This window comes from Populus trichocarpa, chromosome 17 (genome assembly GCF_000002775.5).
Source record: "Populus trichocarpa isolate Nisqually-1 chromosome 17, P.trichocarpa_v4.1, whole genome shotgun sequence".
Lineage (NCBI taxonomy): Eukaryota > Viridiplantae > Streptophyta > Magnoliopsida > Malpighiales > Salicaceae > Populus > Populus trichocarpa.
Genome location: NC_037301.2, coordinates 8,645,810 through 8,788,183, shown reverse-complemented (window position 1 = coordinate 8,788,183; position 142,374 = coordinate 8,645,810). Strand labels below are relative to the sequence as shown.

Sequence of the window (142,374 nt, the reverse complement as noted above, 5' to 3'; positions counted from 1 at the left end):
ACCCAAAACTGCCTTTAGCTTTTGGATATTATCGGGAGAAGGAATAATTCCAGCGCTACAAGAGTCGAAGACTTCATTGCAGGTGTTATAAAGCTTCTGCAACGGCGATGCAGACACCATCTTCTTATGACGGCGCCGCCGGCTCTTCTTTCCTTTGCTATTCGTATTGGTTTTTGGATTCAAATTCGAATTCGGAGTCGAACCTTAATCCGTTGCCAATTCACGAACTTCGTTTACTTTCTTATTAGCCACACTCGTCTTCGTTTACTTTCTTATTTGCCACACTCGTCTCAATGCCCATTCAACCCCCACAACACCACCTCTCAAAACAACAGCATAAATTCCTATCTGGGTATCTTCTCAAAAGCAAAAATTTCAGATCAAAGATTAAAAAAACACAGACATGGGTATATGGGTATGCAAGATTTTATAGGAAAGAAACAAAAAAAGGAAACAGAGAGAAAAACACAGTATATGTATGTGTGTATGTATGAATACGCAGTTTTCACTAAGTATGGTACTGTTTACTTAGTTTGATGCTATGTGTATTTGTGTGTTTAGAATACAAGAATAGAGAGGCAAACGGAGAAAGGAGATGATGTCGAGGTGAAAATCGGCATCTCTTGTGATGTGAGGGTGGGCAAGTGCAAAATGGAGGAAGATTGGGGTATAAATAGGAAGAAGGTAGACCAGGTGATTTTTCTAGGGTTATTTTTAGTTTAAAGGAAAATACAGTTGGTTTCTTTGAGAGAGAATCAAAACCAGGGGCCATTGCTTCCATTCTATGGGCTGTTTTTCTCTTTCCTTTAATTTATCCAAACTTTATTTTTCTTTTTTTGTATATATAGTGGTATTTCTTTCATTCTTTCCGATTTTGCCCATTCTTTTTTTAGTTTTTCACATTCTTCCCACTTTTATTTCTTTTAGAATAAATAGATGGATCAAAAACTTTTGAATGTAAAAAAATAATTTATATGTTATGAAGATTTTTTTTTGCTATTGTCATGATACAGACTAATGGGTAAAATATAAAAAAAAAATTACCGACTTGTTCTCTATTTCAAATTAAAAATGGTGTGGAAGTTGCTTTTATATAATAGAGTTGATTTGACATGTTTAAAAAAAAATCAAAGAATAAAAAAATTAATTAAAAAAATATAGCTTGGATTTTAAAAAAAATCAATGAGATATATTTTAAAATAATATTGAAACGATGACATATTTTATCTATCCAAATAATATTATGTTTAATAATTCTAATTTAATTATATGATAAAAGGAAATATACGGAGAACAATTTAAAATCAACTAGATATTTAAGAATGAAACTATGTTCTAAATTTTTCAAAGAAAAATTTAGTTTGATTTTCAGAAAAATATTTTCCTTTCAAGTCCTCTTTGTTTCATGAAAAATGATTTTCTGAAAATTATTTTCTAAATTTTTCTATGTTAATTAACCATCATAGAAATTGGTCAATGAAAAACGATTTTCACTCAAAGAAAAATTTGGATTGATTTCTAGAAAATCATTTTGTTTTTATTTTGAGCAAAAAACATTTTCTAAAGAGTTGCGAAAAAATCATAAATATCTTGTTACTTGTTAATTATATCAAATTTGGTCCTCAATCTTTTGATTATTATATATTTTGTTTAGAATTTTTTTATTAATTTCATCCCTTAGAATTTGATTTAATTTGATTTTTATACCAACTTTAGTCCTCATTTTCTTGATTGTTATTTGTTTTTATTTTATATTTTTTTTAATTAAAATTTTTTACCTATCAATTTTGGTTTTCATTCTTTTGATTGTTATTTATTTTATTTGAAATAATTTATGAAATTGATTTTTTTTTAATTTCATCTCTTTTCAACTTTTTTATCTGTTAGATTTGATCTCCATTCTTTTAATTTATATTTATTTTTAAAACTAATTTATGAAATTGGATTTTTTACAATTTCATCCTCCTTTAACTTTTTTATTTGTCAAATTTGGTATACGTTCTTTTAATAAACTTGAAAAATAATATTAATAAGTTATTTATAACTTATTTTTCATAACACTATCAAATATCATAAAATAATTTATTTTTCAGTAATTTACTTTCTATTAAAACCATTTTCCAAATGGAAAGTGCTTTCTGGCAAACAAATGGATTTGGAAGGAATATATTTTTTAGAAGTTGCAAAAAATTCAAAAATATCATGTTATTTTTTTTACTATATCAATTAGTTCTCAATATTTTGATTCTTATATATTTTATTTTGTTTTAATTTCATTCCTTAGAATTTAATTTAATTTGATTCTTATATCAACTTTGATTCTCAATTTTTTTATTGTTATTTGTTTCTCTTATCCTTTTATTATTTGAGATTTTTTTATCAATCAAATTTGATCATTATTCTTTTGTTTACTATTTGTTTTATTTGAAATAATTTAAGAAATTGAATTTTTTTCTTTATTTCATCATCTTTCAACTTTTTTATATGTCAGATTTGGTCATCATTCTTTATATTATTATTTATTTTATTTGAAATAATTTATGAAATGTTTTTCTCAATTTCATCATCTTTCAACTTTTTAATCAAACAAATTTGACTCTTATTCTTTTTATTATTTTTTTATTTGAAATAATTTATGGAATAATTTGTTTTTTAATTTTATCATCCTTCAATTTTTTTTATTGTAAGATTTGACCTATATTTTTTTATTGCTATTTTTTTATTTGAAATAATTTGGGATTTTGTTTCAATTTTATCCTCTTTCAATCTTTTATCTGTTAATTTTGGTCTCCGTTCTTTTAATAAACTTAAAAAAATAAAACATTAATAAGTTATTTTTCAGCTTATTTTTCATAGTATAGTCAAACACTAGAAAGTATTTTCTAATTCTTTTTTCATGACATTGACAAACATAAAAAAAAAATCATTTTCTAGAAATTTATTTTTCATGGAAACCATTTTATAAGAGAAAACTATTTTTCAGCAAACAAATGGATTAAGGCGGAATACACTTTTTATAAGTTGTAAAATTTTTTAAAAAAAATATTATGTTATTTGTTGATTATATCAAACTCAGACTTCAATCTTTTGATTGCTATATATTTTGTTTTGAATAATTTTTTGATTTTTTTTTAATTTCATTTCTTAGAATTTGATTTTTATATCAACTTTGATACTTATTCTTTTGATTGTTATTTGTTTTTATCTTATCATTTTCTTAATTAAAATTTTTTTATCTATCAGATTTGATTATCATTCTTTTAGTTGTTATTTGTCATGTTTGAAATAATTTATGAAATTGATTTTTTTTTCAACTTCATCATCTTTTAACCTTTTTATATGTTAGATTTGGTTTTCATTTTTTTATTACTGTTTTTTATTTGAAATAATTTATGAATTTTTTTTTCAATTTTATCCTCCTTCAACTTTTTCATCTGTAAATTGTGGTTCTCATTTTTTTTAATAAACTTAAAAAGACTAAAACATTAATAAATTATTTTCCAGCTTATTTTCTATGGTAGGCCAAACACTGAAAAATATTTTTTAATTTTTTTCCATAACATTATTAAACATTAAAAAATAATTTATTTTCCAACAAACAAATAATTAATTAAATAATTTTGTATTCCACGTAGCCGCGAAACATATATATATTTCTCACGCAACAAACTAACTTTTTACGATTTCCAAAGTTATATTAGAATTAGACAATCAATGTTTTATTGTCTCCTCGAATATATTTGAAGAGGAATTTTTGGGTCATCTCCTTGTAACAATTTTCATTATATTTTACAAATGATTTGGGTACGCAAAAGTTAGTCAGAAAAACAGCTTTCCCTTCCTAAACCCACACCTATCAATCCATCCTACTGAGCCATGTTAATTACTTCAAATATATATATATAAACAAGAATAAGTTTTTTTAAAAAAGTATGCATATAATTATGTACTAAGAATTGTGAGGGAATGATATTTTAAAATAAAATATAGATATAAAAGAGTTTTGATAGTGTTCATAAGTTCATTAATAAACTTTTAAAAGTCAAGTATTGAAGATATTTTGAAATCTAAATAAAAATCTAGGGTTAACGAAGAGCTGTGATAAGTGATAACCTGATTTTGCGCACGTGTTTCTCGAGCCTCTAGAACTTGCCTTGTTTGGTGAGGTCTGAAAAAATCATCCGCCGATGAAAATAAAATCGAGTTACTGTTTATCCGTTGAAATTTATTGAACATTTGGGCTGCGTCCAAGCAGAAGGATTTGAGAGAAAGGATTAAAATGAGAGAGCTTTTGGCATAATTATCATAGCACATGATGAGGCGAGTTCGTAGATATTCAACTAGTTTTTTATGGTCTGTGATACGCTGCTGGTGTAAAACAATTTATGCATAATAGCTGAAATATTTTTAAAATACTTAAATGATAATGTATAAGATGACATATTTGTTTTAAAAAAAGCATTGAGATGACTATATATTGGATCGATATAAGCCAATAACAGTTAATATGTAAAACTTACAATATGAGATATAGGATCATGATCAAATCATGGAACTCATTTCAAAACAAATTAAAAGGTCTAATTATAATGAATCGAATATTGAAGGTTGAAAGCGAGAAAAAAATATAATTAAAAAAAAATAAAAAAAAAGACTCGAGTGAACTTACATCGGTGGTCGGCTCAACGCTGTGGGCCAGGTCATATATTTATTAACGCAAGAAGAACAAAGTTAAGGCAATAACTCATGAAGTCTCAAATCCAGACTTAATCAAGAAGTCTAATTTCCAACCAATTTAATGTCAGATGATAAAATAAAAAAATAATCTAAAAAGCTTGTCAAAGCATAAAAATAATAATAAAAAGAATGAGGATTAAACTTTATAGAAAAAAATAAAGGATGAAATCGTAAAGAAAAATTAAAAAACATATACAAAAAATAACAATAAAAAAATAATGACTAAATCTGAGAGATAAAACAAATTGGAGAAAGAAATGAAAGTAATTTCTAATTTGAAAAAAAAAATATAATTAAAAGAAGATGAACTAAACTGAATGGAAAAGAAAATGTAAGGTTGCTGTGAGTTTTCTAGGGGCAACACGCAAATCAAGGTTGATAAAAGAAAAATGAAGAGAAAAGAAAATCAAACTGGCACTAAACCATATAGAATCAACATACATGTTTTATTCAGGGAGAAAAAAAACACAGAAAAGAATCAAATAATACGACAAAACAACTGTTTTGACAACTAAAGGAGGCGAAGTGGCTGAACAACCTTTTCATTTTGTTTTATTTATCAAATTATCATATTACCCTAACATCAAATAAATATTATGAAAAGGCCTCTAAAGCCATGCTCTGATAATTTTGTTTCCAACAGAAATTAGGTTATTATATTGTTCTTTAAAAAGTAAAAAAAAATAAAAATTGTCTCTAGATTAGAGTATATTAAAGTGTTTTTTTTTTTCTTTTAGGAATATTCAAGTAATTTTACTGTGTAAAATAATTATGAAAAAACTTAAATGCCCCTGGGCAATTCTTAAACGACAACTGAGCCCAATGAAAAAATTATTTTACCCTTCGACACCAGTAATATCTTCAAAGGCCAAAATAGAATTTCACCACTGCAGTGAATCATGCCTTTTCCACGTAGCTTTTGCCACAGCGTTGAGGTGTTTCTATTAACTGTCTTGAATAAAACAAAAGACAAAGTGGTCCCTGGGGCTCACTGGGACGCCTTTGGAAGCGTGAACTGTCTTCCATCACTAGCGTCTGTCTAGGTTACTTAGCATTTCATGTCCGTAAGAGAGCTCGGGCGGCACTAAGGAATTTCCTTTGGTTGTTTTGATGTTCGGAAAAGATAGAAAGAATTTTGTTTTTTCTTTTAATTTCTTTCGTTTTTCTTCTCCAGTAAATAACTTTAAAGTATTTTTATTATTTTAACTCAACATTAGCTTTTCAGTCCTTCAATAAAAAATAATTACAATCTTTTAAATAATCATATTTTTTTTTTGTTGATTTTTTTAGCGTATACTCGTATCAAAATTCAGGAAATAAACAGTACTTTCTCAGGTATAGTGGATAAGTGAAAAAAACAAAACTAAAGGGTCATTTTCCTTTTAAAAAATAAATAAATTTTCATTTTTTTATGTTTTCAAGTTTAGATTTTTTTTATTCAATATAAACAGCATCTTTTAGTTTTATTATATATATAAAAATTTATGATAATTTTTATTATTTTAACTCAACATTAGCTTTCCAGTCCTTGAATAAAAGTCTTGTTTTCATCGATCTTGGTCTATCTGAAAGAAATCTTGGTCTATCTAGTAATTCTAAAAGATATTCCACTCGTCATTTTCATGGAACTTAATTCTCAAAACCTATATAGCAAGTGGGCGAGTCAGACAGCAAAAAAAGATGATGATAGTAATCATTTATCACATGCCTATTTTATAGTCAAAATTTTTTTATTCAAAAACATAACATTTCAAAAAAAATTATGAAATGAACCGCATAGGAAAAACAAAAATATATTAAAAAAAATTATAAAAGCACACTAAAACTATGATTAGGACACCAATGATATTATAAAAAAATATCTTAACAAAATAAATCCAACAATACCAAGAAAGACCATGAACAATGACCCAAGTGTCACTACAAGATTTAACAGTTTTACCGACGGAATTTTTCCATCGGCGTAAGACACATATTCTGTCGGTAATTAATTTACCGACGGAAATGCTCCGTCGGTGAATCTTTCGTCGGTATTTTTTTTTCCGTCGGTAAATCTGTTGGTAATAAAAAAATAAATTTATCCGCTTCATTTCGTCGGTATATCCCTCGGTAATAATATTTGTTTATTACCAACGGATTTACCGATGGAATTTTCGTCGGTAATTCCGTCGGTAATTATTTAAAAACATTTAAAAAAAAATTCATTTTATAAAATTATAAAATAATTAAATTAGCATAAATTAACACTGTATAATATATACTCAAAATGCTTGGAAAAAAGAATAAGAAAATCAACTCAAACAAATTTACAACAAATAAATAAAACGAAAAAATAAGTTCAACTAAAAAAATTCATATGAAAAAAATAAAGTTGCAATTGCTAAAAATTTAAATCTATCAAAATTCAGGAAATAAACAGTAATTTCTCGTGGTATAGCGGATAAGTGAAAAAAACAAAACTAAGAGGTAATTTTCCTTTTAATAAATAAATAAATTTTCATGTTTTTATTTTTTAAAGTTCATATTTTTTTTATTTTTTAGTTTTTTTTAGATATAAAAAGTTATAATAATTTTTTTTATAAATGAAACTTGAATGAATAAAAATTAAATATATCTGCTTTTTATCCCTAAAATTCTTGACTTGTAATAGACATCATTATTTTTTTCTCTCGGCTGCTGCGTAAACTTGGAAGGTGTTCGTTAATACGTTCAAAGAAACGAAAAGCGGTATTGTTTGTTGAGTGGTATCGTATGAACTGGGATGTGCACTCCATGGCATTTCCTGTGATTTTCCTTCACCTACTCCCTTTGCCACGTGATTTGAAAAACTAACTGATATTTAAAAATTGTTTTTCCAATAGAGAGTGAGGACGTGGAATTTAGTCCAGAATTAAAGCAAGACAACGTAGGCAACAATTAATCTCTGTAATTTGACCTTTTCTTTTTCGTGCCCTCCACCACGTCAAAATCAACAAAGTATTCTGTTGCTAAGACATCATCTTTATCTCTCAAAGGATAAAGATTGCTGATAAATTATTCTAATGCCTTGGTGGGAGGTTTTTTAAATATGTAACATGCATATTACAATTACAAATTTACAATAACCAAAAAAAAAAAAAAAACCCAAAGCATAATTAGGTTTCACTGTGGATTGATATACTATGCACATATTTACAAATCATAGTAATTTTTTTGTATAAAAAAACACTGGTTATCAAAATTTTTTTTAATTAATATGAGTGTTCGGACCAGCTTGCACGTATTTCGATTAATCACACAGGTCCTGAAGTTAACGATCATGTAAACCTTCAATAGTTCTGAGGTTTGTGAGACTCGAACTGGTGATCTTCAAGAAACAAACGTAAAACCTAACCAATTGAGTTACATTCATCGAAGTTTTTTTTTTTTCCATTCTTACTTGAGTCTTTATTAATGGTCAAATCGATGGTTAATTGAGTCTACTTTTTTTTAGAATGAACAAGATTGAAAGATTAAACATCAAAGTGAAAAAGCTAAGGAAGCGGGTGGTAATTTCAATTTGCAGTGAAAAGTTAACTTTGGTAATTTTCTTTTAATTGGATACATTTTAGTCCCTTTAGTTTCCTAAAACTCATTTTTGGTTCAAAATTTTATTTTCATTACTTTTATGTCCTTCAATTTGATTGAGGAGAGAAAGAGAGAGATTACATGAATTCCAGTTGAAAAGAGAAAAAATTATCATTAATATTGATTCTAACCACAAAACACATCGATGATAATATTAATAAATTACATATAATTAAGAGGTCTCGTTGAGGAGGGGTTCAAACTTTATCTTGGTTTAAAAATAAGTAAATAAAGGTAAAAAAAATATTTATTTCTCGATTTGATTTTGTATTTTTAGATTGTTTTTAAAGCTTTTTAGGTTGTTAAATTTTTTTAAAAAGATTCTATATTGAATTTATTTTAAATTCAAATTATTTTATTATTTTATTATCCAATTGCTTTTTAAACTTGTCAAATTAATTAAATTATATCAATATAACTTTCATTCGATTTGAATTGATACCCCCAGCTATACAGGAATCATGTGGAAAGACTTGAAATTTGACCTGCTTAGTTCTTAATTACAATGCCAAGAATTTTTCTTCGGCTTGGATATTTTTTAATATTAAAATAAAAATTTGGTGCGACTTACCGCGTAACAAAGCCATATTACCCCCACCTGCCCTGCCCATGCAAGCCCCGATGTGTCTGCCCAATGTTTTGGACCAAGAGCGGTCCCACATTACCTACACTCACCTCTCTCTTAAAGCCCTAAATTATTTTTTTCTTCAAATTTATCTAAATAAAATAACTATTATTATTTTTTAATTTATTTTAGAATGAGATAATTTTTTTATATATATTAGCGTGCTTTCTTTTTGTTATGTCCTTGATGATATTTATTTTCTTTAAATTTAATTATGATTTAATGAATAATATTATATTTGAAATATTATTTAATTAGATAAGTTAGACTCAAGTTTTAGTTAACGTCAAAAACTTGTTTAACATTTTTTTTCCACATATAATTTATAAATTATTTTTTAAAACACATTTTTTTTTCACGATTATAATTTTTAAAAAGCATTGTCAATGCTTATATATTTTGTTTTTTTTTTTTGCAAACGGCAGCAGACTGCAAGTTAAAAGTGAGTAAAAAATTAAAAAATTAATTAAATCGAAAAAACTAAAAACAAAATAACTAAAAAAACCGAACCATGAAAAAAACCGATTAAACCAATTAAAAATTTTAAAAAACCGACCAGTTTAGTTCGGTTTTATAAGCTGAAACCAAAAAAAGGGAACCGAACCGAATCCAAACCGGAAAAAACCAGAAAAAAACCCGAGTCAAATGGGAAAAAAACCGAGCCAAAACCGAGTTAAACCAAACCAAAACTGGTCGGTTTAAACTGATTTTGATTATTTTTTTCAGTTTAATTATTTAAAACAAAAAAAAAACCAAACCAAACTGAAAATAATCACCTCTCATTCTCATTGTAAGCATAAGACTAGTCCATAACTATAACAAACTAATTAAAATAATTTATCAACTGTTACACCCGTAATACTATCCTTTTTATAACCCCTTAATATAATATTAATATTATAGCATACTTTACTACTGACATGTAAATACCGAACCACCTCTAACTAAAGAAAAAATATCTTAAAAATTTTAAAAATTATTCATAACATATATAATGTCTTAGTCTTAAAAAATTTAATAATATATATAGCACCTTAATAATATTTCAATATCTAACTATATATATACTTGTAAATAAATTAGTGCAATTTTCTTTGTGCTTGTTATTCACTGGAATGCTTATCCAAGCTATCGATAATTTATATTACTAATTTTATGTTTAAAAAATAGAATAAATAAATTTAATTTTAACTTATTAAAATTTATTTGAAATATTCACATTTTAAAAGTCAAATAATTTAATTTATAAATATGCAATTTTTTCAAATAAGGTTAGAATTGTTTTTTTTAATATATAATAATATTAACAATTTCTTTATAAATAAATATATATATATATATGAACCTAATATACAAACTTTTTTTAATTTGGTCAAGAATATTCAATGAAAATAAATATTTTTTTAATTTTTATTATAAATATTTTATATAGTTTTCTCAAATTAATTAGGCTTTTATGTTTTCATACAAATGCATAAAAAATAATTTTTTTTTTGTTTCTTTGCTGAAAATTTCTTTATAGATTATGATAAGTTTTTGTTTAAAAATCCATGCTTCTCATAAAAAAGACATGATTGAGTCAAAATAAAATATTAAATAAAAGTGAGTTTTGACTAAAGAAATTTATTTTTCTCTACTAAATTTAAACCATTTGAATTTTTAAAATTATTTGTTTTAATTTCTTTGGGTTTTTATTCAAATAACCATGCTTTAATAAAAAAAATAATTTTTTTTTATCTAACTAGGAAACAAATGGCATGAATAAGAAAAGAAAATTTTGTCTAAAGAATATTAGAAGTGTTTATTTTAATAACTATAAATTGTTTTTTTTTTATAAAAAATCAATTTTTCCAATTAACCGGAGGCATAGCACAACAAAAAAGTCTAAGTACACCTAAAACACACAATTAATTATGATGACATGAAATAACATAATAATAAAAAAAAACTTAAATTCTGATTGCTAAAATAATTGTTGTAGTTTACTAGATTTTATATGTAAAATCATTTTTTATACTCTTTTGATACTTATTATTTTAGATATATATTTAAATTACCTGTTTATGCTATATTACGAGTCGGATAAAAATATTTTAAAAATAAATAAAAAAAATATTTAACTTGTAAGGAACTTTTTAGTAGTGTTATTAAACTCGGTTTACCGGGTGAAACTTGAATGGCTATGGATGTTTATGGATCCCTTTGAATGCTCAGTCTAGGAAAAGTTTAATTGGCAGCAATTTGCTTCCGTCCTCCATTGGAAGTCATGACTTATTGACGCAAGCTGCTATGGCTTAAGCTTCCAAGAGAAAGAATTCCCATGCCCTGTCCGAAATCTCTCGATCGCTTTGGATTCTAGAAGGCATGAACATGTTTTTCTTTTATCGTACACGACAGAATCTTGAAAAGTTGTGCTTCTTTTCTTCGTCTCTCCATCAATGAAGAGAAATGCATAAAGGTCGACGACAACCATTTTGACTATCTGGTTTCGATGCCGGCTAGCCAAATTCCGATCCCACCAATACCTTACTTCACTCATGAATTTTGTACCTTTCTCACCAAAAAGAAGCGCCATGGTTCCTTTCTTGAATTTGGGATATCGATTCCATTCTTTCCTATTCTTTTTCTTATCAATTAAGCTTCACATGTGAATAACGAAACAAGGTTGAATGATTTATAGAATTACTTTTTTTATTGTTTTTTTTTCTACTTTGACAAGATTTTTAGATTGATTTTTTTTTTCTAATTTTATCCTTTAACAATAAATTGGTTGGAAATTTACTTTTTTTAATTGAGTCCAGATTTAAAATTTCACGGGTTATGATTTTGAAAGATTAATCCGAGTTTATAATATTCGCTTAAGTTTGCTTGATTTTTAATATTATTAAATTAGAGCTGTTTTTTTTATGTTATTAAATTAACCAAATTTATTAAATCCAGTCAACTCAATGACCTGATTCTTGAATTTCTTTTATTTTTTTAGGAATCTTAGCATCGTCTTATCTTTTATTTCATCTTATTCTCTTGATTTTGCATCTTTTATTATAAGATAATGTTCAAAGCTATCTAAATCTTTACCTCCCTTATCATGTGTAGGTTCAAAATGTGTGTGTGTGTGTATCCCACCTTTTCGTTCTCCTACGTAAAACGATCAATTTGCTACACGTCTCTTTATGATGAACTTACACGAACAATATACTTATAGTATTTGACCCATGGATTGAAATGATGATTTCATAGATTGAACCATTAGCCTGAAATCTGACCTATTCAAGGCACAATTCAAATATGATGACATCTTGTCCATCCTCTGCGGTCCTAATCTGTAATCTCTCCATGTTAGTATAATAATTACCTGCTCCCCTCTTGTTGCTTGTTTCGACGTCGCAGCATCTGACATCATCAGATGGGCTGCCATTGTTGAAACTCTAGCTATCTTGGCACCAAGAAAGTAATCTTTGAACGTCAGAGACGAACACTAGATAGAATGTCTATCATGTATAGTCGCAGTAATGATGAAGTAAAGAGGCCACAGATGTTCTTGCTGGAATGGTCGTAGCAGGATAGAATCGCAGCCTACACTTCAAATCAAAAGGCGACATGGATTGCGAAAATGCCATCCTCTGGTCGCTCCCTTAGGCTTTAAGCAACAAGCCTCTTTGACGACCGCATAAAATCTACAGTCAAATGACCGTGTGTCTTCTATCTCTTTCCGTCCCTACCACACCCTGTGATTCTCCTAGACATGGCTGGGCTTTACATTCACAAGATAATGATCTCTCTTTAAGGCATAAAGTAGAAAAGAAAAACAGTGAAACGATGAACAGGTTGTATGTGTTTGTCGCAAATTAATTGGCAGCCTTCATTACTTTTAAGTATTAAAAGAGAAATCAATATCTATATATGTTCATACTTTTGAAAGAAAGGCAACTTCCTCAGCGCTGGGAGACATCCAATATCACTGTATTTTTCTCTGGATATTTTTGGTAAATGTACGTAACATCTCCTGCTTCTTTATGAAGTTTGTAATCAAAGATTTAGTTTGACCGTTATGAGCCTTTTTTTTGGTTTATGATTCTATAACCTTTCAATGATAAACAGGCCCTCTTTGCCTACTTGCTAAAAGCAGAGAACTGCAGTGCATCATTCTCCAGGTAGGTTGGATTTGGTTACTGTTTCAAAAAAAAAAAAACCATAGTGAGGTTTATTTCTTGTTTTAAAAAATTAACTCTAAAACTATTATAAAAATAAATTTATTTTATATTTTTATCTCTATTTCTTTATTTAAAAAACATTTATATCATCATCATCTTTGTATATATTATCTCGAAACAATAATCAATTGTCTTTAAAAAAAAGAAGCTTTTGTCCATATTCTAAAAATACAAAAGGAAAAATCCTCCATCATTTTATAGAAATTAAAAAAGAACATAATTGTTGCAAATAGTACTTTTAACAATCCCAATCCATGGGAAGATTAGTTTAGCACCGTTCTAAGGAATATGAGGTGTCCTTTACCTACTCCCCAAATTCTATTATATATAATATTAGATTGTTGTAACGTGATGGGTCAAATTAATTTTTTTTAATTTATAAAAAAATATCTAGATGTTGATAATATTTTTATACTAAAATATAATTTTAAAATCATAAGAAGATTAATTCGACGTGATCTGATCGACCTGATGGTTTTAAAGACAACCTGAATAACTAGTAAAAATTATAGTTTGACTCACAAAAATTCAACAAAATATTCTTTTTTAAAAAAATATTGAAACAACAACATATTGGATTAATTCGTGACAACTTGAATTAACCTGCCAAATTCTTGATCTATAGCTAGATTATGAGATCATGATAACCCCATATAAAACAAATCAAAATAAATTATGAAGTTCAATTTCTAATCAATCTAGTGTTGAAGAATGAAACAGAAAAAAAATTAATTAAAAAATAAGAAAATCAACTTGAATTAACTTGTTAAATCCATGACCCGAGACATGAAATTGAAATAACCTCATAGAAAGTAAACATGAAAAATGACACGAGTTAACTCGAGTTACATGCTAAACTCGTGACTAAGAACATGAGATTGTGATAACCTCATATAAAGCAAATCAAAATAAATTATGAATTATACTTTTTAATAAACTCATTGTTGAAGGATGAAATTAAAAAAAAAAAGCAATCTAAAAACAAGACATAATAAAATAACCTAAGTCTACTAGGGCTAACCTAAAAAACATGTGACCCAAATCATAAAATTAGGATAATCTCATAGAAAACAAACTAAAACAAATCATGAAACCTAACTCCTAATCAACTTAATGTTGCAGGACAAATTTGAAAAAATACCAATTAAAAAAGACAAAAATACCTTGAGTCAATTGAGTTAATCTGTTAAACTTGTGACTCGAGTCATGAGACTAAGATAACATCTCATAGAAAGTAAATTGAAATAAATCACGAAGCCTAAATCCTAATTAACATAATGTTAAATGATGATATTAAAAAAAATACCAATTAAAAAAAATTCGAGTCAACTGAGTTAACAACGTATATAACAAACTACAATAAACTCAATCTCCAATAAATTAAATATCAAAATATAAAATTAGAAAAAAAAAACAGATTTAGAGAAAAAAAAAAACAAAAAAAATCACTACTGAAATATGCGAAAATTCTAAGTGTGATTTTGTGATCGACCATGTGCCACATTGAATACAAGGTTAACTTAAACCGTTGCTTATAAGGTGGTTGATGGATTACAATTGATATTTCATTGAAAGTTTGAGAAGAAAAGAAAACATTTTTGGACCAAATACTATTAAATTAATCACGATCAACATTGATCAAAAGAACTATTTAATTGTTTATTTATAGTATAGGGATTAATTAATTTATTTTGGTAAACTACAAGAACTAAATTATAATTAAACTACACTTTATTTGTATCGAACTATTTTAAGTGAATTTATCTTTAATACTTGGATCCAGGGGTGGAGCCGGGGAAGCTGGTGGGGCCTAGTCCTTGAAAGAATCATTGTTAATATGCCCCTATAAAATTAGCAAAACTTAATTTTTTAAGCAAAAACTACTAAAATTTAAAATTTGACCACCTAAATATAATTCTTGGCTCCGACCTTGTTTGGGTTGTAATATCTTTTCTTAATCTTTGAATAGAAAGCCCAAATGTTTCGATACTAAATTTATTGCTAATTGATAAGACACTATATATAATTCTATATTATTCTTTAATGCTCACAAACTCGTCGTAATCAAGCCTCTTCTTATAACCAAAAGAGAAAAACTTGCTGCCACTGTCCATTCGGAAGTTAAAGACATTCTCCATATCCAATTTATGTTGCCGTCACAAAAGCTAGGGAGCATTTTTCCCCTCGAACATTGTTTTTTACATATATGTATAAATCAATGATTTTACTAACTTCTAATATTATTGAGGAGAATAACTAGTTTTTCTCTTTTATATAGTAGGAATAGTCTGTTAATTGTCGACTTCCATCCATTGAATCCCTATATAGTAGGAAATGTGTGTGTGTGCGTATGTGTTTGTGTAAAAAAAAGGTAAATAGCATGGGGTTTTCACTGTAACTTTAGACACAGATTACTATGGATTGCGACAGTAAAATTTACTTGGGTATGAAGTGTAATTAAGAGGACAATGGGGGCATTTAGTATTGTCACGTTGTCTTTTCTATTTTTTATTCAAAAAACTGCTAACGCGTGTTCCACACGCCACAACGAGTGGACAACGCCTGTGCCATTAAGAAGGCATGTGCGACGCCTCCCGGTGGCCAAATCTGGCCATTCACCGTCTAGATAAATCCGTCCTCTTCCACATGATGCAGCACGTGTAGAAATATCATGGTTGGATTGCCGCAGGTAATCGATTGTTTGTGTTTTTTCTTTCTTTTCTCTCTCCTGACAATTAAAGTACACAATTCTTCTTTGTTTGTTTGTTGTTTGCTTGGGTCTGGTAAGAGTTGTTAGACCCAAGCACCTTGGGTCTAGCAACCATGTTTGGTGCTAGACCCGGGCGCGAGCTGACAACCATGTTTGGTGACAGACCTAGACACGGGTTTGACATAGTTGTCAGACCAAGGCGCACGGGTCTGGCATGGTTGCCAGAACCAGGCGCGGGTCTACCAACATTTGCAGACTTAGGTGCGAGTCTAACATGGCTGCCAGATCCAATTCACTTGGGTCTGCCATGACTGCCAGACTCAAGGAGCTTAAAACATTCTCTATATTTTTAATATTTTTTTTAAAAAAATGATATTGACCTGCTGCAGAGTGCATACCAATATACTAGTATAAACCTAAAGGGGAAAGGGAATTCATTGTGGCTATAAACTCATTTTATTACTCATTGTAATAGTGAAATGATGTTTATAGTCTTGTAAAAAAAATTACTCGTCTTTGAACTAGAGGTGTTTGATCTTTTCTCACAGTGCATTAGTCATGTTAAATTTGTTTGAAAGAATTTTTGTCTTTTTATATTTTAATGAATAGTAAAATGATAAAAATACCCCAAAATAAAAAAAAAGCTAACATTATCGAGGTGGGTTATGCAGGTATTTTTCTTTGTTTATATACAATTAAATTATAAATATACCATTGGGACCAAAAAAATCAAGCCATAAAATTAGGGGTAGTAAGGTCTTTTTACCTCGATTGTTTTTTGTACTTATTGGATTGACTAAGAGTGATAACATCATTTTACATTTAATTAATATCATTTTAATTAGAAAAGTTGCATGCATGATATGAGCGGTGTATACGGTGCCTCTTGGTGGTGGAAAATATGTTTCTGCCGTCTCATTTGATTATTTGGCGTGTCCTCTTCCTTTCTAGGCGACGTATGTAAGCCTACAATAGCTGGTTTATCGCTAATAGACCTTTCTTTTATATTTTCCCTTCATTTCTCTCTTCTTCATGAAAAAATGAACCGTGGTTCTTATTGGTATTGATGTTTTAGATTCAATCCTTTTGATTTTGATTTTTGATTTTTGCTCTTTTCTCTTTTGTTAAAGTTTTATTTGTTTTCAATTTAATCCTTCAATTCCTATTTGTTATATTTGATGTTTTTTTAATTTGGTCCTTTTTCTTTTAATTTCTTATTTTTTTTTTACTTTTTTGTCAAAGTTTTTATGGTTTTTAATTTTATATTTCAAATCAAGTTCATATTTTTTTTTTCAATAGAAGTATTAGTAGTAGTAGTAATAATAGTAGTAGTAGTTGTAGTAGTGATACTAATAATAATAGTAGTAGTATTAATAATAATAATAATAATGGTACTAATAATGCTACTAATAATGACAATAATAATAATAATAATAGTAATAATAATAGTAGTAATAATAATAATTTATTATAACATTATTAATAGTAATAATTGTGATGATGATAATGATAATGATAAAAAGAAAGTAATAGTACCAGTAACAACAACAACAACAACAATAATGGTAATAATAGTAGTAGTAGTAGTAGTAATAGTACTACTAATAATAATGATAATAATAGTTGTGGTGATAATAATAATAATAATAATAATACAGTAGTGATAATAATAATAATGATAATAATAGTTGTGGTGATAATAATAATAATAATAATAATAATAATAATAAAGTAGTGATAATAATAATAATGATAATAGTGATGATAGTAATAGTATCACTACTACTATTACTAATGATGATAATAATAATAATAATGATGATGATAGTAGTAATAATAATGGTTATAATAATGATAACAACAACAACAATAATGATAATAATAATAATAATTCATCCTTCAGCTAGATTTGCTGGGGATTAAGAGTTTCACCATTTTTACATATTTGGTACTTTTGGTTTAATGACTTTGGTTACGAGTTTGAAAAATGGATGTGGCCTGACAGTTTTTTTATTTCATCATTTAACATTAGTTTTTTTAAAATAAAAAAGGCTTTGTGGTTTTTTAAAATTTCTTTTCAATTGGGGTAACCCAATCTCATAACTTGTGCCATGAGTTTTGCAAGTTAACTTGAGTTGACTTGTCCTTTATTACCTAGCTCACATATCTATCATACTACTTCGGATTAACTCAATCCTGGTTTGTTTGTTTGGTTTTTCCAATGGATTTACATCTTCATTAATGGAGATTTTTTTATGTCTATTTTTAACTAATTACATACTTCAGAGGTTTTTTTCCAGGTTATCATGATTTATTTTATTTTATTTATTTATTGTTATTGCCAATTTTTTTTATCACCTGATTAAAATAAAATGAACTTATTAAACCCAGTTTTATTTATTTATTTATAACTCAATTATTTTTATTTCTTTGAAACCCGCTTGCGGTATCTAAAAATTATTTTTTATGCAAAGAAAAATAGAGACCAATGACGTAGCGTGAGCCCATATCTAGTTTCCCTTTATATCTTTAAGGGTAGTGCATGGGGTTCATATATCATAATTCAAAAATATCATTCCACTTTTTACTTAATTAATTCTTTTTTTTCTTCTTGTGAAAAATCATTTACCATAATAGAGTCAAGGGCTTACAAAGACCTCCACGACCTAAAGATTGATTTTCATCCACGACCTAAAGATTGATTTTCATCCACGGGATATTCCATCGGCTATTAAGCTAATTTTACATTGGTAAATATAAAAAAAAACATACGTTTGTACTGGTCAATCCATCAATAAATATTACTGATGGGTAAATGATGAAATACCTATTGATAATGGATCATGTATCATTAACAATGAAACCCTGTTGGTGAATTTATCAGTATGTATCAAATAGTTCACAACTTTCTGTAATGCTCTGAAAAAATAAATCTACATTACCGATGGAATCACAAACATAATGATTATGCCTGTCAATGATTTAGTTGGTATTTCAATAAATGTTTTTTTAATACATACTTATTTGAATCAAACAATTTGGCATTAAACAACTAAGTTTAATTCAAGAATACATTTTATATTATTAATTTAACTGTAAAATCAATTACAAATATCGTTATACATTAGAAAGAATCTGTAGTAGCAGGTGGAGGTGGAGAGGGAGAAAAATCTCTTAGAGGTCCAAAAAAGAAAGGATAATAAGTCGAAATGTATGACATCATCTACTCTCATTGCCTCTTACTTTATTCTTCATACTGCACCTCCTGTTTGACTCTCAGATTAGCCATCACAGCAACAATTTATTCTGGAACTAATTTTTTAATGACTATTGATAGCTAACTCGGGTTAGATTGTGAGGTGTCTATGGTTAAGACACTGCTGTCCATCCTCATATCTCGAGTTGTAGTCATAGAGATACTATAAACCCAATTCCTATTAGGCCATTCAGTTGCTCCAACCTCCAACCACAACTCCAAATTGTACTTCAAATAAGTTAAAGGGTCATCTCTATGTTTGGCATGCATGTTGATGTTATGTGATTCCTACTTGAAAAAAAAAACGAGTCAAATATGTTGATAGAAAAAAATATTATTAAAAAAATATTCAAAAGACTTCAAAGTTTACTTATAACAAACACCTCGACTCTGTTATCCACGAACTGATGTACCCTTTTCTGTTTATCCTTCTTTTGTATGTGTTTTCATATATAACTCAAGCAGAACTGGCTCGTGTCTAAGCTATGCAGCTTGCAAAATAAAGATTAGTTAAATTTTATCATAAATAATCACTAACATTTAAAGAGAAATAGCTAAAAATAAAGTAAGCTTTTACTAGGCGCTTTGTATGATTAATAAAATGAAGTGATCCACTAGTATGCTTACTAATAAAACCACGAGTCTTCTTATTTTTGTTTGAGGACCCACTCTGTGGCTGTCTCTTAAACCCCTCCTCTGAGGTCAAGGACTCTAGATATCTCTACTAATCACTTTCAGTGATATAGAAAGGTTTAAAATTCATTTATATCTTAAAGTCATATGTTTCTGCTCTTCTCTTAGCATAAGTGTGTGCATCATACCAGAAATCACACAAATTGGTTCAAAATTTCATTAAAAAAAGATTAAACATTTTAAAAAATATATACTTCACACATTAAAACTTACATAGTTCTATGATTTTTCCAAACTCGCCTAGCCACTTTAGAGTTTGGAGCATCCCACTAATTTTTTTTTCTTGTAATCATTTTTGTAAAATAATTAGTTTTATAAATTAAAAAACATAAATATTTTCTAAAACTATTGATTAAACATCTACTAACCTTAAACTCCCCCCTACCATGCCTTAACCATAAGCATCCATTTTGGATCATCTCAAGTTGACTCCATTGAAATAAAAGCACTTCCATCGATGCTTTCATCATCGATGTTATCACGCGGGCAACTTTCATATTTGTAAACATGAAAATCAATTAATTAATGAAAAACTATATAAAAACATAATCATTAAGTTAATGTCATTTTTGATAAATTATTTTCTTACATGTTGTAATCTGACTTCCATTTCACTATAAGCTTGCTGAAAAAAGGTTCTCTGGCATATGGGATGCCATATCTACGACCCGTATTATATTGATAGCGAGTAATTGGTGCCTTGTAACAACCTTAATATTTAAAACACAAATTAACATATTCAAAGTCATAGACAATGTAAAACCATGGAAATTTGTTTATATATATAACTTCTCTACCAAAAATTCGGTCAAGTTTCCTCTAAATTTTAACATTTTCAAGTGTCGACATCATTATTCACTTGCACAAATCCCAATTTTATATAAGATCCAACATGCTAGATCATTCTAATATTCAACAACATCAATAGACTACCTCTCTTCTTTTAACTTTTCATTTTACATTCCACATAATAAACGCTACACATTATCCTATAAATTTAACATAAACAAGTTATAAAGGATTAATAAATGAAATCCATACATTCATATTTAAGATGTAAAAGAGTAAGATTATGCAAAATACTACAATGAATTAGAGAAATTAAGTTAACACATACATGTTTAAATATAAATATAATTACATCTCAAAAGACATGATCAAAATTACATTACATAAGAAGTGTATGATATTCCTATACTCAACATTAAAATCTACCATCATAAGCAATAACAAAAGTAGTTTACTACTAAGCTCGAACTTGTGAGTATCCTATAATTAAATTAATTTGCAATATAAGAAACACCATTTAACAATTTATATGTCTAACTGTAACAACAATTACTAAATTACAAATGTCATTAACCAACATAAATAATTTAATCAATCTAATAATATCCTAACTAACAATACCATTAATTCTTCTATATCATTAAAATCAATTAGCCCAAACACATCATCTGGATCATTTGTTGCTCTAATGTATTTAATCTCCTTAAGGAAAATTCATCATATAAAGTCTTGGTTGTCAATTACTCTCACACCTCTAGTATTACTCAGAGTACTAGTCATTTTTAAATTTCTGGTCATAATATATATGACACCTCTAGTATCACTCAGGTACTAGTAAATTTTAAATTCCTGGTCATTAGATAAATTAATACCTCTAGTACCATTTAGGTACTAATCAATTTTAAATTTCCGATCAACAGTTAAACCGACACCTCTAGTACCACTAAAATACAAGTTAAATTTTAAATTCCTGATCATCAGATAAATTGACACTTCTAGTACCACTCAAGTACTAGTCAATTTTAAATTTTTAGTCGTCAGATAAAATGACGTCTCTAGTACCACTCAAGTACTAGTCAAATTTTAAATTCTTGATCATTAGATAAACTAACACTTCTAGTATCACTCAGGTATTAGTCAATTTTAAATTTCCCTTTTCATTGCTCATTATTCACATCACAAATAGGGTGTGTGTGTGTGTCTGAACAATGTAGTTGAAGAATTTTAGTTATTTAAAAATTAGAGTTTTTAACAATTTAAATGGTGGAAATAAAAACATATGTGTGAACTCTAGATATAGTCATTTGCTGCTTTCTTGAACCTGTAGCTTCTCTTGTTACCACATAAATCCAAACATCATCACAACATGAACACCATTGGAATCTCATTTTATTTTTGTACAAACTTTTAAACCACTTATAAGAAAATTATAAATTTCTTTATATATATATATTTTGGTATTCAATTTTTCCTTTAATTTTCACTTCCCTCGCCCTTTAGGCTTTTTTATTAATACATTCAAGCATAAACTTTCTACCAAATTAAACAACTCAATTTATTTTTTTAGAAATGTCTTAAGCCGAATCTTTCATAAAGGAAATATGAATTTTTCTTTCATTTTTTCATGCAATTTGGTTTCTCATTCACACTTCACTTATTTCATTTAGCACAATTTGATATAATTTCTATATAAATGAAATCAACCACTTTAACCCGCTCTTTATTTGGCTAATAGCCAAATTATGTTTCTAAAGAGAAAGCATGAATTTTCCTTAATTTTTTGTAATTGACACATTACTCACTCATTTTCCATATAACTAACATAATTCTAACCAAAATTCATGACATGTTCATCAAACAAATACAAAACCCCTTGCTCATACCCTAGGTATAAACCTTCCATTAGTATAGTATAGGGGTATGTTCTTTTTCTTGAATTTTAGAATTGAATTCACTACTCATTCATTAAACTCTTCCTTTAACCTTATTTATCATGAATTATAAGTCAATTGATCCAACAAGTCCAAGCTCTCTTTCATTTAGTGTGGTCGAAACCCCTATTGCATAAAAACACCCATTTTATTTTTTAATTTTTCTTCTAATTGTCACTTAACCCATTCAGTATTCATGACTAAAAATAAAAATCTAAACATAAAAACAATAATCCATATACATAGCATACAAATTTCAAAACTTCCATAATAAATTTAAAATGACCAACTCCTCAAATCATAATAAAACTTTATTCAACAAGGTAAAAGTGTTTCTTACCTCTAAATAGCACTAAAACTATAATGGTTTTAACAAGGATTCCCTTTGGTCTTCCTCTCCCTCACTTAAGCTCTACAATAATTACTTTTTGATTCCTAAAATGAATAATCTACTTGATCACCAAGTGTGTGTTTGATATTGTGGTCCAACCTGCTTTTCAAAGTGTTTTTCACTTGAAAAAACATCAAATTGATGCTTTTTAAGTGTTTTCAATGATCTTGATATGCTGTTATAAAGAATTAAAAAAAGACAAATGGAAAAAAAAATATTTTAAAGCATTTTCAATTGGAAAGCATCATGCACAACATTCTCAAACACACACTAAATATAAGCCCATATTTTACTGTTTAATATTGTATAAATATTTTTCTAAAATTTCTTTTAATAACCTTTGTCGCAAGTCAATTTTCACTACCCATTTCAATCATTTTTTTACTTCTTTTTAATAGAATAAATGCAAAGATATAAAATTTCTATGAAAAATGCATTATAGATGCATTTCGGCCAATTCTATTTCATTTTATGATTTTTAACCTTTTGTTTCTTTGCTCCCTCATATTTTCTTTCTTCTTCTTATTAGAACAAACCAAAGCCCAAATACTTTTTATCTACTACTAAACATCTAAATATAGTCATAAATCCATGCCTAAAGTTCACACAACCTACTACAAATCTAGCTAAAATGCACATATTTCATCTCTTTGATATTTGATTTAAAAGCAAGCCATAAAAACCATAGTTATGAAACCTAGTACAGCTTGACAAGTTGACCTAGGACCCGGGCAACTCAAGGCCTTGATCAAACTCGAGATCAACTTGTCAACTCAAGGCCCGAGTTTGTATGAGTTTCAAATCATACAAACTCGGGCTTATAAATGGCCCAATCAAACTCGAGAGACCCGTCGGGTCAACATGAAACCTAGGTGAGACTCAAGTGTTTTTTTTTTTTTACATTTTTTAAATTTTTTTAATAAATTCAAAAAAATATAAAATTAATTTATGAATACTTAGCCTCACATATTTTTTATCCCAGTCAAACTCGAGAGACCCGCCAGGTCAACCTGAAACCTAGGTGAGACTCAAGTTTTTTATTTTTTTACATTTGTTAAATTTTTTTAATAAATTCAAAAAAATATAAAATTAATTTATGAATACTTAGCCTCACATATTTTTTATAGCCTACATCCACATGAATTGTTTCGTAACTTTTTAATATGGGATAATTATACTACACTTCATATTTTTTTTATAGTTTATATCTGAATACATTGTTTTTGAATTTTTCGATGTGAGATAACTATATATGACTACATTTACATGGATTGTTTCTTAATTTTTTGATGTAGGATAACTATACTACACTTTAAATTTTTTATAGCCCATATCCATATGGAATATTTCTTAATTTTTCAAAGTGAGATAACTATATATAGCCTACTTCCAAATGGAATGTTTCTTAAGTTTTTGATGTGGGATAAGTATACTATATTTTTTTATAGCCTATATCCACATGCATTGTTTCTTAATTTTTTGATGTGGGATAACTATATATCGCTACATTCACATGAATTATTTTTTAATTTTTTGATGTGGGATAATTATACTACATTTCATTATTTTTTTATAGCCCACATCTATATGAATTATTTCTTAATTTTTCAATGTAGGATAACTATGTATAGCCTACATCCATATAGAATAAGTCTTCGATATGGAATAAGTATACTATATTTCACATTTTTTTTTCTAGCCTATATCCACATGGATTGTTTCTTAACTTTTCAAAAAATAGCCAAAAACCACACCATTTCATCCCTTTTGTAGGACTAAATTTTGTACAATCAAACAAAATAAACGCAACCTTCATCATATTTTTTTACTAACGAACCACACTAAAAACAACCATATTTTTCCTTCATCCAATATATGAGAAAAGAAATAGTTTGAATAAAGTTTGCCCTAGATTGAGTATTGAAGAAATGGTTTTAGGTCTTTCTTTAAAGTGTATAAAAAGAAGCAGAATTAGAGAATAAAAAAAAGCTAAAACAAGAGAGAGAAAGAGAGAGAGAGAGAGAGAGAGAGAGAGAGGATATACACTAATGAAGATTTGACTTGCAAGAAACAGTCTAATCTAGTCACATTAGAACACTATATGGTTTTAGGTTTTAACTAGAGCTACATACCTTAGTTTTAAACATTTTTTTTTCTTTATAGCAAGCTAGGATGTAAGCCTAAAACTTTTATGAAGAGCCCAAAACCCATTTATGCCTTTTTGAAGTTCAAAATATAATAGAACCAATGAAATTTAAATCTATCCAGAAACTAATTGTAACTCGAACCCTGTTTTGGTTTTCAACCTACATTTGGAGTTATAAAAGTTAGAACAGATCAAGCTTAGGTAAGTTAGAAAGCTGAAAATGAGATCTAAAACTTTTATAAAGTGCCCAACTCTAAACTATGTCATTTTTAATCTTTAAATCTAGAAATAGCAGCATCTCTTTCGCAGCAGCAACAATGTTCGTTAATGTATAAACTCATGCTCTATTTGGAATAAATGTTTGGGTTTATGTCTAATCTTTGATTTCAATCTTTTTGAGTTATATTTGCTTATTTTGTGCCTAGCTTTTGATATGTATCACAATACTATAATTTTAAATAGTGTGAGTCTTGGTGAAACCTAATATATTTTTTTTGTGGTTTGTGTTTTGATTTTCTCCTTTAACATTATTTGTTTAAACTTTTGAAATGGTTAGGTCAATGAGTCTCCTAGTTTTAGGAACTAACATAGATCTAACACATGATTTTTAACCCTAAAAAGAGTTCAATTTTTTTTTGTTAAGTTGACGACGTTTTAATTAAACTTATTTTTTAATGGTTAGATCAATGGATCTCCTAGTCTTAAGGACTAATATAGACCTAACATATGGTTTTTAATCTTAAAACGAGTTCAAATCACACAGTCAAGTTTACATCAAGTTGGTGATGTTCTGAATTAACTTGTTTTTTAATAGTTAAGGCGAAGAGTCTCATAGTTTTAGGGACCAACGTAAACCTAACATATAGTTATTAACTCTAAAACATTTTAAAAAATGTGTTGACAAGTTTTCAATGAGTTTTTGTCAAGTTGGAGATGTTTTGATTAAACTTGTTTTTAATGGTTAGGTCGACGTGTTAGTATATAAGCCATGTAAATAATTAGTTGGTTATACATGATACTGGCTTTGATAATGTAAAAGCATATTTATTATCAATAAATTATTTATTTATCTTTAATATTCATTTATATTTGATTAATGAATTTAATATTTAATAATAAATCTGAAGTAAAAATAAAGTTCTTAAGACAAAAAAGCTTTGGAAAGAAAATTATAAAATTGTTATAATTATGATATTTCTATTGCATCAAAGCATTATTTCTAAATGTTCATGGTCGATGCTCTATTAATATTAGATATTAATTAGAATCATTGAAACTAGTATATATTATGTTTTTTTCTTTATAAAAAAAAGTAATTGTTCTCATAAGCTGAGGTATAAAAGATACTTGAAACTAATATATAAGAGTTTGTTACATGACATGTACATTGAACTGACTCGTATGAAAATTTTATATAGAAAGGTTACTTATGTCGTATAAAAAATGATGAAAACATATTCTTACAGTAAATGCTCGTGGTCCTCTTGTCAAATCTTATGGAACTACGATCATTTATGACATTGGTATTATTACAAGTGTCAAGCTTTTTGAAATTATTATCAATATCTTTCCATAGTTTATTAATAAAATACTTTATTAATGAAATTTATGAGTATAGGTAGTGAAATATAAATATAAGATAAATGAAACAATGAAATAGAACATTTGTGAATCAAGAACCCCAACGTTTTCAGTCCATAAATCCTTGATGATTATTAAATACAAAAATTTCATATATAGTTATTCACATTAGCATATTTGTAATGGAAAGTAACAAATATCATTGATGATTAAATTATATGAATATAGATAAAACAAATCATCATTATCTCCCGTTGAATACGGGCTCAAAGCCCAATTGTGAATCAAGAGCCCCAACGTTTTCAGTCCATAAATCCAAAAGTGTATTATTGGCCAGCCCAATAATAATAATAATAATAATAAACAAGAGAAACGGATCAAATTATCATTTAAAATAAATAAATAAATAAACACAAAACCAGGCAGCACTGTCCTTCCTGTCATTACCAAAAAAAGGAAGGAAAAAAGAGACATTTTGATCTTTCAAGATTTGATTACAAGGAGAGCCTGCCCTCTGGTTCTTCTTCACCTTGTTCATCGTGGTCCTGAAGTAACCACAAATATTTGGAATAATAATAAAAGAGGATCTATCTGGGTCTGAAAATGTACGGATTCGAGGCCATGACATTCAACATCCATGGAGGGTACCTGGAAGCCATCGTGAGGGGACACAGATCAGGGCTTTTAACAGCATCTGATTACAACAATCTCTGCCAGTGTGAAACCCTTGATGATATCAAGATGCATCTCTCTGCTACCGAGTACGGTCCCTATCTTCAAAACGGTCAGTGCAGTCTTCTTGTTTTTATTGTGATCTATCTACTTCAATTTTGTAATTAGTTGAAGAGATCTGATGATTTTCTTTTATCTTATGATTTTTATAATTCTAATTTTGGGTTGCAGAACCTTCTCCGTTGCATACCATTACTATTGTGGAGAAATGCACTCTGAAATTAGTTGATGAGTACAAGCACATGCTAACCCAAGCCACAGAGCCCTTATCCACCTTCTTGGAGTATTGCACGTATGTCAACACCCTTTTTTCCATTTACTTATTTGGTTTCCTTGTCTCTTAAGATCTTTGGGTATGTGTTTTTCCTCTATAGATAGATCCACCATGTGCTTTGAAATATGATATGAGGTTACTGTTGCATATTGCGTTTCAATATAGAGAGTTTCGTGTAAGTATATAGATATTTCGTTAAGGTTAGTCTTGGATCGATCAGCATAATGTCTACTTTTTGCTACTTTCGTCGGCAGTACCCAACTTGCCTTCTAGGAAACAGGTGGGCACTGCATTAGGGCAATTCGTTGTGCATATTGTTAATTTAGGAGGTTGGTTGCATATTTTTTAATTGTTCTAGAAATAGGCAGAGAAGGCTAACCCTGTCCTTCTGTTTTGACCAGATATGGTCACATGATAGACAATGTTGTCTTGATTGTAACCGGAACCTTGCATGAGAGAGATGTTCAGGAGCTATTGGAGAAGTGCCATCCTTTGGGCATGTTTGACAGGTTTTGTTATCCTACGTTGTGCTGCCTTTTAGACTTGATAGTTTATGGAACCTTTCGTGATTTCTATTTGTGTTGCCCCCAGTATTGCCACCCTGGCTGTTGCTCAGAATATGCGAGAGCTTTACAGATTGGTGCTTGTTGACACACCCCTGGCACCATATTTCTCAGAGTGCATCACATCAGATGTATGTTACAGCATCACTTGCTTGTCTCGCTTCTAATTTTCTTTTGATTCTCGCAGTTGTGATATTCACTTCTGCGCCAAATCTTTCATACATTGTTGTGTAGCATAAAATAGGCTTTTATGGCAACTTGAAATGATCGACAACTTGTTCATTCCTGTTTGTGAGTCACATATTATGCTACCATGTTGTTTTGTTGATGGGTGTGAGGACTTAGTGTGGGGAGAGAAATCAACTCAAAACAACAAAGAACAGAAAATTGTTGGCTAAAACTATAAGAAAATTGAAGTTGGAACTAAATAGGCTTATGGTTTGCAGCAAACCTCTCAAACGTATAATGATTGATTATATAATATAAAACATGTCTGAATAATAACCTAGCAACGACATATATTCTAGTTCTAGGCCTAAATCCTAATCCTCGTAGGAAAAAACATCCTTATTGAAAGTTATATAGCTAATATAGAATCCAACTAGCATTAGTATTCCTAAACTAAATAAAAAAAGTAAAATAACTAAGTAACTAACAAAGGAAATTTTTTTAATAATCCAGAAACCCCTGCGTCAATCCCCTCGGATTGGAAAACTTGACTCAGGTGAGAAAACCTTCATGGATTCATCATGTAACTCAGGTTCAGCCTTCTTCAACCCTTCTTCAGCCATCCAAGTGCTCTCACTAGCTGGTTTACTGAACCACTTTACCAAAAATTGCTTGTCTGTACCTCATCTTGACTTGACCTCTTTGACATCCAAAATCTTTTTGATAACATCTTGTTGCACCTTTGGTAGTTGAAACATTTGCTCTGCAACTTCAGCTGCTTCTCCATCAAATCCCTCAAATGGAAATAGATCACATACGTTAAAGATTGGACTGATCTGTAAATCAGGAGGCAGCTCTATAACCTAGGCATTGGAACTAATTTTCTTTAATATTATACATGGCCCAAAATCTTTTCAATAACATCTTGTTGCACTTTTTGTAGTTGAACCATTTGATCTGCAACCTCAGTTGCTTCTCCATCAAATCCCTCAAATGGAAATAGATAACAAATGTTAAAGATCAGACTGATCTGTAATTCAGACTGTAGCTCTATAAAATAGGCACTGAAATTAATGTTCTTTAATATTTTACATGGCCCAAAATCTTTTCTATAACATCTTGTTGCACCTTTGGTAGTTGAACCATTTTCTCTACAACTTCAGCTGCTTCTCCATCAAATACCTCAAATGGAAATAGATTACAAACATTATGGATTAGACTGAGCTGTAATTCAGACAGCAGCTCTATAAAATAGGCATTGGAACTAATTTTCATTAATATTTTACCTGGCCCAAAATCTTTTCGATAACATCTTGTTGCACCTATGGTGGTTGAACCATTTTCTTTGCAACTTCAGCTGCTTCTCCATCAAATCCCTCAAATGGAACTAGATCACAAACATTAAATTTTTTACTGACCTGTTATTCAGATGGCAGCACTATAAAATAGGCATTGGAACTATTTTTCTTTAATATTTTACATGTCCCAAACTTACCTGACTTGAGTTTATGATATTTTCCCCTAGAAAGCCTTTCTATCTTTAAATGTACAAGTACCAAATCTCCCTCTTCAAACTCTTTGATCCTGTGATGTTCATTTGCAGCAGTGGCATAGGATTGATTGCTAGCCTTTAAAGCTTTCCCTACTTCTTCATGAACCCTTCTAATTTGATCGGAAAAAGCCTCACTGTCATTACTAACTCTAGCTTCTGGAGGTAATGACACCAAATCAAGAACGTGTTGTGGCTTGAGTCCACATGCTGCTTTGAATGGTGTCTTCTTTATTGATCTATTAATTGAATTGATATAAGCAAATTCAGCTTGAGGAATAACCAAATCCCAACTCTTCACGTGATTTCCAACTAGACATCTTAGAAAGTTTCCCAACCTTTGATTAATAGATTCAGTTTGGCCATCTATTTGAGGAAGATAAGCGTTGGAATATTTCAATTCAGTCCCCATTTTCCTCCATAAAGTCCTCCAAAAGTGCCACATAAACTTAAAATCCCTATCTGAAACAATCGAAGAAGGTACACCATGTAATCTCATGACTTCTCTAAAGAATAAATCAGCAATATATGTAGCATCAGAGGTTCTGAAACATGGAATAAAGTGTGCCAGCTTTGAAAATCATTCACCATAACAAAATAGAATCATATCCATATCCCTTTGCTGTCTTTGAAACTCCTGAGAGAAAATCCATGCTCAAATGAATCCATGGAGCTTTTGGTATTGGCAAAGGAGTATACAAACCAGTGTTTTATTTAGTACCTTTGCTGAATTGACACTCAGAACAACTTTTTACCAACCTATCCACATCTCTATACACTTGTGGTCAATAATAACAATATATCACCATTGCCAAAGTCTTGTCTCTACCAAAAGAACTACCTAATCCATTACCATGAAGCTCCAACATTATTTGTTCGCGCAATGATCCCTTTGGAGTACATAATTGATTGCCTTTGAATATATAACCTTCATGCAACCTATATGGTAACTGATCCAAACTTGTTGGCCCTTTTAATTTCTCCAAAATCAGTTTGAGATAGGGGTCTGTTTCATACTTAGTTTTGAGTTCATCGAACCCCGCAACTTGCATACTTATTACAGCTAATAGAGAAGACTGCCTACTTAACCCATCAGCTACTTTGTTAGATTCACCAGTCTTGTATTTCAAAGTAAAACTGTACTGATCAAGAAAAGAACTCCATTTAACATGACGGTCATTCAACTTCTTTGAATTTAATTATTTTAATGCTTGATGATCATAATAAACTACAAACTCAAGATGCCAAAATAATGTTCCCAATGGTCATATGGCTCTCACCAATGCATAGAACTCCAAGTCATAAGTAGAATTTTGACATTTATCATTGTTTAGTTTCACGTGTAAGTAGAATATCATTTGATTTGACGTAGTTTGTGAATGGAAATCAGCTCAAAACAGCTAAGAACAGAAACTTTAGGGCTAAAACTAGAAGAAAATTGAAGTTGGAACCAGAAAAATAGGTTTATGGTTTGTAGAAAACCTCTCAAATGTATAATGTGTGATTATAATATAAAAATGTCTGAATAATAACCTATCAACCTTGTTTACTCTAGTTCTAGGACTAAATCCTAATCCTCATAGGAAAAAGAATCCTTATTGAAAGTTATATAGCTAATATAGAATCTAACTAGCATTATGATTCCTAAACTTAATTAAAAAAAAATGTAAAATCACTAAGGACAAATATTTATTCTTCCAAAAGCTCCTGCGCCAGTTCCCTTGGGTTAAAAAAAAAAAAACCCTTGAGTTGAAAACATTCTTTCCTTGATCTCTTGTTGATGTCCAACCAAGACTTGCCATCCTTTTTTCTTTCGAAACTTCAACTGTATGACAACATTTAATAACAGCCTTAGCTCCCTTAGGTTAAATCTAGCAATATGAACTTTTACTCGTGATTTCACCTCTCGTCCATTCATCTTCAAAACAGTAGACTGTATGGCATGGATTTGCATCATCAACATGTCTTCCCAACTTAGAATCTTTGTAATATCCTATCCTTGAGATGGTATCATTCAGGAAGTAAAAAAAATCATTATAAGTTAACCCAATGAATCTCTTTTGTGGATCTATAACTATGATATTCTCTTTATACTCAACTTTTAGATTTTTATTGGCATCATCATCATTGTGTTCATTGTTTTCGTCTTCTTGCTTGTCATCAGAAGAAACATCATAAATTGGTTCTAAGATGCTACTCCTTCTCCAATCTTCCTCTTCTTCATGGTCTGTGGTTATCACTTTTTGAATCTCCAAAGATTCGTTTGTTGGATAAATATCTACTTCTTCATTTTCTTCAACATACTCATCATAAATAGGTGATAGGACATCATCTTCTTGTTCTTCTAGCTCAGCTAAATTCACCCTTAACTCTGACAATCATAAGAATTATGCCCCCTTTCTCCACAAGTGAAACATCAAATTTGGGAGCTGCTGCCAGCTGTAGGAAAAGTAGATCCAGAACTGTTTGGAGCCCCAAACGTCATCAAACGTTTCCTCTTTTCACTCCTATCAAGGTTGTCAAATTCCCCCCCACTAGGATGGTTGGTAATAGATGCCTCTTGACTGTTTCCAAGAGCTGTTTGGTCATCCTTAACACTCTGAACAGCTCTAGCACTGCTTTGCGCAATCCATGGTCTTCCAAACACTGGCCTCCTTACACCATATCACCATATCATCCATCAATGCATACTGCTGTGCATCTTCAAGACTAAATAATCAAACCGCTCCCATTTCATCCCTAATAGATTGATTCAAGCCGGCTAGATAGCACGATGTCGCTCATTACCTCATTCAGCCCTATGTGAATTGAAAGGTTGTTGAATTCAGTCATATACTCCTTTGCAGACATGCTTCTTTGTTTTAATAAATGAAATTTCCATTACAACTCCTTTGTTTAATTAGGTGGTAAAAATTGCTTGCGCAATTTTGCTTTCATATGTTCCCAAGTGCTGATTTTAGCCTTACCTTGCTGTGCATGCTGCTCTTCAACTCTCTTCCACTGTTGAAGTGCAGTGCCCTTCAATTTAAGCTTAACGAACAACACTTTCCTAGCTTCAGCCATAGTTTTCCATTCAAAATAATTATTCAAGCTAGCTTCCCAATCTAAATAACCCTCTACATGCATCTTTTCATAAAAATCAGCAACTTCTATCTTAATTCCTCCATTCAGATCAAGGGCATGGGCTAAACACTCTTCAAATCTACCTCTTACTCCAGCATCATGAAAAGGGTCTTTGTCCACCTCATCAACATGTTCACCTTCAAGATCACCTTCTGACATGTCCAAGGGGTTGTGGTTGCCTTGCAAATTCTCCATTTGGGCTCCCATGACAATTCTTCAATTTCTTGTCTCAGTGCAGCCATATCTACTTGGTGATCTTGATTTCCTCATCCACAACATCTAGCACATCCAGCCATGGTTTAGGATCAAAACCTAAAAAAATCTAGGATCTTTTATGCTCTAATACAAACTTGAATTAGCACGGGAAGAGAAATCCACTCAAAACAGCAAAGAACAGAATCTTTGGCTAAAACTAGAAGAAAATTGAAGTTGGAACTAGAAAAATAGGTTTAGGGTCTGTAGAGAACCTCTAAAACGTATAATGATTGATAATAACATAATAAATGTCTGAAAAATAAGCTAGACAACCCTATTTATACTAGTTCTAGGCATTAATCCTAATCCTTACAGGAAAAGGAATCATTATTTAAGGTTATAGGGCTAATATAGACTCTAACTATCATTAGGATTCCAACTAAATAAGAAAAGTAAAATAACTAAGGAAAAATATTTAGTAATCCAAAAACTCCTGCGTCATGTGATGCTGTTGAATTAAAATTATTGACCAATAAACATTGACAAACAAGATGATTTTGGCCTATTAAAGACCATATGTTTTTACCTGATTAACATCGTAACGAATTTATTCACACCTAGTTGCTAACTTGTATGTATGCTCACATGTACACATGTGCCTCCTAATTGGTCCTTGACAGCAAAGGTGGCAGTAGGATCTTTGTTGTGAGGTGATATGAATATTTGATTGTTTCTATTAACATCTTTATGTTTTTATATCTTCTGGATTTTCTGCCTGTATTAATGTTTTGGCATTTCTAGGACTTGGATGACATGAATATTGAAATTATGAGGAATACCCTTTACAAGGCATATCTTGAGGATTTTTACAGGTTTTGTCAGGTTAGCTTACCCACAAGAAGGATAATGAAATCTCTTTCTGGTATATATGAAGTTCTGCCTTTTGCTCTTTTCTTATAAACTTAAACTTAATGTGATCTTTGACTAGAAACTTGGAGGTGCCACAGCTGAGATCATGTCTGACCTCCTCTCCTTTGAGGCTGACAGAAGGGCTGTCAATATCACCATAAATAGGTTTGTTAGTGTTCCCAGTTTAAACTTGACAGAGAGAGATGTTGGGCTTTTTTTTTTTTTTTTTTTTTTTTTTTTGGGGGGGGGGGGATTAACTGTTCAATTTACCTTCCATCCATTCTGATGTCATTGATTTGTTTGCTATGTTCAGCATTGGCACTGAGCTGACCCGGGAGGATCGTAGGAAACTGTACTCGAATTTTGGCTTGCTGTAAGCTATTTTCTGATTCTTGATGTGCCTTCTATAATTTCTGCTGTTCTGTAATGCGCCACTCTGATGAGCTTGTGCTTTCATTGAACAGTTACCCCTATGGACATGAGGAACTTGCTGTCTGTGAGGATTTGGATCAGGTCTGTTATGGATTTATGAATGATCAAATCTTTTTCTTTTTCCGGTCAAAGATCTTCCAATCTGTGTTCCTGCAGCCTTGTGCTTTTCTCTTTCCTTCTGTTTTTCAATAAGCTGTTGTTAAATGGGGTCTTATATAGAACTGAATGATTTTGTGGATTGAAATTACCTGCCTGGTTGTTTTTGGAATGGTTGGCTTATGGTAATGATTATTCATTTCGGAAGATACATGTAAATAAACATGTTTATAGGAAATCCTACCATTCATTTTTGTTTCAATTCAATTTTCATCAAGGCCATGTTGAGATCTATTTGATGTCTCTGTGTTACTCGGCCAAATAGTTGTGCTCTTATTGGTCTTTGAATCTTTCAAGAAGAAACTTGTAACATTAATTTGTTTTCAAAATGTTGTAAGGTCATATAGTGAATTTTTTTTCAACTGTCTTTTTGGTCATTTGATGTGATGAGTGGGTAAAATGAAATTATGAAGGATTTCTCTATAAATAGTTGCTTGACACAAGTGTTTTTATCTTTGACTTGTTTTTGCTTTATTTCCTAGAATGATGTATATAACATATATCGTGATTCTGGGTCTTCTGGTTGTTTGCCATTGCAGGTTCGTGGTGTCATGGAAAAATATCCACCTTATCAGTCAATCTTTGCCAAGTTGTCGTATGGTGAGAGTCAGCTGCTTGACAAAGCATTTTATGAAGAAGAAGTGAAGAGGCTGTGCTTAGCTTTTGAGCAACAGGTTTGTACTGGTGGCTGAGTAGGGCATATATACTGATTCCATATTCTAAGATGACCCCCTCTTTTGGCCCCATCTATCTTGTCTGTTCAAAGTAGATTCATATATTGCAAGGAAGAGCATGGCTTATTTTTTATGGCCTTTTCTTTTTTTGTAGTTTTCAATTTGAGCGTTTTTACTTTCTGGAAACAGTATTTTGTTCATGAATAACCCTCAATTTTACAATAATTCTGAACTATTGATTTCTTACTGCTTAAAAAGAACCTAACTGATGTAGCCCTAGCATGCAGTGGCATTCATATAGTCCCCTTCTCTAGTTCATTTAATTCCTGCTATCCTCTTATGCCTCATGAATTGCTTTATGTCTTCTTTGGTCTGCAGTTCCATTATGCTGTCTTCTTTGCATACATAAGATTGAGGGAGCAGGAGATCAGGAATCTGATGTGGATATCTGAATGTGTGGCTCAGAATCAGAAGTCTAGAGTTCATGACAGTGTTGTCTTCATATTTTAGTTGCTTTACAGGCCATTAGAAATGAAGCATGTGGCCTTTTTGCATAATCCACTGTAAATTGCCTTTCCATGACGCTGTTGATGATCTTAAGCTGCAGAGCATGCCTAGTTATATTGTTTGGAGATGTGGGTTAAAATAAGTGGCGAAATATGTTTTATTTGTATTCCCAAAATGAAAAATACTTTATTTGTTATTTGGAGGCACAAATAATGTATCAGTATTCAAAAATATTATGGTTGTGGAGAAATGACTTTGTTTAGCATGGTGCAAGACGACTGATGATTATGCTATAATTGAATTTCTGATGTTTGGAGTTTATAATATCTTTTATGTGGGAGGAGGAATTATACAAGTAATTCAAACTTGCATGAATGAATGAGGATTTGAGTATCTGTGAATAAATGAGGATCTACTGCATTAAAATGGGTACCCCGCCATTGGATTTCTTGACATGGACAAGAAATATAGATATTTATGAACTATTTATCGAGTATCTAATAGACATTTCTTATTTATTAATTAATAAAAAAATAATATATATATTAAATAATAAATATTATTTATGTAATTGTTTTCCAAATTAAGGTGAAATTAAGGTGGTATGAATGTATATATCTTATTATATTAAGGAAAAAATTTAAATATTCTATAAATATATTTATATAATACAAGTATATTCAATCCAACTTGTGCGTTACATTTGATTCACCTGCTTCATAGCCTAACCTTAATTTTCAAATGAGATTACCTGCTGTAGCGACTGCTAGGTCACAAAGGAAAATGCCCGGAAAATTACCTTCTCTACTAAAATAACTCCTTCACTGTTTATGTTAACAAAAAAAAAATTTATTAAATTTTTTTAATTTTATCTTTCAATATTTTATAAATTATAAATTATATTTTATAATTTATTTCGGTTTATTTTTTATGATATTATTGTTGTTTCAAACACAAACTCTTATAACTAGTTAATACTCAATTTTTTGAGCGTTTATTTTAATTGAATTCTTTGTAGCATTTTGTTTTTTAATTTTATCTTTTAATATTTAATTGATTTTAAATTCTTCTTTACAATTTATTTCAATTTATTTTATATGAGGTTATTACAATTTCAAACAGATGTCTCGATATTTGGATGGTGTTTAATTTTATGAGCATTTATTTTTGTTATCGTATCTTCAAGTAAAAAATAGTTAAAAAAATAAAGTTGTTAAACCCCATGGAGTCCATGATCTAGATTGCGAGTTTGATGGGTTATGCTGCGAAACCTGAGTAAATCCAATATGTCATTGTCTCAATATTAAAAAAAAAAATGTCATCCTGAATTTTTTTTCAAAGTCAAACTATGTTTTTTACTTATTGTCTGGGATATTTTTAGATAAGCCAAGTCGACTGAGTCATTTCAGGGAAACTCCTATGCAGGTTAATTTTAAACCCAAACTAGGCAAGGAATTTGGTCCAGAGGTTTCAAGGTTGACTCACTCGGTCAAGCCTTTTTTTTTCTTTTTTCTTTTTTTAAACTCCATCTTTCATTTTTTTTTATTGATTTTTTTTTTACTCCTTTTTTATTTCAATTGCATTCTTTAATTTTTGGTTGATTTGAAATTTGTTTTCATAATTTTTTTCAGTTTGCTTTCTAAGAAGTTATCATAGTCTCAAACAAATATTTTATTATTTGATTGGAGCTCAATTTTGTGAGTGTTTGTCTTTTTTATCATACCATTAGTTTAAAATGAAAATTCAAGGTTGTTAAACTCGGTGGAATGTATGATCCAAGTTATGGGTTTAGTAAGTTGAATTATAAAACCTAGATCGATCCAATATGTTTGTCTCAATATTTAAATAAAAGGATGCCCATCTTTAATTTATTTATTTTTAATCCAAACCACGTTTTTTACTGATCATTTGTGTTCTTTTAGATTTGCCAAGTCAATTGGGTTATGTCAAGACAACTTTCATGCAGGTTAATTAAACAATTGATTGATTTATATTTGAAGATCAATTACAATGTTTAATAATTTTTCATGATCCCCTAAATTTAGAAAAATTATAAGTGGTTTGACTTAATATTTTTATTAGTTTCTCGGTGTAATTATTATCTCTTCATCAACAATATTCTGGTTTATACAATATAATGTGGAGTGTGTCTACTTTATCAAATCATATTTTTTTTCAACACCATAATCATTGACTTTTTAAATAAGATTTGAAACTCTTTTCAAGTTTTATTCCACCTTGCGCAAAGATTTACAATCAATACTATTTGAGAACAGATGAAACACTTTTTCTAATTCATTTAAGGTGATGAATTCTCTCTTGATTACTTAAATACATTAATATAGTTAATGTTATACCCAATATTTATCCATTTGTTACCCTTGCTTAAGACACGTGTAGTAGGATCAAAACATAACTCTCTATATAAAATAACTTAGTGATATTAAGTCTAAAGATCACTTACACAACCATCACGTGAGCCTTTTCATAGACATAAATGATCTCTTCATATGGAATTCTCATACAAGTCAATTTAGTGTATATGTCATCTTACAAGTGTCAAAGAACCATTTCAACCCAAAAGTTTAAGCTGTTAGGTGAGGCTCCAAGATATGATTTATATTATTCTCTAACACACCCCCTCAAGTGAAAACCCTTTGGGCTTGAAACTTGCACATGCCCACATTACCTTGTGCTTAATTTTTATCAAATAAATGAGAATGGTGAGATTTGAACTCGTGACCGCTTGGTCATCAAGGCTCTGATACCATGTCAAAGAACCATCTCAACCCAAAAGTTTAAGCTGTTAGGCGAGGCTCCAAGATATGATTTATATTATTCTCTAACAACAAGCACCAACATATTAGTTCTAGATATTCCTCATACTTCAACTTATGAAAACAATTGTTTCATTTCATAAAAAAAAAGAACATAATATATATTAGTCCTAACAACTCTAATTAACATTCAATTTTAATAAAGCATTGAACATAAATATTTATAAACAATACTTTGATGCAATAAAAATTCCATAATTATAATAATTTTATAATTTTCTTTGCAATGCATTTTTGTCCCAAGAAATTTATTTTTACTCTATATTCATTAATCAAATATTAGATTCATACATGAAATATTTGATGAATATTAAAGATAAATAAGTTTTTATTAATAAATTAAATATATTTACATAAATAAAGTTAATGTTATATGTAACTAATCGATTGGCTACAAGACATATACACTAATAAATGTATCATTTGTTTTATTTTTTTTCAAAAAAATATATGCCCCTTAGTTTAGAAAAAAAAAAGACTCAAGCATGTAGACATCTCCTGACGGGCTGCGCGTGTGGCCTTTCCTTTTAATGGGCAAGACATGCTGACCCTCCCATGTTTGGGCACTGGGCCTCCCACAACTTTTATTTTTTTTTATTTTAACCTTTTGTTTTCTAATTGTTTTGGTATAAATTGAAATTCACTAGACTAGACTAGTTAAATATATGTGTAGGATGTTCGACCTAGTGGTATTCAATTTTATTTGAGATTAATTAAGTTAATAATAATTTTTTTTTTAAAAATGATATTCTTCAATAAAATATCGATTGATTTTTACTTTGTTTTCAAATAAAATTGTATCATTTTTTTCTAATATTAGCAGGTGTTTTTTTTGCGTCCCTACGTATTTTTTCTTGTGTATATTTATTTTTATTATTATTTAATTAAATAAAAATATGATTTCAAAAACATTTTATCAAACACAACCTGGCTTATAAACATATTGCATTATATATCTTTCTAATCTAGTCTTAGTTAGAATTAATAACCTTTATTTATTTATATATACATTTAATGCTCAATTTAAATTTAATTTACAATTTAAATTTTTTTATAAAAAAAACGTTGAAAATACTTGCAATTTCATTTTTTGTTTTGTTAAATAAAAATTTGATCTCAACTGTTGCGAAGCGTGGGCCAAGCCCACTGACTAGTCCATCTCTATTCTAATGTAAGGTCGGGGCAATTACATGTGTTCATCATTGACTGTAATTTTATTAAAAAAAGAAAAAAGAAAAAGAAAAAGAAAAAGAATTGAGACACGCAAGAGTGAAAATCTTAAAGGTTCAGACACAAAATAGTTGCCTCTTGCTTCCTGTTAAAAGAAGAAGAAGAAGAAAAACAGAGGGAAATCAATCACAAGTTTTCTGTGTGCACACTAACGAAAAGGAGAGCCGGCTTTGCTAATACCAATCTTGATTTTGTTAATCTTCTTTATGCCAAAAGAAAACTGGAGAAAATGGAAGCAGAGCCATCAAGCACAGCAACAACAACCAGGATTACGGATTTGAACGAGGACTCGCTGGCTCACTGTGCCACTTACTTGTCCCTTCAGGACCTCTCCAATTTAGCCACGACCTGCAAATCCCTCAAACGCGTTGCTTATTCTGATCCCATCTGGCAACACTGCTTCAGGTTTCAAGAATCCATTTCCCTTTTCTTCTCTTTATTTACAGCTTTTGTGTATTTGAATGAATTTGTACATTCAGGGAGCATTGGCCACGCGAATTGTTACAAACCTCAGGGTTGAGAGAGGCATATCTAAAACGACGTGTTGCGGTTCAGCAATTCAAGTTTGTCGATCCTTTGGTTGCTGACTTGTACATTACAGATGCTAAACCTTTTGATCATATCATTTTGGACAAGAATGATATTACCTTTTCCCAGGTATCTTAACCCATCTACTCTTTTTCTTTTTATGGGGGGGGGGGGGGGGGGGGGGGAGCCGGCCCCTCCTCTCCGGGGTTGGGTCGAAAAAGAATCGAATTGGGTTGGGAGGAGTTTCTGAACCGGGGAGGATGGATGAATTAGGGTTGTAATTATGAGTGTTCCCAACCCTTTCTCTTTTTTTTATGACATTCATTGTTGTAACCTTTTCTTGGCTGTTTAGGGCTCCTTGGTACAAATGACAAATATTGATAGCTTTTTAAATGGAAGAGACGGTGTTACAGCGCTGAGTGATCATAATGCAAGAATCACTTGTATGAGGTTAGACTTTCTGATGGGCTTTCTTTTGCCATTTCTAAACTTGTTCCTGGGTACATTTAAGGAGCTGTTTTAAGTATGCTGGGCAGCTAAAAAAAAATACTAGGGAATAGAAGAGAAATTAAAATGAGGAAATCAAGTATCTTTTGGTTGATTTAAGAGAAGATAGAGAAATCGAGTTTTCTTTGTCTGGATATATTGATGGAAAAGAAAAGAAAACAATTTTTTAGAGGATATAATGAGCAAAATTCTTTCAAAGATTTATTTTCTCCTCGTTTCCCTTCCTTTCCTTTGTTTTCTTTACAATTCATAATTTTAGCATCCAAACAAAGGAAGGTGACTTAATTTCCTTTACTTTACTCTCCTTTCCATTCCTTTTCCTCAAAACATAAACAGAGCTAGAATCTGTATTGTTGGGTGGGCTGAAATGTTTCTTCGGACCCGACCGATGCAAGGAATATTAGTGTGTGACGAGGAATTTAGTTTGTGGGTGTAAATAGAGAGGAGTGAGTTTGGATAGTTGTAATGCTTACTTGGAAATTTTATTGTTATGCTATCGTTCATTTTAACAGAACTGGAGTTTTGTGCAATTGTTTTTTGAGATATGAAGAATGATATGTGCAGATTGTTTCCCCTTAGTGAAACCTCTCTCTTTCGAAGTGAGACACAAAGGAAGGAAAATGTTTTGGTAACCTCAAGTTGCGACCATTCCATTCGTCTCTGGTGGAAGGTACACATGAATTATTGATGTTGCTATTTTTTCATCAAAGTGAGACTGTTAGATTTTTAGCTCTCTTGTTACCAAATTCTTACTCGGTCATACATGCTTTCAACTGCTCAGAAACTTTAGGACAACATAAATTATCAGTGGTTCCTGTTCTATGTTGGTTCCGTAAGTTTCTATTGACAAACAAAGGGAATGTTTTGTCAATTTTATATGATATTGTTTTATTGGTCTCGTGCTTTTCTGTAGGGTTCTTGCCAACGGTGTTTTAGAGGTCATAACGGTCCTGTTTTGACCTTGTCTGATAAATTGTTAGGCGATGGTAGTGCCAAAGTACTGGCAAGCGGTGGGGAGGATGGTACAGTTCGACTTTGGTCCCTCAGTTCAAGTGGAAAGCGTGGCCAACATGCTTTAAAGGCTACACTTTACGGACATGAGAAGCCTATTAAATTGATGTCAGTTGCCGGGTATGAGTTGGTTTCTTAATATGGCATCTAATGCTTTCTTACCATGAAAACTAAAAGAAAGTAAAGTTATAGCCTTTTATTGTTTTCGCTAATATCTTCAAAGTTGTTTAGTCTTGTTAACTTGCTATTATGAAGATTGGAGGGAGGAAACAAATTTGCAAATCTTTTTCTTTCAGTTTTATTTTTTAGTTCTTCTGATTTCACTGAATCGTGTTGAGGTTATCATGCCCTTAGAAGAAGAAGAAACTTCTAGTCAGTTAACATTTATATATATTTTTTAACACTGAAGAAAGGGGATGCATTCTCCTATTTGAATTTAATTTTGATCATTGCTGTATTCATGGTTGATTTTCTCTAGTAAGAAGTGATAGCTTCTGTGAAAATTGACTAGAATGGTTTGAGGTTCTAGTTTTGACCAAATATAACCTTTGGTGGTTTATTTCTCTGTGTTAGTGGTCTTGATTTTATGGCCTGTGCAAGTTTTACTTGCAAAAATTATCAGTTTCATAGCTGAAAAGAAAAGTTGATAGATTACATGGTTTAATGGTGTTGTGCTTTGTTTTGGTGACTGAAAAGGATAACATATGGTTTAGTAATGAGTAATCATCCAAAGTTCTTGAAAGCTTTTGGCAAACATTATCTCTATTTATCTGGGTTTGACAGCAAGTACTTCATGTGGTGCCTAGCATCTTATTGTGATCTTGAGTGGCAGTTCCTTGAGATTTATCTTCTCCCATAATGACACTAATCCATATTTCCTTCAGGCACAGAACATCTCTTTTGGCAACCATCTCAAAAGATTCCAAGGTACTCTTTTTTCATCTTTTGAGTGCAACCTTGCTGTAAAGCATACTGATTTTCTGAATTATTACTTGACCTGTCTAGATTGCATAGACAAGTTCTGCTTTTTATTTAGTTGTCCTTTCAAAAAATATGATAGTCCATGTTCAAACGCTACTTTTTTCAGAACTATGAGAGTTATAAGTAAGCTTGAATTTTGCATATATGGACAAGGGGACCTGGTTGAGGAATGTTTGAAACATCAGGGACATAGTTGAAAGATCTTTCTTTTGGGATGTAATTGAGAATTGGTTAATAGGTTATGGACAAAATATAGGTTCCCCTAGAAATCGTTTTCACCCTAAAGCCCTTTAGAACAACATTTTCATGTTTATGCGTAGGGGCTCACTCGAAACTGAAAATACATTTTTCCAGCCCCAAAATACTTAAGCTTAAGAGTACGCATAAAATTGGTACAAATTACTAGAAGCGTTAGTGTAATGGATGGCAACTGTGTGTGCTGCCTGTTGAATCTTATTATTGTCTATGGCCTTATGGTTTTCAACTTCTTCACGAGTGAACAAATATAATCCTTCTCACTGAATTCTGTAGTTAGTACCTGTTTCATCTAATGCTTATGGTCAAACTGGTGGATGCCTCAGAAGAAATGAAGATCTTTTACAAAGGATTTTGTTCTGTTAGGACAAGCAGCTATTTTAATATACTGTAGGATTGTTGAACTTGTGGCAGTTCATTGTTCCAAATTTTTATTTTTGGTGAATCCTGTGGCGTAAAAAATAATCAGGCTTGCCCTGTTTGTTGATGTTCTAGATGCATACTCTGATTAGTGCATGGACTGGTACCAGACATGGATTGCCATGTCACCTGAAACATTATGATGGTTATCCTGGGAAATATATCATGTTTCAACTTGGTAGAAAATGGTCCAACCCATAATTTACTTAGAATCTTTGATTGTTCTGCTGTTTTGTTTTCTGGATATTGATTGATCATTGATGTCTCTGGTGATCCTAATAGGTTAGGGTTTGGGATACCACAACATCATCTGCTGTTCGTTCGTCATGCTGTGTCGGAATGACTTCTGTGCCGGGCGCACCTGTTGATGTGAAGTGCTGTGAATCATTGTTATATGTTGCTGCTGGTTCCTCTGTCGTAGCAATTGATTTGAGGACAATGCAAAAAGTTATCACTGTTGCTATCTACCAACCAAAACTGTGTTCATTTGCCATTGTGCCTTCAAAGCCCTTGATCTGCACTGGTGGAATTGACAAGTAAGGCATTTTATGGAAAGCAGTCATTTACCTTTTACAAGTTTGTTTATAGGCTGTTGTCATTATTCAATTAGGTGTCAATGCTCGTGACAAACTAAAAAACATTTATGTGCCACCACACTGTATTAATTCATTTTTCTTTGGATGGCCAAGTTTTCAACTCCCTAATGATCTGTAACTTATGCTGTTTCTTTTGAACCCAAAATGAGATTCTTATATAGCTTGTTGGCTTCTTTTGTTTTTTAATGGGTCAGCCCATGCAGTAGACTATAATAAGCAAATGCTATCTGGACAGACCAGATTCAGTTTTCGTGGATGGACAGAGTGTCAACTTCTCTACACCTTCTCACTTTGCCATATTCATTGCACCTAATATGTGTGCCATGTTGTGAATCTTTATCTGGGGAAAACTTTTTAATACTGCAGAGCCAAGCTTTGGGATATAAGGATAAACCAGGAGACTCTGAAACCAGAACCAGTAGCTGAGTTAGATGGGCACACCGGTCCAGTGACACTGTTGCACATGGATCCATACAAAATAGTTACAGGGGGGCCTGAGGATTCTTACATTAATGTTTGGGAGACTGACACTGGCGCACAAACAAATTCCTTTATTTGCTGTCCTTCTGATGCTGCAAGTAGCAGCTCTGGCATGGGGTGTTCAGCCATGGCTGTGAATGGGACACGGATTGTCACTGCTAGCTATGGTGAAGAACATGGACTGGTATGCTTCAGGGACTTCTTCAATGCTACCTGTGCTGTTTCAAAACGTGAAGATGTGCTTGCTTCCAAGTTTTGGGATCCACAATCTTATAGCGATGGTGATGCATATAGCTAGATAGCTGAGTGGATTTTCTTTCTTAACTCAGCATGAGGTTTTGCTATCAAAATGATTCTCTGATTTGTGCTTTAGGTCATTGGTGAGCTTTTCTTGTGAATAGAAGAAATGCAATGGGGTTTGTTTAATGAAGTGATGCAGGACAGCCCTAGGGGCTGTTCCGAATATGACTTTTAGAGGCTGTTTTAGGGCTGTAAGGAGTGGTTTTATGTTGATTTGTGATGGAATATGAGGAAGGATGCAGATGGCCTCTGGGAGTCTCACAAGAGTCATGCCTAAGAGATGCACTGATTTTTGAGTGATTTTCATGTCCTGGGATTTCAGCCACGCCTCCATGAAACAAAACAACGTTGAATTTTAAGTGTGAGTAATCCATTTAATGTAATGCATTGGCACAGATGCCTCCACACGTGATGTCCCTTTCCTGGTCACTCTTTTGAAGCTTAACCCTTTCTTCTCTACTTGTGTTTGAAGGTGATAACTCACTGTACAGTATGGCTGCAATTCACTGGTAGATGAGTAGTACTGGGGCCACTCACTGTCGTGATCTATGATATTATTTTACCAGCATTTGACAATCTACTCTACTTCATGCCCTTTGCCTAGATATTTCTATTTCTGCCATTACATCCCACCTCAGCAGATATTATTATAGGAGTATTAGGAACCACACTGATGGATCAGTATTTATGGCTTTTTGTTTGATTCTTCAAGATTGCTTTTCAAAAAGCTGTCTTTGAGAGGGTTATAACCTCTTGTTCTTGGACTCAACTAAATGCTGTGCCTAGATGCTTGTAGTCTGGTGAGATATTGAATCCATCATCTTTGGGCTCACAAGATATTCTTTAATAAATCAGATATATTTCACCTGAAAAGAACATAAATTAAAAGTATTTTATTATGATAGAATAGAGATATTTTGTGATAGGTCAATCTTTTCCTTGCAAGAAAGAAGAAAAGCATTTGAGGGGCTATAAAATGAGAAGGAAAAAAAATATGATTGCGCCAGATTCAATTTTATTCAATTTTTTTCTCTTTGCTTTAATAATAATAATTCTATCTTAAAAGAAAAACCTTTAAATTATTTAAAGGGATAATTGATTTTCCCTTAACAAATTCCAATTTAATTATTAGAAAATCTTTAAATAAATAATCTTTTTTTACAGGAAACGACAATGATTTATTTGCATTTTCATTATTATTTGCATTTTGAACATAAAAGAATGAGTTAAATTATCAAAATAAGAAGATTGATGGTTTAGCTCCACCTTCGAACCTATATGATTAAAAAGGATCTTATCATTATCTTGAGAGGTGTAGCTCAACTGATCAGGTTCTAAGTCTGTTCCTTAAAAATCACAAGTTCGAGTTTCATAAATCTTAGAGCTATTAGAGGCTTACATGATCGTTAATTTCAGAACCCGTGAAATTAGTTAAAGTGCATGTAAATTAACCCAGATATCCATGTTAATAATAATAATAATAAAAAGGACCTCATCACATTTATATGTGATACCCATCCTCCTATATCTTCATGTCTTTATTATACTAAGCAACATGAATTTATCATCCAGAAAATCAAATACACTGATAAACACCAAATAAAAGATCAATTATCCACACGAGCACAGTGCAAACTTAATAAAAACTTGCCTTACTAAACTCTTTTGACAGCTCAAACAATCCCAGCCTACTTGGTAAGTAGAGGCAACAATGGAAGGTGACAATGAATGGGAACAAATCCAATGCCCAACAAATCAATTAAGAGAATGGGAAATGGTTGCTCTTGGAGACAACAAGAACCATCTTCAGGCTGACCCCTGTATCTTCCCTCCAAGCAACCATGAAGGCCTTCAAATCCCACAACCACCACCGGAGTCACAAACTATTCCTGGCCAACCATGTTCAAGTGCTGTATGTAATGTGAAAGCTGAGAAAATAGCCGGGTCTGACTCCATGGCGCCACAAGTGGAGCGCAATAGAATTGGGAAGCTTTTGAGGTCCGGGGGATTTTGGATAGCAAGCAGAGTTCATTATTATGTGATTTACAGAGGTGGGTTTCGCTCAATTGCATCGCTTACTGTATTGGTAGCAGCAGTTTCGCTATTCTCCAGGTTCCGAAGGTGGAGTAAATGGATCCAGGAAGAGAGAAAGAATCATCTCATCCTTCGTCTCAAAGAGAAAGACCAGGTTCCACTTTCTCCTTGTTTTTTCTTGAATTTCTAAGCATATCGGATGCCTATTTGCATTAGTTTGGAAGCAGCATACCTAATCTAAATCGTGAGGCCCAGTTACTCGGATTCACTCTTAAGAATAAAGAATAATGCTGGGAACTTGCCACTTTTTTTTGCTGCATGCCATAAGTGGGGAGTGGTGACAGTAAAGAAACCTAGGAATTGGATGCTAGAGTTCAGTAGTGAGAAAAGCTAATGTTTAGTAGGAGTGGCTATTTAAGAAACACACACATTTTGGCTATCCTCTAGACAATATTCTTGGTTTTGCAAGCAAAATTCATAGCTAGGTAAGTACTAATAAAGAACACATGGCGCTGTGAAGTTGTGCTTTCCGTACGCATGCTTTCTTACATGATTGATTGCCTTGACATGATTAATATTCTGCAGACTATTAGCCAGCTCTCGCTCCAAATTGCACAAATGAAAGAAATGTTATTGTCGCGTCGCAAGGTTGCAGTCATCCGAGTTGGTTGACTGATCGATCTTACATGAAAGCTGACGGTACGTAGTTCAGGAATTCTCCACAGCTGCTTAAAAAATTATATGAAGAGGAGAAACGAGTACTGATACATGTGCGTGCGTGCTGCTAGAATCATGAATATTGATTTGCTGAGTGGACTAGTTTCAATCAGTTCCTTCAGTTGGATATAAGCAACTATGTACTGTCCAAGCTTGTTTCATCGATCATTTTTAGTTACCTGGGCTCTTATCATCAGCGAACAGTTTCAAATTTCAAGAATGGAAGAATGCTTATAGGGTCTAATATGTTTTATGATCACTTGTTCAAACTTGTTTTATCCAATCCCTATGTATCGTATGCAACCAGGACACAGAAATAAGTAAGTAGCTCACAATTAAACGGCAGAAAATACATAGAACCTCTCCATCGCTGTGCATTCAAGTTCCATCTCCATAGCATTAGCTTCATGTTTAATGCTGTCATGTGTTAAGAAGACCACTACTGCAAGTAATGAACTTGGATGTAGTTATAAAAAACAGACATTTGCAAGCTCAACTAAATGCAAATTCAGTGTTAGTTTGATTTTCTTCGCATCCCAAAACTCTAAATATAAATGCAAATTCAGCATCGGAGTTCTTTTTTCTTATGATAACTGCAGTGTCAGTTTCCTTAAAATCTCTTTGACGAGCCAACTTTTAGAAGGGCAGAAGTTTTGGAGAATCTCTCCTTTTCATCATTTTTCTTCCTTTTTCAAATATGTTTAAATAATATATAGAATTTGATATGTACTCGTAGGTTTAAATTTGATATTAAAATATTTACTTTACTGACCAGTTTAATTTATACGATTATATATATTTCTTAAACTGTAGATCAAGCTGAAATTTTATAGGAAAATACTAGACACATGAAACTATATTGTGGTAAATTGTTAGGTCGCATGGTGTTTGGAAACAAAAATTATTTCAGATAATCAAAGTTATTGAACAAATATTGTCAAATCTGTTAGACTAGAACTTCATATACTGTTTGAGACATATATGAAGCTACATGTAGAATTTTCCTGTGATTCAATTTGGGCTGAAACTAAGCATCTCAAGCTTTTCAACCATATATGGTACGTTTAGAGAGAACGAAGTGTTTAAAGTCATGACTGAAATATGCCAAAAATATACGGAAATTTGAGATTCAGGTTATATGGAGAAATTTTAGCATGAAAACTTTGTTTTTATTATCCTATTTAATTTATTTATTAATAATTATTTTTAATTTGGGTTTGTTCTGGCCTATTAGATATTATTTAGGGGCTTATTTCATTATTAAACTTATGTTAGTTGATTACTAGTTGAGGCCCATTAACTTGTAACCCAAAAGAGATCCATTAATGATAGTTAGAGAAGACTATATTATGTTTTTTTTTTTTTTTTTTTGCTGTAAATATGGGCAAGTTCAAGAATAAAAGTGAGTTTTTTTTGTGTGGCAAAACAATCTTTCTTTATAAGGATAAAGATCATACACTGACTTATCGAAAATTAACCGGCTTCGTGATGTCATTTACATACTTATGATTTTTTGATACAAGGTTATCTTTGGATTCAAGTCCTTTTCCAATGCCTTTGATTCTTAAGTACATAGTTACCTCTAGGTCAAGGTTCTATCAAACCTGTTTTTCAGCTTTCTAAGTTGTTATTTACTTCATTGGGGGTTGGTTAATCATGTGATCAAGAAGTCCGCATCAAAAATATATTTATAAAATATGAAAGTAACTTCTATATATAAAATAATTTATTATATATACAATTTAATATCTATAATACAAACTCACATTTAACTACATTATAATTTTTTAAAAAATAAAAGATTGGTTGAATTCATTGCATATTCCCTCATAAATTATTGTTTACTAGAAGAGTGATTTGGATTTTTTTAGCTATTTATTTTTTTAATTAGGTATTTACAAATTAGGTTCAATGAGATTTCAAGCTCATAATTTATTTTGAATAGCTTCCTATAGAATTCTCGAGTTATTAAAAAGATGTTTCAACATTACATTAATGTTCTATTTGGAAAGATAAGATTCAGTTTTGTTGGCTAACAAAAATTGAAATTTTGAAGACCAAATTCAACAATAAAACAAACATGCATCCCTTTTTATATTACTATATTATCGTCGTCTTTTCTTAAAAATTTACCTTAAGATTTTTTTTACAATTTTTGTTGATACTTGTAATTTTTCTATTTTGTGTTTTAGTTTAAAATTTCATTTCTTTACATATTAGTCCCTGGATTTAAGAGAGGAAAGAGGGCCATTGAAAAACATCGGAGGAGAGAGAAAATGTTATTTTAGCCATATTCCAGCAATGGAAATGTCATTCTTGATGCCAAAAGGTTCATTTTCTCCTGAGGAGTTCAATAGTGGTGGTATTTTTCTATAAACATGTTGAAAAAAGTAGATCGAGGTTCGTTATTTGTTTTTCAATTTGGTTGATTTTTGCTTTTTAGAGTGATTTTAGCGTGTTTTGGAGTCAAAAATAAGTTTATCAAGGTTCTTATAATGTTTTAAGGTATTCTCATGTGAAACAAAACTAAAAATTGGTTTTTAGGGTCAAAACATTTGGACCCTGATTTTTTGACTGCCTTTGTGATGGTCGGAAATTGAAGTTTAAGATGGTGCATCATTTGCTGTAACATACAACGAGTCATTTTTTTTTAAAAAAAGTATGTCGTTCACCCCCCAAGCATAAGGAAAATGAAATCAATTCGAGCCTGAGCTTTTGGGTGCCTAACTTTTTCTGTTCTTTTCATTTTTTAATTTTAATTAATACCCTCTTTTTTATGTATTTTTTTGATGTACATGATTTTTTTATTTAAATTTTAATTAATATTATCTATGTTATTTTTAAATTATTAACCATTCAATTAAATAAAAAATAGATTTCAAAAGATAAGGTTATTAAACCACATAAGGGCTCTGACCCAAGTCATGGGTTGAGCGAGTTAGCTTAATTTGACTCGAGTCTATCCAAAATCTCGTTGTCCTTGTCATAACCCAATTTTGGATCTCTAAAATTATTCTATGAAAAATACTTTTTATTCAAGAATCTAAAAAAATCAAAAATTTAAAATCCCAAAATATTTTCAAAACAAAAGTTGAGCTACAATAGACCAAGATGTTAGAAGAATAGCTAGATTGGGGTATTTTGAAAAGACAGAAAGAAAAAAATTAATTTAAAATAAAGTTGAAGATTGAAATCTAATTTAACCGAAATTAGAAGAATTAATAAGTTTAAGGACTCAATTAAACTTCTAATAGGTTTAATTGATTTAATTAAAGATGTAATTTAAGCAAAATTAAGTCTAAAAGTCAGTTTAGGCCTAAAATTAGAACAATTAATTAAGTTCAATGACTTAATTAAATTTTCAATGGCTTTTGAGGATTCAATCAAGGACTTAATTGAAGAGAAATCAAGTTTGAAAGCCTAATTCAGATCAATTTGCAAATATTAAAAGATTAAAGATAAAATTGAAACTTAAAGGCCAAATTGGTGTAATCAGGGGTTCAATTACAAGAAATTTGAAATTTGAAGTTTGAAGGCTAATTGAGGGCCAAATTGAAAAAATTCAAGACCAATGACCTTTCTATAAAAAAACACGCAACATTTAAGGCTTTACCAAACCTTTCCAGGGACTATATTGAAGAAAATCAAAGTTTAAGGCTTAATCAGAGACTAAATAAAACAAACTAGAAACTAAAGGGTACTTTGTAAAAGGCACCAAACTTGAAGGATCTCAATTGAGTTTTGGCAAAGGCCTCATTGCATAAAATTAATCAGTTTTGTCTCAATCAAAAATGTTTGAGCTTAAATTAAAACAACAAAAACCAAATTAAAGTTTTTTCAAATCCCAATTAGAAAACCCTAATTTGGGTTTAAGCAAACAACATGTCACTTAGTTTAAATAAAAAGAATGAGTGACATGTCATCTGTTCCTATTTTATTGTCTTTCCCGGTTATGAAGGCTGATTGGAATGCTATCTTCATGCAAATGAATGTGACATCTCCAACCATCTCAGAGGCTCTAACCACCACCAATAGACAAAGGAGTTTTTCTTCCACAATGATAGCTATTACCATCAAACATTTACACCCTATTTTGTTTTTCAATAAATTAGACAACATGTCTTTGATCAACCACCTTACATTGACAGATTTGAGCTGATCAATGACCAATCTTCCAAGCAATGAATGTGGAGTTTTATACCTCCAAATCGAGTATGATGTTTCTAAGGGTAAATATACATCCCCTTTACATGACTCAGGTGCACCAAGGACATGTTTATGCTTAATTTTTCACAATGACCTTATCAAAGTAACACACTCAGTCAATCATGCCCAAGAAAGAGAAGTATCTTGATTAACTAAGCTTCGAGGCTACCTTCTTCTAGTTAAATAAAGCCCACAAAACAACAAAAAGAATCGGAACCCATTTTTCTAAGAAGGTTAGGAAAGCATGGACAAGAATCTTCCGTAAACAACCTATTTTTTTTTATGCAAAACCATCTTGGTTTTGCAACTGTTGGTTTGAATTTGGATATAAAAGAGTAGTTGCTTTTTGAGGAAAATGAAAGGGGGTATTGGGAAAGAAAAGACAGAGAAAAAATAGAGAAAATACCTAAAGAGTCGAAAAGGGAATCCAAAAATTGATTTAAGAGAGAAACCAAAGGATTAATGTACCAAATCAAAGTAGAATCCAAACTAGTTAAGAGTGGAAAGGAGTTGAAGATAAAAGGGAAAGAAACCAAGAATCTAGAGATGAAATCTATACATTCTTTATAAGGTATACCTTCAAATTTTGATGAGGGAGTGTAGCTTATTGAGCACAACTTCCATTTTTTTATTATGCTTGTTAAATCTTGGTATTAAAGGTTCATTATGCATTTTCTTTTTAGTTACTTGTTAATTTTGATGCATTTGATGTTTTATTTGACTTTTTTCAAATAGTTAGTTATGACATGATTTATTAATATGTGTGTGTATGTGTTTGTTTGAAGTTTGGTTGCATGATTAATTATGTTCATTGGAGTGTTAAATGTTAGTATAGAGTATTGTTTTACATGTTTTGATGTTAAGATGATCATTTTTTAAGTTATGACAAGGTATTTTAAGTTTTGAAGTTTTTATGGTTTAAGTTGTTTTAAGATAGCCTGTTAGGTTTGTTAAAGTTGTGTGCATGTTGTTTAAGCATCAACACATTGAATTTATCCAATAGAACAATGTTTTTTTTACCTAAGAAAATGTTATTTTTGTCGATTGTTTTACTTGATCTTACTTACAATTTTTATTATTTTTTTTTCTTGTTAGTTTTGATGATTCAAGCAGGTTGTATTAAGAATTCTTAAGTTTTGTTTGCTAGGTTTAATTGCTATTTTGGGTTATATTGTATTTTTTATGAGCTTAAGTTATGTTGCTGGGTTTCTGGGTTTACAAACTTTTCTGGGTTGATGTTCTTGCCATGAAATTTGCCTTAGGTCTTTGATTTTGGTATCATTTTGGTCGATTGTTAGTTCTTATATATGCATGCATACTTGTTGATCTTTAATTTAAGGTTTTCAAGGCTTAAAAACATTGTTTTTTTGGCTTTTGATCTTCATTTTTGTCTTTTTATTTTTTTGCATAAAATCAAATAAGCATGGCTTTTGTTGGATTATTTTGATGATCTAGCTCCAAAATCTGGTTTGAATGATGTTTGTATGTGATTTCATGACTTTAATTTTGTGCAATTTGGTCTCATATCAAATTTACGTTTTCCAAGTTCATTTCTTATTGTTCTTCGTATTCTTTATCAAATTCAAGCAAAAAAAAAAAAAAATCATTTAATCTTTAGTGCTTCTTTCTTGTTTCTGGACCTTGTTTGTGTGCTTGGACTTTTGTGCTAGGAAGCCCAACTCACGTGGCTGGGTTGAACCCAACCCATCTTTTTAATATGGTAGTGTTTGAGGAGTTCGATTTTTACCAAAGAAAAATGCATTTTTTTTTCTTAAGACGTGTCTACCAAACACGACTTTAAAAAAAAATTTAGCCTCTAATTTTTAGTTAGGGGCGTGTTTGACAAACATGCTCTACTGATTTTCTAGCAATGTTTATTTTTTTATTTTTTTACTTTTGCCAAACAGACCTCAAATAATTCCCAATTTTTTTTGAAAAAATCAAGGATCATTTTAAAATTATTTTTAGATCCATCGCATGTTCTCCAACCATTTTATTTAATATTTGGGTTGTAGACTTATACTGTAAGATACTGACCCAATATTAAATATACCCGTTTTTCTTCATAAATTTCATAAAATTAAAAAAAACAAACCAAAAACTTATTCAAAGAAAAATAAAAAAATACATGTTTTTATCTATGTGCTTATGGCCAAGTCTCTCAAAAAATAAAAAATAAAATCATATTTGCATAAATAATAATAAAAAATACGAGTCATGATTTAGCATATATGAATACTAAAATTCAAGAAAAATATTTTTGTTAATATCTTTGCATGTTTTTTTTTTAATTTACTAATATGTTTATGAAATCCATGAGAACTTGGCTTCCATTTTAAAAATACAAAAACACTTATTTTGTTTGTTCGAATATTAAGGATTACAAACTTATACGCAAGACGTATTCCTGATGTTAAAAGAAAAATGTAAAACAAATATATTTTGACATTAGAATAATTAAGTTTTAACCTTATAAGATAAGGATCTCCTTACCGATGATGACTTTTCTAAAACTTTAGACAGACCAACGGGTTAGAAAATACAACAATACATTAGTTTATATCAAACAAACAAACAATGCAGGTTACCCTTGGTAAGGTGTACTAAGGATGATGTGTCTTCTCTATATACAACTAGTCCTCTTATCCAGAATTTGAGATCAATTAGAGTTCATAGTAACTAAAAAACTAGGTGGCAACTCCAATTTATTTTTTTTTATAAGAAACAAGAATTCCTTATTCTTTTCATCTATAATCTCGAAGATCCCGGTCTGGGAGGATGATCTCCATTACATCGTACACATGTGACAATCCTAATATTTTTTTTAAATACAATAAAACTTTAGATCCGTGTCATTTTTAATTTTTCTTTTAAAAGCAAGCTGGGTTTTGGTCAGGATTACTGAGTTAATTGGGCCACAACTGAAGACCCATGTTGACCTAAAACAGTATATATATAAATTTTTTTTAATCAAACTGGATTTTACCAGGTCACAATAAGACTTGACTTGAAAATTATCTCGGTTCAAGGTCTAGGTTACGAGTTAAGGGAATTAATTTGGGTTAATCTAAGTTTTGACTTAATAAAAAAAGATGAAATAATATCGTTTTAATTAAAAAAAACTGGGTTTTTTCGTAGGTCCCGAGTAAATCAATCTAAAAACAAATAAATAATATAATTTAAAAATTCATAGCAGTAGCTAATCAATCGAAAAGCTTTAAGAAATATTATTATAAGATATGAACAATACCGTAGAGGTTTTTATGAACCCAAATTATTCATAGTGGGACCTGTTGAAGGAAAATAAAATAGTCGAAATCGTGCAATAATTCGAAGCTATCATGGCCGTGTGATCGTGAAGTTTATTTTGCGTTTCTGTACCACAATTGAAAAGAAAAGAAAAGTCGTCATTTCATTTCTTGGTCTGAGAGAGAGAGAGAGAGAGAGAGATTGTTGGTGGGTGTGTGTGTGTATGTACAGATCTCACTCTCTTGATCCACGCAGAACAGGTAACGAACCATTTTCTCTTTGATCCGTCACTTTTGTCTCTCCATGCTTTGACTCTGTCTTTCTTGCTCGCTTAATCACTTCCATTTCCACAGTATTTTTTTTAGTAATCTTTTCGATTTCGATTTTTCTTTTTGAAGCTGGATCTTCTCCTCCTGTAGGCAATTTCAAAGTTGTGAGAGTAGAAGCTATCTGTTGTTTGCATTTGGCATGATATTTTAGTGTCGAATTGCGTTTTTTTTCTGTTCCTTAAAATTAGGGTTTTTGATTGATTTATTTATTTCTGTATGCTTCAGTCAAGCACTTGCAACATTTGGTTACATTGTACGGAAATGGGGAGATTAAAGCTAAACACTGGGATTAAGTCAATTGAGGAAGAGCCTGAGGAGCGTGATGCTGCTGTTGAATCAAATAGGGCTGATTTATTAGCATATTCGATTAATTCTGAAGTCAGTGCCGTGTTGGCGGTCATGAGGAGAAACGTGAGATGGGGGGGTCGGTATATTTCAGGCGATGACCAGCTAGAAGACTCTCTAATTCAATCTTTGAAGACGTTGAGGAAGCAAATCTTCTCATGGCAGAATCCGTGGCATACTATCAACCCTGCTCTTTATCTTCAGCCCTTTTTGGATGTCATTCGGTCCGATGAAACGGGTGCACCAATCACCGGGGTTGCTTTGTTGTCTGTTTACAAGATATTAACTCTTGATGTGATTGATGAAAATACTGTAAATGTTGAAGATGCTATGCAGCTGGTAGTTGATGCTGTGACTAGTTGCCGGTTTGAGGTGACAGATCCTTCATCTGAAGAAATGGTGTTGATGAAGATACTTCAGGTTCTTCTGGCTTGCATGAAGAGTAAGGCATCTGTCATGTTGAGTAATCAACATGTTTGTACCATAGTGAACACTTGTTTTCGTATAGTACATCAAGCAGGCAGTAAAAGCGAGTTGCTGCAGAGGATTTCTCGCCACACTATGCATGAACTTGTCAAGTGCATTTTTTCACACCTTCCAGATGTTGAAAGCGCTGAACAGACATTGGTTAATGGAGTTACTTCTCACAAACATGAGGTATAATTGCATCTCATATTCATCTTTCAATTATGCTTATGTTATTTGCTGAGACATAGGATAAATGAGAAGCTGGAAAACTTGAAATGAAAAGAATAATCATGATGAGGGGTTTGTCTGGAAAGCTAGACGTTGATAGCTTATTGATGCTTTTGACTTGTGGTAATTTTGGATTAAAACTTCCTCTCAAATGATCGTGATGAATGGTTGATGGTATGCTATGGATTCTCAACTGCATGTTCCTGGTAGTCGAAGCAACAGAAGACTGTATTCTTTTTCCAATGTTGCATGGATGGAAAATTAATAGAGCTTTAGGGGAAAACCTAGGGGAAAACCTATTCTGATTAAATTCAAAAGTCTTAGTTGGTAGAGGTGGTTTGGCTCTTTTCCCCTACTTTTGTGTGAAATTGTGAGGCTACTTTTGTGATCTTAGTTTATGTATTATACTATTTGTTTTTCAATTTCTTTTAGTTTTGGAAGACTGGCACATAGCATTAAAGAGCCTGGAAAATTTTTTGTGGAAATTTATGTCTTAATATTATGCATTCTAACAAATTAGGTGGTTTATGTACTGTGACCTGCAGATGTACTATAAGCACCGTTTTGTTTATTGGAAAACAATGTAATCTGGATGAAAGAGTGGAAAAGATAAACATTTCTGGCACTTGTGCCTTTGAACAGAATCATCTACTTTTTTGTCTTTTTTTTTTTCTACTTTCAAAAATATGTAAAGCTTCTTGTTTCTTATGCAGATTGGTGGGCTGGATAATGATTATGCTTTTGGGAGTAAACAGATGGAGAATGGAAATGGTAATTCAGAATTGGATGGCCAAGCATCCACTGTGAGCTTTGGTTCCAATGCTTCCACAGCTCTGGTGGCAAGGGAAGAAAATGCAATTGGGACTGGTGGTGGAAAGGATGGCCTTCCATTTGATTTGCACCTTATGACAGAACCATATGGAGTGCCTTGCATGGTGGAGATATTTCATTTCTTGTGCTCTTTATTAAATGTTGTTGAGCATATTGGAATGGGTCCCAGATCAAATACTATAGCATTTGATGAAGATGTCCCACTTTTTGCTTTGGGTTTAATTAATTCTGCAATAGAATTGGGCGGCCCTTCTATTCGTTGTCACCCGAGGTTACTGAGTTTGATTCAGGATGAATTATTTCGTAATCTGATGCAATTTGGTTTGTCAGTGAGTCCGCTTATTCTCTCAATGGTCTGTAGTATAGTTCTCAATCTGTATCACCATCTCCGAACTGAACTAAAACTCCAGCTCGAGGCTTTCTTCTCATGTGTGATTTTGAGACTTGCGCAGAGCAGATATGGTGCTTCATACCAGCAGCAAGAGGTTGCCATGGAGGCTCTTGTAGACTTCTGCAGGCAGAAAACCTTTATGGTGGAGATGTATGCCAATTTAGATTGTGACATAACATGCAGTAACGTGTTTGAAGAGCTTGCTAATTTATTGTCAAAGAGTGCTTTTCCAGTGAATTGCCCTTTGTCTGCAATGCACATTCTTGCTCTTGATGGCCTTATTGCTGTTATTCAGGGGATGGCTGAAAGGATAGGCAATGGATCGGTAAGTTCAGAGCAGGGACCAGTGAATCTTGAGGAGTACACCCCGTTCTGGATGGTGAAGTGTGACAACTATAGTGATCCTAATCATTGGGTTCCATTTGTCCGCAGGAGGAAGTACATTAAGAGAAGGTTGATGATCGGAGCTGATCACTTTAATCGTGACCCAAAGAAAGGACTAGAATTTCTCCAAGGAACACATCTCTTACCTGACAAACTGGACCCTCAAAGTGTGGCTTGCTTTTTCAGGTACACTGCTGGGTTAGATAAGAATCTTGTTGGTGATTTCTTGGGAAATCATGATGAGTTTTGCGTTCAGGTTCTCCATGAATTTGCTTGGACTTTTGATTTCCAAGACATGAATCTTGATACTGCTTTGCGGTTGTTCTTGGAAACTTTTAGACTGCCTGGAGAATCACAAAAAATACAAAGGGTGCTTGAGGCATTTTCTGAGAGATATTATGAGCAATCACCACAGATTCTTGCTAACAAGGATGCAGCTCTTTTGCTGTCTTATTCCCTTATAATGCTCAACACAGATCAGCACAATGTACAGGTGAAGAAAAAAATGACGGAAGAGGACTTCATCCGGAATAATAGGCACATCAATGGAGGCAATGACTTACCTCGAGAATTTCTTACGGAGCTTTACCATTCAATTTGCAAAAATGAGATCCGCACAACTCCTGAACAAGGATTTGGTTACCCTGAAATGACCCCAAGCCGTTGGATTGATCTAATGCACAAGTCCAAAAAGACTGCTCCGTTCATTTTATCTGATTCCAGAGCCTACCTTGACCATGATATGTTTGCCATAATGTCAGGTCCAACAATTGCTGCTATCTCTGTGGTGTTTGATAATGCAGAACATGAAGATGTTTACCAGACATGTATTGATGGATTCCTGGCTGTTGCTAAAATCTCCGCATGCCATCATCTTGAAGATGTGTTGGATGATCTAGTTGTGTCTCTGTGCAAGTTCACAACCCTCCTGAATCAATCTTCAGTTGAGGAACCGGTGCTAGCCTTTGGTGATGATGCAAAAGCAAGGATGGCAACTGTTACAGTTTTTACCATTGCAAATAGGTATGGTGATTACATTCGCACAGGATGGAGGAATATCCTGGACTGCATCTTGCGATTGCACAAACTTGGTCTCCTCCCTGCTCGTGTGGCCAGTGATGCTGCTGATGAATCAGAGCTAGCTGCTGACCCTGTGCATGGTAAACCTATTACAAATTCTCTGTCATCAGTTCACATGCAATCCATGGGAACTCCAAGGAGATCTTCTGGATTAATGGGCCGATTCAGTCAGCTCTTGTCTCTCGACACTGAGGAGCCAAGATCGCAACCCACTGAACAACAACTTGCTGCTCATCAACGCACCCTTCAGACAATCCAAAAGTGCCATGTTGACAGCATATTTACTGAGAGCAAGTTCTTGCAAGCTGAATCGTTGTTGCAGCTAGCACGAGCACTCATCTGGGCTGCAGGTCGCCCTCAGAAAGGGAACAGTTCACCAGAGGATGAAGATACTGCTGTTTTCTGCCTTGAATTGCTCATTGCAATTACACTGAGCAACAGGGACAGGATTGTGCTATTGTGGCAGGGTGTTTATGAGCACATAGCTAATATTGTTCAATCAACTGTAATGCCTTGTGCCTTAGTAGAGAAGGCTGTTTTTGGACTCCTCAGGATTTGCCAGCGGCTGCTGCCCTACAAAGAGAACCTGGCTGATGAACTTTTGAGGTCACTGCAACTTGTCTTGAAGCTTGATGCCCGTGTTGCTGATGCATACTGTGAACAAATTACACAGGAAGTGACTCGGCTTGTGAAAGCAAATGCTACACACATCAGATCCCTAATGGGTTGGCGTACGATTACATCCTTGCTTTCCATCACTGCTCGTCACCCAGAAGCTTCTGAAGCAGGATTCGATGCGCTGTTGTTCATTATGACTGATGAAGCTCATTTGTTGCCTGCCAATTATGTTCTCTGTGTTGATGCAGCAAGGCAGTTTTCAGAGTCTCGTGTTGGACAGGCAGAGAGATCTGTGCGAGCACTTGAACTTATGGCAGGTTCTGTTAATTGTTTGGCTAGGTGGTCGCATGATGCAAAGGAAACAATGGGAGAAGAGGAGTCTGCAAAATTATCACAGGATATTGGGGAAATGTGGCTGAGGCTTGTGCAAGGTTTACGGAAAGTTTGTTTGGATCAGAGAGAAGAGGTCAGAAACCATGCTCTTTTATCATTGCAAAAGTGCTTGACAGGAGTGGATGAGATTAACCTTCCACATGGTCTGTGGTTACAATGTTTTGATCTGGTGATCTTTACTATGCTAGATGACTTGCTTGAAATTGCTCAGGGACACCAAAAAGACTACCGGAATATGGAAGGGACACTTATCATTGCTGTAAAACTCCTGTCAAAGGTGTTTTTACAGTTACTTAATGAACTTGCACAGCTGACAACTTTCTGCAAGCTATGGCTAGGAGTGCTTAGCCGAATGGAAAAATATCTTAAGGTAAAAGTGAAAGGGAAGAAGAATGAAAATCTCCAGGAAACGGTGCCTGAGCTTCTTAAGAACACTTTACTTGCAATGAAGAGTAGGGGAGTGCTTATGCAGAGGAGTGCTCTAGGTGGGGATAGCTTGTGGGAACTTACATGGCTGCATGTGAATAACATTGCTCCATCTTTGCAAGCTGAGGTGTTCCCTGACCAAGATCGAGAGCAGTCACATCATAAGCTGGGTGAAACTGGTGGAAGTTTGGTGTCTGATGAAACAGATTCTGTTTCTTCCAAGGAATCAGTGCATGCTGAAGTTGCTGGCACAGGAGGTTAACATGTGCACAATGTTTAGCAGACTATGATCGGTTTGTTGATATTTGTAGCTGAGGGCACATAGTTGGAAGCATTGGTATTTTTTACAGGTTCCAATATTGGAATCAACTGGGGTACTGATAAAGATTCAGCTTTATCTTAGTTTTAGTTTGGGTTGATGTAAACTGTAGTCAAGAAGTGAATCGAACAGATGAAAATCGTTGTTCAGGACTTCAAGCATCAGAGCTGGTCAGTCGGTGAGAACCCCGCATAGTTTTTCTGGTATTGTCCTTATGTTTTGCATTTATAAGAACTTTCCATGCGTGCTATCATCAAAAGTGGGTTTCTTTGAAGATGTTATATAGTTAATAGATGAAGGATTTAACCCGATAGTCTTTCTTTTATTTGAATTCTTCCAGGGAAGAATGCTCTCATCACGGTTTACGGAATTTTGAGCTTGAAATTTATATTGACTTTCTGGTTGATGTACAGGACTCAGAATTTGAATCTGAAACTTGTATGTTTCAAGTAGGTTATACTCGGAATTAAAATGTAGTGTACCGTTGTCTGGAGACATGCCATGGTTTTGCAGATTTAAATACAATTCTTCAGATTCTGGATGCTCTGTGGACTGGTGATTATTATGATCGGAGCATTCAATTGGCTCTCTAATTATCGAAACAGAGATGTTGCGATTGTTTATAAAAGTAAAAGAGAAGTAGCTGACTAGCCCGCGCTCATGTGGGTGACCCGGGCATCTCATCTGCTACTCTATGGTGAGTAGGTATTTTCATCTCCAGGTTTGACAGGAACATTAGCAACCCTTTCTGTTGCTATGCTTAAATGGAGAAATTCAGACTATATGATTTTTAGGTAGAACAAAACTATTGCGGTTTCTACCCATTTTTTTTTATTATCTTTTTAATAGAAAAAAATTGTCCAGCCAAAAAACGTTATTTTTTAATAGATATACTTGGATTTCGTATCTAATTTTTAACTCTGAGATTTGAGTGATGAATTTCTTTGGGTTCAAGAATTTTATTTTTTAAAAATATTTTACTTAATTATTTAATAATAAAAATAGATACTTGTAAAATTGAGTATAAATTAAATGTTGAAATGTTTGTTTGAGATTGTAATAATATTATAAAAAGTAAATTGAAATAATTTATGAAGATAAATTTAAAATCAAGTAAATATTAAAATAAAAAAATTAAGAAAAGAATGACGGAAATGAGAAGAAAAAAATAGAAAGGGAAACGTAGTTTGATTGATTTTCTTTTCTAATCTATACTTTGGTGGTCCAATAGTACCATACGGAGACTTTGAAGTTTATTATTAATTCTTGTATTGACTACATATATAGAGCAAAGGATAATGAGATTTTTTATTGATTTTCTTTTCTTATCTATACTTTGGTGGTCCAATAGTACCATACGGAGACTTTGAAGTTTATTATTAATTCTTGAATTGACTACATATATAGAGCAAAGGATAATGAGATTTGACATAAAACAAAACTTTTAAAAACCAAGAATACTATAATTATAGGAAGATATCCAATATATTTAATTATGATATCAAAAAGCTATTATAACCCTTTATATATATATATATATATATATATATATATGAAAGATTAATAATACTTAATAAAATAAGAAAGCTATACTCTTCATAAAATAAAAATAGAAAAACATATTAATAGAAAATAAAAATAGAAAAATATAAAATTAACTAAGAAAAATATTAAAATTAACTGAGGATTTAAAAAAAAAAACATAACTTCATCAATCTTCTTGGATTTGAAGAAATTCATTCTTAAGTTCAAATCTCAATCAGAAATTTTCCTTCACTACGAACATCTTTTTGTTTATGGGTCATCTTATTATGAGTCACTGACACCTTTGTGCGGGTTTTCCCGTCTTGGTTCCTAACACAATACTTTTATATGGGTTGCTTCTACATTAATCTCTAACACCTTTATGTGGCATGCCCTATCGTGGATCTCACTATTAGGATTTCTAATAACAATTAACATACACAGAGACAACATATTAGTTCCTAAATGTTTTTTTTTCTCAAGCAGAAACCTTCTCATCCCCACTTACACAAGCATGTGTTGTTCCGCGACCTTTTCCTTCCATGATTATTTAGTAGCACACATTAATTAACCACCATGAATCGATCAGCTTTAATACTCATTCTCTACGACCTTCTACCAAAATAATTAAAAATCGTTTGGTTTTGATATCAACCAATGCAGCTAGAAGTGAAGGATAATGGAGGTTGTTACAAGTCAAAAATTTAAATACCAAGAACACCATAACTATGAAAAGACGCCCAAAACATTCAATTTTTTATTCATCAATGTCTTGCTTGTTAAAAATTTATTACAACTTTTTATACAGAAAAGAAAAAAACAGAAAACCCTAATAATATTAAATATAAAAAATAAAATAGAAAACTATTCTCTAAATACTATAAAAATATAATAATAGAAAATAGAAAAGTATATAATTAACTAGAAAAAATATTTATTTTTTTTAAAAAAATTCACATTGGGTTAGTATATTGTTCTTAGAAGAGGTTCTCTCTTTAATAGGAACGACGTAGAGAGGGAATACTGCACCTTCTCCCTTTTGCAGAAACGTCTGCAATGGAACTTTTCCTTTATTAAGTGGAAGGACAATGGGCCTGTGAAACTCCTTTATTTTTGTTTCAGTTTATGCTAACTTTCATGTGTTTGAAATTGTTTTTTAAAATATTTTTTTATTTGAAAATATATTAAAATAATATTTTTTATTTTTTAAAAGATTATTTTTTGATATTAACACATTAAAATAATTTAAAAACACTAAAAAAATTAATTTAAAATAAAAAAAATAATTTTAAAAAAAACTTCTTTAAAACACAAAAACATTAGGATCCATCCTCATTATCATTACATTTAAAATTTGAGAATTTAATAGAATATTTTTATTAGAACTTCTACCGTTTTATTATTATATTTTGATTTAGATGATTTTGCAATTTACATGTCCTCGTAGTATAGGATCTCTGAATGAAAATTATGGCTAATAGTAAGCCTTGAGTAAATCATTGGATCTATCCTTACATTATATTATATTAATGTTTTAATAATAAGAATTGCAAATAGGGCATATCTTGTCTTTTATATATATAATATTCGTTTTTTAAAATTTTATTTTAATGATTACTAGTTTTTTCCCATGGTAGTTTTCAAAAACAATATTTATTTAGTTTTGTTGTAATTAGAATATATATTTACGTCATAAATCTAATCCACTTGAAAAATAACTAGGAAACACCCCCATAAACCTTAATAATCTCATATTTAATATCAAATCTGTTGGGTTTATTGAAACATATAAACACGATAGTACCAATAATTTTATATATTTTAAGAGTTCCAAAGATTTCATTAGACAATCTAAGATCATTTAAGATTTGAGTGAAAATAACTTGAAGATCAATTCTTTCTTTTAAGGTTTGATCAATGTTTCAAAGTTATGTTGTCACAAATTACAAGTCGTCTAATAATTCGATCTCTAACAAGAATTCACATGAGTCACCATATCATAAATCTCATAAAACCCTTTTAGAAGAGAGGAATTGTTATATCTTGACTATAAGCTATTTTTTGTGCTTTTCAGGTTAACTATATTCTATATTTTGTGATAGATAAAAATATAAGACATAACATTTTATTTTATAGGAAAAATCTGATAACCTTATAAAGGGTGAAATATTACTTTTACCATTTAATAATATCATATAATTCATGTTATAACTAATATATGCCCATTTGTCACCCTTAATAAAGGAAACATGTAGTCAGAATCAAAACATAACATTCTCTATATAAGATAACTTATTGATCTCAAGTATTTTCATAAACACAAACGATCTCTTTATATAGAATTCTCATGTGAGTTAGTGTACAAGTCATCTGACAAGCATTTAGAAATTAGTTCTAGGTATCCTTCATACATCAATTTATAAGAAAACCTGCTTTCTTTCATTAAAAAAAAAAAACATATTATATACTAGTCTTAACAACTGTAATTAATATACAATCTTAATACAACATTTATCATGAATATTTAAAAACAAAATGTTTTTTTTTTGCTACTTCTTCTCTCCACCAATTATCTCACTTGAAAGATACAATTCACCCAAACTCAAAACTATTATAGTCTTGGTATTCATTGGGCCAAACCTTCACCACCCTATCAATGTTGATGCGAATAGTTTTGAACCAATCTTAATAATGATGCTTGTTCCAAAGGAGTAATTGTTTCTTAGCTACATATTATCCTACATACTTATGAGTAGGTGGCATTTCAAGGCGTAAAACACCAATATATTCATCAATAATTAGTAAAGTTAATGATATTCGAAACATGGCATCAAATAATTATCTAATTGATCATAGACCTAAGGTTTAACCAACTGTTACTTTTCTAATGAATTATGCTACTTGATAATCATTTCTTTTTTCCAACAAGGAAATACTATACTATTGAGAACTTAAAGCGTGTTTGGCAGTGTGGTTGCGGGTGCTTTTCAAATAACTTTTCGTGCCAAAATGCATGCCAATGATTTTTTTTATTTTTTAAAATTATTTTTGACATCAGCACATCAAAACGATCCAAAACATACAAACCATATTAAATTTTAGCAAAAAAAAAAAATTTCAAATTTTTTGGGAACGCAGCCGCAGCCGCGTTCCCAAACATTCACTTAATCGTAAACAAAAATATGTAGCATCCGTGGGGATATCAAGATATTAAACTTTAAGAAAAATGTTATGTTACAAGTTCCATTTATTAATTTGTTTAAATAAGTATGGAATATGTATTTTTTACATTATTATTTTTCCATAAGGATCAGAAGAAAAATATCATTCCCTATAAATAAAGTATAATAACATGAGAAAGAACAACAAACTATTGCATGAAATTAATGGACCAATAAAAAAAGATGATTATATTCCAATCAATGTACTATACCATATAAATTAAGGAACCTGTACTCTATGTCATAATAACTTATATTGAGAAGCGACAAGCACATCAATGTTATGCTCTTTTTATTTTTTAAATCTTGAAAGCAAAGGAATAAAAAGCATAGTTTCAAGACCCGGTCTGATTCAAGATTCAAGTTTTGGATTTTAATTAGGTCACCGGGTCGTTCGAGTTAATTTTTTTTATATCAAAACGACATCGTCTTAGTAAAAAAAAAAACAAAAGTCAATGGGTTGCAACTGGGTCTTACCGGGTCAACCAGGTCACACCAGGTTTTTTCTTCCTCTATTTTTTCTTCAACCCAGCCCGATTCCAGTCCCGGATCGACCCGTCGGGCCGGGTCGGTTTCAAAACTATGATAAAAAGTATCATTGTAGATTTTTGAGTTTAATGGTTTCTTAATAAAGATGGCCTGCATTTAATTAAAAGATTTTTTTTATGATTCTATAATCTTTTTAAAGAACTTTGAGTATAAGACTGCATATAATAAATTATTGTTTGGAGTTCAAGACTGTAGAAAATAATTATAAATAATTTTACTTGAAATAGTTACTTCATAAAATTATCATGAGTTTCAAAACTTCCTCTATGACCTGCAAAGTCTTTTTATACATTGTGTTATTTATCTAATAAACTAAAATAAGAATACAAATAAATCATCAATTAATCTAATATAAAAAAATAAAATTAAAAAAATATTGAGTAAAAAAAATTTAGAATAAAAAAAATAAAAACACCGTGGATTCTGCGAATCCATAGTATTTTCAGTACGAAACATCGTGGCCTTTTTTTTTATATGAAAAAAAAAATTTAATAATAAATAAAAAAGAACAGAGATTAAAGGGGAAAAAAAAAAGAAAAGGAAAAGGGAGAAAAAAGGGTGATTAGAATTGTGTTTATAAATCTGTAGAGGAGGTGGAAGGAAGAAATGAAAAAAAGAGCAGAATTGAGACGCGTATCCATTCCTCAGATCCACATTCTCACACCTTCCTAAGGTAGCAACGCATCTCCCTTTACTTCTATCTCGCTTGATGCCTTCCCTTCCCTTCCCTTCCCTTCCCTTTCTTCAAACTTACTTATTGTTATTTTTCTATAAATAAATAAATAATAGTTTTGTTATTCTATTTACGTAAAACCTGATCTTCTTGTGTAGTCAGTTTCTTAGTTGGAGTAGAAGCTACCTGTTGATTGCATTTCAGATGTGATCCCTTCAATTTGCGTCGATTTTCGTGTTATTTTAGGGTGTTTTATTTATCTATTTATTTTATATATGATATGAGCTTTTTAAATTTCATATCTTTTTCATTTAACTTTGATTAGCAACTATCTAGGTTTTGCTAGTTACTACTGGGGAGTACAATTTTCTTACAATTAACTCATCATTATGATTTGTCCAAGGAATCTAATCTGACCATTCATTTGTTTTTTTTTTTCCCTCGGAATCTTGTTTGTCTAACTGCTACACCCACTAGATTTACAACCCAAGTAGAAAGTATTAAGGCTAATTGAAGATTTCAGATAGTTAAATGAGTATTGATTTTCAAGCTCTAGATGGATCTTAATGCTAGATTTTCAACTATGCCAAGTCATTATATCTGCCAAATGTTCGAGATGTTTTCGACTCTTTGAATGAGTTTCATCACAGCACTGATGCAACTTGGCTTTAATTGCTTTCGCAAAAATTGATTGATTAATGGGCATTAGCAGTTTAACAAAGCATATGACCCAATAGTCTCACCAACTTCATTTTGTTTGCTGATTTCCTTGCTTATCTGTATAAATCATGAATCAGTATCTGTTTTACATTAGCTGTTCAGGCTGCTTTTGTTGTACTCTCTGTTTCTTACACTTTGAGTTATGGCTGATCAGTAATTTTATTACTTTTGTGTTGAATACGAAGGGATGATGCCATATTTTTGATTGAGCTGAACAACACAAGCGGATCAATTTAGCCGGGCCCATCAAGTTTGGGACAAAGGCATTTTGTAGCTGTTGCTGTTGTTTGTTGCCTATGAAGGGCATGCTGTAATCAAGTTCTTGTTCCTTCTCTGCATAGCAACCAGGAATCGCAGACAGGAGTTCTGGTTGTATTGAGAGGATACTGTATTGATATGGGGAGAATAAAGCTACAGTCTGGAATTAAGGTGATTGAGGAAGAACCTGAGGAGTGCGGTACTTCTGAATCTTACAGAGCTACTATAGTATGCATGATTAATGCAGAAGCAGGTACTGTGTTGGCAGTGATGAGGAGAAATGTGAGATGGGGGGTTCATTATATGTCAGGTGATGACCAACTAGAAGACTCTCTAATTCAATCTTTGAAGACGTTGAGGAAGCAAATCTTCTCCTGGCAGAATCCATGGCATACCATCAACCCTGCACTTTATCTTCAGCCCTTTTTGGATGTGATTCGATCTGATGAAACAGGTGCACCAATCACTGGGGTTGCTTTGTTGTCTGTTTACAAGATATTAACTCTTGATGTGATTGATGAAAATACTGTAAATGTTGAAGATGCTATGCAGTCAGTGGTTGATGCTGTCACTGGTTGTCGGTTTGAGGTGACAGATCCTGCATCAGAAGAAGTGGTATTGATGAGGATACTTCAAGTTCTTCTGGCTTGCATGAAGAGTAAAGCATCAGTCATGTTAAGTAATCAGCATGTTTGTATCCTAGTGAACACTTGTTTTCGTATAGTACATCAAGCAGGCAGTAAAAGTGAGTTGCTGCAGAGGATTTCTCGCCACACTATGCATGAACTTATCAGGTTCATTTTTTCACACCTTCCAGATGTTGAAAACACAAACCAGGCATTGGTAGATGGTGTTGCTACTGTCAAACAGGAGGTATGATTGCATCTCACATTCATCTTCATTATTGTAACATCTCTGCTCTCAATGTCCTTCTGTTAGTTGCTGGGGCATAGGATCAAAGAGAAGCTGGAAAACTTGAGATGAAAAGAATAGTCATAATAAAGAAAAAACCCACATTGATAGTTTACTTAGGGTTTTGTCTTATGGTAATTTATAATTAAATCTTCCTTCTATATTTCTTCAGTTTATCTCTACTGCATATTCCTGGTTGTCTCACAACATAAATTATATTTGTTTTTACAGTGTTTCATGGTTGGAAAATTAATAGAACTTTAGGGGAAAATCTTTTCTGATTTACACTCAAAATCATAGGTGAAAATCTATTCCTGATCTGTATCTTAGCCCTTTCTTTTGTGTGAAATTGTGAGGCTGCATTTATGCTCATAGTTTATGATTTATGCTACTTTATATATTTTTTTTTTTTGAGTTTAAAAGAATGGCACATGGCATTAGAGAGCTGTGGAAAATTTGTTAGAAAGTTTTGATGTGGTTTATGGAATGAAGTGGCAATGAACTACTTAGCAACCTTTTACTTTATTGGAACTGTATCTAGTTTTTTGTTAAATGAATGAAAAATGATAAATATGTCTAGCAAGTATGGCTTCAAAACAGAATTATCTTTCTTTTCCTACTTTAGAAGTATTTAAAACGTTTTGTTGCTTTTGCAGAGTGGGGGGCTGGGTAATGATTATGCTCTTGGGAGTACACAGATGGAGAATGGCAATTGTAATTCAGAATTGGGTGGTCAGGCATCCTCTGTGAGGTTTGGTTCCGATGCTTCCACAGGTCTTGCCGCAATTGAAGAAAATGCAATTGAAGAAAATGCAATTGGGGCTGGTAGGGGAAAGGATGCCCTTCCTTTTGATTTGCACCTCATGACATTGCCATATGGAGTGCCTTGCATGGTGGAGATATTTCATTTCTTGTGTTCCTTATTAAATGTTGCTGAGCATATTGGAAAAGGTCCCAGGTCAAATACTATAGCATTTTATGAAGATGTCCCACTTTTTGCATTGGGCTTAATTAATTCAGCAATAGAATTGGGTGGCCCTTCAATTCACTGTCAACCTAGGCTACTGAGCTTGATTCAGGATGAATTATTTAGTAATCTGATGCAATTTGATTTATCAACGAGTCCACTTATTCTCTCAATGGTCTGTAGTATAGCTCTTAACCTGTATCACCATCTGCGAACTGAACTAAAACTCCAACTCGAGGCTTTCTTCTCTTTTGTAATTTTGAGACTTGCACAGAGCAGATATGGTGCTTCTTACCAGCAGCAAGAGGTTGCCATGGAGGCTCTTGTAGACTTCTGCAGGCAGAAAACCTTTATGGTGGAGATGTATGCCAACTTGGATTGTGACATGACATGCAATAATGTGTTTGAAGACCTTATTAACTTGTTATCAAAGAGTGCCATTCCCATGGACTGTCCTTTGTCTTCCATGCACGTTCTTGCTCTGGATGGCCTTATTGCTGTTATTCAGGGTATAGTTGGAAGGATAGGCAATGGGTCTGATGGTTCAGAACCGGCCCCGGTGAATATTGATGAGTATACTTCCTTCTGGACAGCGAAGTGTGACAGCTATAGTGATCCTAACCAATGGGTACCGTTTATCCGCCAGAGGAAGCACATTAAGAGAAGGTTAATGGTCGGAGCTGATCACTTCAATCGTGATCCAAAAAAAGGACTAGAGTTTCTCCAAGGAACACATCTACTGCCGGAAAAACTTAATCCTCAAAGTGTGGCTTGCTTTCTCAGGTACACTTCTGGATTAGATAAGAATCTTATTGGGGATTTCCTGGGAAGTCATGACGAGTTTTCCATTCAGGTTCTTCATGAGTTTGCTCAGACTTTTGATTTCGAAGATATGAGTCTGGATAATGCTTTGCGATTATTGTTGGAAACTTTTAGGCTGCCTGGAGAATCACAAAAAATACAAAGAGTGCTTGAGGCATTTTCTGAGAGATATTATGAGCAATCACCACAGGTTCTAGCTAACAAGGACGCAGCTCTTTTGTTGTCTTATTCTCTTATATTGCTCAACACAGATCGGCATAATGCACAGGTGAAGAAAAAAATGACAGAAGAGGATTTTATCCGGAATAATAGACGCATCAATGGAGGCAATGACTTACCTCGAGAATTCTTGTCAGAGCTGTACCATTCAATTTGCAAGAATGAGATCCGCACAACTCCGGAACAAGGATTTGGAATCCCTGAAATGACCCCAAGCCGTTGGATTGATCTAATGCATAAGTCCAAAAGGACTGCTCCATTTATTTTATCCGATTCTAGAGCCGACCTTGACCATGATATGTTTGCTATAATGTCTGGTCCCACAGTTGATGCTATCTCTGTGGTGTTTGATCATGCTGAACTTGAAGATATTTACCAGACATGTATTGATGGATATCTGGCTCTTGCTAAAATCTCTGCATGCCATCATCTTGTAGATGTATTGGATGCTGTAGTTGTGTCTCTGTGCAAATTCACAACCCTCTTGAATCCATCATCAGTCGAGGAATCTGTGCTAGCCTTTGGTGATGATGCAAGAGCAATGATGGCAACTGTCACAGTTTTTACCATTGCAAATAGATATGGTGACTATATCCGCACAGGTTGGAGAAATATTCTGGATTGTGTCCTTAGATTGTACAAACTTGGTCTCCTCCCTGCACGTGTGGCCAGTGATGCTACTGAGGAATCAGAGCTTTCTGCTGACCCTGTGCATGGTAAAACAATTTCAAATTCTCTGCCTTCAGTTCACATGCAATCCATGGAAACTCCAAGAAGATATACTGGCTTAATGGGCCGGTTCAGTCAGTTTTTAGCTCTTGACATTGAGGAGCCAAGATCACAACCCACTGAACAACTTGCTGCTCATCAACGCACCCTTCAGACAATCCAAGAGTGCCATGTTGGCAGCATCTTTACTGAAAGCAAGTTCTTGCAAGCTGAATCATTATGGGAGCTTGCACAAGCACTTATCTTGGCTGCTGGTCACCCTCAGAAAGGGAACAGTTTACCAGAGGATGAAGATACTGCAGTTATTTGCCTGGAGTTGCTCATTACAATTACGCTGAATAACCGGGACAGGATTTTGCTATTGTGGCAGGGTGTTTATGAGCACATAGCTAATATTGTTCAGTCAACTGTAATGCCTTGCTCCTTAGTAGAGAAGGCTGTTTTTGGACTCCTCCGGATTTGCCAGCGGCTGCTGCCCTACAAGGAGAACCTGGCTGATGAACTTTTGAGGTCACTGCAACTTGTCTTGAAGCTTGATGCCCGTGTTGCTGATGCATACTGTGAACAAATTACTCAGGAAGTGGGTCGCCTTGTGAAAGCAAATGCTGCACACATAAGATCTCTAATGGGGTGGCGTACGATTACATCCTTGCTTTCCATCACTGCTCGGCATCCAGATGCTGCTGAAGCAGGATTCGATGCATTGTTCTTTATCATGTGTGATGGGTCTCATTTGTTACCTGCAAATTATGTTCTCTGTGTTGATGCAGCAAGGCAGTTTGCAGAGTCTCGTGTGGGACAGGCAGAGAGGTCCGTGTGTGCAGTTGATCTTATGGGAGATTCTGTTAGTTGTTTGGTTAGGTGGTCGCAAGATGCAAAGGAGGCAATGGGGGAGGAGGAGTCTGCAAAGTTATCAGAGGATATTGGGGAAATGTGGCTGAGGCTTGTGCAGGGTTTACGGAAAGTTTGTTTGGATCAGAGAGAAGAGGTCAGAAACCGTTCTCTTTTATCATTGCAGAAGTGCTTGACAGGAGTGGATGGGATCAAACTTCCACATGATCTTTGGTTACAGTGTTTTGATCTGGTCATCTTCACCATGTTAGATGATTTGCATGAAATTGCTCAGGGGCACCAATCTAACTATAGAAACATGGAAGGGACACTTGTCATTGCTGTAAAACTCCTTTCAAAAGTGTTTTTGCAGTTACTCCCTGAAATTGCACAGTTGACAACTTTCTGCAAACTCTGGGTGGGAGTGCTTAGCCGAATGGAAAAATATCTGAAGGTAAAAGTAAAAGGGAAGAAAAATGAAATTCTTCAGGAAACAGTGCCTGAGCTTCTGAAGAACACCTTGCTGGTAATGAAGAGCTGGGGAGTGCTTGTGCAGAGGAGTGCTTCAGGTGGGGATAGCTTGTGGGAACTTACATGGGTGCATGTGAATAGTATTGCTCCATCTTTGCAAGCTGAGGTGTTCCCTGATCAAGGTCAGGAGCAGTCACTTCATAAGCTGGACGAAACAGGTTGCGTTCCTTCAAATGAACCAGTGCATGCTGAATGTGCTGCTGGCACTGGAGGTTAACATTTACAGTGTGTTCAATAGAACCCAATCGGTTTGTCGATACATGTAGCTGGCACTGGAGGACATGAGTTGGAGCATTCGGGTAATTTTTTCATGTTCTGGTACTGGAATTTTTGGGAATTGACAAAGATTAAGGTTTATCAAGAAGGGAATGGACGTGATGAAGGTCTCTGCTCACGACTCCAGGCATCAGAAAGATAGAGATTTGGTTATTTGAAATATGCTTGGGAAGAACTCTCTCTTTGGTCCTAAAATTTTGACCATAAAAGTTGTATTTACTTTCCTCGTTGATGTACAGGACAAAGAATTTGATACCTGAACATTTTCAAGTAGGTTTTAGTTTTACTCAGCATCATAAGGTGGAGAATTGTGATGGTTTTGCATGATAGTAATACAGTTCAGATTTATGTTCACAATTGCTGGCAAAATAAGCTCTGGGCATTTCTTTTTCTTTTTTCCTTCCTAGTTGTATCATACTCCACTATTCTTCAACACGCCCCATTTGCCAACTATTTTTGTTAAAAGAGATGACTATGAACACAACAAGTAATTTTACTATGAATTAACAAAAATATTCCAAGTCTGTAAAACAAATATGTGCTGCTGTCGGAATTTTAACATGATCTATAGTCATACACTGAACTATCACAAGTATAATTTTGAAACCCGACCCGACCGGGCCGGGGTTGGAATCGGGCCGGGATGGTGAAAAAATAGGAAAAGTCATGATCTGGTGTGACCTGGCCGACCCGGCGGGTTGACCCGGTCAAAAACATGGTTGCAACCTATTGACTTTTGTTTTTTGTTTTTTTACTAAAACGATGTCATTTTAAATTTTTTTAAAAATAGGGATAGACCCGGTCAAAACCCTGAACCTGGGCCTTGGACCGGGCCGGGTTTAAAAACTATGATCACAAGTAACACGCGTGAACATTATTATTATTATTTTATTTAAAAGGATATTTTATTATAATAAAAAAAAGCTAAATCATGTACGGAAAACACTTTAGTTTTTCTCACAAAATACTATATATTGCTGTGGTGTTTTTTTTTTTAAAACACATGGTTTTTTTTTCCTTTTCCTTTTCTTTTTGTTTTTTTGTTATGATTTTTTTTTCAAAATTATTTTTATCAATTTTAATTTTTAATGTTGAGATGGTTTATAATTTTTTTTCTTTTTATTTTTTCTTTCTATGAAGTTAGTGTGGTTTGTTGGTTTGGTTTGTTGAGGTAACCTAGATTGCCTGAGTTTATGGATTTGATGGTTTTTTTTTTAATTGAACATGGTATTTTTATAGTCTATTTTTTTTTATATTGTTAAAAAAATAATTTTAGAGAAAACCATGTTATTAAATTTTATTAAGTAATAAAAATTAAAGGATATAGAAAAAATCATTGTTCACCCAACGCCTATTATATTATCGATTATAATCCGGTGTTTAACTTTCTTTTTTTCTTTTTTATTTTTTGTTTTTGAATAAGAATAAACTAAAGGTTATAGTTTATTATTCTTAATTTTGAATAGGAATAAACTAAAGGGCTATTATTCTTAATTTTTATTGAGACTTTCACGTAAATTTCACGCGTGATTACTTTTAACAGAAATAATTAATGGAGAGGTATATTAGAGAATATGAATAAACTAAAGGTTATAGTTTATTGATTTTCCTATAGAAAGGTATAGATGGTAAATAATGTAATATCCAACGGTTGATAGGCTTCCTCGTTATCTTTCCAACGCACGGAAATAAGGAAATATGATGTCGCCGGCCCCGGGGAGTCGAGGATAACGACATCTATTATAAATTAAAATCTTCAAAGAATAAAATTAAAAACTGTATATTTTGGATGTTTATCTATAACAAACTAGAAAATTCTAACAAAAAATAAAATAGAAAAAATATTTATTTTAAATAAAAAAACTAGAAAAACATAATAATACAGAATAAACAAATAAAAATAAAAAAAACATAAAATTAACTAAGAAAAATATCTATTTTCTAAAAATCCAACACCAATCTTAGGATTGAAAGGAATTCATCTTCGAATTCAGATCCTAGTGAAAAATCATTATATGTAGGTTTTAATATCTTTGTGTGAGGAAGACTACACTGCCATATTTAAAAAAAATAATACCATTTTCAACTTTGGACTATGATAAATATAGTAAATTTCATTTTAATTTTATATAAATAATAATTTTAACAATTTCTAGTATAGTTGATTTTAATTTATTTAATATATCATAAAGTCATATAAAATAGTCTAAAAGAAAGTGTAATGATATGGTAATTATTGTTTAATATTTTATTTAATATTTTTAATTATATTAATAATTCATTAAAAATAAATTTATTTTAGAGGATAAAAACTCACATTAAAAAATAAAAAAATTAAGTTAATGTACTAATAGTGCTATTATACATTTTTGTTTTATCTTATATTTGTTTTTTTTTTTTTATCATAGAGAAAAACCCTAGTAAATAAAAGAAAAAAGTTGAACTGATATTTTTTTAATAGATACTGTTTTTAAAATATTTTTTTGCTTGAAAATATATTAAAATAATAATTTTTTTTAAAAATTTATTTTATAATATTAACACATCAAAATAATTAAAAAATATTAAAAAATTAATTAAAAAAATTCAATCTTTAAAAAATCTGTTTGACCACAATATCAAATATTCTCTAGAACCCCTCTCTCGTCAAAGAGCCTGTTTAATAATGTGACTGAACGTTTATTTCGTAATTTTTTAAAAGACTTTTGTTAAAATTAATTTTTTTAAATTTTTTTAATATAAAAAATAAAAAATATTATTTGTATATATTTTTAAATTAAAAATATCTTGAAATTCAATATCTTTGGATTTCCCAAACAGGAACTAAAGTTCGCCATTGACTGGAAACCTCCTCACTCAAAAAAAATCTGAAATGACCTGCTACTAAGATACCTCAAACCCTTTTCATCGCTCCTCCATCAAACACTACCACTTCTCACTTCATCTGCTCCACCAAAATGCCCACCACCACCACTACCGTTCTCCTCTTCCTCCTCCTAATCCACCTCACCATCACAACTCCATCCCCAATCCCAGGCCTGGACACTTTCCTCTCTCATCGGTCCACCGTAGACCCTTCTTCTACCAACGATTCCTTCCCCTCCCTCCCTTCTTCCCTCAAAAAATCACTCTCCCTCTCTTCCCCTCACCCTCACATCCCTTCCTTAATCTCCTCCCTTCTCTCCCTTACCCTCCCCCTTTCCCTCCACATCCGTCTCGTCGGATCCTCCTTCCCCTCCGACTCCTCCTCCCTCCTCCAAACCTTCCTCTCCACTGCCCACATCTCTGACCACTTCCACGTCATCACCACCGACTCCCACCGTCTTTCCATCAAGCATTCCCCCCACCTTGAAGTTTCCCACGCGGGCTCCACCCTTTCATCTCGCCTTTCCGAAGCCCTTAAATCTTCAATTTCCGAAAGTACATCTTCCCTCAGATCACCTCTCCTTTCCATCCCTTACAACACAGTTGATCGGATTATCAAGCAAGATTTTGATAGAGAAAAACCTGTGCAAGGGGTTTATGTTTATTTGATTAATTTGGGTTCGCAATCGAAGAACTATGCGTATAGTTATTCAGAAGGGGATTCGTCTCCTGGGTTTACTAAATGCTTAGGAACCATTTGGACTGGTAAAGAGAGGTATCTTTGGATTGATCTATCTGCTGGTCCTGTCGATTACGGACCGGCTATATCTGGAGATGGGGTTTTACCTAGAGGTGAATTTCACCCTCTTACAGCAATGCACGGGCGACCCAAGTCACATAAGGCATTGTTAGCGGACTTGGCATCGTTGATTTGGAATGCTTATCAGGTATTACTTGTGCCCTCTTTGAGAATTCCTGTGCATTTTCAGAATTCTTTGATTGTTGAGTTTATACATATTTATGGGTCTGGAAGTGGTAAGGATTTGAGTGGGTTGGATTGGAAGGAGATTGAGAAGACGTTTATGGATGAGGCTAATGAAGGTGGGTTGTTGTTGAGGAATCAGAATTTGGCGTTTAGGAAGTATGAAGTGAATTATGATCAGTGTTCAATTTGCTCGTTTGCGATTTCTAGGTCGATTAATTCCTATACTTCTAGGTTCTTGTTTGACAATTATACTTTGATTGTGAGTGAATATTTGGACTCAAAGAGATTGCATCAGATATTGTCTGATTCTGCTGAGGAGTTTAGGAGGATGGCAGGGACCCCGGAGGAGGATTTTAGTAGAGTGCTGCCTGTTTATGTGTTTGATTTGGATTACAATACACTGCTGATGCTTGATCGGTATCATCAATCTGTTGCGTTTAGGGATATGGTTATTGCAGTGAGGACAAAGACTACACAGACTGTGAGTGATTATAGCTGCAATGGTCGTCACATGTTTACGCACACTAGGGTACTTGAGAGACCGCTTGTTGGTTCAATTCTACAGAGTATGTGGGGAGTGTCACCAACCCATTTGTCTTGGAGCCCAAGGCATAATAATACTTTGGTGGATTATACTTGGAGTGTTGGACAAACTCCATTTGGGCCTTTCTCAGAGATTTCGTCTCTGTCATTCGTGCAGAAAGATGCAGCTCGTAGAAATGTGCTGTTGACGTCGTTGAATTACAGTATAAGTAGTGTTATTGATGTTCTTGAATCCATTATAGCACATGGCGGGGACAGGAAACTCCTTAAACAGAATCAGCATGTTCAGTTCATTCAGAGATGGAACCTGTTCAAGTACAAGCTGGACAAAGCAATTTCTGCAATGTCACATATGGACTTTGACATGGCTTTGTATTACTTGAGGTCCTCTGACCACGACATGTATGCCATCCACTCTCTGGTTTACCATGCATCCCAGGAATTGGAGGCATCGCTTGTTTGTTTCAAGGACCCACCATTTCCATGGGGTTCAGTGTCTATGTCCGCAGTAGTTTTCTTTGCTCTAGTTTATGTTTATTCTAAACGAGAGAGCCTTTTTAGAAATAAAAGAAAGCAGTTTTGAGGCTCTTTAGAGGAATAGAATTTTGTATCATGTGAACACAATACAAGAAACCTATTTCTTTGAGGGGTACATCTGAAGGTTTGGAATTAATTTTCACTTTTCCATAAATGCTTGCTTCTATTGAAGTTGATATAGCCGTGTTGCTCAGTTTCCATTATTTACTGCAAATCTGTAATTCCACGACTTCTCTAGATATATGACTTTTTCACATTTTGCTGCTTCCTTGTTCCCTTCTGTTTTTTTAGTACATTGACTATCAAGGAGAATGGGTATGCACTAGAAATTCAGGGGAGCTGACTTTATTTGCAACATTTCTGAAAGCTATATTTTGATTCGTGCCTCATTCTTGAACTTGTTTTGAATTAACGTAAAACACTTCTGATGTCTATAACAGTTAGGCATTAAGGCACAACTTCCAGATCCAGGCATGCTGAAAGCTTATAAAAGTTAGAGACAACTGTTCTGGGCAACTTTTAAAGTATTGAAAAACTAAACCAATGGTTTCAAAATCTATCATGAGCTACCAACAGTTCAAATAGTACTTGCCATGGTAAAGGTTAATGAGTTCTTAGAAGCTTGATTGACCTTATGTTTTGCTTGAGCCATTTCTTGTAGCTTTTGAGTGGATAATTTAGTACATGTTATGCCTGGTGAATCTGCCACTACATCTGCTTTACTTTTGGAGGCCCTCCGAATCATGTGTCAACTACTGAGTTCTCATTATCATTTACCTCATATTTGCCTTCTACTTGGATATTGCTTTTCCTGTTAAATTTACTAGTTACTCTATTCACGTGCTCAATAGTCCGATACATGTAGTGAGGGCAGAGAGTCAGGGAGGAGGCATTCATACATGTCTATGCATCTTTGATTGCCACACACGCTGGCACACATTTGAGATAATTAAGTTGGTGGGTAACATACCCAAACTTTAGTACATGTCTATGCACGTTCATTTGCAATGATTTGATTTGCGAGTCTTGCGTTCAGGCAATTTGGTTATTTTGCAAGTTGAAATTGGTGCTTACAGAATGATAGGTGATATTAATGTAAGTTACATGGAGTGGAGTGTAGGCTTGGGGACCTGCATGTTATTTCAAGGGGCATAAAGAAGCAATGGCAAGTTGCATGTTATTTTGTCCAACAGGATAACAGATCCATTTGTGTTTCAGTAATTTGGAATGCGGTTTGGGTGTTAGGTTTCGAGTTTTATTTTAGCTTTCCTAGTATTTGTTCGAGTATTGTGAAGCTCTTGCATTTACAGCTTTCATTAGTCTTTATTAGAATTTTATCTGACTTTAGAAGTGAGTGGCAAATTTTGGATGACCTCCTTTCAGGGTTTGTTTTTTAAAGCCTGGAAAGGAGGGTTTGGCTTTTTTGATGCAAATCTTGGATGACTTTACCTCTCCATGCTTTCAAGTAGGAGTCCAACCTTTGAGCAATGGTGGGGTTTCTTAGGCAATTGGAGCTTTGGAGGTCTATATTGTTTTTGGAAAAGAGAAGATTGATGATGTAGGACGAGGAAAACATTACCAAAACTAAATAGAATAGTAACCAAAATTCATCAATAAAAAAACATTTCATCTCGAAGGGACCAAATCAAGAGAAACACCCGAACTTGAAAACAAAACAACAGAGATATTCTTTATATAAAAAATAAATAGCCATTTGTTGTTTGATTTGTATGGTGTTTTTTAAAATAATTTTTTACTTGAAAATGTATCAATTTTTTTTTTAGATTTTGGTTTTTTATTTTTGACATAAACATATAAATCATCAGAAAATACTACAATTTAATACTTTTAAAAAGCACATAAAAATAGAGGCAAAAGCTGTATCAAATACCCCTAAGAGTTGTACTTCCTTACTTTGTGTTTTGTAGCAAATCAGTGAAGATAGTTGAGATTGACTATTGACTGTGGATTCAATTTATTGATCGACGATTAAGTTCTATTCAGAACTAAAGTATTTAGCAATTAATGTTAACAAATGTTGCAATATAATTAGAGTTCTAGCACATATAACTACCAAGAAGAAACAAGTGAATGAGATTATAGAATCCATATTTTCTATAAATAGATTATATAGGACTTATATTTTATGTGAACCTTGATCTTTATAATATTATAAAGAGGTCATTTAATAGCTGAAAACAATAGTAAGCTCTATACACACAATTTCTTTATATACATAATTTCTTTACAAGTTTTCGTTTTATGTTATTTATTGCAATATGTAGCTTTCCTTTACGAATTCTTTTTATTTTTTTTATCTTTATTAATTTACCTTTTGTTTTTCTTAGTTTGTAAACTCTTTGACATTACACACCTTTATCTCTTAACTTGTTGAATCAAGTTATGAATTCCTCACTCTATGTGATTCTTGTTGAACTAAGTTAAGAATTTCACACTCTGTGTGATTTGCAAGGTTATTGCCTACTTTCACTTAGAATTAAGTTTCTAAGCATAGTCTTTCTTTATTGAAAGGAATGAACGAATAATAGGTAGAATCAATTTGTTAAAAGGTGAACAAATTGGAATCAATCGATCAACAGATTGACACCATTTCGGGTGAATAACTTGTTAAAATAATAAAGATTAGTAATCATGAAATTTTTTTTTGGTAAAAACATAGATATAATGACTAACAATCAATCAATCAATCTGAGCAATTGATATAAGCCATTCACCTAGATATCAACTCATAAACATATAGGCTAATGGAGTAGCCTTCATCAGGTGTTCCATATGATGACTTTACATCATCCAATTCCCTATATCAACAAATAACTATACCTAGAAAAAACTACATTGTATTAATGTAGTCAACAACGTTGTCACTTTTCCCAATGTATTGCCTAAACCAATTACTGGTAGGTATGTTGGTGTTTTCATGCCTCTAGCATAGCCTCTCGATTATCCCTTTTTTAGGTGGGAGATGATTGCATGATCAGATGATAACAACTAGTTTGGCCAAACTCCAATTAGTTAGCAATGACTCCTTCTAAAGGTACATTTTTTTATCAGAACTTAAATTTATCTAGATGGAAATGAAAAATACAACTAAATAATTTATTACTAGTTTTAGCCGTAAATGATGGATAATGGGCATTGTTTAAGTATCCTGATTGAGAAGTACATTCACAAGAATGAAACTTAAAGGAATTGATAGGGTCCACACAAGTGATGAAGCATGTGGTTTAATTGAATGCAAAGCAAATAACCTTACTAGAGCTTGACATGTTGTAAATCCCCTTAAAAAAAAGGGTGCTATTAGGAATGCAAATACATGTGATGCATGATTGTTTTCAACTCATGCAATAAGGTGTTTGGTTAAGTCCCACAACGAGCGCAACCCTTGTGTTTAGTTGCCACCGTCAAGTTTGAATTAATGAGCAAACTGCTAGTAATGAGCTAGACGAAAGTGAAGATGACGTTATGCCTTTAGTTTTTTTTTATTGTTTAACATGGAGGAAGAGGCAAGTTTTATGGTAGTTACAAGTTTTTGGGATTTAGGCCTCTAGTAAATTGATAACCTATCATGAAGAGTTTCTTTGTGATTTTAATTGAAATAGGACATAAGCCCCAACTGAAACTTGACAATTTAAATTACCCTGTTATTGATTGGGGTGTCATGAATTAAAGATGCTTTTCACATTAAAATGAGATAAACTATGTGGGAAGACACTTCTGTACTGTAAAAAAGTATTCAAGAGGCTCTAAAAAAGCTCATAATTAAAGAGGTTCTAATTAATATCTGCAGTTATGAAAGCTTCCCATGACTACATATATTTCAACCTCTTCCTCTTGAACAAATTTTATGAATTTTCAACTTATTTTGTCTAGTATTATGGGCAATTAACCGGTTGCTTGATAGTTGTTCAAGGAAAATGTACTTGTGCAATTTGATGTTTGACTTACATATAAATTGATTTTTTTTTATCTCTCTAGCATATTTTTAACACATGCTTTTATTTTTTTTTATTGAAATCAATTAAATTTCACATTATTTTCATAGTTCATGTTAATCTTAGAGGCCGAAATCCACTTAATGAAATTGAAAATGATGTGCAACAATAGATCATCAATTAATAGTTAAGAAACAATTGAATTTATGATATAAACTGTTAGAATTAATTTGAAGTCTTCATTTCAAAGTGTCTTTTAATTCTTCTAAATGTCTCTTATGTATATGTATGTGACTAGTATAAGTCTAAGTCTAGGTCTATAGGGGCTTCCTCTCTTAGGAGAGTAACGAAATGTAAGAGTTCCTTTTCCCCTGCTTATTTCTAACATGGTATCAGAGCTAGTTCAAATTAGTAGGGGTATTTGAGAAATACTAGAGTATAGATGTATAAGTGATATCCAAAGAGAAAAAATAAAAGTACAAGTTGATGGAGTCCAACAAGAGAATTGAAACCTAATACAAAAAATGAGATATAAAAGAAGCCTAAGAAAGAGGCTTGGTGCAAACTAACAATTCCTTACACAAGAGAAAGTCCTTACACAAGAGAAAGTGTGATACTAAGGAGATCACACTTGAAAATAAAAAGAGGTATTTCTAAAAAAGATGGGAAATGACCAAGAAGCCATGATAAAAGAAAGTAGCAGCCTTAAAAAAGAGTGAGCTAAGATGAAATTGCCACTTCAAGAGTCAGATCTTAAAAATAGATGTTTGGCTAGAGAATTGTGGCAGCAATCGAAAAAGGATAAATATGGTTAAGAGTAGGCATGTTTAGACAAAAACAATAATCGAAGAAAAGCAAATAATGAGATATCATTAGCTAGCCATGATGAAAGGAGTGGCTAAGACAAAAATACAGAAGAGATCTTTCTAAGAAGAAGATGAAAATTCCAAAAAATTATAATTGCAATGTGACAGTAAAAAAAAAAGAAAAAGGATATTAAAAGTTATCATAAGATAATTCTTCACATTTCAAAAATTATGAGACTTTCAAAATTAAGGGAAAATGTTGGAATTAATTTGAAGATTTTATTTAAAATGTTTTTTTTAGTTCTTTTACGTATTTTCTAGGTATATACATGTAACTACGCCCATGACAGCACAACAAAGAACATACATATCGTTTTTGCATGCCCTGAGTTGGTCACAAGAGAGTTAAATAGAATTCCCATGACTGACACTTGATAGGTGAACTTCATATTCGGATTCTGGATGCCGTTTTCAGATAAGCTTTCAACAGAAAGAGTGGGGGGGAGATGGGGATCAGGCTTAGTTTCATCTGTTTCGTCGGGATGCAAGTAAACATTATTTCTGATCAAGAAGACCAAACCCGAAGATGGTGAAAATAGAGAATTTACAAAGAACATGGATGTTATTTAAGCACTTGTGGGTCAGCTAATTGACTGAAAGGTACAAAAACGAGCACATTGACCTTGCCATTCCATCGTTTCATTTTTGTCCAGTCATTATAAGACGAACTGGAGTTCTCTTTCTTCCAACCCTAGGCTGTATTTGTTAGAAGAGTAAACAAATGGAATATCTCCAATTCCATCATAAAATATCCCACCATATTCATCATCACTACCTGCCATTGGTTGGTTCTTTATCTCATTCCCATCAGTTTCCTCCTCACAAACATTTGAATTCTTCTCAACCAATTCTCTAAATACCGAAGACCGTAGGAGGAGGCTGAGGGCAGTGGGCGATGAAGTCTTGTTGGAAGAATCTACAAAGATATTGTTCTGAAATGCGTCTAGCTTTGGTGGGGAGTTCAGGTAATCTGCAGTGAACTGATTAGGTAGAAACAGTGAGGGTTTGGTTTCCTCTCTTGGAGTGTAGGTATCAGTCAATGTCGCTGCTGTCTGAGGATCTGTGACTGTCTGTAGTTCATTTGCAGCAGCTTGAGCAGCTACTCCTGGCTTTATCCATCTGATATAAGTGCTCAAGTCAAAGTTCGTCACCGCATTGATCCCTCTGTACTCAATTGCTGCAATGTCATAAGCACGTGCAGCCTCCTCTTGCGTGCCTGCATTTTGAGGAGTGAAGTTAATTCTATTCCACTTGGCTTTGGTAAATGTAGGAAAACATTCATCAAGAGCTAGAAAGAGTAAGTTTAGGCCTGACTTACTGTATGTGCCAAGGTAAAGGTATTTGTTTCCGAAAACTCTCCCTATTCTCGCTTCCCATCTCCCATTGTGATGGTGCCTGCATACATTTCCAAAAATGAATCTTTAGAAAGTGCTCTCCGTTTGTAATACCTGATGAAGTTGGTTTATGGAAAGGAATTATCAGGAACATCACCTTGCAACTCCCCTATACTTGGATACACCTCTTGAAAAACCGCTGCTCTTTCTGTGTAAAACAAATCCAGAGATCATTGTTTAGAGAGGAGGAATGGGCACCTATAATCGGCATTACTTGACATACATATGAAGCTTTATATACATACCTTCTTAGAGATGCTAAATACTCCTCTTTCGTTACAGTTTGCATTATCTCAATCTCTTTCTCATAATCTGATATCTGTGGAATGCATCAAAGTGTGTTATATGTTGTCACATATTTCATTTAAACTTCTGACAAGGGAAATTATTCTGAGTTTCATACTCATGCCAACTGATAAGCATTCATACCGGAAAATTGGTAAAAGTTGATGTTCCCCAATACTTCAAAGCAGCCAAATCATATGCTCTCGCCGCGGATTCTTCTTCATCATAAGCTCCTGAGAAATTGAAAAGGAAACTTTTCATCAGTTCTATAAATTAAGAAGAGTAATAGAACATGTAGCTTTATTTTAGAACTTGTGAAAATTACTCACCGAGGTATACTGTTCAGATTCCAATAAGCAATATCAAATTAAGCGCAATCCGACGTGAACATATACAAATTACATAACAAGATGTGAGTATTTGGAAATAAAAATAAAACGAAGAAGTGAAGCAAAATAATAATAAAAAAAAAAAAGACAGCAGAATTATAAACCTTGTTTCCCTTTCTTCTTCTGTGTTACATTCCATGAGAGCTTATCCCACAGGTGGGCTTCAAACCGACCTGTCCATCTATGTCTGTTAAAGTTTAACCTATGTTAGCGAATTATTTATAAGAAAACTTTAGAGACACTTTAACAACAGTTTCTTCATTTAATCAACCAACCTGCTGACGCCACGAAATCTTGAGCTTCTCTTCACAGTGGTAGCAGCAGAAGTTTGATCAGTTTGTTTCTGGGGCATCTGCTGCTGACTTTGATTATCGTCACTTCCGAGTGCAACTATAGCAGGATCCCTTCGCCGCCTTTTGACACACCGAGCTACCTGAGCTTCACTGTCTGCAATGCATCCGCGGCGCCTTCCTGGGTTTTCTTCATTCTTTATCATCATCATTTCTATTTCTTTTTTCTTCCTTTCTTCCTTCTTTTCTATGGGTGGTTGATTCTGCAGGGAGTCCAACGATGCATGTATTCATATATACCGTGTGTATTATTTCGGTTTTGTTTTTGTTGTGGCAGCCGAGTTACAAGTCAAAACAAGGGAAACGATGATTTCCAAGACAATGCAAGACAAAATCAAGTGTTCACATTCTGTTTGCCAGCTCTCAGATAAGAAGGCTCTTGGTATTTAATTTGTAAATATGCTTCACAGCCTGGTGGATGCTTGTGGTCAGTGGTACGAAAAGTCAATTTTGGTCTTAATTATCACAACTCTACAGTACTTACCAAGAGCTATACTCTTACAAAGTTCATCAAATTAAATTAGCAACATTGGTGATTAATTTTCTCTTTTAGCTCTTCTTGGATATGTTTTAACTGAATGAACTCAAATTTAGTCATATATTCGATGGTTTAAGCACGCGACTGAGGCGAATGCGCTACCGGCAAACCCCATGGAAACAGGCTCTGTGGGCAAGAGTAGCTATGGTACTTGTTTTATCAGTATATATCTGTGAAGCTGTTGCGCAGTGAAAAAATAATTCTTTGTAAGAGAACATTTTGTTTGGTTTGGTATATCCAGCAGCAGAATTTTCCAGATTACAGAATGCCCTACAGACTCTTGTTTTCTGCGAAAAAAGATAGAGAAGATAAGCTACCAGCAAACGAGCATATACGAGACAAAACGAAGAAAACATGCAGCTTGACATTTTTTGAGCTTCAGCGTAATATTCTTGAATTCATCGCTCATCATCCTCTTGTATTCATCGATTTCTAAGTTTTTTTTTTTTTTTTTTGGTTCAGGTGGATTATTGTTTCCCCATAATGTCTGGGTGCTTGCTGAAGAGCATGTAATTAGTCCCCTCTCTATAGATTCCAAAATTATTAACGGTGATTACCATGGAATCTAAGAATAGCTCGCATGATAGTGCTAAGCATATACCTAGGAGGAATCGCCTGAGTGAAGTACTGTTTGTAATATTACCTGCTTAATTTTAATTTCCGAGGGAAGAAAAACCACTCCTTTATTAATTAATTTTTATATATCTCCAAAAACCATATATTTTGGTTTAATAAAAAATGAAGCTGTGATTTCTTAAAGGAATAGGACACTTCACTTTCATTACTAAGGAGTAATATGTAGATTAATTGACATGATGCTGTCTGCTGGCTTTATTTGTCAAGTAGTATGCTGTCTCGTAAAGATGAAGTAAAATGCGCCAAGTCCACAGATTTCTGCTTGTAGATGAATAGCAAGTTTGTTTTTGTATTTTAAAATTGTTTTTGAAAAAATTGATTTTTTTTATTTTTTTTAAATTAATTTTTTAGGTGTTTTCAGATGGTTTTAATGTGTCAATATCAAAAATAATTTTTAAAAAATTAAAAATATTATTTTAATGTATTTTCAAATGAAAAACACTTTAAAAAACAATCACTACCATATTAATCCCAAACACCCCTGAGCTTCGGAAGAAGATTGTTGGTTGGCGCACTAAGACTCATGATTTAGAGGGTACTTGAGAGTGTGGTATCAGTTGTTTTTTAAAGTACTTTTCGCTCGGAAATGCATTAAAATAACATTTTTTTATTTTTCAAAAATTATTTTTTACATCCATACATCAAATCAAACGATCTAAAAAATATTCAAAAAATTAATTAAAAAATTAAAAAAATTAAAATTTTTAAAAATACTTTCAACTATAAAAACAAACGTGCCATTACACTACTTTCATCACTAAGTCGCTATTGACCTATGATAGATTTTGTTTAGCCAATTGAGACAATTATTTTTAGTTTGTTATTTGACACATGTTAACGCAACTACGGAATAGATATCAAAAGCAGTGTTATGAAACATATAATCATTTCAACATGTGGATTGATGAACACCATGCACAATGAATTTAAAACTCTTTCAAGGCTGGGGAAATCTACGGATTTGGAGGACTCGGATTTAAATTCTAGGTTTGTGTTAGACTTAGAAATGGATAGTGCTGTTCCCTTTTCTTTTCTTTTGTTCTGTTTTGTTTTATCGGCACAGGGGATTTTTTTTTAATTAATGTGGGTGTTCGGGCTAGCTTGTGCGCATCTCGACTAATCTCACAAACCCTGAAGTTAACGACCATGTAAGCCTTCAGTGACCTTGAGATTTGTGGGACTCAAACTGGTGATCTTTAGAAAACAAACCCAGAGCCTGATCAATTAAACTACACTCCTAGGAAGTTACACAGGAGATTTAATATATCAAATAATAGAAGGGCACCAATCGTGAAGAGCAATATCATGGAAGTGATAAGGGATGACCTCCTTTATTACTTGCTCGGTTTCTTCACGTTTAGATAGCTGAGCGAGCTAGGGTTGTGTGCAAGCTCATTACAAGGTCTTCGGATATGACTTCGAGTTAAAAGAAGCAAAACGGTTTCTGATGTCTATAATATCTTCAATGATATCCACACAATACTTGAAAACGGAGGAAGTTAGTGGCAATGCGTTCTACATCATTGCCCGGTGATAAAAATTATAGTTTTACTTAAGAAATTTAAAATAATATATATAAAAAAATACACTTGGATGATAATATATTAGATCAACCCGGATTAACTCGAGTTAACTTGTGAAATTCACAATTCAAGTCATGAAATTATGATAACCACACCATAAAAATTAAATCAAAACACATTATGAAATTCAATTCTTAATCAACCAAATATTCTTAGGAAGTTTGATTTATTTTATATATTTTGGGTGATTTAACCTCTAAACTAATCATACCTTGATTTGTTCTTCTTTAGGTATATATATTAGAATAAATTTAATCTTTCTAAATAAAATTTTGGAGTATGTCTTGATGATATTTTTATTTTTAAGGGATAGAACTATCAATTTTTTGGATATACAAATACTAGAAATTAGCATGAGAGGTGAAGATCTAAGCTTCAAGATATTAACTTCAAATTGGATGAATGTTTGCTACAGCCTCCCAAGCATATAAGTGAAGGCTGGGGAGACACCAAACCAAAACTAACAAGTGACTCGATGAGGAGCATAGTTCATTGGTGAAGAATTTATGTCATTAAACTATTTATATATATACTGCAAGCGAGACTTCTAGGATGTGTATGGTTAGTAATATATTCTGTAATTAATCGGTTGGTTACACATAACATTAATTAATATAAAATAAATTTATTATTAATAAAGGTTTTTTTATCTTTAATATTCATTGATATTTAATTAATAAATCTAACATTTAATTAATGAATCTAGAGTAAAGATAAAGTCTGTGAAACTAAAAATGCTATGTAGAAAAAAAATTATAAATTAAGTTGTTATAATTATAAGACTCATATTGCATCAAAGCATTATTCATAAATATTCTTGGTTAATGTTCTATTAAGATTGAACATTAATTAGAGTTGTTGAGACCGATGCATATTATGTTCATTCCTTTATGAAAGGAAGTAGTTGCTATCATAAACTGAGGTATGAGGGATACTTAGAATTAATATATAGGTGTTTGTTAGATGACATGTACACTAAACTAACTTGCAAGAGAATCTCATAAAAAAAAATCACTTATGTCTATGGAAAGGCTCTCGTGATAGCTGTGTAAATGATCTTTAGATTTGAGATCACTAGATTATCTTATATATGAAGTGTTATACATTGATCCTGACCACACATTGTTCTAATTAATGGTAACAAACGGACAGTTGTTAGGTATAACATAAACTATATCAAGATATTTGAATAATAAAGAGAGGATTCATCACTCTATGTGAATTAGAAAAAATATTTCTTTTGTTCTCAAATAGTATTGATAGTGAAGTCGTTGGCCAATGTGGAATGAGTTTTGAAATCTTATTCAAAGAATCAATAACTATAATGTTCAAAACTAACATGATTTGACAAAGCAGACATATTACATGCTATAATGTCTAAATCAGAACATTATTGATGAAATGATAATAATTACACTGAGAAACTAGTCACTAAAAGGTTAAGTATATGATTTTTCTAATATTTAGGGGATCATGACAGGTTGTTAGACATTGTACTTGATCTTCAAATATAAGTCAATCAATTGTTGAATTGATAATAAATTAAATTATTTAATTTATTTAGGATTATGATTTATATTTGGACCAACTTATTAAGGAACCTAATGGGTCACACATAAAAGAACCATAGGTCAAAAATTAAAATGGGATGATTAATCAAGTGAAACTTGATTATAAATAAATTTTAGAAATTAAGAAGTAGAATGTAATTAATATAGAGGATTACAATTCTAGACCTATAAAAAATCAAGTAGGGACTTAATTGAATAAATTTCTAAAATTATCCTAAAATAATATATGTGATATTATTTAAGAGGCAAATTGATATTTTTATTTATTTATAGGGTATTTAGGTTACTCTATAAATAGAATATTATGCCTTTTATTTTCTACGAGAAAAGAAGGTGAGTATAGTACGGAACCTAAAACACAAAAGAAAAGAACTAGCACTCTAAGGTACAACAATCTCTCTCTTCTAAAAGAGTTTAGGAGATTTCTTACTAGTTCTTGTGGATTACCGCTAGAGGTCGGATACTTGGACGACTTGTGGTTTGTGCTCATTTTTTCTTGCCAAGGAAGATAGTAAGTATAATTCAGCCTTGAAGCAATTATTCAAAGCAAAAAAGAACATCTAATCTTCAGATAATTTTTGAATAAACCCTAAACAACTCTAGATTTATCTAGTGGAATCTTTGGGACTTTCAAGATTTTTAAATTTACTATTTCCATTACATATATGTGTTTCAAGAAACTCAACAATATCCACATCAAGAAATTGAACTCCTTGTCACAAAGGCAATTTTTGAACACTTTTAAGTGGATCTGTTCTTTTCCCTCATAAATATAATGTTTGCCAATACAATTTACAAATTATTGGGCATTATTTTAAATTAAGTTTTTATTATTTTTGGATCATTTTGATATGCTAGTGTCAAGAATGATTTTTTTTAAAAAAAATTATTTTGATGCATTTCCAAGTGAAAAGCACTTTAAAAAGCAACATGTACCACACTTTCAACCACCCCTAAATAACCATAAAGTCCCACTCATTAGTTTTTTTTTTCATTATATTTCTTGGCACAAAATAGGTAATTCACAAGTTAATTGACCATGCAAACACATAAAAGCTCAAGTATTAGTTTGCAAGGATAAATAAGTAGTTTAGTGATAACTTTTGATTTCAATATCTATTTGAAATCGTAAAATAACAATGAAAAATATGATTAAATATTTTATAATTAACACAGGATCAACAAAGAAGTCATCAAATGTTGTTATTTTTTTTATATCAAAATCCATTTATAATAATGTGCATTTATAGGCCATTTTGTGATCTAGAACATATATTACATCAAACTTTTGCTTACACCAAAAACAGATCTCTTTTCTATAAATTTAGGACTGTAGATGAAATTGATGCTCAAGAAAATAGTGCAATAGGTGATGAAACAAATGTATGTTACTACCATGCTTTCATATTTTTTAAGTGATGTCACTATGCATACTCGATATCACTAAGTTTTGAGAGGGTAAAATAAGAGGAAAGTTTTCCAAAGAAGCAATGTTTTTATTTGAACTAAGAGACATCTACTTTTATATTACTTATTGTTTTAAATAATGAAGACTTTATTTTGAAAAAAAAAATAAGACATTTACTAAATTGTTAAAATTGATAGACTAGTTGGTAATAAGTCTTGTGGTTTTATAGTTTGACATTATTATATCATTATAATGATTTTGAAAAAAATCTAGTATGTGTATCAACACTTCAATATATTAACAGCCACATGAACATATTGTGACATGATGATATTTTAATATGTCAACATATTTATTGACATTATAAATATCTATTGATTGTTGACTACGACATCATAAAACTATTGACATAGATTTGTAGATGTATTATGCGTCAATACAATAGAATTATGGGTAAGTGACATTTAGTCTTGTTTATATTAGAAAATAAGTGTAAAGATTCTACATTAATCATAGCCTAATCAATCAGATGCTTACATATAAGATACAAATAAATACATAACAAAAGTGATTAAAAAATTAATAAAAATTCTATTTTTTTTATTTTGATAAATGCATCCATATTCTCCCACAAATACAAATTTGTTTTACACTATCATGATTGATAGACATTATTCAATCATACTAAGTTAGTATTAGATTAGAAGTGTAAAAATATTATTAAATTACTAAGAGACTCATTTGGCTTATTGGAACTTAGTTTTTCAACTTAAGTAATGTGAAGGACTTGGTTTACAAAGTATTAAGGCTATGGACAAAGCTTTTAAGCTTAAATAGGGTTGAAATCTTTTACTAATGGTAATGTTTGGTGGATTAAGAGCTTTATTAGAAGTATTATCAGTATTATCAAAATATGTTGCGTTTTTCTTACTCTTTATATGTTAGTAATAAGTTTGCAATTTGAAAGGGGGTTAGTTTAAAATGACCATTTTTAATTCAAGGTGTTGGATGTTCTATTAGAACTAATTGGATCATTCAATTTTGGTTACATAATTGGTGTTGGCCCTTTTATTAAATATGCTACTAGTGAGCTTATATATGTATTACATGCTAATTGCTAGTATGCAATCTCCTGTGGTGATTTTTAATTTGGGATGCAACTAGCAATGGAAAGTTCTCCATTAAATAAGTTTATTATGAGATTATAAGAGTTTTGGCAACCTCTAGAAGCAATATAGAATTTAATTTGGCATTGACTAGTTTGGAATGTGGTAAGGTCTTTTATGACTAGTTATGTATAGGAAACTTCTCACTAATAAATAAAGAGTTTTGAGACGTTTAATTTTTTATCCAACTTATTCTCTTTATGGTGCATCTATTGAATATTCTCTTCACACATCCAAGAAGTGTTTAAGAAATCATTTGTTTTAAATAGGATACTCTGCACCTTAAAATGTTTCTAGTCTTTTTATAATTAATCTACATAAATGGTTATTATAAAATTTATCATGTCATCAATCAATTATAAGAGGAAATTCTTAAGATATTTGGTTTTGTGTTGCATATTTGATGTTTTAGCAATGGATAAATGAGATTTTTTTTTTCAAATTTAATTACTTCTTTTTATTCTTTAAATTTGTTAGGTTATTAATGCTATTAAGATTATCATTTAAATGACTATAAAATATGTTTTGGTACGTCAAAAGATATAAGCAGTTGATTGGTTGGGTATATTCATTTATTGGTTTTACTAAGCTGAATGCTCATAGTTTTTATATAGCCTCAACATGTTTTTAGCTAAATGGATTTAACAAGAGGTCTTTTAAGTGATTTTGCTGGTTTTTAGCTAAATAAATTTGTTTATAATATTGGAATTTGCTTAATTTTAAAAGTAGAATCATGGGGACTTTAGTGGGTGTAGGTTATCTTATGGTAGAGCTTGAAGGTGATTCTAAACTTGTGATGAATGTTTTTCTTAATAATGATTCATTTTACATCATCATTCTCAACTCATTCAATCTATTTTGATCATTTTGTAAGAACCTAAGGAGGTTAGATTCTATCATGGTTACTGTTAAGATCATAATTATGTACATTGATTGACTAATCATATTTATTCTTAGGATGTTGGAATTACATATTTTGGAATTACACTTTAAAATAAATATACTCTCAATTATTTAATCATCCTAGATCCCAACATTTCAATCCACAACACAATAACAACTTTCCTTAACATTATCATCTTTTGGTTCATATTTATATAATTACAAAGAATTACTTTCCATATAGAATGCATTCCTGAAATGAACAAAACTTTAAAAAATAGATAATAAGCTAAGAAAGTAAAGCAAATAAGAGTTTTTCTTAATGAATCTAGCACTATAGAAATTAATTCCAATCCTAATAATGATTTGGTGAAGACTACCATAGAAATTGTAATGAGGAAGAATATTTAAAATACCTAAACTTAAGTCTTAAAATAGTTGACAATTAAGTTAATAATATTCAACTTTCACATAGCATTCCAAGATAGGACCAAGATAGGAACATTAGTCTACGATTACATCCAAATTTACATTAACAAAAGTCTAACTAATTATCACAAAATAGATAAGTCTCTAGCTAAATCATTACTCATGTCGGGATTATGATTGACTTGTAAATTAAACATACGCATTCAAGTTACAATCACAAGGAGCATGCTTAATCTTAATAACTAAGAAAAATAATACATTATTGTTTCCCTTGTATTACTTAAACTACTTCCTTTAATTTATTTCTTTAGACATGTATTAATTTATCTAAATGAAAAATCCATGTTTTGATTATATGCAATCAAAATAACTCCATATCTCTATACCTAGATATCAAAAATCATTTATTTTCAAATTATATTGATATCAATCATCCTGATATCATTTAACTTCCACTATTTTAGTGATATAGGTACCAACATAACTTTCCTAGCATCATTAACCTCCATAATTTGGAATGACTATTTAAGTCGTAAAAATATTTATATCAACATAACATTGTTGATATTTCCAGCTTCGATGATTCGAAAGAAAACACAAACTTGGTAATATTAATATCAACATAATTTTATTGATATCATTAACCTTTAAAATCTAGTAGGCTAATCAAATATTTGTTTAATACCAATAACAATATCATCTTATTGATATTATTAGCCTTCCATATTTACGTAGATAATTAAGACTATTCAACATATAATCTCTTCCTTTTACAAAGATGAATGTTAACGTTAATAATATTTTATTACCATCATTAACTTTTAAATCGTTAGAATAACTAATCAACTTCATATTTATAATTTTTTTATATTATTTCCCCCCAATAAAACTAGAAATAATTAATCTAGCTTATCAATAAATTTATTCACAGCTTCAATAATACACAAAACAATTTTCAAATCATAACTATTTAATTCTCTCTCTTATTCTTACCTGCCCGACGCCTTAATTAATCCTAACACTCTTACACCGTGAGATCTCACCAAAATATCACATTATCACTTTTAATATTTACTTTTAGGCTCATATAACACACTTTTCAATTTCTACCATATATTAGCATTTATTCCTTACTTACGAACCACATTTAACCCCACATTTTCATAGGATCCCAAAATCATATTTTTATTTTCAGCGTATACAAATTAACACCATAATAACTAAACAAATAAAATCACCCCATTTAATTTTTTAATGATCTTATTTTTTAATGTTTTTGAAATTATGGTAATAGTTGTGATTCAAAATGCTTTTTACTTGAAAGTATATCAAAATAATATTTTTTTTATTTTAAAAAAATTATTTTTAATATCAACACATCAAAACAATATATATATATATATATATATATATATATATATATCATGTTTTTAAACAAACCCCTAAAAAACCAATAAATCTCTTATTATTTTTTTTCAAACTTTGCAATCAAATCACAATTATAGCATAAACATCAATTTTGGTATCCATCTTGATTCTCACACGACAACTTTATATTCTTGCAAAATACAAAAAAAAATAAAAGTTTAAACTATTATAAAAAGTTTTTTATATAAAAATATATTAGAATAATTTTTTTTAAAAATTATTTTTTAATATTAAAGTATTGTAACAATTCAAAAATATAAAAAAATTAATTAAAAATTTAAAAAAACTTCAAAAACACATTGTAATTACAAACAGCCCAACAGGCTGCACAGTACAGCACAGCTCTGAGCACACTAAAGTGAACACCGATGGTCAATTTGGCGCCCAAATCCAAGAGCGCGTGAGACGCACCGCTCATTCCATCCCGATGTATATCCACATGCATACATAAAAGAGAAAGTGGGGTTTTTCGAAGAATCAAAGTTTGGGCAGAGGTATGGCGGACGCTCATCTCTTTAATAATATCTCTCTCGGAGGTCGTGGAGGCACCGTAAGTTCTCTTACCATCTCTCTCTTAACTAATAATCAAAACCATTTTGAAACCCTAGCTTGCTCGAACCCTGTCTCTTTTCTTTTGAATTTTCTTTTTTTCAATTCTGCTTTTTGAAACCCTAATTTTTATTCTATGCCTACTTTGCCTGTGTTTTAGGTTGGAAAATCAGGTGTTTAGATTGTGGTTCTTGAAACCCTAATTAGTTGCCTAATTCTTATTTGTTTCAGTATATGAACTAGGTATGAATAATTGTAACAATTAAGTGACAAAAATTAAAAAAAAAGGTTTAGGGTTTAGGTTGGATTGGTTGCCGAGTAAAGTTAGGAGGGAGGCATCAAATAGTAGTTTTATAATAGCCATTTATTAAATTTATACCATAATTTAGTCAAGATGATACTTTGGCTACCTTGATTTGTTGTTCAGTTTCTAATCAGGTTTTCTGATTGTTGAGACCGGATGCATGGTTGTTTAGACATTTGTGGTTTCTTGTTGAGTTCATCGCATTGATGCCCTAATTTTTTGAAATGTCTTGTGAATTTTGGAGTCTATTGTTTTTTGTTTTTTGGGGAATGGAGATGCAAGATAAAGGAACAGAAATATATGAGATTCTCATTATCTAATGCAGAACCCTGGGCAGCTTAAGATATCTTCAGGGGGAATCCAATGGAAGAAACAAGGGGGTGGTAAGGCTGTTGAAGTTGATAGAACTGATATTGTTGGAGTGACATGGATGAAGGTCCCAAGGACAAATCAACTCAGTGTTCTAATCAAAGGTGGGCCCTGGTACAAGTTTACTGGATTTCGTGATCAGGTTTTTCTCCAATCTCCTTGTTATCTTATTTTAAAGTTGGAACTTGTTTGTGCATTTGTCTTCATGTTAGAGTTTGTGTATTCTATTTTAATGAAATCAATGTAATTCATGCCTATACTTTCTAACTTTGAACATTTTGATTCCCTTTATAACTTAGAATATCCCTTACTGCATGGCTTCTTGAACTTCTGTGTATATAGTTGGTGGGTATCTTAAATGATCACAATAGTCCAGTGCTTGTTAGTGATAGTTCATTAGTCTCCACTGTGCTGAAGTTTTCAGTGTTTTTTTTTCTTCTTATAAGTTTGATGTTTACAGTTTGCGACGCGTTTTCTTACTTTGTTCCATCCATTGCTGGCCATGTAGGACCTATCTACCTTGACCAATTTTTTCCAAAGCCATGGAATAACACCAGAAGAGAAGCAGCTTTCAGTCAGTGGCCGTAACTGGGGAGAAGTGGACTTAAATGGTGGGTGACTTTTTTTGACTTGCCTAGTTGCTGGACCCATTAGTTTTTTTTTCTTTATTATTATTACCTTTGTTGTTTATGATAGAGGGGAGTTTCTTTAGTTGTACAACTCATTCTTTTATTCTCTCCTTGTCTTGCTGTTAACTCACACCTTCCTAATGTTTGTAGGAAATATGCTTACATTTTTGGTTGGATCGAAGCAAGCTTTTGAGGTATCTTTGGCAGATGTTTCACAAACACAAATGCAAGGGAAAAATGATGTCATCTTGGAGTTCCATGTGGATGATACTACTGGAGCAAATGAGGTGGGTCTATTGATGTTGTTTGTCCTTTCTGCAGTACAAGCCATATGGCTGCATTTCATGCATATGGGTCCACAACAGAGTTATCTGCAGAGGCACCTGTATTATGTTCTTGTTTTGTTCATTTCTGAATTGCATTAAGTAGCCAGTAGGAAATAATGGTTCTGCATTCATATTTTCTTGTTTAGGAGTGATGCTATCAATTTGTAATCATATTATGTTATGTTTACAGAAAGATTCATTGATGGAGCTAAGTTTTCACATACCTAATAACAATACGCAATATATTGGTGATGAAAATCATCCTCCTGCTCAGGTGAGTTTCTTCCTTTTTACCACTGTCTACTTGTGTCTGCCTTGTGTCTGCTGATTTCTTGTCAATTGATTTTGTGTTAGGTTTTCCGTGACCTAATTGTGCAAAGGGCAGATGTCGGTGCTGGAGGTGAAGAAGCTGTTGTTACATTTGAGGGTATCGCAATCCTCACACCAAGGTAGAAATTGTAGACCCCAACCCACACACATGCATACTCACTCATGTACTTCCATGCACAAACATAACTCATCCATGTCACATGCTGGTTCTTTAATGTGACTCTTTTCAATGAATTTATGACTTGTAAAACCATTTTTCAATTTAGGGGTCGGTACAGTGTTGAACTGCATTTGTCTTTCTTGCGGCTCCAAGGACAGGCTAATGATTTCAAAATTCAGTACAGCAGCGTTGTCCGCCTCTTTTTGCTTCCAAAGGTTTGCGTTTATTACCTCTCCACTTATATATGCATGTGTATATGTAATTTTATCATCTTCTCTCTATGCTATTCACGTAATGATTTCTTTAGTGTGTTGGTGTGATTTCAATCCTTTTCATGGCAAACTGATGACTAATGGAATCTCATGCAAACTTGAATTTTTTTTTGTGCAGTTTAACCAGCCACACACCTTTGTTGTTGTGACTCTTGATCCACCAATCCGCAAAGGGCAAACTCTGTATCCACATATCGTGTTGCAGGTATTGTTGATTGTATTCCATTTGAACATCAGTGTTTTTTTTTTTTTTTTCATATGATTTGGCTACCATTCATTATTCTATTTTGTACAGTTCGACACTGACTTTGTAGTTCAAAGCAACTTGTCAATGAGTGAAGATCTTTTGTACACAAAGTACAAGGACAAGTTGGAACCATCCTATAAGGTAGTAACCTAGTTACATTCTGATGTGATTATGCTTCACGTGTTATTCATTTTCTTTTCTTCTTTTTTCAGAAGATAATAGCATCTGTTGGGACATAGTTGATAAATTAATCTTAGGATAGAAGTTATATAAAATTTGTTTGTGCTGTGGATAAATAGGGGCTTATTCATGAAGTGTTCACCACTGTAATGCGTGGATTGTCTGCTGCCAAAGTTACTAGACCAGGAAAATTCCGTAGTTGTCAAGATGGTTATGCTGTGAAATCATCATTGAAAGCTGAAGATGGAGTCCTGTACCCACTCGAAAAGAGCTTCTTCTTCTTACCCAAACCCCCAACACTCATTCTTCATGAGGAGGTATAGTTCAGCAAACTATAATGTGTTCCTGATTTGTTCATTAACATGCATATGATATACTTCAATTGGATTTTGACATGTTTATTTTAATTCTTCTTCCTGTTTCTTCATACAAGATTGACTATGTGGAATTTGAGAGGCATGCTGCTGGTGGCTCAAATATGCATTACTTTGATCTTCTTATAAGACTTAAAACAGAACAAGAGCATCTTTTTCGGAACATCCAGAGGAACGAATATCATAATCTTTTTGACTTCATAAGGTTGGTTTGTTATCACCTAACAGTTTGAGTCTACTTTCCATTTTCAATGGCTTTACCTTTCATTTAACCATACAGTGGGAAGGGCTTGAAAATTATGAACCTGGGAGATATGCAAACCACAAAAGGAGTGGCTGCTGTTCTTCAGAATGATGATGATGATGCTGTTGATCCACATCTTGCACGCATTAGGAATGAAGCTGGTGATGATGAGAGTGATGACGAGGCAAGTTCTTTTATTTTCTTATAATTTTGTGCTGCATTTCCCACAAGCTTATGGCTGCTGAATTTTAATTGGTAGGGTTAATTTCATGTATATAGATAGCATTTTCTGCACCCCTCTTGTTTCCATTATATTTCCCACAGTTTTTTGTGTCTCCATCCTGTTTGAGATCTAATAGTCCTTTTGCATTTATGCAACGAAATCTAAGCATGGTGATGTTGCAGGATGAAGATTTTGTTGCTGGGAAGGATGATGGAGGTTCTCCTACAGATGACTCTGGAGATGGAGAATCTGATGCCAGTGAAAGTGGTGATGAGAAAGAGGCAAGCCATTCAATTCACTCTACCTGCATGCTCTATTGAAGAGAATTTGATATATGGTCATCTGTTTGAATGTATATATCCATTGAATGGCCCAATTGCAGAACCCGACAAAAAAGGATTTTAAAAGGGAGGCTTCATCTTCTAAGGCAACTACGAAGAGGAAAAGCAGAGATGGAGAGGAAAGCCAAAAGAAGAGAAAACCGAAAAAGAAGAAGGATCCTAATGCACCGAAGAGGTCGAAATCAGCTTACATGTTCTTCTCGCAAATGGAAAGGGAGGTGGGTTAATTGCTGTGGCATTGTAATTTCTGATTAGGATTTGTTCATTGCTTGTTATGGGTATGCTAACTATATTATTGTGATTGACAAAAGAATGTGAGGAAGAGTATGCTAACTATATTATTGTGATTGACAAAAGAATGTGAGGAAGAGTATGCTAACTATATTATTGTGATTGACAAAAGAATGTGAGGAAGAGTAACCCAGGAATTGTGTTCGGGGAGATTGCAAAAGCACTTGCAGACAAGTGGAATGCTATGTCAGGTCTGCATTCTTTTCAGTTCACTAATTTGTGGCGATTCCGTTATCTTTTACTACAAGAATATTTCACCATTTGGTTTTTACCTGTTTGAATGCAGCGGAGGAGAAGGAACCGTACGAAGAAATGGCTCGAAATGATAAAAAGCGGTATAAATTACAAGTCAATGACTACAAGAACCCACAACCAATGATGGTAGACTCTGAAAACGAGTCTGACAGTTGAATAGATAGAAGCCCTATGTTCTAAGACTTGTCATTTATCTTAGGGCTTGGTCGGTGCTTTACCCGTCTTTATACAATTTTAGTGAAATCTAACTCTCAATTCTGTGTTTCCAAGGTGCCTTGTTTATTGCAGCTCGTTGCATTAAAGCAAATAGTGGTCTGTTGCGGAGCAACTCATTAGAAACGGCAGGAACTGGATTTTGCTCCATAAATATCTAAATCCATTTCTCGCTTCTGAGTTCAGCCCAGTTGGATAGGGTTAGAGGAGTTGTTTCTACACCCGGCAAGTATATCCATTGGGTACCTTATGTTTTTTTTTTTTAAAAAAAAAAAAACCACTAAAATCTAAACTTAGACAATAAAATATATATTCATTTAGAACTTCGAATTCATGTGTAAAATATTGTTTAAACTTCGAATTCATGTGTAAAGCTACAAAATTCCTTTTATGAATTATGAGATCAAAGTTCATATATTATATTGAAAAACAAAATTAGAACTCAACAAAATAAAAAAGGAAAGAAAGAAAAAGGTTAAAAAAGACTTGATGGGAGTTGGAGAAAATTGATTTGATCAACTTGGATGACATTAGAAATTCAAGTCTTATTCATGCTCTTAAAGTCTTTGATTGAAAGAAATGAAATGCACAAAGAGTGAGAATTATTTTGTTTTCACTAGGAGAACAAAAATAAGAGTCTTTCACATGGAGGGAGGGGAGAATAAAAGCAATGATTGAGAATATAGTTTTGAGATCTGACTTAGTTTTTACTAGGTTGTTAGATTAATTTACATGTAATTTGATTAACTAGGGTTACTTATTTTGTTCAAAATTATATTGTTTGTTTTTTTATTAAAAAATTCCTTAAAATTGTCATTGTTGGATTTCACCTGTAATTAGTTAGGTCAATCAAATTACATGTTAACTTAGCGAGTAATTTGAATTTAGTAAGGTTAATACTTTTAGGATTTTTGCATATTTTATTTTAGTTTCAATCAAGAAAAACAAATGATGAAGAGAAAAATATTAGAAAGAAAATGAGAAAAAATAAATAATGTATGAGAGTTAGGATATTCTTGACCCATTTTGTCTTAATCTAATTATACACTTAGAATTTTTCTTAAATCAAGCCAAAAACCCTAAGTAAGGTGTTGCCCTAAAGTTTTCCTATAAATTCATCAATTATACAAAATAAGGAAAACACACCTAAGAATACATTAAAAAAATAATAAAAATAAATAACACTCATCCTTCCATCTTTCTAAAAAATTCCAGCCACCCAAACACCTAAGAAAAACCACAAAACCACTTTTAACCCTCAAATAAATACCTTTAAATTAGTCTTCTATTATTATTATTTTTTTTTTCTCGCAAGATAAACTATACAAAGTCTAATATATATAAAAAAAACCTATTAAGCTTTAAGGTTGTAAAATCAAAGTTTGTAGATATATAAATATTAGACCAGTGAGCAATGCTATTTAGTTTATCTTAACAAAGCATGTTAAATATAAGATTGTTTTTAAAAAAAGCCTAGAATTCATACAAATTTTAATCTATAAGCATGCAAAAACATAACTATTGCAAACATGCTTTCAACACAAAAATAATAATAAAATACTAGCATGTATAATAAACATATATTAAAACTCGCAATTGATATAAAATAAATTAAAAACCAAGAATTATTTAAAATTAATTTATCATTCATCCATAATTTATTTAATAAAAACAAATTTCTAACAATTAATTTACAATTGTACAAGACTTAAACTCCTTTGTTTAATTTTGTTCTTTTTTTAATCATCATTTCACTCCTCATTTTTATTTCATTTTGATTTTTTTTGAAACATGACATGACTTGAATAGAGGGTAAAAATAGGTAATGATACATTGTACAAGAAATACATGTGTTAGACATATTTCAAGGAAACCATAAGCAATTCATACCAATTTATTTTATAAGGTTTGATATTCTCATTCTCGAAATAAAACAAAGATATTTAATCTCGTAAAACATAATACTTACTCGGTTGTCTTTGCTAAATTTATTTATCAAAATAATTTTTTATTTAATCAAACAATAATAGAAATAAACACACACATTAAATTGATTAAATAAAATAAAAGAAAAAAAATATTATACATGGTTGCGCATATTAGAAATATTATATGAAAATAAGTTTTTTTTTTCAAATATAAAGTTCATCTATACAAAAGAAAAAAATATATAGATGAATAAGAAAAACACCTAAAAAATTAAATGCATTGCCAAAAAATAACTATAATTAAAAAGAGGCTCTCTAAACAAAATAAAACAGAGAAATGATATTAAGCTAGATATATTGAAAAAAAACACATAAAAATAAGATTTAATTAAAAAAAAAAAGGAAAAGGCTAGGCGCTGCTGACCCTAGCAACTAAGGTCAGCCTGTCTAGCCCCATTTGGTTAAGGCCTGCGTTATTGGGCCTTTATTTGTTTTTTGCTACACCTAGGGTGGACGATATTTTTTTACCCAAAACACATATAAAACACTTTAAAAACCATGATAAACCTATCTATGACCTTAAAAATCCATTTCAAAAACTGAAATCAATCCAAAACAAAAAATCAAACCAAGCTTAGAATTTTTTTTTTCTCATGAACTTTAAAGGTGAAAAAACACCTAATATGAACTCTCTTCATTAAATGAAACCGTTTGACACAAACATCAACTGTTTTGGTTACCTAAATCGATGTTAACGATATTTCTCTCTATAATACCGGAATCCAATAACCTCTCTCTTTCCTCTTTCAACAAGGGATTAAAGATAACAAAAATAAACTTTTGTACCAAAATTGAATTGGAAAAATATTGAGGTATACTAAAATTATATAATTTGTGTAATTGTTAAAGTTCGAGGACCAAAATGTATATTTTCTGAAACTTCTGGCACACCATCCATGTTTGACGCCTGTTTCATTCTGGTCCCCTTTCTTTCATTGACTAAGAAATCAGTAGCAATTGACCTTGAATTAAGGTGAAATCATACAAAATAAAACTTTGAGGACCAAAATGAATTCTTAAAAAATGCACAGTGTCATTGATAGTAAATTGTGAGAGGATGCACAGTGTCGGCTCCACTATGAAATGCCCATGCGTTTTAGATTGTAAGTAACTAGTTATGAATTTTTTGGCAGGCCCACACGACTAAGCCCTTATTTATTCTGCACTTAGGGTGGACAATATGTTGTCCTTCCTAATTTTTTTGAAAATAAAGGCGACGTGTCGTCTGATCTTACCCAAAAAATTAGGTCCTAAGTTGTTTTTATCCAAAAACTCGTTTTCAACTCATTTTGATCCAAAATACCTATAAAACATCTTAAGAACAATGATAAACCTATTCATGGCCTAAAAAAAAACTAAAAACCGTTTTAAAAACCGAAATCAACCTAAAACAAAAAATCAACTCGAGATCAGATTTGTTTTTTTTCCATGAAATTTAAAGGTAAAAAAAACACCTAATATGAATTTTCTTCATCAAAAGGAATCATTTGATATAAATATTGTCTGTTTTGGTGATCTAAATCGATATCAACGACATGTTTCTCTCTCTACTGCTAGAATATGTGCGATCTCTCTCTCTTCTCTCTTAACTAGGAACTAAAAAATAACAAAAATGAACTTTTATACCAAAATGATTTTGATAAATATTGAGGTACCAAAATTGTATAATTTGTATTATTTTTAAATTTGAGGACCAAAGTGTTTCTTTTTCGATACTTACGGCATGTCATCCAGGTTTGATGTTTTTTTATTTGTTTATATTTAGGTCCCTTTTTTTTTTTTTTCAATTCCACCATTTCATAAGAAATCAAAATCAATTGGTATTTAATTAAAACTAAATCGCCAGAAAAAAAGTTTAAAAATCAAATAAAAAAATAAATTTTTTTGCATAATTCATTTACAGTAATGTATAAAAGAATAAACAATAAGACCATATTAAGTGAAAAAACCATGCCTTTTAATTTTATTGATGGTTTCGTCTCTCTCTCTCTCTCTCTCTCTCTCTTTCTCCCTATTGATGCATGTTTCTCCATTTAAAAACAACATCTAGACGACAGACATTGACAACGCAGCGTAGCGCTTACATAATCAAGAAAAAATAAAATCAGCCAGAAATTAAACAGAAGGGAATTAATTAAATCCATCCATTTTTCACTTCCAGACAGATCTAAAAGGCACGAACAAGCAGCAGCAGCATCATCATTAAAAGATAAATAATAAATAAATTAAAAAACAACAAGAAAAGCAACGTTAAAATTGTTCTCATTCACATGTCCTTGGTGGTTAAGTTGAAGGTTCCACAGGTGGTAGGAAATTATTTTCTTAACATTTTCTACCCGATTTGCAATCAAGTGCCCCAGCAAAGAGTGTCATTCTTGTAGCAAGGGAACCGGGTTTGGCTGTGATCATGAACTTCTTATGAGGTCTCTTGGTTCTAGGTTTGCCTGATTCAATGAAGAAGGCTCCATTCATCATTAGATCATTCTCTGATCTCCATGTCCATGTTTTCCATTCAGATTCCGTCGCATAGTCCCTCTTCGTCACCTGCGCATATTGCATGCCGTGAGGTTACATGATATCAATATTAAAATCGAAACTGTATAATTAGTTAATATTTACCTGTTTCAGATGAAGTTCAGGTGGTGCGATGAAGCGGTTACCCTGGCTGATAATGGTAGGGTGTTTGCTACCACCAATAGCATACATGCGCCAGTGAGTGTAGTCATTGTTAACAACGTGGAAGAAACCCCATCGGCATCTTGGCATTCTCTGTACCAGTCCCTGACCAAAATGGTTGAACGCAACCGTGACTTGCATAAGCTCATCGCCTGAGAAGCTGTCACTTGCACCCAACAAGATGGCCTGCATGCATGCACTCGCGCATCAGTTTCAATATCATGAAATCATCACATGATCTACATTGATTGATTAATTAAAAAGATCATCATCGATAGTTAGCTTACATCGTTGTGGTGGGTGAAGTGGGAATTTGAAATGGTTATTGCTGTGGATCCCATAATTGCATCAATGAGACCATCGGTGCAGCGAGACATGGAAACGTGATCGATCCAAATATTGCTGGATCCGAAGATGGAAATTCCATCCCCATCACTGTTGGTCCTGATCCCATAGTGCTCCACAGAATCCCTAATATTGCCACCGCTAGTAGCAACAATGTGATGGATCCGAATTCCATGAATGATTACGTTCTGGATGAATTGTATTGTGATTCCAGCACCATAAGCAATGTGTATATGGTGTCCACGCCCATCAATCGTCTTATGGCTAGTCATAATCAGCTCTTTCGACAACCTAATGTTCATGTTCTTTGAAAATATGATCCACAATGGCCCCTTTTGGATCACAGCATGTCGCAAAGTCCCTGGTTTTGGGTTCATGACATCGTCGTCCGAATTTTCAGTAACCACATATACCCTTCCTTTCAATCCTCCAGTTGCCCTACGCCCAAAACCAAGTGCACATTTTGCCAGACGCTTACGGTTTCTTGCCCAGTTCCTCCTGCACCTCCAGCACTTGTCAATTGGGTTCGTCACCTTGCATGGACCTAGGTATTTTTTCTTTCCTTGCTTCAGGTTCCTTCTAGTGCTATTTGCGTGCAGTTCAAAGCCAGCATCATTACGATCATCATCGAAGTCCACAAGAGTGCTGTTTGCGCTCCCAAAATCATCAACAATGTCTGGTTTTAAACTGCTGTTTCTTGCAAGAGCGTATCTGCATGCCCCAATGAAAAAAATTGTAACAATCAGCTTTATATAATATCATATCGATCAAGTTCCTATATATATATGGTGTGCGCGTGTGTCCAAAAAAAAACATAGAAAGAGAGAAATGTCATGGCATTGTGTGATATTAATTATCAATGAAATGGAGAAAAGGATGTCGAGGAATATTGATCACTTGTTAACTTCAAAGTTAAAATCATCGGTTGCATCTTCCGGGTTGGGTATGTAGGAGTTCAAGGTCACTTTCTTTGCTTCCTCTGCTCGTTTTTGCCACACTTCGTCGAAGAAGGCAATGTCTGCCAACAGCCCAGGAATCAATGTCGCAAGAGTAATAGCAAAGATCAGCTTGGCCTTACCCACTGCCATTTTGCTTTGTATGTATAGTTGAAAGTTAACAGGTTATGACCGTAAGTGGTATTGGACCTAGGTCCGTAATAGGCAAAGGTCTACGGTTGAACCGGATGGCGCGGTGGGCTCGCAAATTCTTGTATGGGTTCAGACCGAACTAGACCAGAAAAAATGGAACCTAGGTGAATCTTTAAGCTATCTTCATGTCTTGGTTTTGGCTTTATGAATAGAACACTTAAGTTTGAGGTTGTGGGCATGCTTAAATACTACCCAAAAAGACGTTGGGCATCTAAAATTAGAAGCGTAGAGAATGGAAAACCACATTCTAATAACGGTTGACAGAGCGGCAGAACAACAAAAATTAACCACCAAGGAGAATTAATGGTCTTAAATCACACCCCTAATTAATGCCACCATTCAAGCCATCTTCTTTTCATCTCTTTTTTTACTCCTTTTTTCCCCTTTATTAGTATATTTTGATCAGATCATATATTACAATCTCCTTATAAGTTGCTCGAGCTAGTTAATAGAGAAACAATCTGCATCCCCGGCTCCTTAACACATCCATCCTGTAAACACGTCTTAATTACACACACATTGAGCACGGATCGATTAATTAGTTATAGTACTGCATTCTGCATTCTCTAGCTATATATAGCCGTAGCATTTGTTATGAGCTACGACCATAGGAATTCTAGCTAACATATATATTCGCCATGCATGCATCGATAGCCTTTAAGAAATCATGTTATTTATCAGCTAGCTAATCCATATACATATGCAATGCTTGATAACTACATTCTTGTGCGTGCATGTCTTTTGTTTGGAAATTAAGCTGCGACCTGCTGCCTTGACACTAATTCTGCGTCAAATATGAAAGTCTCTGTAGTGACCCAGAAGACAATTCAGATACATGGAGGTCCATTTCAGAGTCTAGCATGGTTGCAAAAGGAGAGGGACTTGGTCACTTAAGCCACTTAAATTATTGACTCAAGGTCTAAGAGAAGTAAAAGCATGACAAGGGTTCAGCATATAGAATCTATATAGGAGATGTAACAGCCCAGCTTTAGCAGAAATTAAGCTAAGCACAGCGTAAGCGGCATTGGCACTTCTCAAGGAGGAAAAGCAAGCAAACGTACTAAGCTTTACCTATCAGTTAGTTTCTCTGATGATTGCTTTAGGAAAAGGTTAACGCAGCCCCTTTCGATAAAGCTATACCAGTCCACAAAACAAGGACAGCACTAGGCAATATAAACATATATGTCTGGAGAGATTTTTCAATTCATTTTGCGTTGTAATTTATACAATATAATTAATGTTAATCTGCCTTAATTATTTCTAAATTCATATAATATATTTTTTACCAAGTCTGAAAACGTACTTTCCTTCATTCAGTTTGCATAACAGTGCAGCAACTAATGATTCTTCCACATGCTCCTTGAAGGCCTTTTCTTTTTTGATAGGAAAACAATGCAAACGCAAAATTACATTAAGGCGCCTTACTAATATCACACAGAATTTCAAGAATATTGCAAATGTTATTGAAGAAAAGTATAAAAGGATCCTTGTCTCCTAACTTGCATGCTCTGATTAGTGGGAACACACAACACACTTGGCTATATACATCAAAAAAAAAAAAAAAAAAAACCTCCATGATCGTTTGTAGACGAAAAGTGAAAAAGCTAGCTAGCAAACAGCATAATCTTAACGTACCTAGACTTTACTTAGGGAAGGAGAGATGTCTAGCCAAAGCTTGCACGACTCTAGGCGGGCATCGGGGTGTATGATGACTAAATGTAGGAACGTGATGCACAACGATATAAATTATATATTAAAGATTTATTTAGTAGGTTGATATTCTGGAATAAGGTGATTTTTTTAATATAATATTGGAGTTTTATTGATTAAAAGGTTACGAATTCAAATATTATCATTTTATTTTATTTGTTAAAAAATTAAAAATAAAATAATTTGCCTAATTTGGGTCCTAATTAAGCATGCAGCTGCTGGTATAAGCTGTTGTGATGAAGAAGGTGAAGCAATAATTAGCCTTTCCTGATGTTTAGACCATAACATTATTTAACAAGTTATATTAAAAGAACTACCTGAATTTAAGAGATTTTCAGGTAAATATATAATTATATGCAGGAAATTATCAATAATTAAATATTACAACTTGATAGTATATATAATATGAAGAAATTAAAAGTCTGATAAAAGAAAAGAAATATTTCAGGGCTTAAAATTCTTGGTATTTAGCAAAAGCCGCATAAGATCCTTTTTGCCAATCATTTAAGCCAAAGTATAATAATGTACGGAATTCTTAGCAAGTCACCAGCAGGCATGTATATATATATATTCACCAGTTTTGTGCCAAGACAGCCATGGATGGCACAAGGATGCATATGAAGTATTGGCAAAATTTCTGGTAAAAAAGACAACATGAAGAAAGAGAGAGACGATGTATAGGTCTTTTCTGGCAGGATTCAAATTCATAAAGAGAAATCCCCGCAACACTTATTCTCTCACTTTTGACCGTATTTAGCAAATCCTTCCTCACCACTGTCATAAGCACAGTGCTTCAATTACTTCCCTTGCAATTCACTTCTTTATTCCTCTCCTCCCCTAAGCCTAAACATGGAAAGAAATATCATAAGCCAAGAATAGCTGGGCAAATACCATCTACTTTCTAGATTATGTGGCCAAAATGAAAATCTTTAATACACTGGAAAAAAAACAAAAGAAGTCGTAAATGAGCTTTGTTGAGGATTGTTGAAGGTATTATCCAATCTACTGAAGATAAGCATGATCAGGGATTGCCACCATGATCAGGGATCCCTGATACTGAAGAGATCATGATAAGGGATCACTGATACTGAAAATAATCATGATCTTTGATCATATCTGCAAGAGATTACTACTGATACTAAAAATAATGAAAATCATATCCGCAACAAATAATCTAGGAATTGAGTGTATATCTTATCATTTATTGCTTCCTTAATTATAGCTTCATTCTTTCATCTTTCAAGGATTAGAGGCGATCAGGGTCAAGATGGAGTAAGAAAAAACAAATGAAATGAATCTTCTTTTTGTTCTTTGAGATCAAGTTTTGGGAATTAAAGCTTAACGAGCAAGATTTAGAGTTTGTGTCAGCCTCTACAAAGCCCTTCTTTGCCTAAAGAACCAAAGGGCCTAAAGACATAACAAGATGGAAGTAGGAATCTATCTTTTGACTATTAAGACACAAGTACCCTGAGCTTTCACTAACAAGAAAGATTCCCGTAATTGTCTGATGATCCTTTCTACATATGACACTTAACCAGCACAACAGGAAGAACAAAGTATACATATATTACAAGGAATTCCATCAAATACACACTGTAGAGGTGCAAGTAATTATTAAAACTGAGGCACTTAGCTGAAGGGTAGAATAATCAGGAATGTAAAAGTGCAGACACCATGTTAAGCTAAGGTCATTATGGGAATTAGGAAAGACTTTCTAATGAGGCTTCCATCAGAACAGTTGATGCCAACACAACTTTTCATGATCTGACAAAGCAACCATGAGAGAGCATATAAAAAGAGATTTGTTACAAAGGATTCTCGCCGAGAAGAAAACATAAAGCAGTACATATCACAATCCTTGAACCACTGGTTGTCATGATTTCCACAGCTGATGTCTATCATGTGGTGGCAGCCACAGTCCCATTATATTTTGCCATGATATTGGCCTACATCTCTGTGAGATGGTGGAAGCTCTTTACACCAGATCAGTGTGCAGGCATAAACAAGTTTGTTGCTAAATTCTCAATCCCGTTATTATCATTCCAAGTCATCTCTAGTATCAATCCCTACAAAATGAACCTGAAACTTATATTTGCCGACTTTCTTCAAAAACTACTTGCCCTTTTAGTACTGACAGCACTCGCCAAAATCAGCTCTCGCGGGCGGTTGAATTGGATCATCACTGGTCTCTCCCTGTCAACATTGCCCAACACTTTGATCCTGGGCCTTCCCCTTCTGAGGGCTATGTACGGAGCCGAGGCAGAGCCACTTCTTTCGCAGATAGTTGGCTTGCAAAGCCTGATTTGGTACAATTTGTTGCTGTTTCTGTTTGAGCTCAATGCCACCAAGGAAGCCACTGTGGCACCATCTTCAGAAACTACAGGTATTTGTGTTTCCTTCATAAATAACAATGATACTAACACTAATCCAAAGCATGAGCAGCACCAGATGCACATAGATCACTACTAGACTCTTATTTGAACTCTAAGATAATGAATAGTACGTATTTCAATTCCAATCCTGTTCTGTCAACTTAATTTAATTAAATATATAGGAGTAGAAGATAGCCCAAGTGGGTCCCGTAAACGTTTCTCCTCTCTGCCCATTTCTTTTGTTTATGAACGTTCCTTCTGTCCAATTGCACAAATGTGAAGCTCATCAACATTTTCCTGGAATAACTCATAATACATGGTTGGCTAAGGTATGCTACCGCCTGTTAATTAATACGGCGGTAATTACTTGTAAGCTGTCTAATTGGTAATCATACATACATCATGTGCCGGTGCCTTTTTGTTTCTATATATATATATATATATATATTTTAATGACTTCCACATATGGTTTCATGCCTATGTTAAGGAGATCAAGAGGCTCTTCAAGAATCACAATACAAAGAAGGAGGGGAAGTGCACAGCAGAACAACAAGGAAGGTTAAAGCCATGCTCGTTCTTTTGACGGTGGGGAAGAAGCTAATGAGCAACCCAAATTTTTATGCTACCATGGTGGCTCTTATTTGGGCAAGCATACACTTCAGGTACATCTGCAAAAGCATCAGACACATAAAGTTTGGCATTACAATTGATGTGATCATACCTGAGATCACAGCTTGTTGACGAATTATGATTAAGTAGATGTTCTTCCTGCTATTACTCAAGTTACAAGGCCACGTTTATCTGTTTTAGGTGGGGAGTGAAATTGCCGGATATTGTAGATAAATCCATAGTGATATTGTCAACAGGAGGGCTTGGTATGGCAATGTTCAGCTTAGGTATGACTATATATCATCAACAAATTAACACCCCATCATGAGCTGTTCCCGTCACTAGAATTCTCATTCCATCCACACACTCAACAGGTCTATTTATGGCATTGCGGCCCAGCATAATATCATGTGGAATCCGAATGGCTGTGGTCGCCATGGCAATGAAGTTCATCGTGGGGCCTGCCCTGATGGCAGTCGCTTCCTTCGCCGTTAGACTGGAGGGCACGGTGCTCAAAGTGGCAATTGTGCAGGTACATAAGATTTGTTTCATTTGGTCAATTATTAGGATACTGGGTCGTTGAACAGTGTGTTTCTTTGTGCAGGCAGCTCTTCCTCAAGGGATCGTTCCGTTCGTCTTCGCAAAAGAGTACAACGTTCATCCAGATACGTTGAGCACAGGGTAACTAATGCTTCACTGCATTCATATATTCAACATCCACCTTTTCTTCCATCTTTTTCCCTGAGAATACTAAATGTTTGTTCTGTGTTTCAGGGTGATATTTGGCATGCTCATTGCCATGCCAATAGCACTGGCCTACTACTCCCTGTTAGCACTGTAAATCCAATGGGATTTACACAAGAAAACTGGAGAAACAGTGAGTTTTCAACCAATACATGCCCACACAGTTCAGGAAAGGATCAAAGTGTTGAAGATGGATCATACAAGTCTCATTCAGTTTGTTCAATTTTCTTGGACATGTCAAGAACACATTAATCTACCAATTAGACAAAGTTTTCAAAGCTAGTCTAATTATGCATAAACTATTAACTGCTTTCATTTGTGATTAACAGAGAGGAAAACAAACCTAAACGATTCTGAGAAAATTAATGGTTGGACATCTGCTACCTTTTTTTTCCTCCATTGTAAGGATATATATCCCTCTGACCATGTCTAAATCTCTCTCGTACGTATATGGAATCTTAAGATGGTTATTTACACTCGTACATATGGATGCATATTACAACAAGTTATTTTTCTTGCATCTCTTTTATGACGATGATGATGATGAAGATTACATGAGATTAATGCTAGCAGTATGCCAATGTAAACTTCATTTTATTTATATATATGCGCTGAAATAAAGGCAATAGCTTGAAATTGTTAATTGATGCACTTGAAATTATGGGGCGTTTGAAAGTGCGGTAGTGATTATTTTTAAAAATGTTTTTTTACTCGAAAATACATCAAATAATATATATATTTATTTTTAAAAATTATTTTTAACATCAGCACATCAAAACAATTTGAAAACATGTACAAAACATTAATTTAAAACAAGAAAAATAATAAATAAAATTTATTTTTTTCAAAAACGTTTTTCATACACAAAAACAAACGGGTTTTAGTGACTAATGTTTAATCCAAGCAACTCCATGATTTATTATTGAATTATAATTTAGTCATTATAGTTATCAAAGTAATTAATTAGTCGGTCCACTATAAAAAACATTGATCAATATTGATCATACATACCAATATTCATGAGACTACATCTTCTCTATCATTGACTTGAGGTTTAAACTTAGAAAGCCAAGAGAGGGAACAGACATCCTCAACTCCTTAATTACGTTTATCTTATCTGCTCCCTTTTTATTGAGAAAATAAATAAATAAATAAATAAATTGAGAGGAAGAAGGTGGACTCGACGAAAGGACTAGATACTAATGGATCTTAAAATATGAGGATTAAATTTAGTTTCTGAAACCACAAGGACTGAGTTATAAATTGATCTTTATTCTTTATGCAACATGACATATACTCACACTTTATAGAGTGCTTTTATTTAGATATCACTTCTTTCTTCCTTCTTTTTTACAGCGAGCGTGGAAATAAAGCTATGACCTCTTCCTATTTGCAAACACGGAAATATTTAAATAATTCACTCCATACATACATACATACATACATACAGGTTTTTACTTTCTATAACGAGTATTTCCCAGCAAGCAACACCTAATTAATTAGGTTTTGCAAGGACCCGGCCAGCCCAGACATAACCGTTTAAACCATAGTTTTAAGACCCGGTCTGGTTTATGGCTCGGGTTTTGAGTTTTGACCAGATTATCTGGGTCAATTTTTTTTTAAAAAAATAAAAACAACATCGTTCAGTAAAAAAAAAACAAAAGTCAACGGATTGCAACCGGGTTTTTGACGGGGTCTTGTCGGGTCAACAAGCCGAGTGAGCTGGATCACATCGAGTTTTTTTTTCCCTTATTTTTTTTCAATCTGACCCGGTTCTAGTTCCGAGTCGGCTGGGTCTCGAGTCGATCTGCCGGGCCGGATCAAGTTTTAAAACTAAACTTTAATTGATAGAAAGCAAGTGTTTTAAAAGGGTGATAATGATTATTTTTAAAGTATTTTTTATTTAAAAATATATTAAATAATATTTTTTATTTTTTTATAATTATTTTTTATATTAATATATAATTTTTTTTAAATATTAAAAAAGATAATTTAAAATAAAAAATTTAATTTTTTTTAAATCACTTTGTTAAAAAAAAAAAAAAACTGGCTGTAAATAACAAAAACCTCCTTCAAGGGCTGCTATTCATAGGAATCTTGGGAGAGAAGAAAAAATCTTTCTTTATTTTTTATTTTGTTATTATTCTGACTGACTGAAAGCCTTGGACAACGGGTTACGAAAATATGAACGAGCATCGCAAATCAACGGCTAAGACCCCCTTATCCTGTCAATCCAACGGTACAAATATCTCAAGAAAAAATAGAAAGAAAAACCCCACCGATAAAAATAATAATCTGAAATTAGGGTTTTGGAGTTTTTGGACTCCTTCTTGCTAGGCAGCTAAGCATATATAAATAAACCCTCCACCTCCACCTTCATCTCATCCATTTCTCTCTGCTACAGCTATAAATCTTTCTCTGTTTCTGTAATCCAATCATGGTTAACGGTCCAGGTCTTTACAGTGAGATTGGCAAGAAGGCCAGAGGTGCAAACCCCATTTCTTTCTTTTCTTCTTGTTTTTGTTATATACAGAGTCGCATGTATATTTATTGGAGGGTTTTTCCATTTTTGTTGATGGGTTTTAATAGATCTCTTGTACAAGGACTACCAGACTGACCACAAGTTCACTCTAAACACCTCCTCTCCTACTGGTGTTGTAAGTTGTTTCCTTTTTTCTTTTTTCTTTTTTTATCTCTATTCCTCTCTCGTTCATTTTACCCAGTTTTTTTGTCTCATTCTTCTGCCTCTCATTTTATTTTTTGTTTTTAAATTTTTTCATAACCCTTTTGTTTATAATGCCCACGTTGTGTTAATGTCTCAATTGTTAGGGTAGAAGATATAATTATGGGGGAGAAGTGGGTTTTCGTTAATTTTCCTCAATGTTGGGTTTTTGTTTTGTATTATTTATGCATTAGGGAACTAAATGCTACTTTGTAAATCTTGGTCATTAGTTTTTGAATGCTCTGCTAAACCAAGCCAGGTATCTTTATTCAGATTGGATTGGAGGTCTTGTTCTTACACTTGTAAATCTTGATTGTGTTACTGGGATGTCGCAGTTTATAGCAGAAAATCCTTAGTAATTCATTTTCTATAGGTGGATTTCGGAAGTGGGTTGTCATGGATTAGTATTGTATATTTAAATTTTGGTATCTTCACCCCATTTTAATTTATTGACTTTTTTTCTCGTTATTTTGCAGACTATCACATCCTCTGGAACAAAGAAAGGTGACTTGCTTGCTGCTGATGTCAATACTCAGCTGAAGAACAAGAATATCACAACTGATATCAAAGTGGACACAAGCTCCAATGTAAGATATTTATTTGCTCATCGAGTTAGATGTTATTCCTCTTAATAGTCTTTTTCATGCTTGACCACGAACCGGATTTTATATGTATGGCACTATAGACTTATTACTGGTAACTGTATGTACTTATTGATTCAAAACATGTCATCAAGAGCATATATTTGTAGGATGTTGAAGATTAAGATAGGAAAGGAGCTCATGCTTGATCCATAGTCCTTTCAGTAATTTCTTGTGCTGTGTAACCATAGTTAAGGTTTCTAGCATATGATTTTTACAATGGTTCCCATTCTCATATAATGTGCATTATTATTTTGGTAAACTTTTTTTTTTCGATTTTTATTTATATCTTTTGGTTGCCTGGATCTGTGTTAAACATCAATTATCTTACCTTCAATTTGCTTTGCTACCAGCTTTTTACAACCATTACGGTTGATGAACCTGCTCCTGGTCTGAAGACAATCTTCAGCTTCAAAGTACCTGATCAAAGGTCTGGCAAGGTAAGCTATTTAATTGTGTATCTACTCTCACTCTCTCTCTCTTGTTTTCCTGAGAATGCAAAGAACTTATGAATTCATGCTCTCAGAAATTCCTCTGCTCTGTATAGATTCACAGATATGCAAATGCTGACCATTGTGATTTCTGCTCATTTTGATAATTATATTTTAACAGGTGGAAATACAGTATTTGCATGACTATGCAGCTGTAAGCTCAAGCGTTGGGTTGACAGTAAACCCGATTGTTAACTTCTCAGGTGTGATTGGGACCAATGTCGCCTCACTTGGAACAGATCTTTCATTTGACACCAAAACTGGGGACTTCATCAAATGCAATGCTGGAGTTAGCTTGTCAAAAGTTGACCTGATTGCCTCATTGACTTTGTGAGTAGTTCCTCTTTGTGCAAATTAGTTTGAAATACCAGATCAACAATATGTATGATTTCTGTTTATTGTGAAGTGTTCTGTTTGTTTTAGTTCCTTGCTCTTTCTAGATCTTAATATTGATACCAGTTGCTACAAGGGTTTTTTTTAAAAAAAAAAAACTTAAGTGGACGTGTAAAAAATAGGGGCAAAAAGGGGACAAAATTGGACGAAATCATATTGAAATCTACATTTGTAAGTGTCAAATTGGTCAATATCTTCTTTTCTATACCTTGTAATTTATAAATTTATCTTGTTTATCTTACTTGATTTTGCAATCAAATCATTTTTTTGTAGTTTCTTATGATTACATTTAATTTTTGTTAGTTAAATCTACATCATAAAATTAGGAACTTGTAATAATTATCTCTTCTATATATATATATATATATATATATATATATATATATATATATATATATATATAATATTTTGCCATTTGAGATCCCGGCTTCTCTCCTTGCTACATGTATATGATAGAAGCGAGCAGGCTCATTCATTAAATTACTATAGTATTTGACATACTTATAATGAGTTTATGACATGGTGCAGGAATGACAAGGGTGATTCTCTCAACGCATCCTACTACCATATTGTGAACCCGTTGACTGCTGTTGGTGCAGAAGTGAGTCATAGCTTCTCGTCCAATGAGAACACCATCACTGTTGGTGCACAGCATGCATTGGATCCATTGACGACATTGAAGGCACGGGTGAACAATGCTGGCAAAGCAAGCGCTCTTGTTCAGCATCAGTGGCGGCCAAAGTCTTTCTTCACCGTTTCTGGAGAGGTAGACACCAAGGCGATCGAGAAGACTGCAAAAGTTGGATTGGCTCTAGCTCTCAAGCCATGACCGTGCTGCCCCATTATAAAGAGGAGGCTGCATAGATGTCTCTCTAGACTCACTTTCTTCTGTTATTAAGGTTGGTTGTGAATCTTTGGACAGCGTTCTCATGGTGATACCTCTCTTTCTGTTTTACTGGTTTTTCAATGTAAAAATAAAATTTAGAGGGGTCATACCACGCCGGCGGCACCTTATGAATTCTCGTAATCTTTTACTCAGTCCAAGCTAAACTGAGATGGAATATCAGTTATTTTAGAGGGTTTAGTTCATAATTTCGTTCCCTCAATTTGCATTTCTGCAGTTCGAAATCAGGTTTTACCTTCTTCGTTGCTTTACTGAAGATGGTTTACCAAAGTAATTGTTAATTTCTTGTTTGGTGTCCCCAAATGCTAATTGGTGAGTGATATTTTACTACTATATTTCGGACTCTTGAACACTAAAGGCGTCATAGCCCGAATCCCGCCAATAGTAATGGTGCTCAGCTTGGATAAAGCGAGTGGTTGTGGGTGCCCATCTTTTCCTTTCTTTATTTTTGATATACCTGGTCTTGGTTTGATTTTCTCAAAATCTATAAATATCCAGTGGAAAGAATGTTGGAAAATTATTAAATGGACCAGGTATTTTATGAGTGGCTTCTCCCATGCCTTTGGAATTCGAATAATGCTGCGAAGGCATCGGGCACGTGTTGGGTTCCGCTGCCATGCAGTATTTTCATGTTTTGCGATGATTCTTGTCAGCTCGTGAATGTCACAATTTTCAATCGTCAAGCCACTGATATTTCCTCGATCTTCTAGTGTGACAGGTTGTTAGCCACCATTCACCAGGTGAATCTCATGCCCTTGATCTTTAGCTGAGCAACGCCTTTCATGGAGCATTTTAGAGTTCTGAGCAGCTTGAAGCCATGAACATGTATGGATTTGCAAGGTGCAAATCATCACAAGCAAAGTGAACCATGTGGATGAAAATTGCACGCAATTCACAAATATATTAAGAACCACAGAATATACAAGAGAGCAGCTCTCGTATGTATCTACTTCAGTTACACAATCGTATACCATTTGATTAAAGTTTAAATGAAGAAACACACAAAACAGCATAGGGAATTTGCTCCATAACGTATAGGTAGTTACTGAGGAGCAGATGCCTGAAGCAGCCCATCTCTGATCTGGGTAGCAATGTCCCTAACAGAACCAGGGCCGTGAGGGATGAAAACTGCTGAGGATTTACTGGACGCACCAATCTCCTTCATGGTGTCAAAGTACTGTGTGATAAGCACCATGTCCAAAACATCCTTAGCTGAAGTTCCTGGCACATTATCAGAGAAGCCAAGCACGCTGTCTCTCAGACCATCCACAATTGCCTGGCGCTGCCGGGCAATACCTAATCCAGCTAGGTACTTGGACTCAGCCTCACCCTCAGCTCGCTTAATCTGGATGATTTTCTCAGCTTCGGCTTTCTCATTAGCAGCTAACCTCATCCTTGCAGCTGTAGAAGTTTCAACAACTTGTCAGAAAGAGAAACATAACCGGGAAGAACTGTCCAGCCCATCAAAATCCAGTTAGTCATATGCGAGACTTGATTTACACTAAATAAGTGGAAACAATCATGGATATCTCACCAGCATTAATCTCATTCATGGCCCGTTTCACATGTTCATCAGGTTCTATATCAACAATGAGTGTCTGGACGATTTCATAACCATATGCAGACATGGCCTAATTATCATTGCAAAATTAAGATGTTAGATGTCAATAAAGAATTGTGCGTAGTCTAGGAACATCGGAGAATTTTGTTTTCACCCTGTGATCGGATGCATACCTTTTCAAGCTCCTCTTCAACAGCTCTTGCTATTTCGTTCTTTTGCTCGAAAACATCATCCAAGAGTAGTTTTGGAACACTTGCCCTGATCACTGAGAAATTGCATAAAGTTCAGTTCCTAATTTACATTCCCCTGTGAAAACCACTGATAACAGTTTTCTTATAGTTCATACCATCAAAAACATAGGCTTGGATTTGAGATCGAGTGTTGGTAAGTTTGTAGAAAGCATCACTTGCTTTATGAGCAAGGGCACGGTATTGCACCGATGCAACAACATTGACAAACACATTATCCTGCAGAAGAGAACAGAAATAGACACAACAGTGTCAGATCATGCCTGGTACATCAAAGCGAATTAGAGATAAGCCACGCAATGACTTGCAGCCTACCTTTGTCTTTGTCTCGCAACGAACATCCAACTGCTGCAATCGAAGTGTGAGATGGCCAGCAACCTGACTTCCAAGGAACCATGGCATGCAGTGGCATCCAGGTTCAAGAACTTCATTAAACTTTCCAAATCTCTCCTTGATAACAACCGTGGATTGGTCCACTTTTACACAGCCTAACAGGTTGCCCATTTCTGTATGCGATTTCTGATATCTTTAATTCACTGAAGAAATAGAAAAAAGGAAATTGAGATTCCATTCATCTACTAAGACGGCAAGTAAAAGTAAAGCGAGTAATATCTATGTTTTTGCCCAATCATCCCAGTTCATGCTAACTTTCTAAAAAGATTGAAACCGGAAAGCACATGCATAAACATTTCATAGAGGAATCATCCAGACTTGGAAACAAAGACTATCCTCTATGCAAACATCTTAGTTGTCTGAAGTTGCTTGGTATCAAAGCTGTTGCAAGCTGAATTTTGACAATTAGTAAGCAAAAGCTAGTAAACTTTAAAAAATTACAATGCTCAAACAACATTCAACAACCACTACCACTAATTAAGTTTCATAAGAAAGGCAAGGGGGAGGATTGCGTGTGTGTGTGTGTGTGAGAGAGAGAGAGAGACGAACCAGAAAGTGCAGATGACGGAGAAGGCAAATGGAGAACGGAGGATAAATATAGCTGTTTCAAAGCGTTCAAAAACAAGAGAAACCTACCACCAGTATTGCCTTCACCAGGCTACTATTCTAATGGGAAGCAGTGACCTTTCCTGCCATTTCGAAACAGCTAAAAACGAGAAGTGTTTTTCTGGCTCAGAATATTCTTCTTGACCTGTATTATTTGGAGCATATCTCATAGACGCGTTAATTGATTAATTATATCAGTAATCATCTAAGAAATTTCCTGCCTTGTTCCCCACAACATAATATATATCACCTCTCCAGTACCCAAAAGTCAATGGAAGAGGATTAATATCACAGCCCTTGTAGTTATCAATCCATGTCATATTAGCTGGGGGGAAAAAGAATAAACAAGTGGCCCTTCCGGAGCATTTTCTACGATACTGCTCCATTGATTTATGTATGATAGTAGCTTGTGCCTTAAGAAGTGATGCTAAATTTGATTCCTTTTGTTTCTACTAAAGAAAGGCAACTAGGCAGAAAAACGAAACCAGACCACGACTGTCCCTGCTTTCAGCTGATAAGGGACCTTCATCAAATAATAACCAGCTAGGAACTCAATGCTTAAAGCATAGTTTTGAAACCCAGCCTGACCCGGCGGGTCAATCCGCGACCCGGCCGGTCTGGGACTGGAACCGGGCCGGGTTGATGAAAAAATAGAATAAGCCATGACCCGGTGTAACCCGGCCGACCCGGCGACCCGGTTGACCCAGCAAAACCCGGTCAAAAACCTGGTTGCAACCCATTGACTTTTGTTTTTTTTTTTTACTAAAACAACGCTGTTTTGAATTTTTTTTAAAATAGAGATTGATCCGGCCGATCTGGTCAAAACCCGATGACCTGATCAAAACCAAAAACCTGAATTTTAGATCGGGCCGGATTTAAAATCTATTTCTCAAAGGAATGTGCCCTTCTTGATGAGAACAATTGACCTGGTTCTTCTGATAAATCCTCTCCCTCCTCCATCCACCTGTCATGGTTGTGGCTTGCAATAACATTATCCAGGTCAATGGTATTGCTGCGCCGCCGGTTTGATGACCTTTTCTGTAACCATAATCAATGGCTGTTTGAAAAACAATAAAACGCCGGTTAAAAATGTGGAATCCATATAATAATTGTGGCCTAATCGCGGGTTTATCGAAAGCATATCATACCTGCTTTTCATGTTCTCCCTTACCTGCTTTTCATCATCCCTAATGTTTCTATCAGCAGTTCACATTTTTTATAATTACCTTCATACAGCAGGCTGACAATGTTTAATTGCCATTGAATATGTCATTATTTGTTTTATTTTAATTTTTATTAGAAAAAAGTTATTGAATGTTATGTTTTATTTAAAAAATTAGTGTTTAATATTATTCAATAGCACTACATAATTTATTTTATGATATAATAGCAGTAGTTAAATCAATCTTTTCAATTAAAAATCATCAATATTAATATATATATTTTTTAATTTTAATTTGAAAAGTATTTTTAACCAAATATATTAAACTAATTTTATTTTCCAAACTAACCTCAATTAAAAATACTTTTTATAAAACAATTTTTTTCAAACCACAACTATAAAAACTACCACAATACCAAACACACTTAAATTAATAAAAAAAAAATATTAAAAAAGAAAAAGAAAAAGAAAAACCCACTGAAAGCTACTGCAACGCACCCTTTAATTTTTGTTGATTCAATCATCCAAGAACAGGGCCAACTCGGAAGACATATCAACAATACAGAATTATATAAAGCGTGGGGAAACTACTGTTCTATGCTTTTTATTTTCATTATACTAATATTTTATTTTCATGATTGACTTTTGTTAAAAAGAAAAATTATATATATTTTTTAAATTATTTTTATCTTTATTGATTTTATTATTTTTAATATTGAGCTGGTTGAAAATTACAACTGTAAATTTCCTCACGAAACACTATAGATTGCTATAATATTTTTCTACATATTTTTTTTTCTTTTTGTTTTTTTATGATTTTTTTTAAATTATTTTTATTAATTTTATTTTTTTAATATTGATATAATTAAGAATTATAATTATATATTTTTTCACAAAACATTATTGCAGTGTTTCTCTACATAAATTTTTTTCTTTTCTTTTGATTTTTTTCTTTTGATTTTTTATGTTTTTTTTTACTTATGACATGCTTGAATGTTGATATGGATTTGTCAAAAAAATCATAAAATATTTTTGTCATATTTAACGTGCAAGTTTAATATTAGAAAGGTTCCATGACACAACTCAGGTCAACTGCAGCTTCATCGTTTGAGAACTCCGTGGAACACGAAGCCTAAAGCTATATTGGATATCTAGCTGGCTCGAAAATCAGCCAAATGTCTCTCACATCTCCCACCTTCAGTTGGTAAACAAATTATAGTCCTAGGGCTAGAGTTCATTCTTTCCCAAAACTCTGCCTCTGGAAGCCGGGCCATGAAAGAGCAACTCCACATTAGATTAGATGCAAAGAGAAAATGCATATGCATCAGCCTGCTTTTCAAGATAAACTCAGTAATTTATAACAGAGAGACTAGCATATCGAGTAGGGGAACTACATCTGTACCAGCTGATTTAAACATCTTCCAAATCCAATATACTACTTACAAGCCATTGCCTGAATGTATGCACCGCTTCATAGACATGAAAAGAACACAACGATAATCAGTCTTCCTTATTTGCAGATCACAAACTCTGAAAAAGCTAGAGATAAAACTTAAGATGCCAAACATCAACCAAGTAAATCCATTCAAAGCTTGAATTCCATCACTACTGAGCAGAATTTCCCTGAAGAAGTCCATCACGAATCTGTGAAGTGATGTCTCTCACTGCGCCAGGTCCATGAGGGATGAAAACAGAAGATGACTTTGAGGATGCCCCAATCTCCTTCATGGTATCAAAGTACTGAGTCACCAGCACCATATCCATCACATCCTTGGCACTCGTACCAGGCACATTCTCAGAGAAGGCAAGCACGCTATCCCTCAGTCCATCAACAATGGCCTGACGTTGACGAGCTATGCCAAGCCCTGATAGGTATTTGGACTCTGCCTCTCCTTCAGCCCGCTTGATCTGCAATATTTTCTCAGCTTCTGCCTTCTCATTTGCTGCCACCCTCAGTCTAGCAGCTGCTCATGACAATGGCAGAAGGATCAAAATTGAACTCTTGAAACTGTACTCAAAGCATAAGTTTCTAACACTAATATATACTAATGAAATTTCTCTGAGCTGAGGAAGCAAAAATGGTCAATTAGTTTTCCATAGTAACTACACAGTACAATATTCATGTTAATTTCCCATTTTGGATCAAATACCCACTCATACATGAAGGAACGCTACATGTTTTAGTAAGCAACAAAAGCTTACATACACACTAGGGAATCATTTATTCAAATAATTTGCTGATTTTGAATATCTGGTATCCATGTAATAGTTCCCAGATAAATTCATCGCAAAAGGCTTGCAGGAATATTAGTATCAGAGAGAAATTCAACAATCAATACTTCAAATTAATGTTGGGAGTCTCGAACTTTACCAGCATTTATCTCATTCATTGCTCTCTTAACATTAATATCCGGCTCAATATCCACAATAAGTGTCTGAACAATTTCATACCCATAGGCAGACATGGCCTATGAAGGGAAAGCACCATGATTAGAAATCCTCAAAATACTGTGCAGCAGAAAGTAATCTACCCAAAACTATAAGCTCCACAGAACACAGTAAGTTGATACCTTTTCAAGCTCGTTTTCAACAGCCTTCGCAATATCGTTTTTCTGCTCAAAAGTATCATCCAAAAGCAATTTTGGCACACTTGCCCTGATTACTGCAGACACGGAAATTAGATCCAAGTATTATTAACAATTTCCCCTATGCCTCTTACAACAACTTCAATGCCATAGCTTTGTTTAATCAGTTTAAAAATCTTAACCTCCGATATCATTTCTTTTATTCAGCATTCCAAAAAAAAAAATTACATAAAGCAGATCTACATACCATCAAAAACATAGGCCTGGATTTGTGCCTTGGTGTTGGAGAGCTTATAGAAGGCATCAGATGCTTTCTCTGCCATGGCCCGATACTGAATAGATGCAACAACAGTGACAAATACATTATCCTGAAAAGACAACATTGTCCAAATTTATGAGCAAAAACACAGCAGCAATAAGACATAAAACAGTAAACGAGCAATTATTATTAATTAGAAGGGAAGAAAGTAATGAGTTAACCTTAGTTTTTGTTTCACATCTAACATCGAGTTGCTGCACGCGAAGAGAAAGTCCACCAGCCACTTGGTATCCAAAACACCAAGGCAAGCAGTGACATCCAGGCTCCAGCACATCAACAAACTTTCCAAACTGTTCCTTAATAGCAACATTAGACTGATCCACTTGAAGGCAACCAAATGCTTGACCCATCTTCTCTTCTTCTTCTTCTTCTGTCCTGCAAGCAGCAGCAGCAGCGGATTAAAACCCGAATTCTTGCAAGCCAGAAAACCGATTTTCCACAACTTGTTATATTTCATTTATCGTTGGGCAAATCCAGCAGAAACAGAGATTTAAAAAAAAATCCATCTAATATGGAAAATTGGAGCTTCTATAATACTTCTCTCTCTTTATTTCAGTGGCTGGATTGAAAAAAATGTCTGAAAATCAAAAGGGCTTTGTCCTTCAGACTGCTTCTAAAAACAAACAAAGAAAGCCCATAATTTTCAATCAACTTAACAAACATCCTTCATCTTCAATTTACTCTTGTCTTGTTTTCTCAACAACCAAACAGATGTTAATTCCCAAATTGGATCCACCAAATTAACAGTATTTTTCACATTGATTGTTTTAAAAAAACTAATTTTAACACACATAATTACTTTGATATTTTCTCCAGCCTTTTCTTTTTGGTTTTTTTAGAAACGAAACGCAGGAAAGGAAAAAAAGAAAAGAGAAGGCAGAGCATATTCAAGCGAACACAACGAGAATCACAGGAAATCTCCAAGAACAAAATTTCTTTCAAAACCTAGCCTCTACAAAACACAAGAAAATGATGGTGACTTTCGAAAGCTCTTTTTTTTTTAACAAAATCCTTAAAAAACAGTAAGTTTTTGTTTAGAAACACAAAAAAATCCATGAATGAAACACAGCGTTCACGCATGTTGCCAACTGTTTCTTTTCTTCCGTTTTCTCAAGAACCAAACAAAATAGAGTAATAGAAAATCATAAAGAAGAGATATAATACCTGTTCTTGTTCTTCTTGCTGATGACAACAGAGAGAAATAAAGAGTTTGTGATATTTTCTTTTGATGAATGAGCAACGACAAAATTGGCAATTTGCCAGCGTCTATTATAATCCTATGTCTGCTACAAAGTGATGAAAATTTCATTTTAGATCGGATTTATTTGAAAAGAAAGAGACAGATGCAATGATATATATAGAAATTAATGCATAAATAAATTTATGACGTGAATGATAATGCAAATTTAGTAAAATAGGTATCAAACACATACCATATTTAAATTTACATAAATAAAATTTTAGAAAGATATATATTAAAAGTAAAATTTAAAGAAACATTACTGAAAATTTATATTAAATTTAATATAGGAGATAATGGTTGTAAAAGTTTGAATTTCTTTACATTATAAATAATAATACAAAGGGAAATTTGAGTATGCTACAAGAGGATAAAAGGTTGGGATAAGTTTTTCTTATATAGAGTGTAATCTTTGAAATTTTTTGTATATGATTTACTTTTAAAAAAGTTGTTTGTTCATTATCATCAAAAATTATTTGTTATTTATATAAGTAGGATCAACTTTTTGAATAATTAAAGTTGTTTTAACCATTTGTGCCAATAAAAGAAAGTGAGCATGATGGTTTGAACTAAGAAATAAAATTGACCAAAATATTTTTAGACCTCTTAAAATAATTTTTTTTTGCAAAGATAGTGGATGCTTAAGATTTTTGTATTACCATAATAATCATCTTCATTGTCATCTATTAGGCCAATTATAGAACTTGGGGATGACGAGGATGGAGAGGAATTATTATCTTTGATGCTTTGTAAGAGTTGCTTCATGATTTGAAAATACTCTTCTTCAGATTGTGCTGAGGTAAGAAGAGCAAAAGCATGAGATCGACGTGCTAGGAATTTGGACTAAGAGTTTGAGTCTATAATCTTCGCATTTTAGTGTTGTTGTAATCATTCCATGACAATAGGTTTGAAATTTTTGATTTTGCTGCAAAAGAGTCCCACCTTTTTACTTTATATCTCTTAATGAGGATGGGATATCCATGTTGGGTATTGTAGTCAAAATACCAGCACCAAACCCAAAGGATAAAGAATTTGGAACAAAAAAGAAGAATTGGTGGGAATTTTTTCTCAGTTTTTGAGGGTTTAAAATTTTGTTTAAAGTAAATGTAATTGTTTTCAATTAAAGGGTGAGATTTTATTACTTTATAAGTACAACCAAAGTAATCCTACCATTGAAGAAACCAGTTAGTAAGTTTGAAGTCTCAATTAAATTAATAAAGTATAATAGCCATGAGTGGCTACCCTTGGAATTTTGGAGAAAAAAGGTGTTGATAATCCCAATAAGAATAAGGGCAGACAATGGAATTACCAAGTTTGACATGGTAACTAATTGGAAATTGGATTTCTTGGTGAAGAGGTTGTTTCCAATCAGAAGGATGAAGGATGTTTTGAATAAAGCATGTAGAGTAGGCATATTAAGAATTATTTTGTTGCAATTTGAAATGTTTGAATTTAGCGGGACCTGTTATTTCAAGTATTGTCATATGGTAAAACTGGGGTTTGGATAAATCCTAAGGTTTGAAGTACCAATTTGGAGAGAAAACTTTTGTAGCTGTAATGGAAAGGTCAAAATGGAAAAAATCCATTTTTAATAGTTAAAACATTTTGAAATTTTAGTTTTTCAATGTTATCAGATTTTTCTTTTAGAAGCTTTTGAGATAGTTTAAACGGAGAATCTGAATTAAAAAGAAGTAGGGGTTTTTGTGAGGAAGAACCTACTTCTTTTTTGGAAATTGGTTTAAGAGGTTTACTTGCCTGAGAAGACTTTTCTTCCTGTGAGGACTTCTGGTCGATAATTTGTAAGGCTAGAAGCAATTTTGGTGAATTGGATAGGGATTCTACCCAATTTTGTACTTGGGAAGAGCGTTCCACTTCCTCATCTGCAACTACCACTTCATACCAAGATTCAATTGGTTTTGTAAAAGAAATGGCTAAGACAAGGAGTTTTGTAGGGTTTTGGGATTTTGGAGATTTAGACTTTGTTTTTAGGGCTTTGCTTTTGTCTTTAGATTTGGATTTGGGATGCATCGAGACCTATGTTAGAGGAATTATCTGGTTAGGAAATCAACAATGTAATTTGTATCTCCTTTTATATATTTGATATCAAAATAAAAATAAAAATACTTAATATAGCTTGTTATCGGGCAAAAATATGTTTTGAAGCAATATTTTGAACATCTTTCTACAAAACTTCTTTAGCAGATTTGCAATTAATATGTAAAAGGAATTTTTAGTTTAATAAATTACTTTGAAAATTTGTAATGTATAACATAATGGAAAGGATCTCTTTTTTTTTTATAGTAGAATAATTTTTTTGACAATCATCCCAATGTGTACATATAAATTGAAGAATTTGTTTCTTGTTATTTTGTACTTGTTTAAGAATACTCTTGTTCCCCAACTCAAAAGCATTTTTCTCAACTATTTTAGGAGCTAAGGTATTGGCAATATGTAAGCAAGGAATGTTTTGGAATTGTTTTTAATCTGTCTAACAATTCTAGTATGTTCATCAGACCATAGAACAAGAGTCTTTCTCAACCTATCATATAAGGGTATTGCTATTCTACTCACATTTGGTGTAAAAATCTAGAGCATAATTAAGATTTTCTAAAAATCTTTGTAGTTGGGTTTTTTTCTAGAATTTTATCAAGGAATTTAGTAGCAAATGTCAGGGATATCTTAATAGGTGTAATGGTTTCTTGGGAAATATAATGACCAAGAAAACAAATACGAGTTTGGAAAAGAGAAATATTTGTTTTTGATACAACTAAACCATTTTTCTTTGCGAGATAGAAGAATGTCTGTAAATGTTTGAAATGTTGTTCTATTACATTTGAAAAGATAAAAACATCATCAATGTAAATTATGCAAAATTTTGAATATGCATTAAAAATATCACTCATGATTCAGAATGAATATTTTTTAGTCCAAATTACATGACATTCCACTAATACTAATTAAATGGAACTGTAAAAATAGTTTTGTAATGATCTTTTGGATGAATTTGAATTTGCCAAAATCTTGACTTCATATCAAACTTTGAAAATATGAATGCAGAATGTAATTTTTGTACCTAATCTTTTTTGTTTGGAATCGGGTATCTAATCCATTTCAAAGTTTTGTTCAAAGGTTTATAATTTATAACGAGTCTTGGTATGCCTCGTTTAATCTTAGAATTTTTGTTAACATAAAAAGTTGTACACGACCAAGGTGATCTAGACTTTTGTATATGACCTTTAAATCTTTGATTTCAAGTCGACAATGTTGTTCTAATTCAACATTCATTTGAATAGGTCTTGCTTTTGTAGGAATTTATTTTTCATTAAAACTATCATCATAAGGAAGATCAACAATATGTTGTTTTCTCTTTCAAAAAGCATTTGGTAAATCAAAACAAATCTCCTTTTCTATCTTGTTTTGAAATTCTGAAAAAAAAAATTGTAAAAATAGGATTTTGTAACTACTGCTCAATTTTTAATTTTTTTTTGTAAAAAGACATCTTCTCTAAGATGAATGAGATGAGCTTGTTTTCCTTGAATCAATGCATTGTTGTGATGAGTATGAATAGAACATGCTTTGATCAGATTTAAATTTCTAGTCTTTGGCTTTTTTAAGAAAGGAAAAACAAGTTTCAAACCATTGATTTTTGAAATAATACTTTCATGATCAGTTTTGTAAGGAGTAATCATGTCAATAAAATGAGTGTCAAGAATAATAATATGATTAATATCATTTGTAACAACAAAATTTTTTTTAAGATAAAGTCCATGATTAAAAACCGATGCTTGAGTTTTGTATTCGATAACTAATATTTACTACAGAAAGTTTTTCAAAAGTGCTGTAAAAATCATTTTGGAACTATTACTTCTTTAATACAATTCAAATCTGAACATGTATCAAATAAGACAATAGTGTCTATTTTAAAATCATTTGAAAAAATTAATGTGATTTTTATGATATACTTTTTTAAAGTAATTTGAGTTAAAACATGTAGAAAATATTCAGGAATATGCTCAATATTTGACAATGCATGATCTAATGCTTAATTTTCTAGAGTTTGATCTTCTGATTCTGGTTTAGAATCATACTGGCATTCTATCTTTGTGAGAAGGTGTTGTAAAAGAATAGAGTCTTTTTGTTAGCTTGTTTGAGGTTTTGTAGTTAAATCTTAAGGGTTTTGATTTCAAACTGTAGATCTGGGATAGTATCAACAAGTTTAGATTTATTTATTTTTATTGAGAATTCTGGTAAGGTCATAGATACATGTACTAGTTGATGGCAATAGTGATTGTCTTTGAACATATTGTGGTGTCTCTAACTTCTCAAAGAAACTCATGTGTTTTTTTGGAATTGAGGACCATCAAGTCTTTTGATAGCTTCAAGAATGAATTCTTGGTCTTGGGTTAAGACATTTATTTGTTTTGAAATTGTATGGTTTTATATACCTGAGCTAGAGTTGAATGTTGCCAATTCATCAATTTGAAAGGTTTCTTCAAAAATATTTGATGGTCTGGATTCAATCTCAGATGCTTCAAAAAGGTTTTGGATATGATGAATGATTTCTTCTAATTATAGTTCATGTAATTTTGTATTGATTCGATAAAATTTAGAGGTATGACCTTTTTAGCCATATTTATAATAGATAATTTTTTTGGGGTCAAATTTGGGCTTGGGTTTTTATTTTGACTGAAAAGGTTTTGTGAGGTTCAAAAAGAACTGTATAGAAATGTTTTGAGATGGAATGTTGGCAATGGAAAAGGGATTAGTGTTTGTGATAGGAACATCAAAGTTTGAAATTCTAAACTCAACTTATACAGTTATTTTTATTAGAGATCCGAGTTTGGGTTAAAAGGGTGGTAGCTGGGTTTTTTTTTTTAATTTAATGGCAATGTTGTAATATTTAATATAAGGGCTTTGTAATAATTAAATGAAATATAATGACAGTTTTATAAATAATTCGATATTTTTTGTTGATTTTTTCGACACGCGTTAGTCATGATGTAAAGTGTTATCAACTTATAAATCATGGGATGTAACCTGTAATTTCTAAAAGAATGGAGGCAAAGTGAAAGAATAACTATATTACATGATGCTATATTTAATTAGGATTCTCGAAAAAAGAAATAAAATAAAAAAGCCATGGATAAATTCAAGTCTAATAAAATTAAAAAACAAATATGAACTAATAAATTGAAAAAGAGTTTTTAACTCTAATTAAATACGAAAACCTAATCTTTCTAGTAAAATCAACAAAATAGATGTACATGCAAATATCTTACTCCATGTATCATTTTTATTTTATACATTTTCATGTATTTTATCTTAGAAGTTATTTTATACATTTCTGAAATCTGAGATCTAATAGCTTTTCGATCTTTTACTTTTATTTATCACAATAAAATAACTACATTACTCATGTATAACGGTAAATTTATATTTTTCTCATGGTTTTTAAGTTATAGTCAATTTGAATAATGGATCACTCAATTTGAATGGTGTGTGTGTGGTGAGATTCGCAACAATTAGATTTTTTTCTCCCCCTCTTCTTTCTCTCTCTTTACCTTAGGATTCGCGCTGGTCTAGTTAAAATTCAATTGTATCCTCCAGTTTGTATTTATTTCAGTATTGATCCTCATACTTTTAATTTTTATTTGTGTTAATTTTTTTTAAAAAATGATTATTTGTTTTTCAATTTCATCCATGAGCATTTACGTCATTTATTTATTTTTATCTAATTTGATCATCATTCTTTTGATTACTATTTTTCTTATCCTTTTCTTGATTTATTTTTTATTCAATTTTCTTCCTTAACATTTTATTTCAATTAATTTTTTATCCAACTGTGATCATTATTCTTTTGATTGATTTTTTTTTTATCATTTTCTTAATTTTTTTTTCTTTTATTTTAGTCCCCAATTATGTTCTTTCATTTAGTTTTTATACCAAATTTTATCCTCATTATCTTGAATGATATTTGTTTTTTTATTTTATGATTGAGAATTGTTCTTTGGAATTTCTTCATGTGTTCCTTCTACATGGGAATCTTGATCTCATGACTCAGGTCACTAGTTTTGAATATTAGCTTGGTTTAAGTTTGGTCTTTATTTAGGTCTTTCTTAAATTTGATTTGTTTTTTCATTTTCATCATTGGAAATTGAATTAGTGGGCCTTAAACTTTGTAATTTGTTTTGTTTTATTTTTTTGTGGGGTTATCTCAATCTCATATCTAGGGTAATGAATTAGTTGAGTTAATCCGGGTTCAGTTGAGTATTTTTTTTTCAACAATTTTTTTTTTATGAAATTGATGTTTTTACACTTTCATCATTTGACATTAAGTTTATTGTCCCTTGAGTTTTCGTGATTTATTTTCTTTCCTTTATGTGGGGTTATCTGAGTGCGAGTTAGTTAAGTTAACATAGATTGACTCGGTTTTGTTTTCATGTTTTTTTTGTTATTTTAACTTTGATTTTTCTTTCTAGTTCATTTTTTAAAAGAAATATTTTTTTCTCCTGATCTCATATCACAGGTGGCAGGTTAGAGCCCGTTTGGTATTGTCGTAGCGGTTGCTTTTGAAAGTGTTTTTTACTTCAAAAATTTATCAAAATAATATATATTTTTTTACTTTTTAAAAATTTATTTCTGACATCAACACATCAAAACGATCTAAAAACACAAAAAAAAAATAATTTGAAGTAAAAAAATTCAATTGTTTTTCAAAAGTGTTTTTGCACTGCAAAAAAAAAAAAAAAAACAGTGCCTTAGTCAAGTTAACATGGTTTGATTCAATTTTTTTATTCTATGTTTCTTTTTTGAATTTTTTTAAAAAATTTATCATTTTAAATTAGATTATTGGGCTTTGAAGTTTTTTATTTTTTTCGCTTTTCTTTATGCACAAGGTTATCTTAATCTCGTGTTAGTCAAGTTAACCCGAATTAACTCAAATTATTATCGTCTGAACATTCTTTTTTTTTATGTTAGGAAAAATTTAACCTAATCTGTAGTGAAATGCAAGCCATCATTTTAGTTAATTATTATTCCAAAAAATAATTTAAATAATAAAAGATTATGTGTTAATTAAAATCTAAATAAAAATTAATAAAAAATGAAAAGGAGATCAATTGTTGCTAGGCATGGTAAGCCAACATGCTTAGCTAAGAATGAAAAAATTAGGCCACGTGCGTAGTTTGTTGTTATTTAAAAAGCAAACAACATGTTATTTGCTCTATATATTTTCAAAACGGATGACATGTCGCCTACTAGATAATTTTATTGGTCACCTCAAATAGTTAAAAAATCAGGGTTAAGTAGAATTTTTTTTTTTTTGTCAACATTTTTTTTTATGAAATTGATGTTTTTTCACTTTAATCATTTGACATTAAGTTTATTGTCCCTTGAGTTTTCGTGATTTTTTTCTTTCCTTTATGTGGGGTTATCTGAGTGCGGGTTAGTCAAGTTAATATAGATTGACTCGGTTTTGTTTTCATGTTTTTTTGTTATTTTAACTTTGATTTTTCTTTCTAGTTTATTTTTTAAAAGAAATATTTTTTTTATCATGATATCATATCACATGTGGCAGGTTATAGCCCGTTTGGTATTGTCGTAGCGGTTGCTTTTGAAAGTGTTTTTTGCTTGGAAATTTATCAAAATAATATATTTTTTTATTTTTAAAAATTTATTTCCGACATCAGCACATCAAAACGATCTAAAAATACAAAAAAAAATAATTTGTAGTAAAAAAATTCAATTGTTTTTCAATAGTGTTTTTGCACCGCAAAAAAAAAAAAAAAACGGTGCCTTAGTCAAGTTAACATGGGTTGATTCAATTTTTTTATTCGATGTTTCTTTTTTGAATTTTTTTTAAAATTTTATCATTTTAAATTAGATTATTGGGCTTTGATCTTTTTTATTTTTTTCGCTTGTCCTTATGCACAAGGTTATCTTGATCTCGTGTTAGTCAAGTTAACCCGAATTAACTCAAGTTATCTTCGCCTGAACATTCTTTTTTTTTATGTTAGGAAAAATTTAACATAATCTGTAGTGAAATGCAAGCCATCATTTTAGTTAATTATTATTCCAAAAAAATAATTTAAATAATAAAAGATAATGTGTTAATTAAAATTAAAAAAAAATGAAAAGGAGATCAAGTGTTGCTAGGCATGGTAGGCCAATATGCCTAGCTAAGAATAAAAAATTTAGGCCACATGCCTAGTTTGTTGTTTTTTAAAAAGCAAACAACATGTTATTTGCTCCATATATTTTCAAATGGATGACATGTCGCATACTAGACAATTTTATTGGTCACCTTAAATAGTTAAAATATTAGAGTCTAAGTTTTATTAACCTAAAAAATATCATAAGAACCTTAATAAATCCCTTTTCAATTCCAAAACACACTCTAACCACTCTAAGAGTCTATTTGTGAGTATCAAGATTGTATTTCAAAGTATTTTTTATTCGAAAATACATTAAAATGAAGAAGAATAGAGAATAGAAAGGAAAAAAGAAGTAACCGACTGCAAACTAAGGGTATGTTGATCACTTGCACCACCAAAAAATAAGGGGCAACCATGAAGATACAAACACAGTTATATAAGCCGATATTCGGTCATCAAACGACGCTACACGCATCATTCAAAGAGTGTAGATGAAGCCACGGACGTCCACGTGAGTTGCAATGTCAATTATTAACAAATACTCTAAAACGCGTGGGGAAAGTACTGTAGCATCCCCACGTGTTTTTTTCTTTTCTGTTTTGGTTTTTTTTTTGTTGCCGTTTTCTCATTTATTTTTGCCTTTCTTTTTTTTGTTTACTTTCCTTTTTTTTTTGTTTTTCCCCACATTTGTTTTTCTCTCATATTTTTTGAGGTTTTGCATGTTTTTTTTTTTCTTTTTTTTCCCAAGATTGTCTTCTTCTTTTGTTTTTTGTTATTTTTTTTATGTTTTTTTTCAAAATTATGATTTTTTTTAATATTGAACAGATTGAGAATTTAGTAATGTAATTTTTTTCTTTAAAACATTATGGATTACTACAATATTTCCCTACATGGTTTTTTTATGAATGTTTTTCTTCTGTTTTTCAAAATGATCTTTGTCGATATTTTTTTTATATTGAGATGGTTGAGAATTTTGCTTCGTAGATTTTTTCTTTAAAACACTATAAATTGTTACAATATCCCCACATGGTTTTTGTTTTGCTACAGTGTTTCCCCACATGTTTTTTTTCAAAATTATCTTTGTCAAATTTTTTTTTTAATATTAAGCTCGTTGATAATTTAGTTTTAACTTTCCACACATGTTTTTCTTTCCATTTTTTTTCATTTTTTTCATTTTTATTTCCAAAATTGTCTTCTTTTTTTTACATTTTTTTGTGTTTTTTTTCAGAATTGTTTTTGTTGATTTTATTTTTTTTAATATGGAGCTGGTTGACAATTTAGCTTTGTAGTTTTTTTCTTTAAAACACTGTGGATTGCTACAGTGTTTCCCCACATGCTTTTTTTTTTCATTTTTTATGATTTTTTTTTCCAGAATTGTCTTTATCGATTTTGTTTTTCATATTGAACTGGTTGAGAATTTAGCTTCGTAGTTTTTTTCTTTAAAACACTATGGATTGCTACAGTGTTTCCCCACATGATTTTTTTATGATATTTTTCAAAATTATCTTTATCGATTTTATTATTTTTAATATTGAGCTGGTTGAGAATTACAATTGTATGTTTCCTTATAAAACACTATAGATTGCTACAGTGTTTCCCTGTATAGTTTTTTTCCTTTCGTTTTTTTTATGATTGTTTCCAAAATTTTCTTTGTTGATTTTATTTTTTTAAATATTAAGCTGGTTAAGAATTTAATTTTGTAGTTTTTTCGTTGAAAATGTTATGGATTGCAACAGTTTTTTTCCATATAATTTTTTTATATTTTTTCCACAAACCCACGACAATGCACAAGTATGCCATAAGCCCGTGGCATCGCGCGGGCATGGCATCTAGTATACAATTATTGGCTGTGATGTTGCCCACTTATCACTCAAAATATTATTTAATTATCAGAATATTTTTTTGCGTCATCCCTATCGTTAGCATTTTCATTAGTCACTCACAACGACTTATAGCATATCCTATGGGGTCATTTTCATGTTATATAAAAATATTGTATAGTTGTAATTAAAAGAATAAAACTAGAAGCACTTCAACATCTTCGCATTAATTATAATGCAATCAGGTAGATAAAATGTAACTGTATCAATTGAATTTTTTTTTATTCAAGTGAGGTGTCCAGGTCAGCTTGCATGCACCTCGACTAATCCTCACGGACCCTGAAATTAACAATCAAGCAAGCCTCAAATGACTATCAATATAGACATTGTTCTAAATCTTCGTGTTCATTTTGCAATATATTTGATTGATGCCTAGAATTTCATGCATAGCAGATAATATATAGACTTTTGAAACCACAATTCAAGTCTGATTTTTTATTTTCTTACAAAAACTAATAATCACAATACTAATATGGAAAGAAATTCTTTTACAGTAATCAATATTATGAAAATACATCTTAAAAAATATAGAAAGAGATTTTTTAAACTTGATAAAAAAAAAGTATCTTTACTAATTAAAAGCTAAATTAAACTTAAAAAAAGTAGATGATAAATACTTACACATCTCCTTTAAAAAACATAAAAATCTTCTATAAAATATAAATATAACGCATTATAAAGTACCAACAAATATCTTACACAATTATAATTTTATTATACAATAAAATATCACATTTAAATTAACTCAACACCTTTTAATCAAAATCTTCCTCTTCATTTTTTTAATTATCATGTCCAACATCATCTTTTTCATTGAATTCAAAATCGATCTTATCATCTTCATCTATTTTTTTATGTCTACTAGTACTCATTATTACATTTAACTCATTAACATAAGTATTTACTGTGGTATGAAAATTTGGATATTTTAATTTAGTAGATTGAGTAACTCGATATTCATTATTAGGTTTATATCGAGCATGTTGGTAGGTTTCGCACTCGTTAAAATTTGCATATTTGTCAGAGTATAACATGCAAAAGTTTAGACATATATCAAATTTTTTGATATTTTAGGCCAAAAGGTTTCATTATGGATTTTGTAGTATAGAAGTTATCTTTCAACTTATTTCCTTCAGGAAACATGTTTTTTTCCCATTCAAGGATTCGATCATAAGCAACATCACTCAATCCATAATTTGATTTGATGATAAATACTTGTGCAATGACAAATAATTTACTGTGAGTTATGCACTAATCCCATAATGATTTATCAGAACCTCTTAAAAGTAAGAAAAACCTAGTTATTATTTTTAATTGAGAAGGGCTAACATAGTTTCCATAAGAACCGAAAGATAAAGGTCATCCTATCCACCTTTACAGTCTTACCAATTTGATCTCTAATTTTCCACAAAGCTGTATTATTAAAATGCTCCATTTCCAAGTCAGACAACCTCACCCATGCAACGACCTTTTCAATTTTTGCTTCATAAGGATCAAAATTTGGATGCCATTGCTTGATAATAGTCACGAAGAACTGGTTTCCCAAATGAATCCAGTAGCCTAGTAGATCGTCCTGAATGATCTTCAATGGTATACGGAGCCTTTTCTTTAAATATGTATAACCAACCTTCCTTTCCATGACCTTGATAATTATAGTTTGGTGTCAAGGTTCCTTGATTCTTCGTTTATCTTCAACACACAATTCAACAAGTGGACATTCATCCCGCCAAATTCCACCTCATCATCCTCTGAAATATAATCCTCTCTCTGACGATCTTCGACCATCTTCTAATCCAAATACGAGGCCATTACAAGAGAATCCCATCAAGAGATTTGAACAAGTTTCCTCCACTATAGGCTGTTTTCCTGAATCCCAATAATGGAAGGCTAAAATATCCCAAATGTCTTAATAATCTAAGACTCCAAAATCATTAATGATTTGACAATTTTTTTCAGTAACCATGGCGTCAAACAAGCTCGTAAGGGCTTAATTTTGTGGCTAAAGGGTTAGGGTTCTATAATTGGATGATACTTGAGACTTGCACCATATCCCACCAAGGTTTTGGCTCTCACAGTTCCTCTTTAAAATCAATCTTTTGCAATTACAAAATTGTTATTTAGTAAAAGAAATCTCGTATCATAAAACCAAGAGAGTTGTCATCCATGACGAAAAGAAGGAAAGAGAGATTTTTGGTGGGGAAGAAAAGTAAAAAAAAAAATGAAAAGAAATGGACATGTTGGAGTGATCCTTGGCAGTCAACCCCTAATGGGATCACCCCGTATCCTTACTGGGTGGAGAGGATCCTTCCCTGCCATGAGGTGGACATCCACCACCACCACCACCACCACAAAATATATATATATAATTTCTAGAATATCGTTTGCTTTCTTGGAAATTAATTTTGGGACCAATTTACGGAAAAAGAAAGGTTTGTAAGATATAGACAAATGATCTGAATTTTGACTAATATTTAACGATTGCGTTTGAACGAGAGAGTTCACACCAATCCTCTGATTAAAAGATTAGGCAAAATGAGTTTTATGGTGATGCGATAGTTGATAGGATTTTGTTTAGATTTTTTTAATCATGTTTATAATGTATTTTTATGTGAAAATTTGTTGAAAAATATATTTTTAGGCCAAAATCCCGTGGTAGTTGGATTCTAAATACTGCCTAATGAATGACAGGTTACCTACTATTGTAGGTGTCATAATCTAAATTTTAATTTTTGTTTTATTTTTATTTTTTAATAAAAAGAAAATGAAATAAAAAAATGAAATTTAGGCCAAGAGAATATAAATTAGAAGTTGTGAGGGTTTAATCTGGGTGGAATTATGACTTTGAAAGTTAATTTTGGAAGAAATTGAAAACAAGTCTTGAGAATTCAATTAAATTTTGATTTGGTTTAATTAATGATATCGGAAGTTTAATTGAAGAATTGATAAGTTTGGGAACTTAATTGAATTTAGATTCAGTTTAATTAATGAAATCAAGGGTTTAATTGAAGAAATATTAAGTTTCAGAGCTGATTTAGGTTAAAATTGCAAGAGATTAAAATCGAAGGATTGTTTTGTAAGAGGTGCCGCAATTCATGGGTTCAATTAGAATTTGTCACAGGGGTCCGATTAAAAAATGTTTAAAACTTAGAGAATCCAAATGAAAAATAGCCGCCCCAGCCCAGAAACGGCGCCACTTTTCATCTCTATTCACCGTCTTCTTCCTCTGGAAACTGAAGAAGCTCCCTGCAACAGGAAATTGACGATCACCCCAGGCAACCCACAAGCGCAAGGCAATCCCCACTGTTTTCTCATGTCCTCCCCCACAAGACGCCAATGGAGACGTGAAGAAAGCCACCACCAAGAGCCCTGCAATGGCAGGACTCCTGGAATCAAAGACCCGGCAGAATACTAACACCCCAGCAAGACTCATCATCCCTCTAGGGAGGAAGAGACGTGCTGGGGAACAACCAGCCACTATGGCCCTATAAAAAAAGAATAGAGAAAAACACGGGCTTGTACCCTAGTGGTGGCCGGATTCTAAGCAGTGCCTAATGGACGACAGGTCACCTACTGCTGCATGTAACCTATAGCCTACTTTTATATATATATATATATATATATATATAAAAAGTAGATAACACGTCATGAAAGAATAAAAAAAACCCATATGCAGGCTTAGGCTTCTAGACCTATACATTGTTGGGTTTCTAATTAAAGCCATGTGTGCGAGCCTAACCTGGAAGGACCACGGGCTTGTACCCTTTTTAGAGGGTCATGCATGTTGGGCAACCCAGCATGGCTCACACATTTTTGTTTTTCTTTAATTTATTTTCTAAAATTAATTAATTTAAAATATTATAAATATATTCGTTTATTAAATTCTTAAATTAACTAAGAATAAGTTTTAGATATTATTTTATTATATACCATTACATTTTTAATTTGTTTTCAAATGAGAGTATAATATTCCTTTTATAATATCGACAAGCCTTTTGTTTTACAACCCATCATTAGTTTTAAGTTTTATATGGTTGCATTTCTGATAAATTTTTTTTATCATCATATAATTAAATAAAATTTATTTTAAAAAAACAATGTTATTAAGCATGATTTGAATCACGAATTATCTCGGGTTAACCAAAGTTAATTAAAAATGTTGTCATCATCATATTTAGAAAAGATTAACTTTTATACAACAAAATTTGACTTCATAATAAAAGAATTTCTTGCACATAGAAAAGACATCAGCAATGCCTGCATTTTTTTACATTAAAAAAGTTTTAGTTCGACTAGTAGGGCAATTACCTAATTGTTACTATACATGTTTATACTATGTCTTTATGTATTGTTTTGGTATCATGTATTTTAAAAAATCTTGATAACCTTCTTTTCTCTTTGATTTTTCTTTATGCATTGAGGATATATTACAACAATTGTAAACTTGGGAATTCAACAAATAGGTACAAAAAAGTATTTAACACTTTGAAAAGAAAATAAATGGGAAGTAGAAAATTGCTTATTTGGAATTTCTATGAGTGTTCGCAAGAAGAATAGATATAAACTAACCAAATTATTGGCATTTCAATACAGATTGGATCAATTTTTTTTAACATAAAAAAAAATATACAAAGATTGTTAATATTTTTTTACTAAAACACAAAAAAAAAGTAATAGTAAAATGAAAAATGAAAATTTAATATGTGCATTTAATATAATTAGTTGATATATTAATAAATATTTAAAAAAAACTATTAACGATAACTAGATATTAAATCGAGAAGCCGAGAGATAAATGCAGAAAAAAATAAAAAAACAAGATCTTATGTTGCATGGAGCTATCCAAAATTTTTTTTATTTAATTATAGGTCAATATTTTTTTGAGGAAAAATAATGATTCAAATTCAATTGAAACAAAATATTTTTCTATTATAATTACTCTTTTTTCTTATTAATTTGACTTGGCAACACTTATTACATCTTCATGATGGTTTTCTTGGCAAACATTTACAATATATTGACATTCATTAGGTACATGTTTTATCATCTATTCAAAGTGGATTTTGCTTGCTTAAGGGATTTAGAAGCCATCAAAGATGCTTTTTGTTTTCTCATCAAAGATCCCTGCCAATCAGTCACGCTGACACCACTAGCTCCTTTTAGGGCAGCTAATTAATCATACATCCTAGCAATCAATCACACTAACGCCACTAACTCCTTTAAGGACAGCTAATCAATAAACTATATTGACATTTAGTAACACTAACGTCGTTAGCTTCTCTCAGAGCAGATATTCAATAAATCATCTTGATAATTAGTTACATTGATGCGACTAGCTCTTCTTAGGGCAGCTTGTCAGTCATATATCCTCATAATCAATCATGGTGATGCCATTAGCTCCTTTCAGAATAGCTAATTAATAAATCATATCGGCAATTAGTTACATTAACACCACGAGCTCCTCTTTGAGCAGCTAGTCAATAAATCATCTTGGCAATTAGTTACACTTACGACACTAACTCCTCTCAGGGAAATTAGTCAATTATAAATCCCAGTAATCAGTCATGCTAACGCCACTAGCTCCTCTCAAGGCAGCTAGTCATACCTGTCGCACAAGTGCGGCGTTGCGGCGAATATTCCACTTCAATCTAATGTATATATCTAACAAATATGGGGAGATAAGAAATTCTTGTCTTTTATCGGTGGAAAATGAAATGGGAGTCGCCACCTAGTATTTTGGTCACTAGGAACCCTAACTAGTCTCAGAGATCGGGTACGGGGACTGATTACGTAAATGGAAGGTATTAGCATCCTAAATACGTCTTACCTAAGATAATCTGCATTATTTGATTGTCTGATAAAAAGCTAAGGTGTTATTATATTTCTAATTGTTGGTCCTTCTATGGTTCAAGAAAAGTCCTCCTCAGTAAGGAGTTCCTTATCTTATCGGGTAAAATCATAACCGTTCTAACGTCTGTATATATATAAAAAAAACTATGTTCTTAATATCAGGAATACGTTTTACGTATAAATTCGTAGTCCCAGATATTAAAAGAAAACAAAAATATTTTTTTAGAATTTTTGAAATATTAACCTAGTTCTCATGGCTCTAACAAACTTGTTATTAAAGCCAAAGTGCATGCTAAAACATATTTTTGAATATTTTGTGTTTTATGTATAAAAAACAATATGATTTTTTTTTTGTTGTATGAAAATACGATGTGATGATTTTTCTTATCTTTGAGATACTTAGCCGTATGCATTAAAAACAAAAAAAAATTTTATAAAAAAAAATTTGCAATGTTTTGACAAAAACCGGATATTTTAATACTGGATTTGTATCCATACGGTATAAAAATACAAACCAGTATTAAGCAATTTTAATAAAAAAAAAACAATATGCAGGAAAATCAACAAAATTTTAAGGATTTTTCAGAATTTTTTTAAAATTTTTTTCATATATATAATATATAATATATAATATAAAATATTATAATATATAATATATATAATTATAATTATGCGGGTTGGGCTGGCCTAGCTAACTGGGTTGGACTCAGCCCAAAAGGGTTGGGCCGATCTCGGCCCAACAATTCTCTCTGCTTCTTTAGGTCTAGGCCGGATGTGGCCCAGACATGAGGGTTGGGCCAGAAAAGAGAAAAAAAAGGAGGGGGGGGAATTATTTTCCCCCTCCCATCCTCCTGCATTCGTTCTGCATGCAAGAGAAACTTATACAAAAAATGAAGTAAAAGTGGAGGGGAAAGAAGAGTTACCTGGCACGGAGGAGGCGGTGCCTTGTTGGTTTGGCTACTTCGCTGGCGGTGCTGCAGTGGAGGCCGATGGCGGTGTCGTGGCTCACGGACGACAGCTCCAAGCAGCGGTGCTGCTGTTTCAAGCGGCGAAAAGAGAGGTTACTGCTATTCCCCCTCTCCTCTAGTGTTTCATTTTTCTTTCTCTTCTTTCGTTGTCAAGTGGTTTCCCTCTTTGTACTCCCTGCTCTCCTGTTTATTTCTCTC

The 142,374-nt window shown here is 32.4% G+C and overlaps 14 protein-coding genes across 17 annotated transcripts in view; 9 read left to right on the top strand and 5 right to left on the bottom strand.

Annotated features, from left to right (window-relative positions):
• LOC7482454 (plant cysteine oxidase 2) overlaps positions 1 to 787 on the bottom strand; it is a 3,544-nt gene extending 2,757 nt beyond the window's left edge. The window contains exon 1 of the mRNA XM_006373247.3: positions 3 to 787. Within this exon, the coding sequence (XP_006373309.1) occupies positions 3 to 120 (118 nt within the window). The 5' untranslated portion in view covers positions 121 to 787. The remainder of the gene's footprint in view (positions 1 to 2) is intronic.
• A 26,294-nt stretch (positions 788 to 27,081) lies between these two features.
• On the top strand, positions 27,082 to 36,223 carry LOC7495957 (V-type proton ATPase subunit d2). The gene is made up of 10 exons (XM_002324004.4): positions 27,082 to 27,463; positions 27,583 to 27,703; positions 28,087 to 28,194; positions 28,277 to 28,379; positions 34,085 to 34,165; positions 34,272 to 34,357; positions 34,506 to 34,565; positions 34,657 to 34,705; positions 35,320 to 35,454; positions 35,833 to 36,223. Exons 1-10 carry the CDS (start codon positions 27,283 to 27,285, stop codon positions 35,962 to 35,964), a joined length of 1,056 nt encoding a protein of 351 aa, XP_002324040.1. The 5' UTR covers positions 27,082 to 27,282; the 3' UTR covers positions 35,965 to 36,223.
• Positions 36,224 to 40,052: 3,829 nt separating this feature from the next.
• Positions 40,053 to 45,682, top strand: LOC7495956 (probable E3 ubiquitin ligase complex SCF subunit sconB). 2 transcript variants are annotated; one of them, XR_008057781.1, is made up of 9 exons: positions 40,053 to 40,433; positions 40,508 to 40,685; positions 40,909 to 41,006; positions 41,628 to 41,733; positions 41,977 to 42,194; positions 42,959 to 43,001; positions 44,013 to 44,266; positions 44,693 to 45,467; positions 45,579 to 45,682. XR_008057781.1 is itself a non-coding variant. In XM_024589195.2 (8 exons), the coding sequence occupies exons 1-8, from the start codon at positions 40,258 to 40,260 to the stop codon at positions 45,102 to 45,104; spliced, it is 1,485 nt and encodes a 494-aa protein (XP_024444963.1). In that variant the 5' UTR covers positions 40,053 to 40,257; the 3' UTR covers positions 45,105 to 45,682. The 2 variants fall into 2 exon arrangements, 1 of the variants encoding a protein (XP_024444963.1); XM_024589195.2 differs by having other exon boundaries at positions 44,693 to 45,682.
• Positions 45,683 to 46,639: 957 nt separating this feature from the next.
• On the top strand, positions 46,640 to 48,140 carry LOC7495955 (uncharacterized). Its single transcript, XM_002324002.4, has 2 exons — positions 46,640 to 47,294; positions 47,726 to 48,140. Exons 1-2 carry the CDS (start codon positions 46,818 to 46,820, stop codon positions 47,810 to 47,812), a joined length of 564 nt encoding a protein of 187 aa, XP_002324038.1. The 5' UTR covers positions 46,640 to 46,817; the 3' UTR covers positions 47,813 to 48,140.
• Positions 48,141 to 55,303: 7,163 nt separating this feature from the next.
• Positions 55,304 to 61,670, top strand: LOC18107297 (ARF guanine-nucleotide exchange factor GNOM). The gene is made up of 3 exons (XM_006373246.3): positions 55,304 to 55,572; positions 55,867 to 56,643; positions 57,396 to 61,670. The coding sequence occupies exons 2-3, from the start codon at positions 55,903 to 55,905 to the stop codon at positions 61,065 to 61,067; spliced, it is 4,413 nt and encodes a 1,470-aa protein (XP_006373308.2). The 5' UTR covers positions 55,304 to 55,572; positions 55,867 to 55,902; the 3' UTR covers positions 61,068 to 61,670.
• Positions 61,671 to 66,945: 5,275 nt separating this feature from the next.
• On the top strand, positions 66,946 to 73,713 carry LOC18107296 (ARF guanine-nucleotide exchange factor GNOM). Its single transcript, XM_024588705.2, has 3 exons — positions 66,946 to 67,091; positions 67,997 to 68,942; positions 69,638 to 73,713. The coding sequence occupies exons 2-3, from the start codon at positions 68,208 to 68,210 to the stop codon at positions 73,295 to 73,297; spliced, it is 4,395 nt and encodes a 1,464-aa protein (XP_024444473.1). The 5' UTR covers positions 66,946 to 67,091; positions 67,997 to 68,207; the 3' UTR covers positions 73,298 to 73,713.
• Positions 73,714 to 76,179: 2,466 nt separating this feature from the next.
• Positions 76,180 to 78,549, top strand: LOC7482453 (uncharacterized). The gene has a single exon (XM_002324001.4). The coding sequence runs from the start codon at positions 76,314 to 76,316 to the stop codon at positions 78,330 to 78,332; it is 2,019 nt and encodes a 672-aa protein (XP_002324037.2). The 5' UTR covers positions 76,180 to 76,313; the 3' UTR covers positions 78,333 to 78,549.
• Positions 78,550 to 83,761: 5,212 nt separating this feature from the next.
• LOC7495954 (AP2-like ethylene-responsive transcription factor At1g79700) lies at positions 83,762 to 85,675 on the bottom strand. The gene is made up of 8 exons (XM_024588342.2): positions 85,449 to 85,675; positions 85,278 to 85,360; positions 85,114 to 85,122; positions 84,929 to 85,017; positions 84,745 to 84,818; positions 84,597 to 84,647; positions 84,424 to 84,500; positions 83,762 to 84,321 (listed from the first exon to the last, which is right to left on the bottom strand). Exons 1-8 carry the CDS (start codon positions 85,673 to 85,675, stop codon positions 83,762 to 83,764), a joined length of 1,170 nt encoding a protein of 389 aa, XP_024444110.2.
• Positions 85,676 to 95,483: 9,808 nt separating this feature from the next.
• LOC7482452 (FACT complex subunit SSRP1) lies at positions 95,484 to 100,656 on the top strand. 3 transcript variants are annotated; one of them, XM_052448212.1, is made up of 16 exons: positions 95,485 to 95,714; positions 96,343 to 96,528; positions 96,895 to 96,997; positions 97,166 to 97,302; positions 97,532 to 97,615; positions 97,696 to 97,790; positions 97,938 to 98,046; positions 98,222 to 98,308; positions 98,399 to 98,491; positions 98,650 to 98,847; positions 98,964 to 99,109; positions 99,185 to 99,332; positions 99,554 to 99,652; positions 99,754 to 99,930; positions 100,116 to 100,194; positions 100,290 to 100,656. In XM_052448212.1, exons 1-16 carry the CDS (start codon positions 95,661 to 95,663, stop codon positions 100,412 to 100,414), a joined length of 1,920 nt encoding a protein of 639 aa, XP_052304172.1. In that variant the 5' UTR covers positions 95,485 to 95,660; the 3' UTR covers positions 100,415 to 100,656. The 3 variants fall into 3 exon arrangements, with proteins under 3 accessions (XP_024444050.2, XP_052304173.1, XP_052304172.1); XM_024588282.2 differs by lacking the exon at positions 100,290 to 100,656 and having other exon boundaries at positions 95,484 to 95,714; positions 100,070 to 100,194; XM_052448213.1 differs by lacking the exons at positions 100,116 to 100,194; positions 100,290 to 100,656 and adding an exon at positions 100,024 to 100,085 and having other exon boundaries at positions 95,484 to 95,714.
• Positions 100,657 to 104,627: 3,971 nt separating this feature from the next.
• Positions 104,628 to 106,777, bottom strand: LOC7495953 (probable pectate lyase P59). Its single transcript, XM_024588817.2, has 4 exons — positions 106,378 to 106,777; positions 105,423 to 106,191; positions 105,079 to 105,321; positions 104,628 to 105,003 (listed from the first exon to the last, which is right to left on the bottom strand). The coding sequence occupies exons 1-4, from the start codon at positions 106,566 to 106,568 to the stop codon at positions 104,782 to 104,784; spliced, it is 1,425 nt and encodes a 474-aa protein (XP_024444585.1). The 5' UTR covers positions 106,569 to 106,777; the 3' UTR covers positions 104,628 to 104,781.
• Positions 106,778 to 110,092: 3,315 nt separating this feature from the next.
• Positions 110,093 to 112,545, top strand: LOC18107295 (probable auxin efflux carrier component 8). The gene is made up of 6 exons (XM_006373244.3): positions 110,093 to 110,721; positions 111,198 to 111,372; positions 111,521 to 111,606; positions 111,694 to 111,851; positions 111,924 to 112,000; positions 112,094 to 112,545. The coding sequence occupies exons 1-6, from the start codon at positions 110,214 to 110,216 to the stop codon at positions 112,158 to 112,160; spliced, it is 1,071 nt and encodes a 356-aa protein (XP_006373306.1). The 5' UTR covers positions 110,093 to 110,213; the 3' UTR covers positions 112,161 to 112,545.
• Positions 112,546 to 114,320: 1,775 nt separating this feature from the next.
• Positions 114,321 to 117,402, top strand: LOC7482451 (mitochondrial outer membrane protein porin of 34 kDa). Its single transcript, XM_002323999.4, has 6 exons — positions 114,321 to 114,549; positions 114,653 to 114,720; positions 115,262 to 115,372; positions 115,780 to 115,866; positions 116,039 to 116,247; positions 116,839 to 117,402. Exons 1-6 carry the CDS (start codon positions 114,501 to 114,503, stop codon positions 117,137 to 117,139), a joined length of 825 nt encoding a protein of 274 aa, XP_002324035.1. The 5' UTR covers positions 114,321 to 114,500; the 3' UTR covers positions 117,140 to 117,402.
• Positions 117,403 to 118,095: 693 nt separating this feature from the next.
• On the bottom strand, positions 118,096 to 120,260 carry LOC7482450 (hypersensitive-induced response protein 1). The gene is made up of 6 exons (XM_002323798.4): positions 119,966 to 120,260; positions 119,339 to 119,559; positions 119,122 to 119,242; positions 118,949 to 119,040; positions 118,749 to 118,845; positions 118,096 to 118,615 (listed from the first exon to the last, which is right to left on the bottom strand). Exons 2-6 carry the CDS (start codon positions 119,525 to 119,527, stop codon positions 118,257 to 118,259), a joined length of 858 nt encoding a protein of 285 aa, XP_002323834.1. The 5' UTR covers positions 119,528 to 119,559; positions 119,966 to 120,260; the 3' UTR covers positions 118,096 to 118,256.
• A 2,257-nt stretch (positions 120,261 to 122,517) lies between these two features.
• On the bottom strand, positions 122,518 to 125,414 carry LOC7482449 (hypersensitive-induced response protein 2). The gene is made up of 6 exons (XM_002323797.4): positions 125,253 to 125,414; positions 124,250 to 124,463; positions 124,017 to 124,137; positions 123,755 to 123,846; positions 123,556 to 123,652; positions 122,518 to 123,148 (listed from the first exon to the last, which is right to left on the bottom strand). Exons 2-6 carry the CDS (start codon positions 124,436 to 124,438, stop codon positions 122,790 to 122,792), a joined length of 858 nt encoding a protein of 285 aa, XP_002323833.1. The 5' UTR covers positions 124,439 to 124,463; positions 125,253 to 125,414; the 3' UTR covers positions 122,518 to 122,789.
• Between the last annotated feature and the right edge of the window lie 16,960 nt (positions 125,415 to 142,374).

What these genes read in the sequence shown, in the direction of transcription:
- LOC7495957 (XM_002324004.4), top strand. Translation starts at nt 27,283, where the DNA reads ATGTACGGATTCGAGGCCATGACATTCAACATCCATGGAGGGTACCTG. An exon ending in CAGAGTGCATCACATCAGAT is followed by an intron (nt 28,380 to 34,084) that starts GTATGTTACAGC and finishes TGGCATTTCTAG; the next exon opens with GACTTGGATGACATGAATAT. An exon ending in GTCAATATCACCATAAATAG is followed by an intron (nt 34,358 to 34,505) that starts GTTTGTTAGTGT and finishes TGCTATGTTCAG; the next exon opens with CATTGGCACTGAGCTGACCC.
- LOC7495956 (XM_024589195.2), top strand. Translation starts at nt 40,258, where the DNA reads ATGGAAGCAGAGCCATCAAGCACAGCAACAACAACCAGGATTACGGAT. An exon ending in AAATTGATGTCAGTTGCCGG is followed by an intron (nt 42,195 to 42,958) that starts GTATGAGTTGGT and finishes TATTTCCTTCAG; the next exon opens with GCACAGAACATCTCTTTTGG. An exon ending in CCATCTCAAAAGATTCCAAG is followed by an intron (nt 43,002 to 44,012) that starts GTACTCTTTTTT and finishes TGATCCTAATAG; the next exon opens with GTTAGGGTTTGGGATACCAC.
- LOC7495955 (XM_002324002.4), top strand. Translation starts at nt 46,818, where the DNA reads ATGGAAGGTGACAATGAATGGGAACAAATCCAATGCCCAACAAATCAA. An exon ending in GTCTCAAAGAGAAAGACCAG is followed by an intron (nt 47,295 to 47,725) that starts GTTCCACTTTCT and finishes AATATTCTGCAG; the next exon opens with ACTATTAGCCAGCTCTCGCT.
- LOC18107297 (XM_006373246.3), top strand. Translation starts at nt 55,903, where the DNA reads ATGGGGAGATTAAAGCTAAACACTGGGATTAAGTCAATTGAGGAAGAG. An exon ending in TTACTTCTCACAAACATGAG is followed by an intron (nt 56,644 to 57,395) that starts GTATAATTGCAT and finishes TTTCTTATGCAG; the next exon opens with ATTGGTGGGCTGGATAATGA.
- LOC18107296 (XM_024588705.2), top strand. Translation starts at nt 68,208, where the DNA reads ATGGGGAGAATAAAGCTACAGTCTGGAATTAAGGTGATTGAGGAAGAA. An exon ending in TTGCTACTGTCAAACAGGAG is followed by an intron (nt 68,943 to 69,637) that starts GTATGATTGCAT and finishes TTGCTTTTGCAG; the next exon opens with AGTGGGGGGCTGGGTAATGA.
- LOC7482453 (XM_002324001.4), top strand. Translation starts at nt 76,314, where the DNA reads ATGCCCACCACCACCACTACCGTTCTCCTCTTCCTCCTCCTAATCCAC.
- LOC7495954 (XM_024588342.2), bottom strand. Translation starts at nt 85,675, where the DNA reads ATGATGATGATAAAGAATGAAGAAAACCCAGGAAGGCGCCGCGGATGC. An exon ending in TATTTAGCATCTCTAAGAAG is followed by an intron (nt 84,648 to 84,744) that starts GTATGTATATAA and finishes TGTTTTACACAG; the next exon opens with AAAGAGCAGCGGTTTTTCAA. An exon ending in AAGTATAGGGGAGTTGCAAG is followed by an intron (nt 84,501 to 84,596) that starts GTGATGTTCCTG and finishes AAATGTATGCAG; the next exon opens with GCACCATCACAATGGGAGAT.
- LOC7482452 (XM_052448212.1), top strand. Translation starts at nt 95,661, where the DNA reads ATGGCGGACGCTCATCTCTTTAATAATATCTCTCTCGGAGGTCGTGGA. An exon ending in AAAATCATCCTCCTGCTCAG is followed by an intron (nt 97,616 to 97,695) that starts GTGAGTTTCTTC and finishes ATTTTGTGTTAG; the next exon opens with GTTTTCCGTGACCTAATTGT. An exon ending in AAAGTGGTGATGAGAAAGAG is followed by an intron (nt 99,653 to 99,753) that starts GCAAGCCATTCA and finishes GCCCAATTGCAG; the next exon opens with AACCCGACAAAAAAGGATTT.
- LOC7495953 (XM_024588817.2), bottom strand. Translation starts at nt 106,568, where the DNA reads ATGGCAGTGGGTAAGGCCAAGCTGATCTTTGCTATTACTCTTGCGACA. An exon ending in TTTAACTTTGAAGTTAACAA is followed by an intron (nt 106,192 to 106,377) that starts GTGATCAATATT and finishes TGGGGCATGCAG; the next exon opens with ATACGCTCTTGCAAGAAACA. An exon ending in ACTTCACCCACCACAACGAT is followed by an intron (nt 105,322 to 105,422) that starts GTAAGCTAACTA and finishes GCATGCATGCAG; the next exon opens with GCCATCTTGTTGGGTGCAAG.
- LOC18107295 (XM_006373244.3), top strand. Translation starts at nt 110,214, where the DNA reads ATGATTTCCACAGCTGATGTCTATCATGTGGTGGCAGCCACAGTCCCA. An exon ending in ACCATCTTCAGAAACTACAG is followed by an intron (nt 110,722 to 111,197) that starts GTATTTGTGTTT and finishes GCCTATGTTAAG; the next exon opens with GAGATCAAGAGGCTCTTCAA. An exon ending in TGGGCAAGCATACACTTCAG is followed by an intron (nt 111,373 to 111,520) that starts GTACATCTGCAA and finishes TATCTGTTTTAG; the next exon opens with GTGGGGAGTGAAATTGCCGG.
- LOC7482451 (XM_002323999.4), top strand. Translation starts at nt 114,501, where the DNA reads ATGGTTAACGGTCCAGGTCTTTACAGTGAGATTGGCAAGAAGGCCAGA. An exon ending in CCTCCTCTCCTACTGGTGTT is followed by an intron (nt 114,721 to 115,261) that starts GTAAGTTGTTTC and finishes GTTATTTTGCAG; the next exon opens with ACTATCACATCCTCTGGAAC. An exon ending in CTGATCAAAGGTCTGGCAAG is followed by an intron (nt 115,867 to 116,038) that starts GTAAGCTATTTA and finishes ATATTTTAACAG; the next exon opens with GTGGAAATACAGTATTTGCA.
- LOC7482450 (XM_002323798.4), bottom strand. Translation starts at nt 119,527, where the DNA reads ATGGGCAACCTGTTAGGCTGTGTAAAAGTGGACCAATCCACGGTTGTT. An exon ending in TTGAAGAGGAGCTTGAAAAG is followed by an intron (nt 118,846 to 118,948) that starts GTATGCATCCGA and finishes AATGATAATTAG; the next exon opens with GCCATGTCTGCATATGGTTA. An exon ending in CATGAATGAGATTAATGCTG is followed by an intron (nt 118,616 to 118,748) that starts GTGAGATATCCA and finishes AAACTTCTACAG; the next exon opens with CTGCAAGGATGAGGTTAGCT.
- LOC7482449 (XM_002323797.4), bottom strand. Translation starts at nt 124,438, where the DNA reads ATGGGTCAAGCATTTGGTTGCCTTCAAGTGGATCAGTCTAATGTTGCT. An exon ending in CCAGGCCTATGTTTTTGATG is followed by an intron (nt 123,847 to 124,016) that starts GTATGTAGATCT and finishes CCGTGTCTGCAG; the next exon opens with TAATCAGGGCAAGTGTGCCA. An exon ending in TTGAAAACGAGCTTGAAAAG is followed by an intron (nt 123,653 to 123,754) that starts GTATCAACTTAC and finishes TTCCCTTCATAG; the next exon opens with GCCATGTCTGCCTATGGGTA.